At 33.5% G+C, this 119,771-nt stretch overlaps 17 protein-coding genes and 1 pseudogene across 19 annotated transcripts; 5 read left to right on the forward strand and 13 right to left on the reverse strand.

The window, feature by feature from the left end:
* Positions 1-8,849: 8,849 nt before the first annotated feature.
* Positions 8,850-10,866, reverse strand: LOC11444885 (CASP-like protein 4A3). Of its 2 annotated transcripts, none has more exons than XM_003608921.4 (3): positions 10,192-10,865; positions 9,813-9,948; positions 8,850-9,223 (listed from the first exon to the last, which is right to left on the reverse strand). In XM_003608921.4, the coding sequence occupies exons 1-3, from the start codon at positions 10,728-10,730 to the stop codon at positions 9,032-9,034; spliced, it is 867 nt and encodes a 288-aa protein (XP_003608969.2). In that variant the 5' UTR covers positions 10,731-10,865; the 3' UTR covers positions 8,850-9,031. The 2 variants fall into 2 exon arrangements, with proteins under 2 accessions (XP_003608969.2, XP_024636795.1); XM_024781027.2 differs by having other exon boundaries at positions 9,094-9,227; positions 10,192-10,866.
* A 2,683-nt stretch (positions 10,867-13,549) lies between these two features.
* On the reverse strand, positions 13,550-16,484 carry LOC11438074 (protein EXECUTER 2, chloroplastic). Its single transcript, XM_024780769.1, has 6 exons — positions 16,392-16,484; positions 16,027-16,144; positions 14,377-14,455; positions 14,228-14,309; positions 13,875-14,109; positions 13,550-13,791 (listed from the first exon to the last, which is right to left on the reverse strand). Exons 1-6 carry the CDS (start codon positions 16,482-16,484, stop codon positions 13,550-13,552), a joined length of 849 nt encoding a protein of 282 aa, XP_024636537.1.
* Positions 16,485-19,596: 3,112 nt separating this feature from the next.
* LOC11440189 (E3 ubiquitin-protein ligase SIS3) lies at positions 19,597-25,008 on the reverse strand. Of its 2 annotated transcripts, XR_003011618.2 has the most exons (11): positions 24,693-25,008; positions 24,561-24,599; positions 24,383-24,449; positions 24,219-24,292; positions 23,182-23,320; positions 22,991-23,083; positions 22,727-22,792; positions 21,635-21,754; positions 21,266-21,379; positions 20,527-21,104; positions 19,597-19,708 (listed from the first exon to the last, which is right to left on the reverse strand). XR_003011618.2 is itself a non-coding variant. In XM_003608923.4 (10 exons), exons 1-10 carry the CDS (start codon positions 24,719-24,721, stop codon positions 20,703-20,705), a joined length of 1,143 nt encoding a protein of 380 aa, XP_003608971.2. In that variant the 5' UTR covers positions 24,722-25,008; the 3' UTR covers positions 20,370-20,702. The 2 variants fall into 2 exon arrangements, 1 of the variants encoding a protein (XP_003608971.2); XM_003608923.4 differs by lacking the exon at positions 19,597-19,708 and having other exon boundaries at positions 20,370-21,104.
* A 1,267-nt stretch (positions 25,009-26,275) lies between these two features.
* LOC11438075 (uncharacterized) lies at positions 26,276-28,229 on the reverse strand. Its single transcript, XM_003608924.4, has 4 exons — positions 27,652-28,229; positions 27,479-27,560; positions 26,686-26,900; positions 26,276-26,554 (listed from the first exon to the last, which is right to left on the reverse strand). Exons 1-4 carry the CDS (start codon positions 28,134-28,136, stop codon positions 26,434-26,436), a joined length of 903 nt encoding a protein of 300 aa, XP_003608972.1. The 5' UTR covers positions 28,137-28,229; the 3' UTR covers positions 26,276-26,433.
* Positions 28,230-31,048: 2,819 nt separating this feature from the next.
* LOC11441558 (serine/threonine-protein kinase STY13) lies at positions 31,049-36,599 on the forward strand. The gene is made up of 6 exons (XM_003608926.4): positions 31,049-31,687; positions 32,352-32,473; positions 34,724-34,920; positions 35,006-35,180; positions 35,808-35,942; positions 36,064-36,599. Exons 1-6 carry the CDS (start codon positions 31,345-31,347, stop codon positions 36,268-36,270), a joined length of 1,179 nt encoding a protein of 392 aa, XP_003608974.2. The 5' UTR covers positions 31,049-31,344; the 3' UTR covers positions 36,271-36,599.
* Positions 36,600-36,858: 259 nt separating this feature from the next.
* Positions 36,859-38,753, reverse strand: LOC11446554 (bidirectional sugar transporter SWEET5). The gene is made up of 5 exons (XM_024781685.2): positions 38,608-38,753; positions 38,293-38,509; positions 37,823-37,984; positions 37,557-37,676; positions 36,859-37,380 (listed from the first exon to the last, which is right to left on the reverse strand). The coding sequence occupies exons 1-5, from the start codon at positions 38,616-38,618 to the stop codon at positions 37,264-37,266; spliced, it is 627 nt and encodes a 208-aa protein (XP_024637453.2). The 5' UTR covers positions 38,619-38,753; the 3' UTR covers positions 36,859-37,263.
* Positions 38,754-45,497: 6,744 nt separating this feature from the next.
* On the reverse strand, positions 45,498-47,878 carry LOC11446555 (U-box domain-containing protein 19). The gene has a single exon (XM_024780956.2). The coding sequence runs from the start codon at positions 47,804-47,806 to the stop codon at positions 45,734-45,736; it is 2,073 nt and encodes a 690-aa protein (XP_024636724.1). The 5' UTR covers positions 47,807-47,878; the 3' UTR covers positions 45,498-45,733.
* A 6,913-nt stretch (positions 47,879-54,791) lies between these two features.
* Positions 54,792-57,830, forward strand: LOC11446556 (60S ribosomal export protein NMD3-like; annotated as a pseudogene).
* A 96-nt stretch (positions 57,831-57,926) lies between these two features.
* LOC11443205 (aldehyde dehydrogenase family 2 member B4, mitochondrial) lies at positions 57,927-61,802 on the reverse strand. Its single transcript, XM_003608930.4, has 11 exons — positions 61,443-61,802; positions 61,211-61,345; positions 60,924-61,066; positions 60,680-60,833; positions 60,342-60,571; positions 60,029-60,118; positions 59,493-59,666; positions 59,270-59,407; positions 58,924-59,061; positions 58,764-58,825; positions 57,927-58,362 (listed from the first exon to the last, which is right to left on the reverse strand). The coding sequence occupies exons 1-11, from the start codon at positions 61,537-61,539 to the stop codon at positions 58,089-58,091; spliced, it is 1,635 nt and encodes a 544-aa protein (XP_003608978.3). The 5' UTR covers positions 61,540-61,802; the 3' UTR covers positions 57,927-58,088.
* A 1,012-nt stretch (positions 61,803-62,814) lies between these two features.
* Positions 62,815-65,242, reverse strand: LOC11426388 (uncharacterized). Its single transcript, XM_003608893.4, has 4 exons — positions 64,671-65,242; positions 64,502-64,582; positions 63,565-63,704; positions 62,815-63,300 (listed from the first exon to the last, which is right to left on the reverse strand). Exons 1-4 carry the CDS (start codon positions 64,983-64,985, stop codon positions 63,051-63,053), a joined length of 786 nt encoding a protein of 261 aa, XP_003608941.1. The 5' UTR covers positions 64,986-65,242; the 3' UTR covers positions 62,815-63,050.
* A 2,377-nt stretch (positions 65,243-67,619) lies between these two features.
* Positions 67,620-68,735, forward strand: LOC11426389 (protein NUCLEAR FUSION DEFECTIVE 2). The gene is made up of 3 exons (XM_003608894.4): positions 67,620-67,848; positions 67,948-68,003; positions 68,083-68,735. Exons 1-3 carry the CDS (start codon positions 67,774-67,776, stop codon positions 68,486-68,488), a joined length of 537 nt encoding a protein of 178 aa, XP_003608942.1. The 5' UTR covers positions 67,620-67,773; the 3' UTR covers positions 68,489-68,735.
* A 3,505-nt stretch (positions 68,736-72,240) lies between these two features.
* Positions 72,241-73,104, forward strand: LOC11416640 (uncharacterized). Its single transcript, XM_003608895.4, has one exon. It carries the CDS (start codon positions 72,424-72,426, stop codon positions 72,871-72,873), a length of 450 nt encoding a protein of 149 aa, XP_003608943.1. The 5' UTR covers positions 72,241-72,423; the 3' UTR covers positions 72,874-73,104.
* Positions 73,105-75,036: 1,932 nt separating this feature from the next.
* Positions 75,037-76,025, reverse strand: LOC120580144 (RNA-dependent RNA polymerase 2). The gene is made up of 2 exons (XM_039833359.1): positions 75,645-76,025; positions 75,037-75,558 (listed from the first exon to the last, which is right to left on the reverse strand). Exons 1-2 carry the CDS (start codon positions 75,854-75,856, stop codon positions 75,420-75,422), a joined length of 351 nt encoding a protein of 116 aa, XP_039689293.1. The 5' UTR covers positions 75,857-76,025; the 3' UTR covers positions 75,037-75,419.
* A 75-nt stretch (positions 76,026-76,100) lies between these two features.
* Positions 76,101-81,448, reverse strand: LOC11407970 (RNA-dependent RNA polymerase 2). Its single transcript, XM_013602368.3, has 4 exons — positions 80,830-81,448; positions 78,096-80,008; positions 77,373-77,523; positions 76,101-77,159 (listed from the first exon to the last, which is right to left on the reverse strand). The coding sequence occupies exons 1-4, from the start codon at positions 81,370-81,372 to the stop codon at positions 76,395-76,397; spliced, it is 3,372 nt and encodes a 1,123-aa protein (XP_013457822.1). The 5' UTR covers positions 81,373-81,448; the 3' UTR covers positions 76,101-76,394.
* A 5,559-nt stretch (positions 81,449-87,007) lies between these two features.
* LOC11408711 (uncharacterized) lies at positions 87,008-98,709 on the reverse strand. Its single transcript, XM_039832806.1, has 9 exons — positions 98,475-98,709; positions 96,949-97,119; positions 92,435-92,513; positions 91,859-91,938; positions 91,208-91,322; positions 90,934-90,986; positions 90,620-90,811; positions 90,094-90,216; positions 87,008-88,021 (listed from the first exon to the last, which is right to left on the reverse strand). Exons 1-9 carry the CDS (start codon positions 98,548-98,550, stop codon positions 87,066-87,068), a joined length of 1,845 nt encoding a protein of 614 aa, XP_039688740.1. The 5' UTR covers positions 98,551-98,709; the 3' UTR covers positions 87,008-87,065.
* LOC11407971 (ubiquitin-conjugating enzyme E2-23 kDa) lies at positions 89,781-95,686 on the reverse strand. The gene is made up of 7 exons (XM_003608898.3): positions 95,522-95,686; positions 93,831-93,903; positions 91,859-91,938; positions 91,208-91,322; positions 90,934-90,986; positions 90,620-90,748; positions 89,781-90,216 (listed from the first exon to the last, which is right to left on the reverse strand). The coding sequence occupies exons 2-7, from the start codon at positions 93,872-93,874 to the stop codon at positions 90,080-90,082; spliced, it is 558 nt and encodes a 185-aa protein (XP_003608946.1). The 5' UTR covers positions 93,875-93,903; positions 95,522-95,686; the 3' UTR covers positions 89,781-90,079.
* Positions 98,710-101,367: 2,658 nt separating the features above from the next.
* LOC11439129 (WAT1-related protein At3g28050) lies at positions 101,368-103,647 on the forward strand. The gene is made up of 6 exons (XM_003608901.4): positions 101,368-101,788; positions 102,096-102,212; positions 102,359-102,599; positions 102,682-102,840; positions 102,929-103,080; positions 103,360-103,647. Exons 1-6 carry the CDS (start codon positions 101,532-101,534, stop codon positions 103,493-103,495), a joined length of 1,062 nt encoding a protein of 353 aa, XP_003608949.1. The 5' UTR covers positions 101,368-101,531; the 3' UTR covers positions 103,496-103,647.
* LOC11439130 (protease Do-like 9) lies at positions 103,613-109,619 on the reverse strand. The gene is made up of 9 exons (XM_003608902.4): positions 108,837-109,619; positions 106,258-106,457; positions 105,988-106,168; positions 105,672-105,863; positions 104,773-105,005; positions 104,429-104,530; positions 104,294-104,344; positions 104,087-104,191; positions 103,613-104,002 (listed from the first exon to the last, which is right to left on the reverse strand). Exons 1-9 carry the CDS (start codon positions 109,444-109,446, stop codon positions 103,904-103,906), a joined length of 1,773 nt encoding a protein of 590 aa, XP_003608950.1. The 5' UTR covers positions 109,447-109,619; the 3' UTR covers positions 103,613-103,903.
* Positions 109,620-119,771: the final 10,152 nt, after the last annotated feature.

Raw genomic sequence — 119,771 nt, forward strand, 5'->3', positions numbered from 1 at the left:
GTCATATAGCTAGTGTAAATTAATTAAGATTGTATATCTAAATATAATTAAATAAAAATTAAAAGTTGCCTTATTAAAATTGATTTTTTTTATAGAAAAATTGACTCATTTATTTGACATTTAATGTTACATTTATATATTACATTTTGATTGATTGATATCTTAAAGGGGTAAATTACCCTCTAAACAAGAGAGGGTAATGTAGAAAAAACCTACATAAGGATTAGGACGATGTTTTATTTCTTACATTATTTTGTTTCTCGCATGATCCCATCATAATGGGCAAATTGATCAGGCAATAATCACAAGTGCAGACGTGTTGTCGGCAATAACTCTTTACATAACACGAGTCTATTTTGGGTTATTCTAATAGCTCATGTTAAGAAGTAACACACTTGTTAAAGATTTAAAAAAAATGAAATAATGGTTAAGTATGTGGAAAAAATTTGACTTTTAATGTTTTAATATATTGAATTCATAATTTCAAAAATAAAATTTTTGTTTTAAACTTTTTAACGAATATTTTAAAGACACATGTTAACCTTTCATGTTATAATATATACGTTCTCTCAAAAAAAATGTTATAATATATACGTGATGGACAAACAAGTTATTGATGTCGTTGATAATTTGTCCCAGCTTCTCCATAATCTAAGAAGGAAATTGCTACTTGGCCAACCACATCATTGAGGTTGGATTTATGACAAAATTTATACATTAAAGAAAGAAAAAATTTGCTAACGATCAGATCTTTAATTTTGGTGAAATAATATGTGTATATAACGAGGAACGAAAAAATTACACTAATACTCTCTGTCTTAGATTTAAAATTTAAGAAGTCAAAAGATGATTAAAATAAATACGGGAGAAAAAGGAGAATAAGTTAAGCATAAGTTGTGTCTAACCAGAGTACAAAGTATTAAAATACAATATGCAAAATAAAAAACAGCTGCAACCAAATCACTGTATTACGGGGGGTAATCTAAACAAGCTGATAGATTTGTTCACCAAATATGAAAATCGAGAGAGAAAATATGAGTCATATAAACCTTAAGCCACCACTATGTAATGAAATTTCACCCCGTTAACAATTTTAGTGATAGCCGATTCTTTGTTTTGAAAGATCTTAATGTTGTGTTCCTTTCAAATAATCCAAGTTCCAACCAAATAATTTGAAGACAGATGCAAATGTCCTTTCGAAAAAATAGTTGTCACCAAACTGTGTAGCATGCATGACAATTTCAGATGGAGGCGCACTAGAAATCCCTAACCACTTTGAAATGAATGATCAAACATCTCTGAAAAGTTATATATAGTACAAAATAAATGATTCTTTGATTCCTCCATACCACAACAACCCAAACATAACAGAGATCATGGATGAAGAAATCAACGTCTAACTAAGTTATCTTTTGTTGGGAGCCTATTTTTGAGCAGTCTTCATACGAAAAGTGATACTTTGTTCCAAATGATCTTCGTGAAAGGCGATTGAACTTGCTAATCATCATGCGTCAACACATTGTAAACTCCTTTAACAGAATAACATTGAGTTTGATCAAGTTTTCAAGACGAAACAACAATCTATGTGGATAGGATACCTTACTTATCACTTTATTACTTGATAAATAATTTGGTACTGCACTTTATTACTTGACTTGCATAGTTGATCCTAATTTCCTATAATTTCTCATTGCTAGATTCTCTACATGATTCCTGGTTTATTAGAAGTTAAGCTCCCTTCTTTGTGTAACTTAAAGTCTATGGAAATAAAATTGGAACCACTTCAAGTTCTACAGGAAATATTCTCCATTGTGAAAGAAGGCATGTTAGTCAAAGCTGTGGCCAAGTCTCGAAAAGAAGCTGATGAGTTGCGAATCTCTATCTCTATATACATGTATTCTAATCTACATTTTGCTTACATGTCACTTCACCAATGATCCCCTTTCTAATTTTTATTCTTGATCATTCTTCTACTCTGCTTATGTGTCACTCCCTCAAACCATTATACATAATAATTTTGATAAAAAGAGTTACACTAATCAATTGCAACCTTAATAAGAAAGAACTAATTGAATAGGAATATACACATCAATGTTAACCAAGTGTAACTGAACATTATTATTTTAATTATAAAAAAAAAAACAGTCGCCGCACAAACAAAACTATCGGACACAACTTTTACATCCTTCATTCTTATAACTCCTTCAACTACTATTTTTTAAAAACATTGATTATTTGTTATATAATATTTACACCATCACCATTGAATTTGTCTGTTTACATTCTTCCATATAAAGGTTAAAAAGATGTTACATTTTAGATCATCCATATTTCCCTTTTTCCCTTTCACCTACATGATAACCAACGCAAATCTCATTCCTTTTCTGCTCATTCTGTAATATTTGATGATCAATTTTATCATTTGCCTCATTTTTTCTTGACTTTTCCACCATGTCTACTATTGATGTCAATAACACCAAACCATCTTTCTACACTTTTCCTCTACCATGCTATCTAAATGTTCTAATCTTATATCATGTTTTTTACTTTCATGTCATTGAGAAACATTGTGTGTATAAATATGTGATTTTGTGCACCAAATTTTGGGTTTTGTTCTTCACCACATTCAAGCAACAATTGGTTAGTTCATCTTCAATATTGTATTACTGTTTTTTCCACTCATTTTAACTCTTCATCTCTTGATTATTAATTGTTTCTTTGGCTTGATAGGGAGTCAAATTACTTTTAGATTGGTCAAATATTTAAGTTCTATTTTTTTTATATGATGTTTGTTAGTCTATTTTTCCGACTTTCTTTTATATTTTCTTTTATTCCTTGATATGTATGCGGAAAATTTTTATGTGCATTAGAAAAATAGGATAGATAATTATTCTATTTTTTTGTTGCACTGTTGTTACTCATGAAGAAGTTTATAAAAAATGGTTGTTCATCATTAATTTTTCTAAGAAAATATTGGATGGTACCTTTCAATTTGGTATTATATTTCTTTTCTATTTTTTACTTATCATCTCTTGGCTATTCATTGGTTTTATGACTTAATAGAGACTCAAGTTACTTTTAGGTTGACCAAATAGTTTATATTTCTGAAGAAGAAAAAATAAAAAAATAAAAACTAAAAAGTTACTTTTGATTAGTTAATGAAACATTGTAAGAAATGTAATGATAATTGCTCACGTCTATATTTATTTTCTTTTTGCAAAAGCACTGCATTTACTTCACTTCATGCAAGTTGTACAATGAATGCATTATAATATATTTTTATTATTATCCTTCAAAAAAAAATATTTTTATTATATCCTCTTACACACACAAGTTTACTACAAAGCTCCTCATTTTCTTCTTCCATTTCATTTTTTGATAGTTCTGATTTTCTGTTCAAGCTTCGTATATGTATATTATTGGGAAAAACCCAAGTCCCACATCGGATAGATAAGACTCTTGAGAAGAGTTTATAAAGAGGAGGCAATCCTCACCTTACAAGCCGGTTTTGTAAGGATGAGTTAGGCCCCCAATTTCAACATATATTTCTATAATTTTTTGTTTTCTCTAATGAATTTCCTTTCTCTGATTTCACATACATAAGTTTTGAGAAAATGGAGGGTTTTGTTGAGAGTGCACTTCAAATATGAAAAGGTGGTTGTTTTTATTGAAATTAAAAAAAAAATATTTATTTTTAATTTAACATTGTTATAAGATCAAGAGTCTAATAAAGAAGTGGAAGGGAACATATTACAAATGCATTAAAAAAGTAATATTTTTTTATTCATTTTCATTCCAAGCCCGTGTGTTATGTTTTTAATTGAATAGTTTCTTATAAAAGTTATTAGCATCAATGCCTTCTTTCAAAAAAAAAAAAAAGCATCAATGCCTCGGTAACTAATTGTAGAAGGAGATATCTACTCAAAACTCTAATGGAACGCTCTTGATCTTTCTGAAATTAGAGAGACAAAGTCACGTTTTGATGATTTGAACGCGGCAACATGGAAATTTAACCCTTGACCATGGAATTGATTGACATTCATACTTTCCATCAATTGAGTTTCTTAAAATTAAGAGTAAATTTGGGTGAAATATTGTGATGATGCTGATGTGGTACCTCTAAGACCTTCCATAAACTAAAATTGAGTCATTATTATGAAGTTTTAATTATGCATATGTGCCACCTCTAAAAATATATTCTTAAATATAGTATAACTTCTCACCCTTTCTTATTCTATCTAATATATCTATCCAATAAGGGAAATGCTAACCGGTGCCTCCGGGGCACTGGTTAAGGGTATGAAAAAGGAAATTATATAGTAGTTAATGCATTGAAATTGTGTAATTAATTTATAATAATGTCAAAAACAGTTTCCTTTTATGGTAATAATTCCCTTGTATGGTATGCTTAACCAGTGCCCGAGGGCACCGGTTAGCAAGACCCATCTAATAATTATGAGAATGCAAGCAATTTTAAGTTACAAAACTTATCATCCCTTCTTAATAAATTTGTTGTTATTATTTACCGTTCATTAAATTAATTTAATAAGAGTAAATGAATAGATTAAAAAAAGATTAAAAAAACTAATATCAAAGGTTTTTTAGCTTATCATTCTCATATCAAGACCAATATATATTGCACATTTTTTTATTAGTATTTAGCTAAATTCTTTGTAAACTAAATTCGGCTGTTCTTCAAAAAATATTGTCATAATGTGTAAGATCTAAACAAGTTTCACGACTATTATTCTATCTAATAGAGTAGCCAACAAAAACTCTATTACCTAATGCAACTCTTGGATGAATTTGGAAGTGGGTTTTAATGTTCATCAAGTGTAATTCCTTTTTCAAAAAACATTCTCACATATAAAAAATATTCTTACATATCTTATAACTTCTCACTCTTTCTTCTTCTATCTAATAACTATAATAACGAAAGTAATTTCAAGTAACACTTCTTAATATGTTTTATCCTTTACAAAATTAGTTAAATAAGAAAGATTAAAAAAAAAAAAAATTGGGCATATGGCCATCCTTTGTACTAAAAAATAAATAATATTCAAGCCTCTTTGTGCTTATTGCTCTCATATCAAGACCAATATAAATGACACTTTTTTCCTTATTAACATTTAGCTAACTTCATTGTAAACTAATTAAAATTTTTCTTAAAAAACACTGACATAATGTTTAACATCTAAAAAAGTTACATAACTCTATTGAAATCTCTACAACGCACGGGTTATATGTCTAGCTTCATTGAGCTATAAGGAACAACATGTGTACAACAATAGTGGGAGGACAATTGTTGCCGAACTCAGTAATGGATTCAAGTGAGAGCTCAACAAAAAATAACCCACAAATGAAGAACAGAAGAGAAAGAAGAGGGAAATGATTCATAAAAAAAAAAAAAAGGATGGATTTCTCGCTCTTACCAACGATTACATGGTGAGATCACCTTCTTCTCAGTGCTCAACAGTTCTGTAGTGGAAACATGGTTCGTTCACTCGATATCAACAGAGAGCAATCTACGACAATAACACCGCCGACATCGTTTATGATGGTGAATACGGATCAAGGATTGATTTAGCCTTTGAAACTGTCAATCATAACATGCAGAGTTCAGATTGGGTAGAAGGATTTTATGATTTAAAAAATTTAACGTTTTTAGGATTTGAGTTGTTTTTTTTTTTTTTTTTTCAATTCCTTTTATGTTTTTTTAATGTGAAAAACTGCCTTTTCATGTGTTCGTATTTTTTATTTTAAAAAAATCACTATTTAATTTTGATGGAATATATGCTAACTTTTTAGGATGGAACATATGCTATTGGTAATTTTGAATTTTTTACCTTTAAAATACAGGCCTACAAGGTAAAATCCAAGTTTTTACCTTAAATCTTTATTTAATTTTTTTTATTGTCAAGTACACTTTCATTCTTTTCATTTCTATCCACTCGGACACTTTAATCTTTAAATATGGTTAGTGTCTCTTTAGATAGGCGGTCTGTAAATCACGTTTTGCTTGAAATCATGACATAAAACAACTTTAACATAATCTTTAATTCTTAACTACTTAAAATCAAGGCAAATTTACATCTAATAGCATGCAAATGCGCTTTTGCTTCATCAAACCCAACTCCAAAAATAAAAAAATTCTTTGCAAAAATAATCTTATTTTAAAAATAAAAAATGACCAACATTTTCTTTTCATTTATGTTAAAAAATTTAGTCAAACCCGTGCAACGCACGAGTTGTCTCCCTAGTAGCATTTGAAACGGGTTTAAAACCAACTCCCATACAAGATGGAATAGTTGACTTCTTACTTCAAAACTCGCCGTCTACGAAAGTTGACATAACAGATTTTTAAACTTAAACAGGTATTCATTTAAAAAAAAAAAAAATCCATTGTTATTGTAATTATCTAAAAACAATTTTTTTTTTCAATATCTCGTTGAACAATTTATCCAATCTAACATACATTATTCTTTATAGTTGTTCATGGATTTAGGTGGTTGCATTTTGTTTTACGTTCACGTCTTTGTAATCCAATTTCAAAATAAAAGGATAGTTTAGGCCCTTTCATTGTAGTTAATTTTGAGTCTCCTGGTTGAGTGGTACTATTGAAATATGCCTATTGTCTCGAGTGTATTTGGAAAACATTTTATTAGACTGAAATCGATAAATGCTTATGCATGATATCGGTGGTGGATGACACTACAACAACTATTATTAAGTTAATGCTTATATATTATTGAGATTTACTAATTTTTTCAACCATTTTTTTATATGTTTTTACTTTGAGCTTGTATTAGAACCAAATAATTGGTTAGTATTATAATTTTAAAATATGCTAGAAATAGTGAAAATACTTTTTTTAGTCAACATTTGACAGCAATTATAATCTACACTTATATAAATCTAAATGGTATGAGTGTATGACCTTGACACGGACACCCTAATTAATTTTATAGCTGACATTAATCTCCCCTAAAGTCTCTTTTTTTCAAAGGCTAAATTAGATTATCTCATTATTAATTAATATGTACAAATAAGAGGGTACATCATAAAAAATAAGAGGGTCTAAGATGGGATAAGGAAGTTCTCGCTATAACAACTTTATTTACTACTCTAACCTAACTTACAACAAAATTAGTGTAAGATGACAATACAACTTTATATCTAGTAATAATAGATAAACACATCCCTTACTACTTAACACTATTATTACCCTGTTAAAAATATTTAAAAAAAAAAACCATACATTTTCTATTTATGATGACAATCTTCCTCCACCGAATATTCTAGCATTGTTGTAAGCTTTTCAAATCTTTTTCATTTGATTTATTTTTTATTTATATCAAATTTCTACTATAACTATAACTAAAACTATAACATTTGAGACTTCTTTCAATCAATTGAAGAATAAACCCCATGAAAAAAGTCTCAGATATGTTATTCCCGTGTGAACCCTAAGCAGTGATGCACGCTGCTTAAAGAAATGAACACAGTCACATTTATTTGGTTTTGTTTCTACAGAACCCATTCTTTATCCCAAAGGAACTATACGAGTTTCCCTTCAATTTATTTGTGTTTGTTTCATTCTTACAATGCAGCTCATGCCATATGATTTATGCTCTTTAACATCAAATACTTATCATGTGCTCATGAGAACGAACTACTTTTATCACAAAATTATTGATTGTGGAATGCATCTTGTCAATTTTTTAATATTTCATGTTATGTTAATATTTGTTTGCTTCGTTTTTTATACCTCTTTGTAAACTTTTGATTTGAATGATTTCAGAGTGATAATTGATAATGTTTTTGGCATTTAGGATGACAAATCATCAAATGAAGATCAGCTGGAGAAGTGCCAACCTAACTTAGCAGTTTCTTCATGTGACTCGGTTAGCAGGGGAGGTGTGATCAAACTCATCGACAACATATATGAAAAACTCATTTATCTTATTTTTTGGATAACTTATTTATCAATTATTGTTTACATCGTGGTTTTGTATGTCTTTGACGACTAATTGTTGATTTTAGCATTTTCTAAAAATTTGGCCAGAATGGAGGTTATGTGATTTTCCTGGTTAATTTTTAGATTTTACTTGTTTTTTATACTTTTTCACTAAAAAGCCATAAAGTGGTTGAGTCTTATCGAACCGAAGCATATGACCATGCTTTGGAAAGTTAACAAGCATTGCTACAACTTCGGCATTTTGAAAAATTGATTCAAACGAAGAAGCTTTTGACACTATTAACAACAATCATTTAGGCTCTTTTGAAAAAGCTTTTGAGTCGTGTTGAATCATTTTTCAATAATATCTACTATTCAGAACCTCGATATTGAGTTTCAATACTTCAGAAGAAGAATAATAATGAAAGAGTATTGAGCTGAGTTCCTAGAATTTGGCAAAATATTCAAATTTCATTTTGGATGTTAAAAATTATCTTGTAAGAAAATAATCTAACATATGATTTATCAAACAATAACTAGAAACATGTCCGGTTTCAATGACCTGTATGTTTAAGTGATTTATTACTCAAAAGAGGAGAGATGTTAAGAACAACACCTAAAGGTAGAAGTTCTGTCAATCTTCCATGATCCTTTTCTGTTTGTGTCTTGGTCGTTTTATCTGTTTTAAAGTTTTAAAAACTTTTGGATGTATCTCATAAATTCTATAATGAAAATTGTAAATGACTATGATTGGTTTCCTTCAAGAAATTAGTTATCAAAGGAAGAAAAAATTCAAAATCAAGATCAAGTTCATCTTATGGTGGAACAGAACATGTGATGTGTAAGACAATATTTAAACAAATAAAGTTCAAATAAATAAATAAATAAATAATTGTATTCTAAAAATAAAATTATCATCCTCATCCTCCAATATCATGCAAGTATAAGTGTACAAAAGTCTGTCTATACAGTTAAAATTCACGAGACTCGAAGTTATTTTGAATACATTTCTCCATGGTAGTAAGAAAGAAAAAAGTATAAATCGATAAATAGTAGTATAAGGTTAAAGTATTACTAGGGGTAACGATTACATAGGTTGTAACCGGAGATAAGTGAGCTAATAGCAAAGGCGATGAAAGCAAGAAAGGCCAATGCAATAGAAGCACTAGCCATTTCTGTGAATTCATCTTTTCCCCAATTTGATTGCCAATCATCAACCCTAGTGGCTGCTGATGATGCTGATGATATCAAAAGATATGCCAAAACCTGTCTACAAAAATAAAATGTCATGTTAAAAAAAATACACGGAAAGATCTTTTTGGATAGACTTATTTGAGTTTATTTACTAAAATAGACACCTGTGAGAACTTACGAAATAATTTAATGATTTATGATATGTATACAAGCCGTTTTCAACCTTATTGAATCTAAAAATTGATTTATAATAGCGTTTCCATAAGATTTTCCGCATAACATATGAACAGAAAAAATTTGATTTATTTTATACGAGTGATGATACATGTACCACCCTATTTGGCAATACACCCTTTATACCCATACAAAATTCTGACACGTGGCATATTGGATCCCGCACAAATAGAAGATAAAGTGTGGTTGTGAGATGAACTTACCAAAATATCCCTAATACATGGGGTGTACAATGAGGTGCAGGAATAAAAGGGTGTTCATGTATCATTTTTCATTTTATACTATGTTATAAAAATAACTTATGCATAAACACATAATTAAGTTGCTTATTTAACAAGCCTAAGTACATTAATGTAGAAGAATCAGTTAGTTAAGAAAGTGAATACTGAATTGGATTATATTATCAATAAACAAAAAACTGACTTGCCTGATCCATAAGGAAATCAAAATGAAAACGCAGGTGGTGATTGACTATGTGTTTTCCTGTTATAAGTTGATAGCCAAGTTCACATGCTTGAAACCCCGCATATACAAAACCGATTACTGTCATAGACAAACAATACCTACAACCCCATAATAAAAACGCCATTAATTAATTTTACTACACCAAATTAATCACAATAAAGTCAATTTAACACATAGTCAACAGCAATATTTCAGTGAAAAAAAATGCAAATTTAGTAACTAATTTCTTTGTTTCAAATTGCGATTGAATGATTATTATCAAATAATGCAGCATTCAATATATAACAGAATATGGAAAATTAATATATGAAATTCAATATAGGAAGAAAAAGAAAAAAAACCTGTATTCTTTGTAACGATCAAAGGAGTCGCCACTCCAACCTTGAGTCTTATCGGCGGCCATAACCGAAAACGAAATCAGACATAGCACCACTTCGCTTATTCGGAATCCTAACGCAACCTTCCCTGTCATCACATCACTTTTCGACCATGCCGGCACCGCCGGCGTCGTTGTCCTCTGTCTACTCCTACCGCCGCCATCTTCACGGCCTCCTCTTGTGACGTTGGGACCTAGATTCGTTGTGGTAGGAGGAGGATCATTCCTCATGGCTCTGTTAACCACCACCGCCGGTTGCTCATTTACCGGATGGTTCCGGTGCTCGGAGTCTGGTACGGAAGCGGAGACTTGAGAGTGCTGTATTGAAGGCTCGATGATTACGATAGCTCTGGAGTTGTCTCGGTGGGAATTTTCCGGCGAGTTTTCGGTGGAGTGGAAAGGATCGCCGCCGTCGGATAGTGGAGAGGATTTAAATCGGAGAGGAGAGTGAGGGGAGTCGAAGTGAGACGAGGAATCAGAGTTCCTCGTCGAAGCGTTCTTCATGGTGGCTTATTGAGAGAAGCGCGTTTGTGGAAGAAGTGGTTATGATTTGGATTTGGCGAATTTTAAAGGAAATGAAAAAAGAGGAATAAAGAAGAATGGTGGAAAAGTGAAAACGAAACTGAACTAGAATAGAAGAGTACAGAGTATAGGGTCTTTTGTCTTCGTGGTTTTCAGTGTAGGACCATGATGACATGTGGGTCGGTTTTTGATTCTTCTGTTTTAAGATTCTCATTCTTGTGATTTCTGAGAAGGATTGACCAATTAGATGTTGCCACGTATAACAACAGACAGATTTTGTGTGATGACTTTTTGATCCTTGGAGTGCAATGAGAAAAAGTTTGACTCTGCTTGACACTGGAAAAATAGAATTAAATTAGTTTCTTTTTGTTAAAGATGTTTCATTATAATTAGTGTACTTTTTAAAAAAAAAATAGTCTTAATAGTTTTTAAATAGTCTCAATAATAATGGATAGATATCTCTTTAGGTTTAATTAGAGGTTATGAGTTTAAATTTAGTTTTGAAAATGCACATAAATAATATTCGATTAAAAAAAACTCAATAAAAAAACTTCATATCTAATATGTAACGCATTGATAGATACTTAAAAAGACATATTGATATATAATTGAGCATATGGTTATTATATTGATTTGTGCTATTTCGTGGGAAGAATGTGCAAAAATTGATGAATTAAGTGGATATGTGATTTGTTGGAATATATGTTTGTCTTTTGTAAATTACTAATATTTGTAGAAGAACATTCATTGAAAGATATTCGTCATTCATAATTTGAAAGATTAATCTCTATCAAGTAGATATTTCCACATATAACAAGAGAAATATTTTGTCCTAACTTGTTTGATTTAGCAATTGAATAAAGTAAAAAAAAAATTATTATCTTTTTTGTCACATAACTTGTAAGTAGGTTTACAACAAGTTGTTTGCATTATATCTATCACTCACAGAATCCATAAGTAGCACTCAAATGAGATCGGGCAGTTTATTTTGTTTAAGAATAATCTCACTCAGCTCCTTCACACAACTCTAGACATATATATTGGCATTCCTTGAGAGTACCTTCCTTCCCATTTCTCTTTTACTTTTTTTTTAGCAACAAAGTATAAAAACAACCATATGGCAATTAAATAGCAGTAGCAGTATTTATCCTAAAAATATAAAGGAACTGCAAGAAAATTTGTTTTATATAAGGTAACTAAATTTTGTCAGGTAGATAAATAAACCACAAAAAGTTGAAAATCAAACTAGCCTTTCTTTTTCCATATTCCCCCAATTTTAAGTCCTTGAAAATGATCTTTAACAATACTTAATAATAATAATAGGGAATGAATAATGACAGCTTTATATGTGGTTTGTCCTCTGGCTCACTGCAACGATTTGTTAGTTGAATCATTGACAAGAGAACTAAATGGTTGAGCTCAAGTATTTTAATAAACTTCAGTTGAAGTCTATCGAGAGTATATGAGCTTGAAACAATCAATGATTATATTTTAATTATCTTTCGATCAAACTCTAAATTATGAGATACTTTTCTTTGAGAGTCTGAAGATAAAAAAAGAATTAAAAATGGGAAATAATTTTGGGAATATATACCAAGTGGGTCCAAAAACTTTTACAATGGAGAAAAGTAATCAGATTTCTTTCATGTGTAGGCAAACTTTAGTGTAATAAAGGCTAAAATTCCATCAGACTTCAACCAAAACGTCAATTTCAAAGGTTCCCCCTACGCGTTACAATGACATTCAATAACACAAATCAACTATGGGAAGTAACCTTCAAAAGGATGAAGCTCTCTCTTCCTACCTAAGACACCCTTTTATGTCTCTCCACTACCAAAAGCAGAGATAAGTTTATATAGGAATCAACCTCCAATATAATATAAATATTCTTTTTTTGTTGGCATTATCAATATATATTCTTTATTCGTTACTCTTGGAGCATAAGAAGCATATAACTTTTACTATTACTTATTGTCTTTGCAGAGGAAAGAATGTAACACAACACAGCTTCAACAGTCACTGAAGTGGGTATAAAAAAGAATCAAGATGATAGAAAAAAGTATGGACAAAAAGAACAGAAGAAGAATTTTGAATTCATGATAAGATTGAAAAGCTAGGAGAAATATAATTGCAAGCACTTGCATGTTGGCAAAAGTAAGACTATCGAACAAAATGTAACAAATGTTTATTTGGCGGTGTCACAATCATTGATGTTGCATCCCATGGCATAGAAATAAATTAGACTATACTTGGAAACTATGGCTCACTATGGTAGTTTCAGTAGGTCAAATAAGACAACAAAATTTCTCCGAGGAGCAGCATAATAATGGAGGACACTCATGGTTACTCATGCACATGTTGAAACCTTGATTAAGTTAAGCATTGGTGAGTTCATTGTCTACAAAATCATAATAGCTGGAAGAAGCGAACTTTTCAAGGTTCCAAGGGAATAAATCGTTAGATGGACGAAACTTGAAAGGGTGTTCGTATGAGTATCATAAATCAGAGGAGAGGCTAGCTAGTGTAATTCATTCAAAAATATTGTGAGTTAACATGAATTGATCACTAATAAAATCATCATCCCTGAGAAGAAGAAAAAAAACTAATAAAATCATCATATAAGGTATTTTCTAAAGTTTAACAGAAAAACAGATTAAATACAAAAGCATTTTTCAATGGTGCTGAAATGCCTTATCTCGATCTAACCTCTAGAGAGTTTGTTAGAATCCAAAAATGCCTTGACAACTTCAGAAGACATAAGATGTGAGATTCCTTGTGCTTCGAGAGCTGCCTCGTAGACTTCATTTTTTTCTAGTATCACCATCTACATTTCTCCCGGGAAAATGCAAAACAAAATGATTTCTTTCGGTATCTTGTATTTCAGCTGGAAGGCGAATAAATCTATCCTGAACAGGAGTGTCATTCTCACTGGAGACGACTCCACCAACAAAATGATTCCTACCCAAATCCTTTTCTTCTGCCGATGCATCATTATCTGCTTCTAGAATCCCCTCATTATGTACATCCAGATTATCAACTTCCTCTTCACTTCAATATTCTCACTAGATGTCGTTTTATTACTATCTTTGAGCATCGGTGGAATAATAAATTCATCCTCTTCCGCACCTTCCACTTCAGCATTTATGTTCATTGTTGTAATTTGCAATCCTGGAATTTTGTCCTTAAGAAAATATAATACACTTTTAATGCCTTGTTTAGTTGCTTCCTCAATAGAACTTTTCACCTCGTCATTTTTTTCAACCTTCTCTTCATGCTCCTGAATCTCAACTGAAGATTCATTCTCCACCTTAGATGGAGGGCTGCTCATTGAATTTCTTTTGGCTCGTAGCAAATGTACTACCTGTCATATTTGATGTCATGAGCATAGCACAAATAATAGTACTGATAGTAAAAATAATTCACAGAAGCAGCAAGTCAAAATGAACAAGCATCGTTTAGTGGGAAAATTATATTATTACCTGCATTTGATATGTATAATCAGCATTTTTTACCACATAAATTTCAAATACTGGAGTACCAGGTAATACTTTGAGCAACTGTCTGTAACAAACAGAAATTAGCTGTAGTCCTCTATTAGATTACCAGAGGACAAAGTAGAAAGATATACCTTGGGGTGTAACTCTTGGCAACAAATCTATCAATGCCAGGACTTATATGAATAATTCTACTGAAGGGGTCATCTGAATCTTTTGAGTAGCCAACCCAGGATCAAAATGGCTAACATCAACAAGTGTCCTTCAAAAACAAAGTTGGTGCTACTAGTACCATAATCAATATTTAAGCGCTAGTAGTAATACTGAATTTAGATTGATGGTTTACAGAACATTAATCTGCTGCACCTAATTTTTATAATAATGATTCTCATTAGGTCAAGTACAAGAGCACTACTACATGGCCATGCCCACGCCAACTAATTACATCTATTAAGATTAAGATGAGTGCACTGCCAACTTACTCTCTAACAAACATTGTTTATCACTTTTTATTTCATTGGTTGACATAAATCATGATGTGGAGTCTCCCATACATTTAGTAGAGTGTGTTTGGATGAGGTAATTGGGAAATTTTGAGGAAACAGATGAGTGTGTTTTTGTTTGTCTTAGCATACTTGTAAGACCAATAAGCCTAGAACATTTTAGCTATGTTTGGACATGCAGCTTAATTAAACGCTTACATCATAAACACTTATCATATATTAGTAGTAAAAATGGGTCAACTTTGTTTGACTCATTTTTGCTAATTAGTTCCTGACGGAGCAAGTAAATTATCCTGTTTTCATATAAGCTATACATCATTTTCAAAAGTTTTTATAAGTTATCACAGACAATTTATAGAAATAGCTGATAAAAATGTCATAAGCTCTCACAAATAGTTATCTCTAGGGGTGGGCGAAAAAACCAAAAAACCGAACCAAACCAAAAAAAATTGAATCATTACTAACAATTCTGAAACTGAAACAGTTCGATTCGGTTCAAAACAGTTCGGTTCAATTTGAAACAGTTCGGTAACTAAACTAAAATTTGATTTCGTTTGGTTTTTTTATATTTTTTTCAACGGTACCAATAACAACAATTCGGTTCGGTTCGAAACAGTTCGTTTCGGTTTGGAACAGTTCTGTTCAGTTCGAAATGCAAACAGTTCGATTAAGTTCAGTTATTTTAAATTTAACAAGTAGTTTAATTCGGTTCGGTTCAGTTTTCATAGTGAACCGAATATGTCCATCCCTAGTTATCTCGACAACTCAAATAAATCAATTCAAACGGAAACAAAATGTATCTTTCAACAGAAGCAATTTAGTTATTTTTGGATAAAAGAAAAAACTTTTGAGGCCACTTCCTGTTGACAATTGATTTTTGACTTTCAATACTTCCTAAAAACACAAGTAAAATACTAAAATACCCTTAGTGGTAATTAACTGCCGTTTGGTTTTTTGGTCATTTACTTGTGTTTCTAAGACACATTGAATGTCAGAAGAGCAATTGTCCTTCCCGTTTGTCTACATGATAATACGGAAGCATCATAGTAGCGTTCGTCATCTATGATTTTATACAACAATGCAAAGGAAAGAAACTAAGATATTACTATTATAATTAGGGTCTTGTTAACAAGTGTCCCGGACACTCTTTAAGGATCCTAAATTTAACGATTATTCCTTCAAAAAATCAACGATTACCATTTAAGGTGCTTAAAGAGTGTCGGGGCACTAGCTAACATTCCCTTATTATTATATACGAAGTTAATATGAATGTGATGCGACCTTCAAGTCCGACAAATTTGAGCAACGGCATCATCAAAGATAGCTTCTCATCAACGGCCTTTTTCAACCTTGCAGCTTCTTGGTATTCTTCTTTATCAATTGCGAGTTGGAGATGAAGCTGACACACATAATGAAATTGGATTATAGAGTGTGTGTGCATGTGTGTGTATTAGTCACAATCAGGTTGAGCCACTGTGATTATGAGAATTCACGGTCATGTATGACATGCATTAAAATATGGAGGGTGGGACCAACCTGAAAAGAAAGACGCGGGGTCTCTGCATTTTGAACATGGGAGAAGTGCAACGGCAACTAAGGGTGGTGTTGTTTCTTTTTGTACTTCGAATGAAAGTAAATGCTAGTACTTTGTAACTTTGTTTGTTTGGGTTTGTGGTTGAGTGGGCCTCAAAACATCTGAGTTTGGGAGCAGTGAAAGAGACGCCATGTGCCACCGTCATCATCTAGTTGCTAATATTACGAATATGGTACGATCTGGAATGAAAGAAAACTTCAGTTGTACTTACATCTGAGTGAGTAATGATGGAGAGGAAATAAATAAGTAAGAAGAGATGACGAAAGAAACTGTAGAGCGTTGCTTCTCCTTCGAATTAATTTTTGTCCTTTTAATTTTAAAATGCGCTTAATTACATAACAATTCCCATAATTAATTTTTGTTTCATTTTGATCCCTTAACTCACCTTTGTCCCTCAAATAAATCATTTCCCTCAAAAAAAGTTAAAAGAAAGGATTTATTTGGATGACAGGGTGAGTTAAAGAACCAAAATAAAACAAAAATTAATCATGAGATCAATATGAAACCTCATATTAGTTAAGGGACTGATTATATAATTTATTCTTTTAAAATTAGGAAAATGTTAAGGAGGACACTCTTGAAAGACTAGTGATAAGTATTTATATAAAAGCATTGAAAATCAAAATATTTGACTGTTTTAAAAAATAATTAAAAAATAATTGTTTATTTTATAAGACTGGTGCTAGTCACACCCCAAAAAAAACAAGTTACACCCCAGAATGACTAATATACCCCTAAGTTGAACATAAGTAAACTAAATTTACATTAACCTAAATTGAACATAAGTAAACTTAATTTACATTGAACATAAGTAAACTAAATTTACATTAACCTAAATTGAATAAGTAAACTGAATTTACATTAACCTAGATTGAATAAGTAAACTTAATTTGCATTAACCTAGATTGAGTAAACTGAGTTTACACTAACCTCTTATATACATGTAAACCTGAATTTACACTAACCTAGATTGAACGTAAAGTAAACTAAATTTACATTAACCTAGATTGAACATAATAAGTAAACTTAATTTACATTGACATAAGTAAACTTAATTTACATTGACATAAGTAAACTAAATTTACATTAACCTAAATTGAACACAAGTAAACTTAATTTACACTAACCTAAATTGAACATATTTCATACCAAAACAAACAATAAACAAATAGAAACTCATTGAAAATGAAATTCATGAAATTCACTAACCTTTATGAATATAGTACAGATCAATAACAAAGATGTTGATTCAGATATTGGTTGCGTGATTTGTGGATGAAAGGGGGTAAGGGTTCAGAATGATCATAAAAGATGGGTTTTTAAAATTTTACATGAAAAGGGCAATTTTGGTATTATTGTAAAATTTTAAATAAATTTGGGGGTAACTAGTTTTTTTTGGAGTGTGACTAGCACCAGTCATTTTATAATGCTTAAAGAGTGTCCGAGAAACACTTACTTATTAACATGACACTTAAAATTATTATAAATTCTTTTTATCAATTTTTTAAATTCTTTAAAGTTTTCACGAAGAGTTTTCATTTTCTTAGCTTTAAATACACCTAACTATTTTACTATTAAATAGGTCAAACGAGAAATGTTAGCAACACTCAGTTTTTAACATTCTCTCTAGCATTCACTCTTTTATTGAATAGAATCAATGTATGTTCCACCATTTTATGTGGATCTATTTTCAATATGCAGAATCAAAGTGATTTAAACCAATAAGAGAGTAAGTAAGAGAGAGTGTTCAAAAGAGAGTATTGTTAGCACTACCCTAGGTCAATATATGTCAAGATTCTTTAAATTAGATTTTTGTAACAAAATTGTATTTTTAAGTTTTTTATTAACAAAATTGGTTTGTCCTTTAATTAAATCATAAAATATTTGCACGATTACATTCTTTTCATCAAACTCGATTAAAAGATGATTATGTGGTCGTTTAAAAACTAAGTTGGTACGTCCAAATTTATTTCTTTTAAAACTTAGGGTTAGAAGGTGTATTATTCAACCTTTCTCTGAAACGATTTCATTTTCTTAGCTTTAAATACACCTAACTATTTTACTATTAAATAGGTCAAACGAGAAATGTTAGCATCACTCAATTTTTAACATTCTCTCTAGCATTCACTCTTTTATTGAATAGAATCAATGTATGTCCCACCATTTTATGTGGGATCTATTTTCAATATGTAGAATCAAAGTGATTTAAACCAATAAGAGAGTAAGTAAGAGAGAGTGTTCAAAAGAGAGTATTGTTAGCACTACCCTAGGTCAATATATGTCAAGATTCTTTAAATTAGATTTTTGTAACAAAATTGTATTTTTAAGTTTTTTATTAACAAAATTGGTTTGTCCTTTAATTAAATCATAAAATATTTGCACAATTACATTCTTTTCATCAAACTCGATTAAAAGATGATTATGTGGTCGTTTAAAAACTAAGTTGGTACGTCCAAATTTATTTCTTTTAAAACTTAGGGTTAGAAGGTGTATTATTCAACCTTTCTCTGAAACGATTTTATTTTCTTAGCTTTAAATACACCTAACTATTTTACTATTAAATAGGTCAAACGAGAAATGTTAGCATCACTCAATTTTTAACATTCTCTCTAGCATTCACTCTTTTATTGAATAGAATCAATGTATGTCCCACCATTTTATGTGGATCTATTTTCAATATGCAGAATCAAAGTGATTTAAACCAATAAGAGAGTAAGTAAGAGAGAGTGTTCAAAAGAGAGTATTGTTAGCACTACCCTAGGTCAATATATGTCAAGATTCTTTAAATTAGATTTTTGTAACAAAATTGTATTTTTAAGTTTTTTATTAACAAAATTGGTTTGTCCTTTAATTAAATCATAAAATATTTGCACAATTACATTCTTTTCATCAAACTCGATTAAAAGATGATTATGTGGTCGTTTAAAAACTAAGTTGGTACGTCCAAATTTATTTCTTTTAAAACTTAGGGTTAGAAGGTGTATTATTCAACCTTTCTCTGAAACGAAATTGATCGATTATTTAATTTATAATGTTTTTTTAGGGGAAAAAAATCTTATTGATAAAATCATGTCCGAATTTGGAAATATAAAGAAAATTTGTGTAAGCTATAATGTTTGACGTTATAAGAAATTTTAAGAATACATTTAGAAATAAAAAGGAAATGTGTGTATGCAATCATGTTCAATGTTATAAGAAATTTGAAGAATACATATTAGAGATATACTCTCACCTGCAAGCTCATTTAGAAAGAAAAATAAAAAACTACACTCAATTTGATTTGCATGTATAAGAAGAAAAATCATTGTTTTATTACATATGTAAGCGAAAATGCGTACAATAACATGTACAGGATTGCAAAATCAACACCTGTTGCATAAGCGAAAATGCATGAAATTAGTAAAAAAAAAATAATAATAAGAACTTCTACGGTACACTTGTAAATTATGGTGTACCGGTACTCTTACTTCCTAAATCTATAAATTAACGATCAATTTTATGAAATAAATAGTCATTTGTCGGCATTTATATTTTAGAAAACATCATTTCATAAGAAAAACACATTATTCATTGTTTATAAGAGTCATAATAAAATTTTAACATATTATCGTATAAAATAATCAAAGTTCTCTATTATATGCGGAAAAAATTCAATTTTATTTCGTTGACGTTTTTGCTAATAAGATTTAATCATTATAATCATAAATGATAAAAAAATAATATTTTTCTTCAAAAAAACAACTCATTTAACTGTAAATTTTAAAGTTTGATGTATCGGTACACTCAGATATGTTGGGTGTACGGTAGAATTTGCCAAAAATATAGATCCAGACACTATTTTAAAAAACAAAAAATTGCAGTTACGTTTATTGTAACTCGTCATATTTGCACATAAAATAGTGTCTGGATTTTTACTTCAACTGATGATTTTTTTTGTAAAATTTATTTGAAGTGTGATGTTCATTGGTCAAAGTCAACTGCGCCTATTCTCCTAGACTCCTAGTAAAAGTATTAGTAACGCCCAACAAAATGGAACAGGTAAAGTAGCACATCCTCCATATGATTAGAATTTTGAACTCTTTTTACACTAAATCAAAACATAAAAAGCTAGAAGGAAAAAAGAAAAAGAAAAAAATCAACTACAGATCTGCAGTTCTGATCTAGGTTAGTAAAGCAAAAAGGTATACCTTGATTTTCCAAGTCCTACTACGCCATTCGAAGATGCCCCAGACAAAGAAACTGACCCATTTCTTCATGGATCAATGTAAAAATTTCATGTTAGAATGTGAACCATTTTTTTACAGCCCAGATGTGGATATGCATTCTTTAACCTCTTCTAGTCAAAGGTCTAAAACTACTTAATCTACCTTTGTGCAGAAGAAAGACTGACAGGCATGCATTCCACCGACGAGACCTGGACTCTGTTTGGTGCATTTTGTGTCAAAACAGGTGCAACACCGTTCTCAGCATTTTGCAAAGCATTATCTGTGTCACCAACTGGCCCTGCAATTTCAGTACGTACAGGGCGGAGAAGCCCCTGTAACCTTAAAAGGTAACTTTGACTAGAAGGTTGGCCTCTCACGTATCTAGTTGTTGTCACAACACTGTCAGAAGACCGTTCAGAATCAGGACGGAGATTGGACAGGGCACTAAGATCAAGATTTGGGAACACTGAGCAACGGCACCTAGGACACTTCACATTCAGCCTAAGCCACTCGTCAATGCATTCAACATGAAAATTGTGTGCACAAGGCAGCCCACGAACCTGCATTACAGTGGGACTATTTTTAAATCACTTGAAGATACACGTTACATCTTAGCGTAAAGAGTTCTTAAGGTTAATGGAGAGAATTATTCAGTATCAGATGGCAAACAGCACATAGTATGACTTGCTCTAGACCTTTAATTGGATTTAGAAAAGTATACCTCATTCCCAACACGGAACTCTTCTAAACAGATGGGGCATTCACTGCAATCAGTAGGAACGGCCTTCAACCTGAACTTTGGGAGTTCCTGAATTAAAGCTTCGACTGCTTCTCTCTGCATCCAAAAGGAATATAAATATACAAAAGGAATTTGATCGAGATAAATATATGACATAACAATAGCAAACATATTGTCTGAAAACACACAAGAACCATATGAACAATAGCAGAATTAAGGCAAAATATTTCGCAACTAATTAATCGACATGACAATACAGTTCACTCTACTTTTCAAAGAAAAGCAATATCTACTGCTTTGCATGAGTTCTAATATGAAATCAACAAGTCTGCAAACATCAACTAAAACTACCTGAGCTGGTGTTAGGTAAAGTCCTGGATGATATGAAGCAGTATCTTGGCCCATGCCCCTTGTTTCTTGACCTGCAGCTTCAAATGCCCAATCAGGCACGCGAATCATATCGACCAAAATCTAACAAAACGAAAAATAGCAACTGTTACCATCTAATAGTTGTAGTGTGGATAATCAAACAGAAATGAATATACATTCGGAATGCGAAGAATATGATCACAAATAAAGCTTGAGGGAAGGCATGAAGAAACATACAACCCCACATGACATACATGGGACCGTGTCCCAGTAACAATGTGCCTTAGAACCTTGTTATGCAAGAACTAAGATAAAAACCAACCATAAAACTGATGGTGAAAGTAAATAAATATCATTATATAATCACGAAAATTTTGTATAAAACATAATAATCTATCACATTACCAAGCAATGTCCAACATGACAGTTAACAGGGTACACAATTGCTAGATCAGTTTAACTTCATAAAATCGAAACTATGTCATGGTTAACAAAATAAAAACAAGACTAATATGTAAAAAAGCAACATAGACCCATACTCTAAGGGTCTAGGAGAGGAAGGGAGGGCTCACTTTTATTTTTTAAATTATGAACAATGTAAAATGTTTTTTTAAAATAAATTAAGTGTTTTTGAAGTATTATATGATCATTTATCATGTTGATAATTCAATTTTCTAAAAATCATTTTATAATGTTCATAATTTAAAAAAGAAAAATAAGCCCTCCCCTCATAATCCCTCCATCCAAACACACCCTAATAGTGTATTATCCCTTATCAGATAGCATGGCACCAGCTGATAAGCAAGCTTCAATACCATGTCGTCAGATTACAAGTTTATTCCAAATGTTAACAAATGAATAATGATTGACTGCAGTACTGCACCAGTACAGATTCAAGATAGAACTTAAAATACTGTGCTACTCCCTGCCCTTTTCTTTATAGGGGGACAATTCTGGGGAGAAAATCCATGTTATTAAGGACATTATTTAGATATACCTGCTATAAAAAGATACAGTTTTCACAAGATATGTAACTAAAACAGCTAATTATGTTGCAATGAAGGCAAATCTTACCCCATATTCAGACAGAGGGATACCCTGTTGGGCACGCACTAAGTGTGCTTGTCGTCGAGTCAACCACTGCAAGGGGTTAAACAAGCCAAAATTATTACTGCAACAACCTAGATATCAAATAATGATGGTGAATATTATTTTGCAGATATTCTATGTTTACGATTGTTCAGAACAAGATCACCACGGCAAATGGAGTAAAAAGAGATTGTTACATGGTAACAAGACAAAGAAACATATAATGGTTAATAGAGCGCCGCCACTAACCTTCCCTACTGACATGCAAGCAATGCAAAGAAGTCCACAGTAGCTAAAAAGTAACCAGATTAGGAATCCCCATTTCTGCCCCTCTTCAGGTAACTGCAGATGATTATTTGCATTATGCGGCATAATCTTGTTGACAAGAGTAGAACTAAGATTGAATTTAAATTTAAATTTAATTTAAATGATAAACATACACAGCTCTTGGCACTGCTGAACCACATGGTACCAATTATAGTCCAAGCCCAAAGAAATGGATAAAGAAGCAATCCAAGGATTGAAAGGACGACCACTCTACCACAGAAACGAGCATATCTCTGCTGCCACCCAAAATCCCTAGAAGCGAAGGAGGAATAACGCACAGATGAATTAGTACCGGGGTTTGAGAAATTAAAACATCATTTGACTTGGTTTGTTTGATGCAACACAAAAAAATCATAACAAATTTAGTTGAGCTTACTACCATGAAATCAAAGTCATCTATGAAAACAAAACGACCACAAATGCTTTTCCACGTGAATGCTGAACAGGCAAGAGAAATCATGCGAACCATATAAAACTCAACTTCCAGAATTCATAAATGAAAATTATTTTTTATAAAATCATAGGCCAGATTGACCATAGTCCATTTATCTCCCATTTACGTGTACGTCTCTTCCCTTCCTTGCTATTTTAAATTTTAATCTTTTTGAGGCAAATGACTAAATGGCCTCATCATGCTCCGCTCATGCTAAAATTATCATCTAATACTATGTCAACACAGGTAAACTAATGGCATACAGATTGATACCATCAATGATGTCAATATTTTATATGAACTTGTGATCATTGTAGGTAGAGTCCGGGAACCTTGGTTATAGAGTGCAGGTTATTGTACATTCAAATATGTCTTATCTTCAATTAAATGGATTAAACGAAAATATTAAAAAAGAAAATTAATTACACAATCATCATGCCACATCATCATATTTGTCCAGTAATATGCCATTAGGGTTCAAACCAGATAATCTTCTAAGAGAGTCTTCTAATGACAAGGGGGAATCTCCAAGTTTTTTTTTATCTAGGGGGCAAACAAAAATGCACCCATATGGCAGGGGGTAAAAGTCTTTGAACCCTTAAAAGAAACACTTCAAAACACTGAAACACCACACTAATGCATGCAAACAGTATAAAATAGAGAAAACGATGAAATAACCAACAAGAACATCGAAGTTAATGGGATGTAAGGCCTTACAAGCCCATTCCGGCGGCAAAGCCGTTATCGACAAACATCAAGAGCCGGAAAACGAACACAGCAGTGTAGTCCACCTGAAGAAAAGTGGAAAAAAAAATGGATGACTAACGATATAATCTTAACAAAGGAGCTAAAAACGCAATGATCTTAAAAAGGAAACCCACCACAATCCATATATGCAATGGGTATGTACAAGAATGATAGCGCTTCCAATTGATTGCAACAATAACTCTAAATTCAAAGTCAAAAAAACAAGCATTCTATATGGCAGTAAAAAATGCGAAATGATGGAAAAATTAGGGGGAAAAATGCATATAGAGAAGGCGAATTGAAAAAGGATACACGCTGGTGGCGAGCATGGAGAGGAAAAATCCATCGTACCTGGAAGGAGAAAGTTGCATTGAATCAAAATTGGGATAAGAGAGGAAATAGTATTATTGGAATCAGAGAGAGAGAGGGAGAGAGAAGACTAACCACTTGAAATCGACGCCTCTGATAGCCATGGAAATTGAATTGAGGGAAACCCTAGAGGAAAATAAGGAGTCTTATCGAAATGATTTGATCGCGGTGAAGAAGAAAATGCATTCGGTAAATCGGAGTATAAATGTTTGGTAAGAAAATAGAGGAGAAAAAAAGAAGTGAAGTAAAGGAAGAGGATGATGAATAAAGCAGGAACACGGTAATAGAAAAAGCGAACAAGAGTGACACAACACACAGCACAAGTGTGTGTATGAGAGAGAGAGAGAGGATGAAGTAACAAAACACGCGCCGCACCGTCAAGCCAATCACAGATTTAGATCATTGACTTCTATTTTACTGCTTTGCGTGTTCCACACTCGCATTTACTCCCTTCACTCTGTGCATTGAGGATACTTTTACGTTTTACCTTTTGTCTACTTTTGGTATCGATTTTGAGAGATTTCAATTTCTATATGCTCCACTATTTCCACCATTACATTTCATTTCCCCACCAAATCTCACCTAATAATAAATCACTTTATCTCTATTTTTTATTGCTTTAGCTTCTTCTTCTTTTTTCATTTTAAAAATTTTGTTGTATTACCTATTTAGGTTATAGTTTTACAATGTAATTTAATATTATTGAAATTATTAAGTACTTAACAGGTACTTTTATTTAAAAGTTATAAATAAATTACATGTACAAGTGTGATCCACTCGAAGATCCTTGTTAGTTTATTGTTATTGTGGATGTTCTAACCTTCCTTTTTAAATATTTTTCTCAAATAAAATGCAGTAAACTTAATATTTTTTTTACTAAACCTTACAATATTAGTTAGAGGGGATGATAAATTTTGGTGAAGAATGGCAATAATTTCGTTTACAATTCATTAGGCGAGTTATTAAATTTTAATCACAGCGATCAATAGCAACTTCCATTTGACCAAAAAAATAAGTGCAACTTACATGGTTTCTCCAACTAATCTAATAAGAGAGGGTTCTAAGTTTGAGCTACATCGCGTAAATGATTCCAAAAGACATTGTTACTCCCTCTGTATCAAAGTATAAGTAAAATTGACTTTTTAGGTTCATTCAATTAATTAATGATGTATGTGGTTCATATTATAGACCACATGCATTATTAATTAAATGAACAAAAAAAATCAATTTTGCTTACATTTAAAAACGGAGGGAGTACCATTAAAAAACGTACCACAACAAGCAAATGATGAATTTAAGGTAAACCAAAATTGTATCTCAGCATAAAAACACACCCATTATCGATGGACTGCCACTACACACTACACACACCAAACTGAAAGACAAGTAATCTCCCCCACAACGCTTATGGCCACCAAATCATGCTTTGCTTATTTGCCTTGGCAATATCCTTCAATACAAAACTAGCACCACACATCTTCATTGCCAATAACAGAAAATCGCTGCTACTGATATACAAAAATCCTGCTATATCTTGATTGATACCTCCTGCTACTATATTTGTTTCTCCTCAATATCATTTCGGTCACCTCTATTCCATGCATTTTCATGAATCTAAACATAATATTAAAGATTTTACTCATATTGATGAACTCTCATTTTTCCAATTATCTTTAGTAATTTTAATCAACATAATAACAATTTTATTTTTCTGTCAGGAAAGTATTACAATAAGATGTTATCAAACACAGATGTACACAACTTGAGCTATACATGTCCATTTATCTGGTATAATAAGGTGAAGGAAATAAAAGAGCTAATTACAATTTGGTAGCTTGGTGCATTTATATACAGCAGATGGAGGCATCTTGTAAGTAGGAATGTCATTGGTATCAACATAGCGAACTTCACCGGGTGCAAAAGACAACTCCCTGTGCCTGAAATTTGAGACACGAGTAAATTAAGAAACAAAAATGAATGTGATGCAGAATTAAAATCATACACGTATATATAATTGCAGGGGTTTTGGTTGGTTGAGGTTGGAGTATCTAGTTAGTCGGTTAGTTACCTTCGCAAGTCTAGTCCTACCAAACCAGCCTGAAGGATTGACAAGTTATCGGAATCTGGCGAGACTATAACGACTGTGTCACCAGCATACTGAGTTTCAAGGATTGACATGAGTTGAGTCACACGAACAAAAACATCTGCAACACTCTCATTTGGAGTTCCGTCATCAATGGGAGGAGGTTTTATTTTTGTAGATATACCATCTGATGCATATATCTGTACCACCATTTCAAACACTCCCGCCATTACACACATTTTTAATCTCATTGCAAAAATTCTACTTAGCTCCACAACAATAAGTGAAATTGTAACTGTATTTGTAATGAAAAACATATATAAGTTAGACTGTGAAATTGTTACAGGCATGCGATCTATATTCCATTGATACTTGAAAATCGCTTAAAATTTTGACAAATCGACATTGCCATTTTTAAGTAGAAGTTCAAGGTTCTCGTGTCCTTAGTTTCTTACGAATAAGATAGTGATCTGATCAATGTTGATTCGACACAAACAAAAGAAAACAGGATATAAACTTGAGTTGAGTTTCAACTCGAGATATTAAAATTCTTTTTTGTAAAACCAACACCAACTGAATCACCTTCTTAGTAACCAGGACGAGTAATACATGAGATTCTTGTTAGGAGGAGGACTGACAACAATTATTATTAGAGTTTCAAATAATTTGCAAGAATCAACCTACTATACTATAGTCTGCGTGAGACAATTTTCCAACTAGAAGGCAACATATAACATAGCTAAAGTAAATAAAAGAGTCCATGGAGTGAAAATCTTACTTTTGAAACATATTCTAATGTTTTTCCTTCGTAAGCACCTAATCCCCGTGCATCAAGAAAGCTGTATTCTGGAACAATATAACTGAAATCAAAGAAATTCAAAATCCCAAAATTAAAACCAAAAAACACATCATCAACGTTAACAAGAATAACTACAAAAGCAAAATAAGAACCTTCTGGTAATAGAATTAACAGAAGCAATAATCTCAGCAGTTTGATAAGCTCTCTGAGTAATAGCAGGCCAAATCCAACAATTATTATCACAAGCACCCATTTCTTTCAAATCAAAAGCAGCTCTAATACTCTGTTTCTTCCCTCTATCAGATAAACCATTATCCATAGAAGTCTTAGCTACAGGGTTCGTGTTTATCACTCCCATGCTCTCAAACTCTGATTCTCCAGACCTCACAAGATAGTACTGGTTTTTAAGGCGTGGTGGGGGCATGATGAAAAGTCCACTGGCAATGGCTACTGGTTCTGAAATGGGAAGCGAGGTTTTGGAAGAGAGGTTGAAGTTGAAGGAGATGGTGAATGCGGTTGTAGTGAGAAGGTGGCGACGGTGGAGGAGGTTGTTGAGTTGTTTGGGAGGAAGACATGGTGGTTGTTCTGGGTGAGAAAATGAAAGGGTTTGACACGTGTTATTTGGTGCTAATAGCATTTTCTATTTGCTATCGCATTTTAATGGCGGAGGAAGAGGTTTACTGGCTGCCTTATCAAAAGCAACATCCACCAAAAAGACATCATCAATCTCCTTAAAAATTAAATAATAATAATTACTCCCTCCATCTCAAATAATAATCCTTGAAGGGTTTCTACATATGATTGTTAAGCAAATAATTAATTGTGTTCATTTTAATGATAAATTTAATGTTATGTAAATACCTTTAAAAATTAAAAATTGTAGTCAGTAGAATAGTTAAGTTTGATGAAATTCAATAAATAGGAGAAATAGTAAAACAGTAGTATTAACTTGTGCCCTTAAGTTAAGAATCTAAAAATGTAATTAAATACTCCTTCCGTTTCAAAATACATGTTCAATTTTTGCAATGTGCACTATTAACTTGACTTACTTTGACCATACTTTTTAACTAATATATAAATACAAATATTAGCATGTAAGATGTTGTTTGATTTGTCTCGACAAATATTTTCAAAATATTAAATTTTTATAATTTTTTACTTTAGAAAATTAAAGATATTAACAGTCAAAATTATGCATTGGCATATGTGAAGTGGTTGACTTGAACATGTATTTTGAAACGGATGGAGTAATAAATTATGTCTTGAAAAGATAAGATTTAAAATTTTTAGAATATTAAATGCACAATTTTCAACAAAATGTTTCTATCTTTGGTTTCTTAACTTGTGTCTGAGGGCACAAATTAAGATTTCCTATAGTAAAAAAATTATAAATGCTAGATTGATATTCTAAAGTGACAATTACGAGTTTAGCAAAGTGGGCATAGACATTTAATATATAGATCAGATTTGAAACTCAAACATTTCACATAAGTTATTTTGATCGTATTTTTTAACTAATATATAAATGCAAATATTATCATATACAATGTTATTTGATTTATATCAATGAATATTTTTATTAAATTGAAGGTCTTAAGCGGGTTCCACTTGTACACATCACTTTTTTTATTATTTTACAATAACAGTACCTAATAGGTACTCGGTCACTCCAATGGAGATCTTCTAACAAAAAGTCTAAATGGATCCCACCACTAACTCTTAATCATTTGAATTCCACCACTAACATATTATTTTAATAAAAAAAGTGTGTGGGGACCACTTAAAGATGTCTTAAGTTAGACCCCTTTCTTAGAAGACCCCCAAAAAAAATTTCCCATAATGGGAGTACCTATTAGGTACTAGGTCTTAAATAATGAAGACCTCACCATTGTAGATGCTCTAAGACCATCTCCATTGGGAGGGTCTTAACTATTTAAGACCCGGAACCTATTAGGTACCCCCAATGGAGAGAATCTTTTTCACGGTCTTATAAGATCCGGGGTCTTACTTAAGACTCCACTTTTAAGCAGGACCCACACTCTTTTAATATTAAAAAATTAAAATATAGTGATATAAAGTTATTGATAGTTGATTAGTGGGTCCTATTTAAGAATTTTGTTTGATATAAATTAACATATATATTTCTACACCAAATAACAGATATATTTCTACACTAGATAACATATATATTTCTACACCAAATAACATATATATTTCAACACCAAGTAACATAATATTTCCACATATTTCACTAAACTCTTCTAATTTCCAAAACAGCCCCCACAACTTAATATTATTTTATTTTCAAATCTTATTCTATTAAATAATAAAATAAGCCACTTAATAAATCAACAACACATCACAAAAATCATATAAATCGCATAAGTCATAAAAATAGACTCTAAACTCAATAAAATAAATAAATATTAAAATAGGGCGTTACATTAAGCACTTTTATTAGTAAGTTTTTTTTATAAAAAATTGTATATTGAGTGCATTGAAAATTGTAATAGTTGATTTTTAAAAAAATAATTGTTATTAAATTTAAGATGTTTAAGAAGTATCATAGAACACTCGTTAACAAGACCATTGAATAAAAACACAACGAAAAGGGAAACGTGGTGACTCGAATATGACCATGAGATTTTACATTCTTTCTCACTAGCGACTGACATTATAGGACACCGTTAAATACGTCTACAATTTTATGAGAATTTTAAAAAAGTTTGTATCTATCAAATTTTACTCACTACTGTAGTTTTTTTTTTTAAAAGAATATGTCGACTAATTTATAATAAGTAGGTAATCTTAAAGATAAAACTAAATTGTATTTTTGGTCCCTTAATTATTTATGTAGTATTGCTTTGGTCCCTTAACTTCTATCTGTTACATATTTTGGTCCTTTTCCATTGGTTTTAATTCAAAAATGTTAGGTTTTCTTCATTTTCTTCTATAATTTTTTTTTGGATTCTTGTTGCTGAAGGTTGATGGAGATGATATGAAGATGAAAAAGAGGAGAAGAAGATAAAGAAAACCTAACATTTTTGAATTAAAACTAACGGAAAGGATCAAAATGTATAACAAAAAGAAGTTAAGGGACCAAAGTAAATCGAATTTTAATCAAGGGATCAAAACGATACTACATAAATAGTTAACGAACCAAAAATAAAATTTAGCCTAAAGATAAAATTGAATAAGTTGTTAAAATATAGAGACTAAAAATATGTATAAAGATAACCAACCAAAAGAATGTACATCTAATATTTCTCTTTTAAAATGAGTCTTGCTAACCAGTATCTTCAAAACAATAATTAAGGAATATACGAATATAAATTTTATCTTAAAAATATAAGATGTTACTTTTAATTATGTAATAATTACACAATTTTTTTTTATAAAAATTTGCTTGATTTAGATGCTTCACCAATACTCTTTGAAACATTTTTAGCATTCTCATTTTCAAATATACCCATACTCTCCTATCGAGAGTGTTCCATAAAGTCAAAGACTAATCAAGTGATTTACTTCTATAATAATACATGAAAATTTATATGATCTAGAAAATACAAAAGTAGTAAAAGATAAAGGTAAAAGAGGAGAAGAAGAGAGTGAAGTGGGTCATAGGCACACGTTTTGAGCAGGCAATTCCATGTGCCCACATGGATAGAGCTTAATAGTAGAACAAACGAATGAAGAACAACAAGACGACGACGACGATGATGATGAATAATCAATAAACATCTCAAAACACAATCTCAACCCCAAAAAAATCTCATCTTTATTTTCACTTTCTCTTTTTCTCACCAAACCCATAATCAATCATCATCCATAGATTCTCTCAGAAGATGAAGGAAACCAGTGATGGGTTTGTAAGAGCAGATCAGATTGATCTGAAAAGCATCGATGAACAGCTTGAAAGACATCTCAACAAGGTGTTGACTATTGACAAGAAGAAGCGCGTTGAAGAAGAAGATTCTTCTGCTGCTTCTGCTTCTGTTTTTGATCATGTTCGTGTTCACACCAGCAGTGCAAATACTTCTCCTACATCTATTAAGTTCAAAACTAACTTCAAGAAGCAAAAACAGGATTGGGAAATTGATCCTTCTAAACTCATCATCAAAAGTGTTATTGCTCGTGGCACTTTTGGCACTGTTCATCGTGGTGTTTATGATACTCAAGATGTTGCTGGTTTGTTCCTTTTTTTTTTTTTTTGATGAATTTTACTCATCAGATTCAGATGCTCAATCCTTTTGAAATTATATTTTCGTGTGATTTGTATTATTTTTATTAAAAAAATAATTTTTCTCTTGAAAAGAGTTGACTTTTACGATGATTTAGTGAGTTTGAATAATTTGTAGGAATGATATCTATTTGGGGGATGTTTTTAGGTTTTTAGGATGGACATAGAGATTATTGAGTTGACTTGGTGGTGAATGTTTGGGACCTAGGATTGTCAAGTGTGCTCCTCTTTACATGCCAGAATTGAATCCCCCAGGTGCCAATAGTTCCCGTGATCAGTCCATGCAAAGATTTGCTCTGACTTCAATTGGATGGTGGGACTGGTCCCCAAATTAGTTGGTCTTTGAGCCAGATTTCGAGTTTCCAATAAAGAAAGAGTTGGATAGAGATATGATAGAAAATTCTAAAATTTTTTGATCCATTTAGTCAACTCTACTTATTGGGATAAGGCTTGGTTGTTGTTGTTTTAAGGTTTTGGTCTTGGTCTTATGATGGGGTGGATGTTAGAAAGTTTGATGCTATTGTTTTGTTGGATGTTCTTATGGTGAAATTGAGTTAGAGGTTTCATTTTCTGGATTTTACTGATAATGGATTGTAATTGCTTAATGATCAGTTAAATTGCTTGACTGGGGTGAAGAAGGTCAAAGGACAGAAGCTGAGGTTTCCTCCCTGAGGGCAGCGTTTATACAGGAAGTTGCTGTTTGGCATAAACTTGATCATCCCAATGTCACAAAGGTTGATTTCATTTTATTCAACATCAGCCTCTTATGTTTTTATTGTTTGTAAATTATATATGATGAGCTTTTGGTTTTAATGTTGCATGTTAGTGTTATGTGCTTAGTATTTTCATTTATTCGGGGTGTGATTCATCAACTTCTTTCTTTTAAGGGTGTTATTTTCTGGAAAAGGCAACTAAAAGGAAAAATCAGTTACGTAAGCAAAAATCATAAGGTCATGGTGGAAATTCCACCTTCATTGCGGTCTGCCCCTAGCTGCCTAAATTACGACCTTTGGTTTACCTTCATTGCAGCCTCCAACACCTTCATTGTGTTGGCTTTAAGGGGGTGGATTTAGTCCCACGTTGGATAGATAGGACTCTTGAGAAGAGTTGATAAAGAGGAGACACTCCTCACCTTACAAGCCGGTTCTATAAAGATGAGTTAGGCACCAAATTTCAACATGGCAGCAGAGCCTATCCTAGATCTATCATTGGGCTTCCCACATTGTCTACGCTTTAGGTCTATTGGGCCGGGCTGAAACGTGAGGGGGTGTGTTGGAAATTCCACCTTCATTGCGGTCTGCCCCCAGTCGCCTAAATTGCGGCCTTTGATTTGCCTTCATTGCAGCCTCCAACACCTTCATTGTGTTGGTTTTGAGGGGGTGAATTTAGTCCCACATCGGATAGATAGGACTCTTGAGAAAAGTTGATAAAGAGGAGGCACTCCTCACCTTACAAGCCGGTTTTGTAAGGATGAGTTAGGCCCCAAATTTCAACGGGTCATATATCATATACCACAAAAAGTGAGCATAAAACACTGTGCAGGCAAGAAGAATTAAAAAAATTAGGGTATCAGGACTTTGTAATGGTGATTTTTATTTGGGTTACATTTATTTTGGGATAGTGATAATCACTGTCAAGTGATTAGGTGGAAGTGATGTAACTTTTAGGGATTTCCTTCCTGATTGTGTGGAAAAGTTTCATACGTATTGTTTAAGGAGCATGAACTATGCAGGCTGCACAATGCAATGACATTATGTAAAGTTTTTTTTTTTTTTTTTGGTTACTGTAAAGTTTTATTATTTGCAAAATATAAAAAATTCTACTATTTTGTGGAAACTAAAGAATGTGAATCATATTATATTGAACTTTATATACAACATATGAGTTTCACTGTCCCAGATATGCCTCTCTTATTGTTTCTGATTCTACGTTGATAAGTTGGAATATGGAACCCAAAAGTAGTTTTGATGATAAGGGGTGATATAGAATGAGATTGTTGCAATATGTAATTTGCAATGGATTAATCCGAGTCTGCCCGTGGTGATTCAACAGAGAAATATTATACGATTCAAGCACTTGTGGCATATACTATTTCCTTATTAACAGGCTACAAATCTTGAATTCTACAGTTTTTAGATAATCCATAGTTGAATGTATATTTACATATTCGTAGTTTTACTTTCTTATTATTCCGAAAGCAATTTTGAGATCTCTGTCGAATTGCCTACCTATCATAAAGTTGAATACAGGAATAGAGGATAAGTAACTTCTTTGCAGCTATTACATAAAAGTAAAGTATATGACTTAATTCATATCTTGTTAATCTGTGTAGATACTCGGTTGGTCTATGAATGAAAACCGAATTCTTCATATAAAAAAGAGTCCGTTTTGATATGATTACCATTCTATATATAAATGGTCACAACTTCAGAGTGATCTAATAGGGAACTAGTATTTCACATCAGAGGATAAAGATGGATTTGAATAAGCATTTTCTATTTGGTTCAGCATCCTCATTGCTGCTGACCAAAGCTTGTAAATAATAAACCAGCCCTCCTGCATGTTTTGAAATTTCCCAATAATGAAAGCTTCAAGCCTTCGGGTTTTTACAATTTATGGTGAGTCTGTTCTTTGAAAGTATGCATGTCTTATACCATTTTCTCCTCTCAATGCACTTTAGCCTTGTCCTCATCATCATAACCAATGAAAATATATCGTATATCTTCTCTGCATTAAAGTCGTTCCATTTGGTAGGGTGGGTGTTCTTTTATTTCCCTTTTCTGAAGCAAAAGATGCATGCAGGTACACAAAACAAGTATAATAAGCCCCTATGGCCCTATTTGCTCTTTTTCTTCATGACATATTCTATTTCCTGTTCTATGACATATTATTTGTGATATTTAGTAGTTACTTGTTTTTTTTTTATTTTCTCTTTCCAATCTGTATTATGTACTTCTCTGAAAGCGTCTCGTTTCTATGTTTAGTTTATTGGAGCAACTATGGGATCTGCAGAATTGCAGATTCAAACTGATACTGGTCTAATTGGCATGCCAAGCAATATCTGTTGTGTTGTTGTGGAGTATCTTGCTGGAGGTACACTGAAATCATACCTAATAAAGAACAGGAGGAGGAAATTAGCTTTTAAGGTTGTCATACAGCTGGTGCTTGATTTAGCAAGAGGGTAATCTATTTTAATTGAGTTTAGCAGATTGAAAAAAAAAAACCATCATTTGTCTATATAACTAACCACTCGCTTGGTTTTACAGGTTGAGTTATCTTCACTCTCAGAAGATTGTTCACAGAGATGTGAAGACCGAAAACATGCTGCTGGATAAGACCCGCACAGTTAAAATTGCTGATTTTGGGGTTGCACGAGTCGAGGCGTCAAATCCTAATGATATGACCGGGGAGACCGGAACCCTTGGTTATATGGCTCCAGAGGTGTGTAGTTAGTACCTGTAGAATCTTTTGGGTTAAATATGTTTGTAGTCCCTATAAAATTACGAATCTTTCAAGTTTATCCCTATAAATGTATTATGTTTCTATAAATTGTATGGACTAAAAATGGATAGAATTTTTACTAGGACTACACTCAAAAAATGGATATTTTACTAGGACTTGAAACATTCAATCAAAATAATTGTACTGGCATGTATAACAGAGAACGAGCCTTGGTGTAAAGGCATGCAGTGTCTCAAGATCCTCTTGTTAAAATTTGAATTGACCTTATTTTGTAATAACTTTGTCTATCTCTAGTCAAAGATTTAATAAGACTTCATCAGAATTTATGAACGTATGAAGAGATAGATATCCTGTGAAAATTGTGCATATCTCTTTCTTCACTCATTAATAAATTCTGATGAGAGGACCAATTTTCTGTCTGATGGAGAATGGATATACCTAGCCCCAATTTAATCCTATTGGGAGTGGGTGAGTATCTCTGTTTTCCCTTGTCATTCTAAGAGTTCTTCAATGAGAATAATTGATTACCTTAATATTTAATTGTTCAAAGAGAAAGCCGTTGTAATTGACTATTCATTTTTTCCCAATGGGGTTGGCTTCTTACAGGTTTTAAATGGAAACCCCTATAACAGGAAATGTGATGTGTACAGTTTTGGTATCTGTTTATGGGAGACATATTGTTGTGACATGCCATATCCTGACCTAAGTTTCTCAGAGATTACTTCAGCTGTTGTTCGCCAGGTATACTTGCTACCTTGTTTCAGTTGATTGCCTTATGTAAGCAATTCATATTTATAATTGCAGTGGATTCTGTGTTTGTGAATCCATTATGATGACATTATTGTTTTCTGTTGGAATTTAGAATTTGAGACCAGAAATACCAAGATGCTGCCCAAGTTCTCTTGCAAACGTAATGAGGAAATGCTGGGATGCCAGTCCTGATAAGCGGCCAGAGATGGATGAGGTAGTTACCATGCTGGAGGCCATTGACACATCCAAAGGTGGAGGTATGATCCCTATTGATCAGCAGCAGGGTTGTTTTTGCTTTCGCAAGCATAGAGGACCATGAAGTTCTATTCTTTAGTTGACAACAAACAATTTGGTTTTAGTGGTTTTTCACTATTTGAAGAATCAAATTTGTATCTATGGTGAGAATACAAAAATTGGATACTGTAATGAGATGAGAGAGATACACAGTAGCAGGTATAGGTTGGAGGAATTGGTGCCTCTGATTTTCTTTTACTCTTGCCTTTTTTTCTCCACTTGGTTTGAGTTTTGTGGGTATGGGTATTAATTTCAGCCAATGTTGCCTCCCAGCTGGATCTTCATTATACTATATATTATATATTATACTGTTGCAAACTTGCAATCATATTTGATGTGATTAAATTGGACCCATTGGCTTGGTGTTCTAATCTCTCCTTGCTTTCATCATCCGAACTTAATCCCAATAGTATTCAAAAGGGTAATGGTGTTTGACTGGTATAATTAGTGTTTATCGATATAGAATGGGGAGAAAATAAGGTCAATATCAATGTTTCATTGTTCCTGTTTAATGGCAATATAATAATGAAGTCAAAATGTATACGTATAGTAATGCGGTATGGTTGTCGTCGGATAATCAAGTTTTATAAGCATGTGATTAGACATTTGATCCATGATCCTCAAATTAGTCGATTCTTCGGCCGGATACTGAGTTTTAAAAGAAAAAGTTATGAACCTTCTGTTTTTTCAATGAAGTATTGAACTGTGAATAATTTATGAAATGTATATTTATTTTTGTCATCTGATGATTATGATACACTCTTCTAATAAATCTAGGCTAACTCAAACAAACAACTCAAATAAACATGTACATCGTTTAGGTCCACAACAATCGCTGTAATGATCTCAACTTATTCTATTCTACAAGAGATCAGTGCTATGACTTTACAATATAAAAACAAGTTATTCCTTTCAAAAATATGAGAAAAAGAAAAAATTCCAAGAGACCTTGGTATGTACTAAAAGAACAACTTTTTCCTTTGAACTTGTTCTTTCTTTCTGTCAATCCAAGCTGTAGTCATACATTGTTGACACTACTAGGTGGAGCATCATCGTCCCACTTTGTTGTTCGGTAGTAAACGGCATAAAGGATGAGCTGAGCCAATCCAGAAAGTGCTCCCAATCCATTCGGAATCTATGCATTCAAACATTTTATTAGCAATCGTAAACTACAAAGGCATCATTTGATTAATTTCAAAGCTTAACCAAGGGACTAACCAGCTCAAATAAAATGTAAAGTTAAATAGAATATATAGATCCTTAGAACAAAAATTTAACAATAATAACGACTAATGATAGATAGATTATTACCACTACGAATGGATCCCATCTAAGAAGTGCATAAGTCGTCCAAATAAGCCCATTGGCAAAGTTGGCTAGTGAGAGTAAGAATGGCATGTACTTCACACTCTTCGATCTAATTACTTGACGCTGTTCTTTTTTTAAGGTGTGAAAATTAAAAAAAAAAACAAGCAAATTAACAAAATAAAACAACCAAAGTAATTGCTATTATACAAACCAAAAACACAAATTTGGCAGGAAACTAGTTAATTAAGAAACTGAATAATCACACGTACCATGACAGTCAAGGGTGAAAAGTACATAAGGATGTTAAAGATTATGCATATAACTCCAACAATGAACCTTCTCTCTTTAAGGTTGGTAACAAAATACATGACAATAAATACCACTAAGACAAGGAATACAACTTCAGCTAGAAGGGCCAACAAGATCTTCTTCTGAAATTGATTAAAATTCACCCAATCCACCAACCAATTAGAACAAAAATTATAGAATCAGAAATATTGATCAATTGTTAAGTGAAAAAACTAATGTTTTAAAAATTGAACTTGACATCAAACCGGTCAGACTTTTGGATCATGGTTCAACTGGTTTAAATCGCTTGAACCAAAATTAAACAATCCTACATTTAAGTAACTGAACATATCATAGACAATGTTCATGGTTTGACCTTCAGTTCGATTTTTAAAACATTGAAAGGAAAAATAGACTGTAACTTAATTAATAAGTTTGAGATGTTTCTCACACGCTTACTCCCATTTGAGTATACGAAGAAGATGGAAGTGTAGATAATCTCAATGAAGAAGCCAAAGCCATTAATTGTGAGGACAAGAGTGTTACTTTTACTAATGAAGGGCATTCCATAGAATGACCACATTGCACAATTGAGTATAGTTACCACATACGGATCTGGTTTGAAATCTTGCACTGATTTTGCCTTGCATATTTTTATAAATGTAGGCCTGCGTATATATTAGAAATACATATTTGTCATTAATTATCAGTGCTAAAATCCTTAAATTAAGTACAAGGATAAAGAGAAAGAGGGAGATAAATTTACACCGGTGACATGAATAAACAAAAAGAAATGGCATTTCCTGCAAATAAAATAACATTCCATATATTAGCAAAAATAAAATTGTATGGTGATATTCTAAAGCGTGTTAAATTAATTCTTTCATTTTTTTCCCTACAATCTTGATGTCAAATTAGATTATCCCTATTCCCGTGAGCTTAGCTCAGTTGGTAGGGATATTGCATATTATATGCAGGGGTCGGGGTTCGAACCCGTACACTCCACTTCTCCACAATTTAATTGTATGAGCTCTAACCACTAGGTTACTTGACAAAAAAAATTAGATTATCCCTGCATGCAGTTGCAAACTCTAACTCAAACTCATTTAAAGAATTGATCTCTCTCCACATATAAGTCAAGATTGAAGCATTCAAATATTTATCACTCATGTCACACTAGGTTGATCATTCTCTTTAGATCAAAATGACCAAATAAAAATATTGAGAAAGAATGCGGTGTTATGTTAAGTAGCACCAATATCAAATTTAAAGCATGTTTGATGTTTGACATTGGGCACAATGGTGTTGACGTTAACACAACACCAACACATATAGTTACATTCTATCACTTCTGTTTTCTTAAATTATTATCATGTCTGCGGTTGGTGCCGATACTTCTTAGGGTTGTATAAGTTTAACAACTTGATAGAACAAGAAAGAAGGAATAAACAGGGGAAATAAGCCAGAGGTTTTTCTGCACTAACCGATTATTCCAATAATGGTTCTTATTAAATAAGTGTCTACCATGGCTGCAAAATTCAAAGAAGAAGCTGAAGAAAGACGATGTAAACAAATGAAGAATGTTTCTCCAAAAAAAAAAAAAAACAAATGAAGAATGCAAATGAAAATTGATAGCTAAATATATATATTTTTTTGTTTTTTGAGGGAAGCTAAATAATTGTTTTTGAAGAAGGAAGCTAAATAATTTTTTAATATGTGTACTTAAGCAATATGCCATAAATAGGTATTTGGACACTTATCTAAGTTTGGGTGATGTTTTAGTTCTTGACCGCAACAAGTGTGAAGTGCTGACCGGCGAACCTGCATTCTAGCCATAACAAACTTCTTTTTCTTCGGAATTCACTGTCTAACATAGTAACAATCTAACTAATACCACTGGTCCCTATTCATTTTAAGTGTTTTCAATTATTGATTTATCTATTACCACAAGTCAAGTGCTAACCATCTAACTAACATAACACCACTGTTTTCAACGATTGTTATACTTTTTGTTGAAATTTTATGATTTAGAAGAAAGTCAAGTGTTATTACTATTACCATAAGCCGAAGATCAATACTAATAAAAAAAGTCCCCTCGACAAAAAAAGTACTAATAGTTAAATATGTCTTTGTTTCCACTTTTGGTCCAAATATGCCTTAGTTCTAAAATGTCTCATGTTTTTTTTTTTTTTTTTTTTTTTTAAATATGTCTTTAATCCTTGCACTTTCATCAGATTTTGGCATTGGTCCCTACACTTTTTTTTGTTTGGAATTGGTCCCTGCACTTTGTAAAAATATTGGTATTGGTCCCTCTATTAATTTTCTGTTAAAAAAAAAACACAAAACTATTGGTATTGGTCCCTGCACTTTGTAAAAATATTGGTATTGGTCCCTGCACTTTGTAAAATATTGATATTGGTGTCACGTGGCGTGAAATGATTGGGCCACGTGGCACTCCGTTGGTTTTGTATTTTTTTTTGGGTTAAATATGTTTTTGGTCCCTATGTTTTGCACGATTTTGAGAATTAGTCCTTACATTTCAATAAATGTTTTTAAAATCCCTACATTTTTCCTGAGTTAGTGTAAATAGTCCCTGTTGTCAAATTTCTAACGTGATGCCAATGTTGGCGGTTCAATCTCGCCGGAAAACGGCGGAGAACTTCACCACGATCTTTCTCCGCAGCTTCGTAGATGCGGATCGCCGGTGTTCGTCACACTTCCGGTGAAATATGTTGGTTTAGAGGGGAAGATTTGGAGGCCGAAAACGATGATGTTATCGTTGAAAGCGCTTGTTGTTGCGGGTGTGGAAGGTGTTGTGGTGGAGATTTGGTGGGGTGGGGTTGAACTTGTTATGATGGCCTGTGTTTCATCAACATGGCACTGATGGCAGAGACCAATTGCACTAACGGAGAAAAAATGTAGGGATTTTAAAAACATTCATTGAAATGTAGGGACTATTCTCAAAATCGCGCAAAATGTAGGGACCAAAAACATATTTAACCCTTTTTTTTTAACAGAAAGTTAACAGAGGGACCAATACCAAACAAAAAAAAGTGTAGGGACCAATGCCAAAATCTGATGAAAGTGCAGGGACCAATGACACATTTAAATTTTTTTTTTTTTTTAGAGAAAAATGTCTCATGTTAATTCTTTTGTTTTCCAAACATTTAATCCTACAAATTTACAAAAGAATTATGCTAAACATAGCGAAAACGGTTTTCACAAAGCATCACGGTGAGTTGATTTTGTAACACAACACCACTACCATTATGATTTCCGCGAAATTAGAATCAATAGTACTCCATCCGTCCTAAAATATAAGAAAAAATTCTCATATTCTTTGTCTTAAAATATAAGTAAAAAATACCAACTTTTATGCTATTATTATATTTTTTCAAACAAATCATCTTTTCCAATGTAAAATTAAATGCAAATTGCATTCAATGTGTTCTCCTTTTTATTTTCTCCATAATTTTTAACCAATGAGAATTATTTTTACATCTTTTCATGAAACTTATTTCAAGGAGAACACAAAAATTTATACCTCAAATCACTAAATGTTAGTTTTCTTAATAAGTGTGAATTAGTGTTTTTTGCTTATAAATTAGGACGGAGGGAATATATATATAAAGTAAATTTTTTTATGCCACATTGTCACTTCTACGTTTATTCTCAATATGTTTTTAATGTTTAAAACTAATGTTTTGATTTGTCATACATATCTCAGCAAACTACATACATTACTTTGATTTTATCCACTAAATATTTCATTTTAATTTTTAATTGATTTGTAAAATATTTTTTCAATAAATTTAATATTTAATCATAATTCAAATTTCAAAAATATTTATATTTAATTTTTTTATGTATGTGTGTTACTCCAATGTTTTTAAAAGAAAAAAAATTTAAAATGAATTATATTAACAAAAACAAGCTATCCCTTCAACACAAGGTGTGCCAAAGAGAGTAGACCAAAGTTTAGAACGAGAGAACATGACTAAAAGATAACAAAAACATTAAACAACACTGAATCATAACGATGAATTTTGGCACCAATTATAAAACTGATAAGTGCACGCTCCAATTTTTGCCTTATGCCACCACAGGAAAGATGTTTTATATTTTCCAAAAGCCGTAGAGTAGTGTTCTCAGTACCCCGGAAAATTCTATGATTTCTCTCCTTTCAGATGACCCAAAATGTCGCAAGCCAGATCATATACATAAAAGATTTGCGCGATTTGGCATAACCTGCTGCTGAACCAAACTGCTCGAAATGATCAAAAGTATTAGACGGAAAAGCTGTGTATACCCCTAACCACTTTTGAACCATTTTCCAAACCTGGCCAAAGAAACCACAATTTAAGAATAAATGATCATTTGTCTCTTGCATTCCACACCCACCAGTGCATAATTGATCCTCATAATGAACTATTCCCCGCTGAAATAAATTGGTCTTAGTAGGCAATCTATTTCGAAAAAGCCGCCACACAAAAATAGAGACTTTTAACGGAACGTCCTTCCTCCAAAGGATATCATCAGATATGAAAGAACCACCCTGATTGAGAGGCGTACCTCCCATAAGTGTGTTACTCCAATGTTAATTTTATTTTACCTTTTTTTCTATTTTTTCATTTTTTTTTTTTTTTTGTGTAAATCGAAAATTGTTTGCTTGCAACTGCACAGACTAATATATGAAGTTGGTTAGGATCACAATGGATGGAAAAGCTCTCAAAACATAATATTTAATTTTATAATTTGTTTATTATGGACATGTACTATGCTAACACATTAACAATTTTTTAATTAAAAAATTGATGTTGTATGAATATCTCTACACATATTGCACGCCTTAATTATCATTATAAATTGTCTGTAGAGATACCATTACTATACATATGTATCCATTCATTTAAATTACTTGAAATATTAATTTATTTTATCTTTGTGTGCATGTTAAGCTATTCACTTCATGTTAATGGTCGATTTTATCCATATTTTTTTGGCATCTCTAATTAGTGCTGCTGTTACTATTATTTTTTCCTTCATAAGTCTATTATTACTATTATATTCATTTGATATTTTAATTCATTTACATACTTTATGTTCTTTTTTAACAACTAATTGCTAATTTTGTCATTAATAAATTCTTTATTTTAAGAACAAAACTTTGATGCATTTTCCTTACATGCTTTTTGTTTGGTTCATCACATAATTAAAATTCATTTTTTATGGTTAAAACAAACAATTTGAAAAAAATTGCGGATTTAAGAAATCATAGGTAGTTGTGAGTATTTTATGTAAAATACCACATGAAACACATTTAAGAAAATACACCTAGGTTATATCCTTATTTTGATTCTAGCAAGAAATTTATGTGTATTTTTTTAGGTGCTTTTCATATGATTCCTAATTAAACTACTCATGAAAATTATATTTTTAGTTAAGAATCATATGAAAAACACCTAAAGATTTTGTCAAATTTAATAGATAATTTATTCATTTTTATTTTATTGAGCTACCTCCTTCCCTTCCTCCTTGCCCTTGCATTCTGCAAGTTACATCAAATTGAAAAAGTGAACAGCAACAAGAAGCTACTAACATGGATTCAAATATGGATCGAAATTGAATGAAACTGAAATTGATTGCGACAACAATTGGGATGAAGAGGGGTTAAAGGTTGGAACGATTTGAAGTTACCTTCGTTGATTTCAAACTCCTCGAACTCGTCGTCGTCTTCAAAGAGATCAACCTTGACGTTCTTGGAAGGTTTTGGCTTGGTTGCCATTGGATTAACCCAAATCGCAGAAACCTAATGTAAAATTTGGAAAGAGAAATGATAGTTGTACAACACAACTTTTATACAATTTTCTCTCTCATACTCACCTTATCTTCTTATTCTGCCTCTTCCTTTTTCTCTCTCCATTGTTTTTGACCAATGAGAAGAGAGAACAACTAGATTGTCCTAAAAGTTGTACCAAAATGGTTGTTCAAATATCATTGCTCGTTTGGAAAAATTGCACGATTTAACGATAGTGATACGTCTTTGAGGAAGTGTTTGTTTACTAATCCCTAATTATCTGAAAGTCTTTGTCTATGAAGACTCTAAATTGTTAAATTAGTCCTTATATTTAACAAGTTATCATCAATTAAGTTCCTGTACTCTAATAAGTTAGTGTGAACGTGGACTCAAAATTTATCTACTTATACGATCAGTTTAGGGCATGTTTGAATTGAGCGTGTGAAAAAGAGTTTATTCAAATAATTAAGCTTTTTTTTGTTAATTTATAAGATTTTATTAACGAAAATTGTATGTTTATAAGTTGTTTTTTTATAAACTATCTTAACAAGCTTATAAATAATACATTAATGCTTATTTATTTGTATAAGCTCTAAAATAAGCCAATATAACATATTCTTTGAATACTAATATGAATAAAATTGATATGCTTATTTATGTCTTTGGTCCATGTAAATAGGGGCCACTTAAGTTTTGATATGTCCAATAAATAATTATCTCAAGAAAGATAATGATACTCACATTAATACGATGGGATGATGAAGAAAGTGTTTTATTGTCGAAGATCTCGTCGGAAATTATGGAAGTGCCCCGTTACCGGTGAGAGGGAAGGGGTGGTATCTGCACACGCGCTCTCAGACCCAAGTAATGTGGGAAACTACCACATCATTGCTCAATTGTAATGTGCAAAATGGCTATATGGGTCTGTTACAAAGCTTTTGGGAAGAGGAATGACAAATAAGATGAACATAAAAGTTAAAAAAATACAATCCTTCAATTGATCCAAAATAAAATGACTTTTATTAAACATAAACAATGCCAAATACAAAAGTATAATTGATCCAAGTAATAAGAGATTTAAGCTCCTTAAACATAAGGTTCAGAGTTTAATTATTGACTCTCACATATTTCCCAACGAAATTAATTACTGCTAAGCGGTGAAAATTTCGTACCAATATCGTGCTAAACCAAAAAAGATGTAGCAAAATCAGACACGGCATCTTATGCAGATATCACTCAATTCTCTTGGACTCCTACTCTTCTCTTCTCCTCCACAACTCTTGGACTCCTACTCTTCTCCTGCACAACAACTCTCAACCAACAGCTCTCAAATATCCTACATTTCTCCACAACTCTCAACAAACCCCAATAAACTTCCACATCAGTGCACACTAAAATTCCACCCGCAGCAGCAAAGAAATGACCAAAATTAGTAATTTTTTTTGCACCGAGAGCTATAATAAACTATGAAGTATGGCTTAACTTACAATACTTGTGAGTCATGCTAATTAGCTCCAAACACTTGATTAGCACACAAGTATACACATGCATGATAGTACTGTTACAATATATGCAACAGAGTTTTACCAAATGAACTCAATTGAGTTTTCCCAATGATCAGAAACTTGCAACCAACTTAGAATTCTATACGATACTTAGATGTTCAATCAATGCCACACCATTTCCACATAGAATTGGAACATAATTTAACACTCCTCTTTTAAATAAATTCGCTTTTGTATAAATCCTATTTTTAAATAGTCTCAACATCATCTTGAACACATTACACATGCATTCAAAGGAACTAAACTTTGTTAATTTGGGAAAATATCAAAATAAAACAAAAAGAGAACTTGAAGTAATCTAAACTGACTTCATTCATTGATTTCACACCACTTTAATTCTTAACTATACCAGATACAAAATAATCATAAGCTTCCAGTGTATAATTTGAAGCTCACTTATTAAAATTAGCTCACTAGAGATAAAAATACAGAGAGCTAATTCCACAAATTCTCAAATGTGGCAATAACCAAGGTATATGTTACAGTATATACACCAAAAAAGTATACATATATATTCACAAGAAGAGATTCTAATTTCTAAGTTCTAACACATTCAATTGGCGTAGAATTGCGGAACCTTTCAATCGAGAAGTTGCAGTTTCGTTGAAATCCTGCAGAACTTTAATGAGAAAACGCGCTTTCTTAGCAGCATGAGAAGTACCATCAGTAAGAAGCGAATAGAGCAAAGGCATAAGTGTAACATCCTTAGCAAGAACACCAGCAACATCAACACCACCATTAACACATAGAGACAACAATATCGAAACACAATGTTCCTTTGCAGCACGCGAAGGAGCAGATCGCAACAGCCCAGTAATCAACGGCAATGCAGAAGCTTCCAAAACAGCATTAGCTCCATCAAAATTCTCAGCAAGTGCCGCAAGAACAGCCAGAGTTTCAGTAACAAGCTCTTCCTTGTTGCACAAGGTATTCAAAATAGAAACAAGCGCGTGAACAGCACCGGCTTCAAGCACACGTTGATGATTCCTAGGAAGCAAAAGAAGTCCAAAAATCGCAACCACTGCATTCTTTTTTCCGCAGGTTGTTCCTTCTTTAGCCAATTCAACTAAACCATGAATCACATCTTGATTTTCACCTATTAATTTTCTATATTCTTTCACTGAACAAAGATAGAATATTATAGCTGCTGCAATTTGACGGGCTTCAAGACTAAGTCCATTTTTCAGTACATACACAACGGGCTTTAAACCGTTATGGTCTATTATATTTTCAGGCCCGGTTGCATACTTTGAAAGCTTCAGTAAAGCAGAGATTGCATTCTCCTGAGTGGTTTTATCCTCCGTAGCTAAAAGATCCAACAGTGGTGGCACAGTTCCAACTTCAATCAAACAAGCTCTGTTGAAAATGCTTGACCTTGTTAACAAACGAATCTCGTAAGCTGCTTTATTCTTCTGTTGCTCTGTTCCGAACACGAGCCTTCGTGTTAGAAACCATGACAGAAACTGCGTAGCATGTGCTGCTGCAGAACTACCGGGTAAAATCGTCCTCGTTATGTCACGGTTACGGTTAGAAAATCTTGTGAATGAAATACCATTATCACTGCAAAATTGTTGGATAAGTCTCTTCAGCGTTGTGTTTGGGACTAACTCTGTGTTTTTAATATTCTCCCCTGTTTTAGGGCATGTTTTGTTTCCTGCTTTAAGCCATGTCTGAATTGAAGCACGATCGTAGGTTTGTCCTGTTGAAACTGTTACTGGATCAGTCATTAGTTCGAGTGAAATTGGACAACGAAAATCCTCTGGATTCAAACAGTTAACAGTTATCATCTCCGTGCTGCGTCGAGCTTCGAGTTTATTCAAATTTTCATCAAAATCTTCGAATATCACTGCCCTACAGTAGCTTAAAAACCCAATCAAAGAACTCAACAACGGAACCTCTCGTTCGTCGCAGTTCCGATCCTCCAAGAAACTTATCTCGTTTTCTAAGAATTTGATTTCTCTGTCACAATCATTCCAGCTCTTGATTTTAAGGTAATGAAGGATTTCATGCATGGTGTTCAAGTTTGGTTCAGTTCCTCTCTCGAATTGATGCAAAACATAATGAAGTTTTTTGGACGCAACCTCGTCGTTGGGGTCTACTTCGAATTTACCTTTCCTAGCTTGTTTAGCTACCAATTCAACTAACTCCTTGACTTCGTCGCAAATTTCGACTCTGTGTAAAGGCAAAATATCTAATGTAATAGCCACTGCGCGAATAAGAGAACGAAGCTGAGACGCCACGTGTTGAGATTTCGCGAGCAATAAGAGACTAGAACCTTCTAAAGTACAATCTTGCATTAAGAAATGAATCTTTTGTAAAGTGAAGTGAAGCTCCGAAAAGCATAGGATAATTGAGTTAGGAATAATGGAACCATGGTCTTTAATTTCGTTGAGGAAAATTGAAATTATAGTAATTTGACGTATAGTTTCTCTTGCGTTACGTTTTTGTGTTGGGAATATTTGAGGTTGGAAATTGGATATAGTTTGTGAAAGATTGATTAGAGAAGTGATGAGTGTTGTGGGAGATATGTTTTCGCAAGGGTGAACCGCCGGGAATGATAGGATACGGCGATCCCTTTGATTAGTAAGATGAGTACTAGTCATTATTGAATTGAAACAAACAAATTCATAATATAATAATACACTATAGTTGTTTTGTTTTGAGTTGAGTTGAACTTGGATAGTGTAAGGTAAGGTTATATTATAGGAAGAGAAGGACATGAGCGTGTGTTGTTGCTGACTGTGGAATATAGTGGACACGTGTTAAGATATTTGGTTGACTAGGATTTAGAGGAAATGAGTAGGAACTGGGGAAGATTCGTTATGGACACGTGGAGGATTACGGTTGCTGTAACTAAATTTATTTATCTGTTTTTGTGGATTTGTAAATGTAATTGGGGGAAGGAAGGAAGGAGGAGTGAGGAAAAGATTTGAAATGATGATGGATTATGGGTCCCTCTTGGCCGACATTACAGGTGGAGTTATTGTGTATTGACGTGTGTATCTGGAAATTTGATGTTGCTGTCTATCAAGCTTCTGACCTGAATAATTTAGAAAGAAAGGTACATGAATTTTAATTGCGTGTGTTTACGGGTTCAACGATCTTTTTATTAGGGAATCTGATGAATAACACAAGAACAAGAAAATCAATTTTTGCTCTAGAACATAACAAAATATGGGTTTTAACATAAGAAATTACCACAATAAAATGTTTATAGAACGCCACAAAGCAGCAAGATGTTACAATCAAATTATAGGTAATCAAATTGTAGGTGTTAGGCTATTTTTAGACATTTTTGCTCGAAAGCTATTAGGAGATACGATTCAACCCTCAATTTTATTCAAAGCTCTTTGATTTTTCATAATGTAACTTTCGGTTGCACAAAATTTATTAAGATGCAGTCTAATCGATTTATTTTAAGGTTGGCACAATATAAAGATACATAGAGCAACCATCTTATTGTCACTGTATTGGGTCTTTGGACTGCTCCCTTTTATATTTCTGTTTCATTTTGTTCGTATGATATGTGATTGTACTTTTGTATAAATAGAGCTTTTGCTCTCCAATAATGATCAAGTCTTTCTTTTATAAGCATTTCTATTATAAGACTTGTTCTATGGTATACAAGTGAGTTAAGTTTTAGACAACACAAAATGCTTTTTTATCATTGGGAGCATAAACCTCCCTATAAGATTAAATGATCTATGATGAGATTTATTGATCAAATTGTAAAAAGACATTTGTAAATGGTGCAAGATTGTTCTATTTGTGCATATTAGATAACCTCTATTGCAATGATTATTTTATATGAATTAAATATCATTTACGTGAAGTTGAAAAAATTAATCTCTCGAGTTAGATAAAACCATTGTGAACACGAAAACTCTCATTAAAAAGATTTAAATTTGAGGATTTATTTTGCTTGTAGGATTATCTATAAACTAAGCATGGTCAAACATGAGTATGCATATTGGGTTGGGTCCTAACCACTAGTGTGTACGAATATATCTTATTATACATTAGAAAGTCCATATTTTCTCACTGCCAATCATATTTCTGGTCACTAATCCATTTAATGGCTTATTGACATATTTGTTAATCAAATTATGATATTGACGAAAAGGCTGAACCTGACGTGGACCTATCGTAGCGTGCCAAATCTAACGCGTTTGCTTTGTTGATCGAAATAGTTTTAGCCGAAGAAATATTAAGATCTCCCCTAAAAAAAAATAAAAAAAAATTTAAGATCTAATCACTATAGGATAGGGGGTAAGGTCACAACGACAAGTGTTAGCCCTTGCAAAAATAAAACAAGTAATACGTCGTAGTCTATTTTGGTTGAGACGTATGCAGCAAAATATTACTATGAATTTAACTAAAATAATGTAATTTCGCCTTGAACATCTTTCACAAAACTAATTGTCAAAAAAATTAATATCTTTCACATAATTAAATTAAAATGCTTTAATTTAATTCTTCAGACACTGCCTGGGAGCTATCACTTTGAAAAGTATGTAATAACGAAAAGCAAGTGCTGCAGAATACTGATTAAGGAAAACAAACTTATTGTAAAAATACTTTTTATTAACTATTTTTAAAAAATATTAATTATTTTTTAAATAATGTTCTCAGATATAGATTTTTTTTGAAAGGTTCTCAGAGATTGATTAGTTAGTAGAAATATAATAAATGATTAGTGAGGTCCCTATTGGATAGACATAAACACACGTTAAGTAGAGACGATTAAGAATGGTTTTTTTTTTTAAGGAAAAAATTCATTGCTTTTCATTAGCTATCAAGTCTCGGATACATGACGGTACATCATCATAAACGTGGGAGCTAGCATGAGATGGGGCTACCCTAACTAATTCATGAGCGACCTCATTGGCTTGCCTCCTATTGAACTCGACATGAGCGTTCTAAAAATACAATCGAACAATTGTCTGCAAGCCTGAATAATACAACCTAGTTCACTGCTATCACCTAGGTTTGAATTAAAACGTTCAACAACAAACTTGCAATCCAAAACAAAATCAACATTGTCATAATGAAGATCAGCCACCCATTGTAGTGTCGTGTGAAGTCCAGCAGCCTCGCCAACATCGACATCACAATGAGGAGAGAAACAATCTGTCTTAGCCATGACAAAATCACCCTGATCATCACGGATGCATATGCCAATACCTACCATATTCAGAGAGTCAGAAAAGGAGGCATCAATATTACATTTGTACCTACCATATACCGACTTCGTCCACTCGATGACAGGACCATGAATAACACTATTCAGCTGAGCAAGGATGTCCGTAGCTTTGTGTGATATGACTTCTTGGGCGGTTCTCCAATCATCTAAGAGGTGTCGGGCCCATTCAACAACCTGTAGACATGTTTCATTTTGTTGTTGCCACAATTTTAAATTCCTACGCTTCCACAAGCTCCACATGATCGTCATAAACAATTCTTTTTGCGCAAAAGGCAGCTGGTCAAGAAGAGAAAATATCAAAGCATCCATGTTATAATTTCGACGGAGAGTTCTATCAATAATATCCCATAAATTAACCTCCCGCCACACTTGCATCGCACCTGGATATTCTAACAAGACATGAATACTATCTTCATAATTAGTTCCACACAAGACAAAATCATTAGGACAATGAATACCACGACTACTTAGGCGTGCACGTGTAGGGAAACAACCCCGACACACAGGCCAAACAAAATTTCGAATCTTGGGAGGAAACTTAAGCTTCCATATCGAACTCCACTTCCCCGGAACGTGCAAATGAGAGTTATCTGCAATTTTTGTAACATAAATTCGATATGCACTACGGACAGAATAACTACCATTTTTCTCAGCCTTCCAAATAATTTTATCTTCATGAACAAAAGGATGGAAATGAGTATTCAAAATAAGTTGGGAAGTATTATGATCAAACAAATTAGAAATTAAAGTTGCATTCCAAACCTTTGTCGATGGTTCGATGATGTCTTGAACTTTGACATGAGCAAGTGACGCATAAAGAGGGCTTTGTGTTGAGAGGGAACAACCATCTTTAAGCCACGAAGCACCAAACAAAGGAATACTAGCACCATAACCAATCCTCCATCTAACACCTGTTCAACCACAATTTTAGCGCTAAATATACTTCGCCATACATAGCTGGGATTAGGGCCAAGCCTAGAACTCAAAAAGTCACATTGTGGAAAATATCGTGCTTTGAATAAACGAGACACAAGACTAGTGTTATCAATTTGAAATTTCCATCCCTGTTTACCAAGCATCGCCACATGAAAAGATGTGAGGTCCTTGAACCCCATACCACCATAATTCTTATGAACAGATAAACGCTTCCAAGATAGCCAATGCAAACCTTTTCTAGTGGTGCCACCATGTCCCCACCAGAAAGCGTTAATTATTTTTTCTATGGCATCAACTAACTTGTTTGGTAAAAGATAAACACTCATAATATAAGAAGGAATAGACTGGAGTACCGATTTCATCAACACTTCTCTTTCGGCTTTAGAAAGGCACTTGCTGCTCCAACAGTTTATTTTGTGCCAAATGCGGTCCTTAATGAAGCCAAAAGTTGCTTCTGCAAATCATGGATGGCAGCCCCAAGTACTTACTAGTTCCCATAACAGCGCGGACACCAAGGATGGAAGTGATAGAGTCTTGAGTAGGGTCGGGAACACTCCGACTATAATAAACTTCATATTTCGGAAGGCTAATTGCTTGACCAGAAGAGCTTTTTCATAAGTCTCAAGAATATTTTTCATCACACCAACTTCTCTTTCTTCCGCCATGAAAAATAAAAAACAGTCGTTTGCAAATAACAAATGAGAAATAATAGGAGAATTAGTACATATAGAAATGCCATGAATATCCCCTCTCCTTTCAGCTTGATGGATGAGAGCTGAGAGACCTTCTGCACATAAAATAAACAAATAAGGAGAAAGAGGGTCGCCCTGTCTAAGTCCCTCACCAGGAAATATAGGTCCCACCGACTCATTGTTAACAATTACAGAATAATCAACTGATTCAACACACATCATAATCCACCTAATCCAACGGTTTGCATATCCTATTTTAATCACGACTTCCTTAAGGTATAACCAATCGATGCGATCATAGGCTTTACTGATATCCAACTTTAGCGCTACATTTTTATCTCTCAACCTCTTGCTTATTTTCATATGGTGAATAACTTCAATAGCAATCATAGCGTTATCCAAGATGGAGCGTCCCGGGACAAACGCCGACTGGTTATCTGAAACACATTTATGGAGGATATTTTTCAATCTATTAGCCAAGACTTTAGCTACGAGCTTATACAACACGTTACACAATGCTATGGGACGCCAGTCTTTCATATTATGTTGCTCATTTCCTTTAGGGATCAAAGCAATATTAGTGGAATTAAGTGAAGGTGGAAACTGATTATTATTCAACCAAGAACAACACTCACTAAAAATATCAGAGTTACACACTGACCAAAATTTCTGAAAAAATCCTGGATTAAAACCATCCGGACCAAGACATTTATCCGGGTGCATTGAATACATGGCTTCCTTAAACTCTTGTACCTGAAAAGGAGCGGTTAGAAAATCATTATCCTCTACCGACACAACACTATCAATGGCTGCCAACACAGGGACGCGGTCACTATGATTTTCAAGAAAAAGTTCCTCAAAATAACCTTTAGCAAGATGACATAGACCCTGTTCATCTGTTACACGAATTCCCGCATCATTTTCTAAAGAAAGAATACAATTTACCTTCTTGCGAGAGGTAGCAGACGCATGAAAAAAATTTGTATTTAAATCACCATCACGATACCAATGAGTTTTTGCTCTTTGTCTCCAATACTTATCCTCTTGAATCATTAACTGGGTCATTTTCTTTCTCAATGAAGACAAGCGATTAGGATCAACTGCTGCTCCTTAATTTCTGCACCTATTCAATTCTTTCCGGCACTCGGCAATTTCTTCTTTCAAACCATTACGAGTAGTCTTGCTCCACGAGGTAAGATCAGATGCACAATGATCTAGTCTCTTAGTTATCGGCATACTTGCACTAGACAACCAGCTGTCAGAAACAACATCATGAATGCTCGGTTCTACACACCAAGCATTCTCAAATTTAAAGGTTCTTTTAGGCACCCAGACACGAGTAACAGGCTCCCTAGTGAGAAGAGTCGGATAATGATTAGAAGCCGGGGCTACTAAATTTTCCACCTTCGCATTAGGAAATAGCTGAAACCAGGATGCGTTAGCAAGTGCACAATCCAATCGTTCCTCAACTGCCCTTGGAGTACCTAAACTTTTAAACCATATGAAGGGATAACCTTCCATAAAAACATCAACCAACGAGCATGTCGGAACCCATTGATTAACCAACGAGTCCGTACAGAACCACCTCTTTTTTCTTTGACATCCAGAATATCATTGAAGTCACCTAATATACACCAAGGTAGAGAAATGTTATTAGATAGATTTTATGTTAATTTTCTTAATTTCTTAATGGACTTTATGTTTTTGTGTTAGGATAATAGATTTTATGTTGTAATACGTGTGATACACACCAATTTTTTTTTGAGGGGGTGAAGCACAACAATTGTGATGTCCCCATGCATGCAGTAATTTGATTAGATATTTAATCGTTTTTGGTTAGGTCATTTTATATCCTCTACGCGTTGATTGTTAATATATTCAATTGACAACCCTAACTTGTTTTTTTAGAGGATTTTTTTAAGGAACTTTTTTTTGGAGAGAATTTGTCAACCTAACTTAATTCTTCCACGCATCTTGTTTGCAATGATGCCACGAAAATATGAATATATTTTTGAAGAAACAAATAAGACGTGGGATCATATTATCTTTTCTCTATCTAGCTACTCCTTTAAAAAGAATAGAACTCTTATGCCCTTACAAACTAATCGTCCATGAAAAGATTTTCTTTTGTTTATAGGTGAAATAGATAGAGTGATAAACATCACCAAAATTCACAAATAAAATTGCAAAGTCTCATGTTCGAACCTAAATGAATGTGTCTAACCTAACATTAACTTTTTTTTTTTGGTAAGTCTAACCTAACATTAACGATATTTTAGTTAGTTGAGTTTTGTCTTATTAAAATCTAGTTATTGAATTTATTTGACTAATAAAATGAACAAACTTGCATTTTCATAAATATATTAATTGTATTTGAGTTTATAAGTTAAGCTTATAATGTTATAATTTAGCTTATAGTTTAATATTTGTATGCTGAGGAGGTTTGTCTCTAGTGAATAAGTAGAGATCTTAGTGTCTTTTCTGTTATTCTTTTAATCTTAGTTAATGGTTCTCCAAGGGAACAAAATTGATATTCATAGAAGGTTGCGTCAATGTGATCATTTAGCACATGTAACATTGTTTCTAACTGGGGTTTTATGCATGTGGATTTGGCTCATGGGCTCTTTAAAGGGTTCAGAGTGAAAAATTCCGATAGGATTGTCTCTCACCCATTATGGACATGACACTCTTCTTTCTTTGGGGAGCAAATATAAAAACCAGATATCGTCGTACAATTTTTCAAGAAAAAATACATAAATCTAGTCCGCAAAAAAAAAAAAAAAAAGGAAAAACAGTTTCAAAATACGCCCAACCCAGTCCATTCCCATTTATTTAGACATATTTACCAATAAAATTATATTTAAAAAAATAAATAGAAATTTTCAGAAAACCCTACTTCCGTTTTTTCCACCACCGCGATCATAAGCTTACGCTGCCAAGGTGAGTCTTCTCCAACCATATCCCACATTGTTCTCCTTTGGTTTTTTGTTTCTATGATCGTCTCTTTGTAAATATTCTGCTTATTTATGTTGTTTTTTTCCTTTTTGAGTTGTGATCCCTGTAACGACCTTCTAGTGTATTCTGTTCTATTTTATAATTTTACTTCTTTCTATGTTGTATTAAAATTTTCAAGTCTTGTTGTGGAGATGTCAGGTTTTTAATGTTACGTGAAATATATTTGATGTTTGCACTTTGGAGATTCTTATGTGGAATTTGATTTGGAGATTATACACTATTAAGTCTTAACACCGAAATGATGACCAAAGGGGTATTCCGGTGTCAGTGTTGGTGTCCTGCACCGACCGAATTATGTCATTGTCTCAAAATGTTATTGGTGTCGACTGTGAGTGTTTGTGTCGTGTCCGTGTCTGTTCTCTTTAGCTTATATATAGCAAGTTTGTGTGTTTTGGTGGTGGCTTATTTAAAGATTTTTATGTAAAGGAGTAATGATATGCTGCTGCCTTAATGTATTTAGGAGTACTGCAAGGTTGGTATTGGTAGAGTTAGTGTTTTGTGTGTTAACCTGTTTTGGATTGGTTGTAACTTGTAACATTCACTAATACACCTTTTAATTGAGTCATTCAGTAATGGTTAGGCATGTTTTTTGGAATTTTTTTAGTCATTGACAGTGATGTAAATAATTGAGTATGGTTGTGCTTGTTGGACACAATGGTTTTGCTCGTAGGATGCAAAATTGCAAATCACTTGGTCACTGAAACTGTTGTGAAATTGTGAGTAATGGCATGGATATCCAATTCTAACTGAATCAACTGAACCTATTCAGACCGCAAAAAATCAGATCAGAACTGTTGTTCTGTGAGTTATCCAAACCGAGTTGAACTGCAAAAACTAAAACTGATAGCCTTAGTCTATTTTTAAACTTATATTAACTGTTCATACTTCATGCTATAAGATGGATTTCACTGCTGTGATGCTATTGAGACAATAATTATGAATTTAAATGAAGTGGTCTGTTTCTGCAGGTCAACTTTAGCGATGTTTTTACATACTTAATGTTTTTTTAATTAATTTGAAGCTTTTTTCTCTATACTTTCTCTCAATGGAATTCTATTTTGTCTCCCTTACCATGTCAGGTCTATCAGGCATGGCACAAGAAGCTGGAATGTTCACGGTTTATCAAACGATTGGCAACGTTTTGTGTTGCAAATGTGGGATTTCAATGCAACCAAACACAACGAATATGTGTTTGAAGTGTTTGTGCTCAGAAGTTGATATTACAGAAGGCTTACTGAAGCTCCATGTGATTGTGCATTGCCCCGAGTGCCAAAGCTACTTGCAGCCACCGAGAACTTGGGTCAAACTACAATTAGAAACAAAGGAGCTGTTGGCATTTTGCTTGAAAAGATTGCAAAAGAATATGAATGTCAATAAAGTGAAGTTGGTAAATGCGGAATTTATTTGGACGGAGCCCCATTCCAAGAGGGTAAAAGTCAAGGTCAGTGTTCAGAAGGAGGTTTATAATGGAGCAATTCTCCAACAGTCTTACCTTGTTGAGTATGTTCAACAGGATCACATGTGTGAATCATGTTCCAGAGTGCAGGCTAACCCTGATCAGTGAGTTGCAGTTGTGCAACTCAGGCAACATGTCTCGCACAGGCGTACTTTCTTTTATTTGGAGCAGCTAATTCTGAAGCATGGTGCTGCTGCTAGAGCTGTCAGAATCAAACAAATGGATCATGGTATTGACTTCTATTTCTCTAAACGAAGTCACGGTAACAGCTTTTTGGAATTTATTGGAAAAGTAGCACCTATAAGGAGTCGTAATGATAAGCAGCTTGTTTCTCATGATTCAAAGAGTAATGACTACAACTATAAATACACGTTTTCAGTTGAAATCAGCCCCATTTGTCGCGAGGATTTAATTTGCTTGCCTCCTAAAGCTTACATAGCTTTGGGCAATATTGGTCCTATTGTGATTTGCACCAAGGTTACTAACAGCATTGCTTTGCTTGATCCACTTACCTTGAAGTACAGTTTCTTAGATGCTGATCAGTATTGGAGGGCATCCTTCAAATCCTTACTTACTAGCAAAGAGTTGGTGGAATATATAGTGTTGGATCTGGAGGTTGTTTCATCGAAAATTGGTCCATCTGAGATTACTATGGGTGGCACAAAATATGTTTTAGCTGATGCTCAAGTTGCCCGAGTTTCGGATTTTTCACAATCTTTTCTATTAGAACTCATTTGGGGCATCTTTTAAAGCCTGGTGACCATGCTCTTGGTTATGACTTGTATAGGGCTAACAGTAATGACACTGAATATGAAAATTACAAAGGACATATTCCTGAAGTGATTTTAATAAAGAAGAGTTATAAAGAGAAGAGATGTGGGAAGCCTCGTTCTTGGAAATCACTTCCTATGGAGGTTGATGATAAGGTTGGAGTTGATTACAACTTGGAACGTGATCTATTCTTAAAGGACCCTGAATTGGAGGAGTTGATGGCTGGTTTTGAATCCCTTGATCTGTTTGAGGATGAAGATGAGGAGGATAACATGGAAGAATAAGCTAAAGTCACTTCTATCCTAATTATATACTGAATCTTAGTTTTATTGTTGTCAAGGATACCATTTTTTCACTCATGCTTTATTGATTGAAAATCTCTGTTGATGTTTTTATTTACTGCAATTTACTGTGTAAGCTTGTAAACTATCTTTTATTAATTTTCCATTGAGAACGGTGATGATTTTGACTGTTTCATTCTCCAATCAGAAGGTCAGTGGCTCTAAAATTGGTCTTTGTTCTTTTAAATAATAATAACTTTAAAAAATTGATCTGAATAATGATAACAACTTTGTTGCTCTAAAATTGTTGATACAAACTCGAGATCATTGTAAATCATTATCTTCTAAATTGTTGATACAAACTCGAGATCATTATAAATCATTATCTTCTAAATTGTTGATACAAACTCGAGATCATTGTAAATCAAGGTCACTGTATAAGCTTATAGTGTCTTACGAAATCACTTAATCACATACAAGTTCTTTTCGATAATTGGTTTGCACAACCAACAAACTAAACAAGTACAATAGTTACAACCACGCAGGATTGTTTAGTGGGGACACCACAGCTTTTACCTGCAGATAGTTGTGAAGACTGTATATTCCTTTCTCCCTGCCAATCCCACTCATCTTGTAACCACCAAAAGGAATTGCAGCATCAAACACATCAAAGCAATTAATCCACACTGTTCCAGCTCTCAGTGCCCGCATCAAAGTGTTGGCTGTGCTCACGTTGTTTGTGAAAACACCTGCTGCTAAACCATAACGTGTCGCATTTGCCCGTCGTATCACTTCATTAATGTCCCTATATAATATTAGAAGAATAAAAAATATTAGAAAAATTCCAAATTGCGCGCCACACTACAGATATTCCAAGGCACTGTCTTGAATTCTAATTCTAATTTTATAAAGAATTTAATAACTAAGGAACAACTGTATACAAACATTTTAGACAGGCGTCTGATCATACTTAATCATTTAAAAGTATATGCAGATATTTTAGAAAGCCATACTATGCATGATGCCATACTGAAATATGATTGATTATGTGTATAAGATTATTTTAAAGTGTGATTGCAAATAACGATGAAATTGATTCATTTAGAAGGATCCCATGCAGAATAGCTTTGAAGTTGGAACATAATGGTAATCTTACTGAATTTCAACAAAAAAAAAACAAGCAAGTGGGATTCCAATTTCACTCACTTGAACTTCAAGATGGTCTGAACTGGGCCAAATATTTCATCTTTAGCTATCAACATATCATCCTATGTAATAGCCATTAACATGTGTTAGAAAATGGTCCACAATACACGGTCTTACGGTGCATTTCTGTAAACAGTCACTTGTGGCAAATAATCAATACCTGAACATTTGAAAATACAGTTGGCTGGACAAAGAAGCCTTTGGAACCCAATCTCCCACCTCCACATTCAAGTGTAGCATTGCTATCAATTCCAGACTTTATATACCTAAGTACTTTCTCAAATTGTTTCGAATCAATCTGCGATTATTTGCAAGGACCACAAAACAGTGTTATGTTGTTAAATCATAGTATGATCAAGAATGTGTTGTTCTGTCAAACATTAGCTTTTTCCCATGAAAAGGTTAGTCGAATAAACACTAGAAAAGAAAAAGAAAAATGAGACAAGGAATATAGACCTATAAAGTAACGTTACAATAGTAATAAAGTTAACTTAATATAAAAATACCTGAGGACCTTGCTCTACACCCTTCTTAAATGGATCACCAACAACACGTCTCAAAGCTCGTTCCTTTGATTTCTCCAAGAACTCGTCATAGATACGCTCATGTACGAAGGTACGGGATCCAGCACAGCAACATTGTCCCTGAAAAGCATCCAGCTTAAGGCATAAGCTTCTACTCCACATTTCCGTCTTGTTTTAGAAAGTAGTGGAAAAGGATTGCACAAACCTGATTAAAGAAAAGAGCAAAGTGAGCAATTTCAACAGCTTTGTCAATATCAGCATCCTCACAAACAATGAATGGCGATTTCCCTCCAAGTTCTAATGTCACTGGCTTAAGATTGCTTCTTGCAGCCAGCTCAAGTACAGTTTTTCCAGTGTCTGTTGATCCAGTGAACGCTAACTGCAAAATTAGAAGTAAAAAAAATTGAATTTGTATGCCAAATAATGAATCAATATTATCCAGTGAATGCTAACTTCAAGATAACATGTCTTGATTTCTTTCATTACTTACCAATTTTTATAACCTCTCTTATACAGTAAGGTATAAACAAGAACTACTATCAAATCAATATCATCATGAAATTTAGACGAATCATGCTCTCAATCATAATGCATTTTGATGGTATCCTAAACATATTTAGCAGTAATACATAATGGATTGGAATAATGCATCTTTATAATCAAGCTAAGTTCATCGGTGATGCTTTATAGAACTATATATTAATATATAGTAGAAGTTAAGATGCTTGATTCTCAAAATACCTTGTCCACGTCCATATGACTTGCAAGAGATGCACCAGCAGTTGGACCATAGCCAGAAACTATATTCAGAACACCTGGGGGTAGACCGGCCTGCCCAAAAGTGTGAAAATTACAACTTAACATTTGTAAATAAAAATACAACTTACATAGTCATAGAAATCTAAATAAGATAATCAGCATGCTAGCCAAAATTGAGGTTAACGTATGAGGTCAAAAACTAAAGGCAAGGGTAATTGTTTCACAATTGGCATCACATCAGAGCATTTTGTATTTCTTTTGACATCAAAGCATGGCTTACGAGTTATGAGCTGACCTCATGAAGTAGTTTTGCCACAAGTAGAGCCGTTAGCGGTGTTTGCTCAGCAGTCTTGAGGACAATGGTATTACCACATGCTAGAGCTGGTCCAACTTTCCAAGCAAACATAAGTAGAGGAAAATTCCAAGGTATAATTTGTCCTGCTACACCAATTGGTTCATGCAATGTCTGGACATGATAATCTCCATCAGCCGGGACTGTCAGCCCATGAATTTTATCTGCCCAACCTGTAAAAACAATAATTGTTAGACTGGGGATATTAGCATGATTATTTTTTTTACAACAATTAAAAAAGCATTGACATAAGGAACATGTTGTTACTGATCCGATCCTACCAGCATAGTAGCGAAATAAACGCACAAACATAGGTACTTCAGCTTTGGCAGCCTGTTCATAAAGCTTTCCATTGTTCCATGCCTCCAGAGCTGCAATCTCATCATTGTGCTTCTCAACCAAATCAGCAAATCGCAACAATATACGACATCTTTCCTGAAGGAGTTATTAATAAGTAATCATCAACGTAAATTGAAAACTAATAGAAGTTCATGCAAGAAAGGACACTCTGCAGGAAATGCTTACATAAGCACTCATTTTAGGCCAAGGTCCATTATCAAAGGCCTCACGAGCTGCTGAAACTGCACGGTTAATATCTTCAGCATCACCTTCAGCAACATGAGCAATCACTTCCCCTGTGCGTGGATCAAGTGTTGGAAATGTTTTCCCTGGAATCAAAAGAAACTCCGTGTTTAATCTAAGAGCCTAACTTGTTCTCACTTCCACTCAATAAATGATTTTTCGAGACAAACCTTAAAACGACTATTATTTTGAGACGGAGGGAGTAACAAGCAACGATCTTTAAACATTACCTGATGCAGCATCCACAAACTTTCCATTTATAAGATGCTGTGTATAATTTATTGAAACTTGTGGAGTAATCAATTCCTGAACAGCTGCAGCAGTGCTAAATCTGTTTGTGTTTATCAACCCTTCAGATTTTCTTCCTGAGGTGAAACAAAACATAAAGCAGAAATCTTATTCCATGCATTACAAAAAAAAAAAGTATATCCACACACAGTTACAGGATAAGGAATTGAATACCAAGCGGTGAGCGAAGCAGAGAAGCAGAAGCTCCAGAAGAAGAAGAAGAAGAAGATAGGGAGCGAGAGAGCAAACGAGAAAGTGTGCGAGCTGCCATGATGAGAGCACGTGAATGTGATTGCCTGTCGGTGTTTCTTGTTCTTGTAATGATTTAGTGATAAAAAAGAAACAAAACTTATCAATGTGAAAAATGATTTTTCATATGCACCATTTGTTTGGTAACCGTTGTTGTTGTTGATATTAATCTTATCGCTAATATGATGTGAAATACTACTAACTTACAAGAAACCATTGAAAGAGCTATGTCATTAATTATTGTATTGAAAATCTTGTGGGGTTAATTAATTTGAAGGGTTATTATTGAATTCTTGCTTGTATTAATAAAGAGAGTTGAAAAAGTTTGTCTTTCTATTAAGAGGAAATGATAGCATTATTGAGTAGAGAGAGTTGGGATGACGTTTGTGGCAGGCAGGTACGTTTGGAGAAAAGCGGGAAGAAGACAAACACAAAGGGAAATTCGCTTTTGGGAAAACTCAAATTCAAGCCTGTTAATTTGGGGAATCTTAAATTTAAAGTGATAAAAAATAGTAGTAATTTTTATGTATTTATTAAGAGGAAAAGTGATTTAGGTAGCTCATATGGTTTGCAAGGGGATAGTAGGTGGTACTAGACTAAAAGTTTGGAGTATGAGCTAAAATTTTCACACAAACTATATGATATGCAAGTGGAAATGGATATATTTCACCATAAATAATATAGATATCATTTACTGTATTTTTCTTCGCTAATAAAATACCTCGTTTTCTTTACATATCTTTCCTTCTATAACATCACAAAATTGTCACATATCACATTGAGAAGGATATACGAGGACAACTTAGTCCTTATTTAAACTCATAAGTCAGTTTTTTGTGATAATATTGTTTCAAAAAAACAATTAGATCTCCGACAATAAAATTTTTATCACAAGAGCAAAGGGATATAAATGGTCCTTACAATAAGAAAATAAATCTCTAAATTTATTCTTCAATCGATTGTTCATTTTAGGACCAACGCAAAGTTGAATTTTTAAATGCAAAAGAAGAAAAATCAAATGAGCAATTAATTGAATATAAAAATATAGTGATTATTTTCATGTAGAAACTAACTAATGGTGAGTAACCAAATACTCATGTAAAAAGATGTGAATCTAACTAATGGTGATTGGTGGAGTCGTAACTTGGAACAGCCAGAATTCATCCATTATACAAGCTTGTTAATGTTATAAGGACTTGAGGTTTGATTTAAAACCAGAATTTCATATTCAACGGGCGAAATTAATGTGATTAGCAGCTACAAATACAATATGCTTTATAAAAACAACTTACAAGACTATGATAGAAATCAAATGTCAAACTTCTACATTCAATAACTTTGCCTCAAATTACAGAGCATGGTACATTTATACATGTATGATTTGGAAGAGTTGAGCTCCAATTTTAGTTAAATTCGTGTTTAACATCACATATGCCTGGTGAGTTATACAGGTGACCGGCGGCGAGATTCTAGCTAACCTAGCAACCAGATTGGACTGGCAAAAGCAGTACATATATGTCAAAGTAAACACCGTTAACGTGGAATTTGATTAGAATCAAGATCTTTTGGGTGCATGGACGTTATACACAAACAATAAGGTAGAAAGAAATAGAAAGCGAAAAAAATGATAACGCCAAGATCAGCCTCTTCTCCAATTGCTGGACGGCGCAGACTGATCACGTATATCTGAATTGCACACCACAAGCAGTATAAAGAAGCTATGGATACCATAAGTAGCATTGACTGATATGATTTTTTCTTTATCGAGTCTGAGGAACTCGCTCTGCAAGGCAATGAAAAAGAAAGAAGAATATGTTAAAACCTCTATAGTATAACTTGATATTGAACATGGAAAGTTGCAATAACAAAACGAGAATTTCTTTTAGGCCCCCAACTATTCGCATGCCCTACATTCGGATCTTAAAATCAGAAAGAAAAAAAAAAGGGGGGTTTCTTGATGTGTTTTTTCCATTCAGAAGCTAAAATCCGAAATAATATAGGGTGGGAGAGAAGTGTTAAAGGGGTGGAAAGCAGTCTAACAAAACACCTGTTGAGGTAAAAGAATCCACCAATTAAGCAAACACACAAGAAGCCGACTACAACAACAGCATCCGGGTTAACTGGTGCTCTTCCTTGCCACCAACCAGTACTCAAAATCCAAGTGTACATGGTCGTTTTCCCATTCTCCTACAAGATTTTGAGGGTTATAAGCTTGAATCAATTAAGAGTTTAAGTGACAATTTTTAGAAAGAGTTATAACAAAACGGCAAGAACATTTGTCTTCGACACTGTTAGATTGGCTTGCAACTAGTAGGAATTTAGCTTCATTTTGTAGTTTCTTTCTTTGTTTCTATTAAAATAATAGCCAATAGCACTCTACTTGTAAAGTCTACGGACACAGAACTTCAAAATTTAGATTACTAAAGGAAAAATAAGGAAATGAACCGAAAAACATATCAACCTTATGAGACAAGAATAAGAGACAAACCAAAGTTGAAACCTAGTAGAATAGTATTGGTGTACAAGAGTTGGTTAAGATTCAGCTATGCATCTAACAGTTTCTGTTATTGTTTACCTCTCGATAGAGTAGTTAAAAACACTAGATAACAAATTATGTACAGATTTAAGAAGGTTAACAAATGTTAACGAAACAAATGTAAAAATTTCAAGGTTAATATCATCATGACATGGAATTCAAGAAAATAATAAATGTGGGAACAATCAAACATCCCCTACTTGTCAAAATTGGACATAAATAAACAAAACATGTATAGTATCAAAATTGATTTTAATTTTAGAAAGTCCAAGACCAGATGAGGCAATCTCCATAAATACTTGAAACCGCTTTAGACATACATGTTACTATTTTAAGCAGGTTTCACTAATTAGGATAATAAATCAATCAGCTAGCTAGTAGTTTGTAGAAACAAACACAAACGGTTACATAAACAGCATCGAAATGTTATTGTATCAATGAATATTACCTCAAACAGATGATCAAGAAAGAAGTGAGTCAAAGAGCCAGCAGATATCAAGAACAAACATTGCATCTTAGTAAGTGGCACCTGCAATATCAATTATCAAAGTAATTAATTAATTCATAATAATAATAATAATAAATGATGAAATGAAACAACTAGATCAATTAATGACCTTGGAGAAAGAAGAATCTAGAAAGTGTTTATGAAGAAGAAAAGAGGAAATCCTAGAGTAAAGAAGACATAGAGGATATCCCAAGATAATGATGTAGTAGAAAGGATGGTGAATGTAATCAGCAAAAGTAGAGGCTACAGTATGACCACCAAAAAGAGAGACAAGCCACTGAGAGAAAGAACCAATATCAGGTCCAAAGAAAGAGTTGATGGTGTAGATGAGTGTATGGTGTGGACTAAACCTGCCGTTACTGACGGTGGTTAGACACAAGCCTGAGCCCATGGCATACATCATGTGAGGACCAGGGCCTGGCATGGCATAAATAAAATAATCACTTTCAACTTTCAGCTTCAACAAACAATATAAGTTCCTTCACTCAACAGAGTCAAGATCCTCTCAGTCTCAACTGCCTTTGAAGATAGATAACTAACTGTGCTGTATGTGGCAGTCTTAAAAAGGTAAAGTTAGTGCGGGTAATGTGTTCTAACTATTACCAAGTTCAAGGTGGCAGATCAAGCTAACAGCCTATTCAACTAACTAATAATAAACTATAACTATACTAGTTAAATATTTCCTTCCTTATAAAATTAAACTATTACTCCCTCCTGGCTTAGTTATAAATAACAAATGTATTTGTTTTGTTTTGTTTTGTTTTTTATTACATACTAAATACATTAATTATCGAATTGCAGCCGCAACTAACTCTTTTAACACCCTATTCTTGTGTATATCACATTGTCGGTATTTAACATCAACTACATTTTCTAAATTCTTTCTCTTTCAAGGTGCCAATTGCATGTTATCAAATATTTTTCTTTGTTTATACATTACTCAAAGAAAAAGAAGTGAGACAGATTACAACTTCTGTTTTAATTTGTGCAATAAGTTACCACATTAATTCCTTCAAAAAAAAAGTTATCACATTAATATTTACAAATACACGGTTCATTAGTGTAATGTACCGTGGTTAACGTCACATTAATATAATATAAACTACTGATTTGGTCATTAAAATTGTAACACACCTAGTAGAACAGTGAATGTCGGTCACTTTTGTCTTTAACTCAATACAAGCTAGTGTTTTGCTTATTGTGTGGCTCCCGTTTGTGCTCGCAGTTGTTCTTTTCAGCCAACAAGGGGCCAAAATGATTTATTTTTATTTTAAGGAAAAATTGATGACAACGTGTAAGGATTGAAGGACAAGGAAATGATGATGGGTAGATGGGAATGATGATGGGATTGGGAGGGTTAGGATTTCTCCTTAAAATAAATTGATTATAGTTTTTTTTTTCTTGATACTTGTAACATTTTATTAAATATCAAATTACAGATGCATAATGGAACATCAATAAATATGTAAAAGATAAAACACAAATAATCAATTTTGTATTTATTTTAAAAAACAGCAATGATAGGTTATTTTATTTTTATTCCTTTTCATATAATACCACAATGAGATGTTGAATAAGTGTATAAAAATAAAATGTGAATATTCTAGTAAAAAAAAACATTTTTTGTTTAAAGTTTGGGAATGAAACGTGTTAGGAGAAAGACTTAGATATATTTTTGGTCCTTTATCTTTTAAAAAAGACGTGTTTTGATTTTTTATCTTATTTTTGACATGTTTTGGTCCTTTATCTTTTTAAAAATATAGACGTTTTAGTCTTTCAGTTAGAAATCATACCATAAGTTAACTAAAGTTTAATACATGGTAATTATTGTGTTAACATAAACGCATGTGACATAGAAGAGGGAAAAACGATGTCGGTTTTTAGGAGCAATGGGAAGGAATGTTAAAAATAAGGGTTAATGTATGTTTATCTCCAGTAATATTAGCGATTTTCGGTTTTGCCTTTGTTGTCATTTTTTTTTTCAAATAACATCAACATAATTTGTTATAGCAACAAAAACTTTTAAAAAAATAATGCATTAAAACAAATTGCTTGACGGACCGGCCCTTCAACTCGTCATTCTGCCACTAAGCAGGGTGGGGTGGAATTTTAGACTCGACCACTTTAATTGACTCGGTTTGCGTCTTCCCGTTTTAGACAGGTCTAAATAGGGCGGGAGACCCACTTTACCATCCCCAATGTGGTGTATATTCAATCTTTGTTCAACATCAATTCCTTAAAGTGAGATTAGTTTCGCTCAATTTACTTTATTTAATTTATTGTCCATTTACAAAAAAGATAGATATAAACGATAATTTAATGAGATTACTAAAACACTATTTTATCTCTTTTGTCTATCTCTTTTAAAAATGCACAATAAATATAGCAATGTTAACATAGTGAAGCCAAACTCCCTTAATATGTGTCATTAGGACAAGATCATAAAATATTAAGAAGTAAAATGTTTTTTTGACAAAGGAAGTAAAATATTTAAAAATATTATTTACCCTTAAATGAAATTGCTTTTTATATTCTTATATTAGCAGTTGATATTGTTGATATAATGAAATAAGAACTTTTTTATAAAAAATGAGTTTGTTTGGAGGTAAGAAATTTATAATACTTTAGAGAAAAGATATTTACACAACTATTTTTTAATAATTTTTAGAATAAGTCTCTTTCATACCTTTATTGTGTTCCTATTCATTTTATTTTATTTTGGTCAAGGTGTTCCTATTTATTTTGACATTCTGACAATATTTTTTATATATTTTTGTTTGTCTTCTTATAAGTTGTTACAAAAGTGGTTGTTTAAATGACATACCTCAATATTTTATATTAGGTTCAACGAGAAAATGAAATATTAAAAAAATGTAAAATAAATTTTTTATTATTGTAATATTTAAGGTTACATTAATTGAAAAATGTTATTGAAGTATAATTTCTAGAAATCATCATCTTCCCTTTCTATGAAGAAGAATTATATTATATTATTATAAAGATTAAAGAAGAGTATAAAACTTCTCCTTTCTCTCAAAAAAAGAATATAAAACTTCTCCTCCTTCCATTTCTCTGGTACCAAACAAACACTTTCATCAAAACTCACTTTGTTATTTGGTGGTAACGAATTCAGAGAAGTAAAAGGGCTTTCAACTTGAGTGTGACTGCGAGAGTGAAGAGCAAAACGAGAGTTCCGTTGCGCTCCATTCAAAATGCAATCCAGTCGTACCTTCATCATCTTCACCATCTTCCTCATTGCGATCCTCCCCCATGCTACCATCGTTCAGGTCCCTTTTCCCCTTTCTTTCACATTTTACTCCAAAATCCAAACAATCCATTAATAGAAACTGTTTTCATTATTCTATCCTTTTCTTTTGTGCCTGCAGGGACACTCATTCTCACCATTTTCATCCGCACTCGAAACCCTCCAGAAACAATTAGGGTTTGCTTCTGTCCTTTTATTCAGTTTTTTTTTTTTTTTTTAATTTGTTCATTTTAACGTGTTGTTACATACTGATCAGGTACACTTTCAAGAGCATAAGTCTTCTTCGTCGTGCAATGACTCACGCTTCTTTCTCTGAAGAAAACAACAAAGCTTTCAGCATTTTGGGTGCTACAAGCATTGAAACATCTGTTTCTTTCAATTTGCTTTCGAAAGACGTTGATATTTCCGCTAAAGAGTTGAACCGTCGACTATCCTTAATCTCCAACGTCGACTCTTCTTGTGCTGTTGATGCAAAACGTTTGGGTTTGCACAAGGTTGTTCGTGTCTCGCCCAAGACCAATTCTTCTTCCACTGCTGTGGTTTGTGGTGCTTTTCGATCAATTTTTGGTGCTATTTCTCTTGATACTGGTAGTTCGGAGGCTGCTGGTAATGTTTTCTTGACTGTTCATGGTCGTGATCTTGGTGTTTACGCGGCTATGTGAAATGTAGGTCACCTTTCAGTACCCATGTTTGTGTTTCATTTTGAAGATACTTTTTAATAGCTTATGTTTTAGTTGTTTGTAGTACTTAAGTTTTAGTTTATCTAATTAGCTTAGGGTATGTTTGGATTGATGTATTTAATCTAATTAGTACTTGTGAGACTGTTTGAAGGAGTTTATTAAAATGACTTATGACATGTTTGTAAGCTCGTCATGATAGCTTATATGAAAACAATTTGTCTTTATTTTATCTTTTGGTATAGTAATAGCTTATATATAAGTACTTATGATGTGAAGTTGTTAAATTCTATGTATGATGTTATTGTCGCTGATCCTGTTTTATTGACTTAAGATATATAGCTGCTTGTTTTTACATTATCATTGTTGTTTGTATTTGTATATGTATAATGCTATGAAGTATTAACATCATGAGGTCAATTGGCTACTGACACTTGTTTTTCATTCTTGTTATTGTGAGATTTGTTATTATTTGATTAAAGAGGGCGATATTATTAGGTCGGTCCTCTAGAGATGTGCAGGACACTAATTTTGTAGCTACTATCAATTCTTCGAGTGAATCAACAATTCATCCCATGAAATTGTAGGGTTCGAGCATTTACCCCTGTAACTTGTTAACAGGAAAAAAAGACCTTGATCTTGAGTTACGTCGAGCAACTTGGTCTTTCTGTTAACTTGAATCTAGTTTATTGTCAAATTAGTTGCTGAATTCTATCATTTACCATCAAATTAGTCTCTGAATTATATAACAGGAAAAAAAACCTTATCTTTGAGTTCCATCGAGCAACTTGGTCTATCTGTTAACTTGTACCTAAATTATTGTCAAATTAGTTGTTGAATTTTATCACTTACCAACAAGTTAGTCTCTGAATTAAATAACTTACTTTCAAACTAGTTCTTACAAGTTACCAGAAGGACTCTTTTTCAAAATAAACTTAAAAATTAATAGAAGGACCAAGTTGCCTGATGTCATTCAAAATCAGGATCTTTTTTCTCTATCAACAAATTTCAGGGGGGAAGTACTCGATCCCTACAGTTTTAGGGGGCGAATTGGTGATTTGCTCCAAGTGCTCGTGGTGCTAGTTCTTTAAGACTAAATACATTGAGCTGGTCTTCTAAAATTCTCAGACATCAGTTTGTTCCCTCATGTTCAGAACGGGCATCTCTTTATCCCTCAACTTTTCTTTCATCTAATTTAGTCTATATAGTGCTCATCTTACACTAATTAAAGACCAACAACTTGATGTCACGCATGTCTTTGAAGTTTGGAGGAAATCTATTTATTTTTTATCTATGAGAAGTCTTCTGCAATTGACATGTGGCTGAGTTTTGCACCTCTGTTTTCTGCAACTTCCCCATAATTGCACGGGATCTTTACTAGTGATTTAAAAAATTTAATCATTTGTATTCCATGTGTTTTTTTGCCTTATGGGAAGTTCAATAAGGATCCAGATTTTCTTTTTGTTTTTTCTGAGGCCTTAATTTGTCCATCCATTTCCAACCTACAACAGTCATGTCAGTATGACTGAGACTGTGTATAGCCTTTGAGTTCGGTATAGCGGATAGCGATAAGACAAATGATCCATTTTTGTCTCATAGCAGATTTGCTGCTTCAAGACAGCAGATTTTGTGGAAAAGAACTTAGGATTGGCCTTGCCTCTGGCATTCATGTGCTGAGTCTTTGTTTTGACATTAGGAATTGTAGGACTAGACAAGATGCCAAAGTTGTAATCGATGTTCTTGTTGAATTACCATTAAAAACACATTGGTGACGTATGGTAATGGATCAATTGGTATTACTTATTGTATAACGTTGGAGTCCTTTCATAATAATCATCAACATTGGAGAGTTGACAGCTGCATAATTCTCATTTAACCCTTAAAGGAAACAGGAAAACAATCAATGTCATTGTACTGCTAAAATGTTTTAGAGACTATGCAACAACAGGTAGTAGGAGATGCTCTTTGGATGAAAATTGCAGAGATCATCTCATAATATCTTTAACTATGTGATATTAGCAGTGATAGTTATCCCCTGATCACTTTGAGAGAATCTATCTTTGGGTTCAATCCAAACATAATGATGCTTCGTTGAGCCAAATGATGCTGGCTGCAACCTTTGTTATGGAGCTATCAAAATTTGTGCTTCACGTCAAGTGCAATGGCTTAATAGTTTAAAGAAAAATCGTTGAACAATAATTTTGAAGAAGCTTTTAATATATAATATATTTTATTCTGCCTCTTTAAAAACAACAGTTTTGCACATATATTTTAGGTTGATGTGTACCCTTTTGTAGCAAGTGAATAAACAGATTGTTCTTAAATTATGAACATTGGTAATACTTTTCATTTAATTTTATGAATTAAATAAAAGATACTTCCCCGATCTTTAATAGAAACAAAAGTCAAAAGGTATTTAGTTTTATGAGATATGTTAACCGATGCTCTCGGCCAATGATCAAGGAATTTGAAATTAGAACTTGTGCGGTCAACTTCTCAAAAATTTTAAAAAAGTATTTAATTGTTTTTTTTTTCTTAATCAATATCCCGGTTAGCATTACCCTAATTTGAATGATGTATCTATTAATTTGTAAAATATAGGGTTTAGTTTAATCTATGTTCACATTATGCTTAATAATAATTTTTCTATTTACTTCCCTCAAAAAAAATAAAAATTCTATTTACTATTTTATAAAAATAGAAATTTAATCATTTAAAATTGAAAATGAAGCAGTATTAATTATATAGATGGGACAAGAAAATTGTTGTATACACATGTTGTTTGGCTGAGAAATACATGTAAAATACGAAAATATTTCTCGGTAGTTAACTGTCGTGGAAGTTTAAAACCGACTGCAGTTAACTACCGAGGAAAGAATCACTATATTCATGAATTCTAGATTTTAAGTTTCCTAGGTAGTTAACTGCAGCCGATTTCTTCAAAATTCGGCAATTAACTGCCGATAAGTATTTGGATAATTTATTAGCCAAACAACATGCATGTGTAAATAACAATATTCTTGGGACAAATAACACGAGGCGGTAAGAAAGGAAAGATGCTTTTGTTTGAGGTGACAGAATTATGGATAAGAGGCTCAGCTGCATTGGTGGACTTTACTATGTCGACGACTCACCACTAGTACTAGTAGACGCAGTCAGTCACTGCCAAGGGTGCTGTGCTGGATTACCAACGAAACGAGATACCCGTGCCCAATACGTGTGTCACTCCGTGGTTTTTCTTTGGATAACGTTCGCTGTTTTTCCCCCTGTGGCCGCTCGTTTCCTCTCTATTAATTCATTAACATATTATTATTGCACAAACTACTTTTTATATAGAAAAATTACAAGTATTAAATTACTTATAGACACAACACAAGTGATATTTTATTGGCAATAATATAAAAAAAAAATCTTATACTACTATTAATTATACTTGTATCATTAAAGTATTTGACTTTAATTTTAACTTTTAAGGTGAAACATTAAATTTGTTCACATTGTAAAATAGTACACACTTTATTAAAAAAAAAAAAAAAAAGTCAGTAAAATACTGCATGCTAATATAACCAGCAAGTCGAAAGTTTTGATTAGATTTTGAATCTCAACTCATGCACCGTGAATTTTTAATTGTTTATTTTGATTTATCTATTTAAAAAATAATAACACTGTTTTTTAATAAATATATTGATAAACTTGAGTGAGTGGTTGCAGTATAGTGTACACTAAATTACAGTAGGATATTAAATACTCCGTGTGTGGCCACCCGAACCCGAATGTGTTACCTATTTATTTCTTTATAACGGAAAAACACCTTCCTCACACTCTCTTCTTCATCCATCTCCATCTGTATACTACAAAACTATAAAACTTCATCATCACATAATCATTTTCAAACAAAATCATCAATCTTAGTTTCTGACATGTCCGTTGAGCTAGAGCTCGAATCACCCACCGCTCATCTCCAACAAAAGAGATCAAGCGCCTTATGTTTCCCCACCTGCTTCGCCTCCCGCCGCCGTTCCGTTTGGTGGGAACGCGTCCGCTCCGCCTCCTTTTCTCAATCCCATCCTCCAACCACCGCGGATAGATGGTGGTCTCGAGGCCTCAAAGCCTTAAAGAAACTCCGCAATTGGTCAGAGATCGTTGCCGGTCCAAGATGGAAGAATTTCATTCGGAAATTCAACAACCATCGATCGAAGCGTATGACAAAGTGTCAATACGATCCTTTGAGTTACGCGTTGAACTTTGATGAGGGACAGAACGAGGATAGCCATGACGACGGTTTTCGGAATTTCTCTACGCGTTACGCCGCTGTTAATATTAAGTCTGTTGCACCGGAACCGGAGGGTGAAATTGGCGGGTTCGTTTGAGTGCGCGGCATGAGCTAATGTGCGCTGGAGTGGGCACATTATGAGCTGGAGAAAGTGTAAAAAACATTACACCGTGGATACCATCATAAACCATTGCGTCACTTTCGGTTTATTTTGTACTTTCATAATTTACTATGAGAAATTACTTTTTTCTTTTTCTTTTTATATTGTAAATATGTTGGTAACAAAGTGGAAATGGTTATTATAATGATTATTACTTTTTTCTTTTTCTTTTTGTTTTGCCGCTATTGGATCATACAGTAGTAATTAATTGTTATCATAGTAATTTTTTTAATTAATGGTTGGTGGAGTGAGGATGCTTATAGTTATAGCTTTAGCTTGATATTTTTAATTTCATAATGGCTAATGATTATCATAGATGGGCCAATACGGCGGTGGAGTGTTGCTTTGCGAATTGTCAATTGTGATTTTTTTGTTGTTGTTAGAATTGTGATAATGAAATATCAATAAAATGAGTCTTTCACGAAATGAATTGGCTGTCCAATTAGGATACTTTCAACTCGTTTTTTGTCGGGAATATCTTCTTCACCTTCATCTCATTTTCATCTTTTGGATGATATTGATAATTGTTGGGTAGAGGGATATAAACCAAGAGGATCGAGTACCATTTGAGTTGAGGCCAAGTTGAGAGGCTTCTTGGAAGCATCTCATTGTGTGTGTCATGATCGTGTTGTGTACGACTGAGGGAATTGCTGGGTAGGGGTAGGGTAAAAAGGTAGGATAAAGTGTTTTTATCCTCTTGGTAAGAAAATTTTCTCTTTTTTGGCACATCAGCAAATGATAATATAGATTCTAACACTATGATTTTCCTCTTTTTCAAGATGTTTTGATAGTCAATTTTACTTTCTCAAATTTCGAGCCTAACGCATCCTTACTCACGCCCAATATTTTTTGGGTTTGATAGGTGATCCTTGAATCCGACAAACTCTGATGTCATGTTAAAAATTGTGGTTTGGTCTAACAAAACTGACTTGTAAGTTGATGAGTGTTTCTTATATATAAACTCTTATCGCGAATTTTATCTAACTTAGATCTTGAGTTATTTATGGTAAAATGATCGCTAATGCAATTCATATTAGGCATTATGTCCCAGTTTCTTTTCTCCTGTCCACTTGAGTCTCCCCTACCTAATGGTCTTTACAAGACCAATTTCTGCGGAGTTGCGGGCCCTTAGACAGAAATAAGAGAATACGTAATTTTCCCCTTAATGTAAGGACAAAGGAGGGTGTATTATTACGATATAATGTTTAGGAAACATTTACTAAACGTTAAAATGACGTGACATTCTTCAATTGGTCAATCGCAGATGCTTTTTACAAGCCCACAGTGACCGTAGTAAATTTCTTTTTCCATATTGACAAAAAAGAACATTCTTTATCAATACGTTTATTAATAATTTTGTTTGTTTTTTATCTCTATGTGGAGTAATTGCAACTTGTTTAAGCTATAGCCTATGTCCTGCCTTAATTTAAGTACAACGAGGGTCACTTTACAAAAAAAATCATCTCAAAATAGATGTCAATTTTAATGTAGTTATTAGTTAGAAACGGATTGAGATAAGATAATAATGAAGATATTGTTATTAATTTGACAGAAGTAAATCTAGCAGAATCGCATAAAAACGAAATGTCACATTCAATCAACATGTACATATATAAACTTATCATCCACTAAAAAATGGCTTGTTTTCATATATTATATTCTCTATTGCATAGAGCACTAGAGAAAACCATTCAACTGTACATCCGTCCCACAGTAACTATTACTACCTCCGTTCCTTTTTAATTGTCACATTTTGACATTTTACACAAACCAAGACAATCAACAATTGAAACTATTTTTGATGCAATAAGCTATACTTTTACTATAATGACCTTATTTATTTAATATCTCATTTCATATATTTATCTCTCCACAATAAATAACTAAGGATAATATTGGTAAAACAACATTTAATGTTGCATTGAACTTTGAAAGTGACAGTTAAATAGGAACAAATTTTTTCTCCAAAAATGACACATAAAAAGGAACGGAGGGAGTACATTTTTTTTGGGATTGAAACAAACTATCACATTCCACACATATTAAAGAGAAAGTATATATAATTTTTTTTATAAAAACACTTTACCAAATCAACTTCATTAACCACCAGTGTATTCTCATTATTATGAGTGCAAATGTAATAACTAATAACTTAGAAGTGACACATATAGTACTAATTAAAAGGTACAATTGAAAAATAAAATAAAAATTACATTGTAGCTAAAAGTGACAATCATTTTAAAGTAATATCTTTTTCATTTATTTTTGCAAATGTGACAGTCACCGTAGGACAGTGGAGGTATTTGCATGCTTGACATACAATAAAATATCACCAACAATCCATGGAAAGCTTACAAAATTGGAGCTTTTGTGGTAATATTTGGGGTGATGAATCACATGATACCATGCAGATGCCATAAGTTGATGTTCATGTGGCTGACAATCACTTTCAAACCATTCTTTAACTTCAAGTTGAAGATCCTTTAGAGATCATAATTTGATCCTTCATATCTCCATATCGTCTCCGCATACATTTCTTTGTGAGTTGAGGCAGTCTCAAGAAAGGCCTTAAAACCATTAGCTTCAAGTTGATGATCATATGCTTCTTCGACAAAAAGTTCCCTGACGAGACAAAGTTAGACGTCAATTGCATCGTTGACTCAACTAAGGCGCGATAGAGTTTTCCTAGTACCCCTTTGGATACATACATAGGCTTTTCAAATCTCTCCATGAAATCTGGAAACTCTTTTGGTTTCAAAACTCTAGGCATTTCAGCAAGAGCTCCGGTCTTTGCAAAATCAACTGCCATTGAATGAAGCTCAGCCAACTCCAGACATTTTCTACTCTTGGCCTTATTTGATTCACAATCAGCATGAACCAGATGTGCGGTGGAGATAGCACCCAAAGTATCCTTGATCATGTAATCAACAAAAAATTTGTGTATTTTCTACATAGAGGTATCAAACAAATGAAAAACAAGTTCAAATTTTGTTAACGAAGCACAAGTACGAGCCAAATGAAAGTGATTGATGTAACTATATGTGTATGTGTCAATTTCATTTTTGTAATGTCAGTTGATTTCATTATTATTATTATTATTATTATTATTATTATTATTATTATTATTATGACAGAAGTAAATAAATCTAGCAGAGTCGAACACCTTCAATCAACGTGTACATAAACGGATTTCACTTGAGTGACATAGCTTTTTGGTAACATTGGTGACATTAGTGTATTTTAGATGAGAAAGAATGATAGATGAATGATTAAAATAAATTATTTAGATGAGAGATAAAGATTGATTAAGAGAGAGATAAGAACAATGTCACCAAAATCTATGTCATCCAAGCGCTACCCGTGCTATGAACATGTCATACTCATACTACAAAATGGTATGTCTTCATAACTAAGCGACAATCTTTTTAGGACAATTTTTTTTGTAAATGTAAAAGCTATTATGGGACAGAGGGAGCATTTGCAGACTTGATGTGCAATAAAATGTCACCGACAATCCATGGAAAGCTTAAAAAAGTGGAGCTTTCGATGTAATATTTGGGGTGATAGGTCACATGGTACCATGCAGATGCCATAAGTTGATATTCATGCGGCTGACAATCACTTTCAAACCATTCTTTAGCTTCCAGCTGAAGATCCTTTACTGAGATTAGAATTCGATCCTTCATATCTCCATATCTCCTGTTATCCCTCTGCAAATAAGATGCACGGTTTTGCAAGTTACCAGTTAGCATTTCATCCTCAGTCGTTGCACCATAGAAGCTCATCAAAGAGATCATCTTCTGTGCATACATATCTCTGTGACTTAAGGCAGTCTCAAGAAAGACCTCAAAACCATCAACTTCAAGCTGGTGATCATATGCTTCTTTGGCAAACTTCTCAGACATGACCATGTCAAACCTTACTTGCAAGTTTGAATCAATTGTGGCGCGGTAGAGTTTTCCTAATACACCTTTGGATATATACATAGGCTTTTCGAACCTCTCCATAAAATCTGGAAACTCTCTTGGTTTCAAAGATCTTGGCATTTCTGCAGGAGCTCCAGTCTTTGCAAAATCAACTGCCATGGAATGCAGCTCAGCCAACTCCAGACATTTTCTACTCTTGGCCTTATCGTGTTCACGGTCAGCATGAACCAAATGTGCGGTGGAGATAGCACCCAAAGTATCATTGATCATGTAATCAACAAAAAATTGGTGTATTTCCTATGCAACAGTAACAAACATATAAGGAGCAGTTTCAAATTTATCAATTTTGTTTAAAGAAACACTAAAATAGACACAGACATCAGTGGTGATTTAAAAAGATGTCAAATGAAAAATGTATCTACATGTGTCGGTGTTGTATGAGTGACATTGACATGTGTTGGTGCTACATAGGAAACAAGTACAAAGTATGCAACTTGGTTGAAAAGTTACCTCCAGAGTCACCTTATGGTCCATTATACGAGGCCTTCTTCCTGTGTAGTCCATTGGATTTTCAGTTTGAGCTGGGATTAGATCTTTGTCCCAGCTTATGAAAAATAAATCCCCGTCAAGATCACCTCCAGAGCACTCATTTGGATGAGGCCTGTAGACCCAGCAAGTATTAAAAAGCAATAAACATCAATACAAGACAAACATTTTAAAATTAACAGAAATTGTTAGTTGAAAGCTTGTGAATGTTTTTTTTTTTTAATCTAACACATCCCTCATGCAATAGCAAGTACCAACACTCATAAAAGTTTAATTTGTTGTTAGGTGGAAGCCTAATATCTTATGAGTGAGTGGTTTTATATCTAAACAAGGTATATGAACAATGAAAAATATCATATCACTGTCAACTTGTCCACCAAACAATGAATCTAAGGATCTGGTTATGCGCATGAGGTCAGCAATTTGCAATGCCAATGATAACTGAGTAAGTAGAGGCTTCTGAATGTTCTAATTGACATGCAATGCAATGCCTAGCTAATGACCCTTTTAACTTTCATCCCCAAAGACATGCCCCCTTCTTTTGTTGGTGCATGATGAATGACATACTGTAGTTAATGAAAGCACACCTGACCAAGGATTAATGTAGAAGAAGTGATAACTCTATCTTGAATAAAACAAATTATTACAATCAAATACAGTTGGAAATCAAATCCATTATATACATACCTATGTCCTTTTTGTGGAAATACAAGGCAATCCCTCAAGCCCTTTTCTTCTAATTCTTCACTGTAGACAGCATCAAGGACTCTGATATCTCCTGGGTGAAGACAAGGGTTTTTTGTCACTACCACCTTACCTACTATAATACGAGTGCTATCATCACCATCCACGTTCCTTAAGTTTTCATCTCCAAACTTTTCCTTAGTTTTTGCCACAGTTATGCGGACAAATACTTGGCCATAGTTCAATAGACCAGTCTCATCCAAGCAGCCAATCAAGACTCGGCCCTTGGGCACAAATATTCGGCATCTGCTTTTCAAATCAGATAACTGGTACGTATAATGAGCCTTGAGCATCATTGATAGGTAAGGCTCACTGTTTGGCTCATAAAACCTATGCAGCATCTTGACTAGAATGCTATTTGAATCAGCTCCATTTAAACTTTCCAAAACATCCAAGGCCGCTTCCTTATCAGTCAACATCTTTCCTAGCAACTGCAATTGATCCTCTTGCAATGCCAAAAGCGCCTCATCTTTAATTCCTAAGGTGGACAGCAGGGATATAATCTCTCGATTGAGAAAGCACGGCATTGACTCACTCCATTTAGTGACGCAAAGCATTCTGTTTTTGGATTCAAACTTAAGCATACTTTTACGCAATGATAACTTCTTAAAAGAATGGCGATCAACAGCAATGACACCTTTATATCCACCGTACCGAATTTGAAATGCTGAAGGAATACGATTCTCATCTAATTTTAGCTTTTCTGCAAGTTGCCTTGCAAAAGACTGTGAAATTTTTCCAATACCATCTGAGAAACAGTAGTCTATACCATCAGAGGTGATTTCAATATCTGGAATTAAATCCACATCTTGAGGGGCCATTTCAAAAGTTTGCCTGGAAGAACTGAACAACTGACCCATTCTTGCTGCACATTTGGAAACACTACGGATGTTATTGAAGCTTCCCATCCATTCTCTGATATCTGCTGCTTTCACTTTATCATTAGAAGCAAATAACCAAACAGAATTTGACCGCAGTTGACTAGCAGAGAAGGCAAGAAACTCAAATCTTTTTGATCCAATTAGAATCCCATCTCGAAGAATATTCAATACCCGCTTATATATTTCAGTTCTAAGAGGCCTTGAGAACATTCCCTTCTTCAAAGTGATTGAGATTGCATTGTTTGGAAGCTTACTCCAATCCTCTTCAACAAATGTAATCCTCATGAAGTCTGAAGCATATGCCGCAAAATGCTTTACCACATGGTTTGAGGTTTCAAGTTCGGGACCAAGGCAATAAATCTTTGATGGGGTAATCAAGGCTCGATGACAACTCATTATGTTATTATCCACCAACCTTTTCTGCTGTGATGGGAGAACACTTTTTTTCTTTATACTAAGCACGTGTAATTGAGTCCTCACATATTTTAGAGGCTCATAACAAGTGGAATTCATCTTGTGCAATTTTTGAAAAATCACAGCCTTAGTTTCTGCATCCAAGCTTGCCAACAAGTCAATCAACTCATCATTCACTGAAGCAAGACTAATTTTCTGGGTATGAACAAGAGAATTCAATTGGAAAAGACTCTCATAAGGTAACTTGGAATCCAATCGACACTTAACAAGCGGAACTGTTTCAGTTGGAGAACAGAATTTTTCTCCATCTTCCAGACTTAGATCCTTCAAATTCTCTCTGTAGAGCGGAAAACTACGAAAAACATCAGAATCAAATGATTCTTCCACAATTTCCCAAAAAAATGAGGTAGAGTGCCCAATGGACTTTAAAGTTGAGAAGTCAGTGGTGCGCACCCACATAAACTCAAAATTCTCCTTACAAAATCGATACCTATCATCCTTAAACTTGGCAGCTACATTTGGCCCCGCCATTTTCTGATATATCCTTGGCCCATATCTCAGCTGAGAAGAATAACAAAACATAAAGGGAAATTAGCTCTAGGTAACAATGGCAAATACGATAAATCAATAACAGAATGAAAGGAAAAATAGAAATTATCATCCTCGAAACCCAAAAATCACTTAAATTGAAATAAGGTGTAAAACTAGAAGAGTAACACACATAGACCCAATTTGGATAAACAACTTATAGCATGGCCGCTTATCAGATAAGTGTGTATGTATAGGCTATTTCTATAAGAAAAGATAAAATAAAGTCATTATATGTTTTCATATAAACTATAAGTTGTTTTCATATATGCTATGTAGAGCTTAGGAAAATAATCTGAAAACAGTTCATAGACATGTCATAAGTGGTAAATGGGCTTAGATCTCATCCCAAAAGTTAGCTCAAAGGATGAGGGTGCCCAAACACATTTATACATCAAACAACCTAGGCCAGAGCAATGTGGGACTCCAATACAACTTCAATACCCACCCTCAAGGACGTGAGTCTTTAATCCAATTCCCACATTGCAATTCTTAACCTAGATTTGATACCATGTTAAACATGGACTTAGATATCATCCCAAAAGTTAGCTCAAACGAAGAGGGGTGCCCATACACATTTACGCATCCAAAGCCTGAAAACCTGGGCAATTTGGAACTCCAATACAACTTCAACAATAAGTTGTTATCATAACTCACAATCAGTCTTATAAATGATTATGTAGATAAGATAAATTGAAATAAATCAATTCAAACAAATCTCACAAATTTTTATACCAATAAGCTGAAAATAAGTGGAATCCAAACATGCCCTAACACATAAACAAATAATGTACCTTCAAGAGAAGGGCGTTGGGTTTAGAACCTTCATCAGAACAATACCCATCACACTCCAAAATATTCTCAAAAGGAATTTCAAGCTTAAAACACTGATCACCATGAGTAACCCAGAAATCAAGTCTCTGCCTTTCAGGCATAACCCAACCTCGAACACCTTCCCATGATTGAAGCACGCTCATGCAATCAGGACCGATGGGAAAACCAGCATAAAGGGCACCATTGTTGATGCGGTTACGAGGAAGAGCAGGCCTAGGAATGATGTCATCGGAGGAAGCGTCAAGACAGAGGAAATGGGAGCTGAGAAGAAGTTTCTTGTTCTCGGCGAGAGTTAGGGCTTTAGACTTAGCTTCCAATGTCTCGAACTGGACACGGCCAACGCCGCGAGATTTCCAGTTGGTGTAGTCGCTGAAGATTTCGAGAGCGAAGACGGAGGAACGGCCAACAGTGGTTTCGAGGTATCGGAGAAGGTCGTTGGCGGTGGCGGTATGGGGTATGTTGGTGACGCGCACGGTGGGTGTTTCCGAAGAAGGAATCACCATGGTTAGGGCAGTGAGAGTGTAGTTTGAGTGATGATGTTTGTGTGGGGAAGTCAAGTGTGTTTCTTTCAACTTATGGAAATACTCCCTATCTCACATTTAAAATGAGCCAAAACCTGACACTTATTAAGAAAAATGTATAAATGAAGGAGAGAAAAAAATAATTTTAGATGTAAGTATTGGTGCATTATCCACTATCATAAATGTAAAGTGGAACATATTGAATTAGAAATGATGAAAGTAGTATTGATTAGAGTTATAAAGAGAAAAAAGTAATTAATATTGTATCGAAAAGTAAAATGATTCAATTATTTTGAGACATTTTTTTTTTACAAAAAGCTCGGTTATTATGAGACGGAGGAAATAGTAAGTCTAATGTTTTTGTCTTAATCCTTAATGAATTAAGGTATAGTCTTGTTCATTTCGATGTTCGATCAATAAGTCTCCTCACATCTTACTTGATTAATTATTTATTTCTTTGAATGAATTTTATCTCAATCCATGGTGAGATTTAATCTAATGATAAAGGCAAATTATGTATGGTCAAAAACTTGTCTTTTTTTTTTATAAAAAAAAAAAAAAATATATATATATATATATATATATATATATATATATATATATATATATATATATATATATATATATATTCATTTATTCAAATTGATATATTATATGATACAATTTAAATTCGCTAAAAACAAAACAGATGAATATGTGAACAAACTCGCAGCATTCATGTTAATTGCATAATACGGCAAATTACAAAACTTACACATTTTACTATATTCGAGTCTCTAGAATACATTCATGTCTCCGGATCTGCAACGTGGACGACGTCAAAGTCATTAATTGGATCTGCACTGAATCAAAGTTGTTCTGACAATCTGAACCGAGAACGAAACAAGAAAGACAAACAATGCCGCTTAAAGACGACGAACAAACCAACGTCACATTAAGACGACAAAATCACAAAATAAAAAACGATATAGATGTGAAAATCACTTATTGCAACGAAAGGGAAAAAAATGTTACATTGGTGATTTTGGATCAAAAATTGACCTTAAACCACCCCTCTATGATAGATGAAGGATAAGATATTAGGATTTTGGCGACGGCTCACAAAAAGAAATGGAAGAGAAACAACATTTTAAGATCTGTGTAGAAAAATCATCAAATTTTATTCTTAATAAAGATAAATCTATGGTTAAGATGATTGAAACTCTAGTTAATGAATTCTCAAATATCTATTTTTTATATTAAATCACGTTAATATGTGAAGTAATAAACTCTAACCCACTTTATTCTAAAAAAAAAGAAAAACTCTAACCCACAAAAGATTAACCTAATGTATTCACACAAAAATTAAGTTAGAATTATAATTAAGTAATTAATATTGTATTGAAAATTGAAATGGATCAATTATTTTAAGACAATATTTTTTACAAAATGATCAATTATGAAGGGACGGAGGAGTATCATATGTTGTAGTAATTATTTTGGCTTTTTCTTGTCTTTAACACTCTGTTTGTTTGAGGTAAAATAGGAGAGAGAAGTTGGAAAGATGTCAAACTTTGAAAAGAAGTTGGGGAGAGAGACTGCTTTAATATAGGGTCCACCGCCTTTGCGCATGCGAAGAAAGGGGGAGAAACCAGCTTCATTTTATTGTTTCTTGTTCTACCCTTATTATTATTAATTAATTTTATTTTTTTTGTTTCAAATGGATTTGCAGCAAACACCCCAATTAAGATCTTGTGTATTTTAGCTTAAATGGAAAACAATTAAGGCTTGGTATTACTCTCAAGTTGCAAGATTATCTTTTTCTATAATTAATTTTTATTATTTTTTAACTTTATCTTTACATTTGCTTTTCTGAAAGGAAAAAAATAAAAAAATTCCCCTATTTTGTAAATTTTTTTTAAGGATGTTATTTTTTTTTTTTTTTGTATCCTATTTAGTCAATTAATTTGATAATAGCAACACATTTTTATAAAGATGACTTTATAAGGTAAGAGCTTTTTTGTCAATTTGTTAAATCATTGTAAATCTCTCTTCTCTATTTCTCTTATTCCCAACAATCTATCAAATCTACTCTATTTATCACGTATTTCTCTCTTTTCATACTCTCTCTTACTTATTTCTCTCTTCACAATTTCTCTTCACAACCAAACACACCCTAATTGATGTTGAATGGATGGAACAAGGCAGCATTTAAAAAGGATATAGTACATGAGATAAAGGTACCTTAAAGCAATGGGGCATATATGAGTTTGTTGAATAACTTTTACTTAATATGGCTATTAGTCTAGGTTATCTAGATGTCTCTAGGGATAATACTATTGTAGTTGGTGACATTGATCAACTACAATGTAACAAGTGTATTAAAAAATAAAAAAATCTTATGAAAGTGAAATAAAAAAAGTCACTTGTAACATTGTGGTTGGTCAATGTCACTAATGTCACCACCACAATGTCACCAAATGCTACCTGTAATGCCCTATTTTATTATTTATTTATTTTATTGATTTTAGATATCTTTTTATAATTTATTCGATTTATTTTGATGAATGATATTTTGTTATGTTATATGTTGGTATTTATTAGTATAATATATATGTTATTTGGTGTAGAAATATATATGTTATTTGGTGTAGAAATATATATGTTGTTTAGTGTAGAAATATATTTCTTATTTGGTGTAGAAATATATATGTTATAGAAATATATTTGTTATAGAGATATATTTATTTGTTATAGAAATATTTTATATTATATATATATATATTAGAATAGAATATTGAGACTTGGAGGACGGATTTGGAAATAAGAGAAAATAAGTAGGTTAAAGATTTATATAAAAGGGGAGAGTTAGAATTAAAAAATAAGGATTACGTGAAACCTGTTTTTGAAGAAAAGGGGAAAAGTGAGAAGTCAGAGAAGAGAAGAATCTTGTGAAAAGAGGAGCAATCTTGTAGAGTCCGATCAATCTAAGGTAAGGGTGCGACTAACCTTCTTTAATCATAAGTATGTAATCTTGAAAAAGGGTTTAACCTTGTACTTGTTAGTAGGTTTTGATGTTGTAGAATTAGGGTTTGAAACTAAAATTGATCGTAGAAAGAGTAGATAATCTGATGAATTAGGTTGATAATTGGTGATTTTCTAAAATAATGTTTTTGGTCAAGTTTTATATGGTTTTGAGTGTCTTATCATGTATAGAAATGGTTAGACAAGTTTTGGAATCAAATTTGGGCATTGGGAAGTCAAAATTGGGATTTTGGGGTGAAAAATGGGTTTTTCCTGAGAGCTGCACAGTGACAGCATCTCCTGTTTCATGTTCTTGCGTCTTTTTCACACGTTTCTGTTTTGAATTGCCATTTGGTGTAAACAGGAAAGTTGTAGATAATTGTGTTAGATTTCCCGTGGCTTTGGTTTGACTTGAAAATAATTTTTGGTTTCTGAGTTATTATGAAAATACTCCAAGGAGGTCTTAGTGAAATTTTATGAAAATTCCGCATAACTGTTTCTAGGTCAACCCAAAACTTATGGATTGTCTCCAAACTTCAAAGCTTGTGTACTATGAGTTCAATTAAGGTGTTTAAGAGTATTTAACCTATGTTATGATGTTATATGATGTTGTTCATGACTGATGAATTATTATATGAATGTATACGTTAATGAATATGATGTCCTGTGATGTTGTTCATGATTGATGACTTATTATATGAATGTATATGTTGATGAATATGAATGTATACGTTATATGAATGTATATGTTCATGATTGAAGTTGTCTAAGTTGTCGAAGTTGTCTAAGTTGTTAGAGTTGTTGGTTGCTAAGTTCATGCATACTCATTAAAGTTGAGGGTTTGATGCTCTGGAATGTATAATCATTCATTTAAAGTTGGGGGTTTGATGCCCTGTGAGCCTTTTTCGCTCTATAAGTTGGGGGCATGATGCCCTGATTGGTACCACATGCATATTGCATTTATTGAGTCGTTGTTGTTGCATTGTCAAGTTGATGTCGTTGTTGTTGTTGCATTGTCGTTGTTGTTAAGTTGTCATTTATCAATGAGTTGTTAATGAAGAACTATGTGAAGTATTAATGTTATTAATTGTTGTTGTTGATGTTGTTCATTATTGATGAATTATTATATGAATGTATATGTTGAAGAATATGATGTTATATGAAGTTGAATTCTTATATGAATGTACTTGTTAATAATTATAATGTTATATGATGTTGTTAATGATGATTTGAAGTTAATTGATGATGTATAGTTGGAATTATGTGAAGCATTAACACTGTTTAATTGATTGTTGTTTATGTTGATAAGTTCTCTTACTTAAATTAATGTTTATCAGTATTGCTAATGATGAATAGATGTTGTCATGTGTTGCTAAATTCTTTTAAAGAATTGTATGCTTATTATTATTGAATGTGAAATCTCACCCCTTCTGTTTGAATATTGTCTCTACGTGGATAACGTGCAATAACCAGGATTAGCTGTCGAAGTGAGTTGACTCTCTCACGCGTCATCTTAGAGTTGCTCTGATACGTAACGGGATGGGGATATTTGTATTGTTTTTCATTTGTTACGTATTTTTATGATTTATGTTGATGAACCACCTAGAATGGAATTTTAATAAGTTGTTTATGTTGAGGTCGTTGTGCCATTACGTTGTTTAATGAATGTTTTCCTCTGCAATGTAATTTGAATTATTGATAAAATATGTTTAAATAAATAGTAATTCTACTCTATTTATCTGTTTAATGAAGTGTGACATCATGTTGAGTTGTTTACTCTGATTATTATGTAAAAAAAATCAAGTTGGGAAAACGGGGTGTTACACTACCCATGTCTCCGGCGTGTATGGGTAGTATTAGATTTGATTTTCCAAAATGGATTGTGAACAAATTTGAGTTTGGCATAGTACATGATAGACCAGTCGGTTTCAATCGGTTCCAAATATGAGTTTGTGGGGTGGGCCGACCACTGAGTCTAAAGAGGGTTTTTCACATTTTTCTCTAGTGACCTCCGCTGCTCTCAGTGTTAACTGTTAAGGAGTTCACTTCTTACCTCTGAAAAATGTAAGATGAATATATTTATATTTTTGTTACTTTTTTTTTACTAACTTGAGATTTTGATATCGACTATTTTCATAATTTCTTTATTTTTGGTCTAATTAAACTTTTTATCCTTTTAATTTATAATTGTGTGATTTTAGACCTCCTAATTTCTATTAAGTGGTTTTGACCCCTAGATGAATTTATAATTGCATAATTTAGTCAAAATTTGGTCAAAATGTATGTGAGTCTATGAAATTAAAAAGGGAGTAAACTAAGGGGTTAAAATCACTCTATTAAAATTATGAGGTTCAAAATCGCTTGGTTGAAAAACTACAGAGTCGAAATCGCTCAATTGAAACTAGGGTCTAGGGGCTAAAAATACAATTAAACAAATTTACAATGATTTATAACAATATCATCCTCCTAATACCATAGAAGTTAGCATGACGCATTGCAACTCAAATGTTGAGTTGAAAGACAAAGTAAAAGAACCAAACATAAATCTAAGTACTTATCTTTAAGGTATGTCATTGAAAACAAGAGGATTAATATAGACATGCAATTCTAGATAGAAAATGAAACTTCTTCATCATATATTTTACCTTTCTCAGTTTCTTACAATAAGAAAATCAAGGAAAATCAACATTAGAGCTAGTAAATTTTCTCTTCTTAGACCAAAGCCATATCTTAGAAACAGAAAAACTTTCACCTTTGGTTCTGTTCCCTATCCTCTTCCCCTCCACATTCCCACTTTCTTCACTTCTTAAGTCATCATCATCACAACAAGATTGTGACAAAACCACTTGCAAATTTGAATCACCAAGAACATGATATTGATATGAACCCATTGAATAACATCTTCTCTCATCCAAACTAGGACTACTACCATCCTCCAATCCATTATTTCTGAACTTTCCAAGTCTCACAGAAAACACCCTTTTCCCAACTTTTTCTTCTTCTACGATTATTTCTCTTTGACTAACCAAAGAATCATCAACATTCTCCAAAGGAAAACTAGAGCTAGAGATATTTGCTCTACAAAGAGGACAAGTAGAGTTTGAGAGAAGCCATGTGTCAAGACAATTCATATGAAAAGCATGGCGGCATATAGGAACCAACCTCAGCTTCTCCTGCTCAGAAAACTCACATAGACACACAGCACAATCAAAAGGTTCCTTCAAACCCAATAAATCTTGGTACTTGAAAAGAGGAAGAGTGTCTATGAGAGATTGTTCTAGACCTGAATCATGTAAATGGAATAGGTTTTGTAGTTGCCTCTGAAGCGCAAGGGTTCGAGTCGATTCTTGAAACCTGTTGGAATTATAATGAGATGAAGAGGATGGTCTTTTTATCACAAGCCATATAATTAATTGGAAAAGTCCATAAAGAAAGAAGATAATTGCTAGTACTATTATAACCAACAAAATAACTGGACTGATTCTGCTTATTGATGAAGGAGTTGTTGTTACTTTCTCGTAACTGATACTGCCATCAATAGGAGGAGCTTGAAACACAGTGAGAGGTGGTTGAGGAGACGGAGATGCGGCTGATGCCATGTAGCACAATGTGAAAACTAATCTTTTTTTTCATGTGAAAATGGAAACTCAATGATTCTATACATAGAGATTCTTCAACTGCATGTGGTATTTTCTAGCATTGAGTTTGGACTTTGGAATAGGGAATAACAAAGAATGTGGCTATGAAAACTAAGAAAGATTTTAAGTGTAGATTTTGTAGTAAGAACACTTCTTTCTTTTTTATTTTAGTTATATACTAATGATATAATGGAAGAGGAACAAAGATTTTGTGCGCCACTACTCCTTCAAGCATTTCCACCCATCCAATGCATTGACAATTTCATGTAACTATTACATTTTGACTAGAATGTTCAACTAGAAAGCTACAAGAGCCAAAAAAAAAAGAAAGCCAAATGATTAAAATGTTGACTTATAACACAGCTTGCGAAGCCTAAACTCTAAAGATGTTTCTATATTTTTTGGGTGGCTTCTTTTTGTCGAGTATAGATCACGATTAAAATCATTGCAAATATTAGTGCCTGTAACATGCTCCGGAAATCAAGCCATTCCTTGCATGATTGCACCAAAATAACTATTCATGGCTTAGAAAATAAATAAAAAACAAAGCAACATAAATTTTGTTCAAACATTGGTACATTGTTTATCGAAAAATAAAATATAAAAGCCGATTCTGTGTTAGAAAAAAGGCTCAAGACTCAAAGAACGCTTAAACCAATGTAGTAAATCTTTCTTTTATTTGGAGAGGGTCAAATTATGATTATTGATATCCTAAATGACAAAAATCAAATGGAAGGGTCCCTTATTCTTGCACGCATGACAACTAATTAAATTTATGATTTTGTCTGTCCAAATTAATAATTACGTGTGCAAATGAATCTAAAATGGCTTGTTCACACATTCGGCTGTTAATCACATACATTACTGTAACAAAACACTTGTGGCGTCCTGTTTTCTGTGCATGAAATCAAATAACTTTGAAGTAGAATCCAAAGCACCATTCATGAAAAATAAAATCTCGGTCAAAGGGCTGAAATTACCACGATTAATTCTGCCCAATGAAGACCGAATAACTTAAAATAACAGTGGGACAAGTAGTAATGTTCTATTCGTTTTATATGTATTTTGAATGGTTGATTAATGGAGTTAGTTTTTTTTTTTTTTTTTGAAGAGTTGATTAATGGAGGCTTTTTTCAAGAAAAAGTGATTCTAGTTGTCATTTCACTTTTAAAAACCTTTACATGTTAAGGAGGCAAATTCTTATTGATCTTTGCTTTGCAATAAAGATTGGTCTAATCAGTAAGAATTTTGACTCAATATCCCACAAAAGCATGAGTTCAAACTCCTCTGCTACTAATGTTGAAGTATGACAAATCTCACACCTCTCTTTCAAGTCATCACCTATTGAGAATATGCAAATTCATAGGATTGATGACAGCAAAAGAAGGGATATTACATCACCTCTTTATAGGACTATAACCCTTCAATTTGGAAGAAGTAAAAATAAACAAGAGGACTTTTGAGGATTTCATTTTTGGACAATCAATATTTTACAAATTCTTTCTGCTATTTTATTACATACTCTCAAACAAAGAAAATATTAGCTATAGGTATTCTCTTCACATCCCTTCAATAGCTTCTACATGGGATGAATTATCTTCAATTTCCCTTTCTTTACCTTATTACAAATTTTGAATGAAAGAAAAATGTTTTCTGTGAAGATATTGCAAGCATTCACAATTTTCAGAACCATTTTTCGTTTTGTATTCATGAATCAAGACTCCAATTACAAGAAATATATTTCAACAATTGCAAAACATATATTTAGCTAATTATATGAGACATAACAGCTAAAATCTTCAGCATGTATCTATTATTACATTTCTGGTTTCCTTAAATTCGGAAAGAAATTTTTTTTGTTAATTATTAATATACAAATTACAATTAAAAGTCTAAAGCCCTAATGACATTATAGCTTTGTAACAAATTACACAGGAATAATAGTTATTTCAAGGGCACAAAAAAATAGTAAATTATAATAATCCTACATCTTATAATTATAACTGAACAAGTAAATGTGTGGTAATACACATGGACCTTTAAGGTGTTTAAAGATCAGCACGGCCAGGAATTTCATCATCACTGGATTGAGTTTCTGCTTCACTGATGTCCTCCTCATCACTCTCCTCGTCATCAGCTGTGCCGTTGGTAATGTGTTCCTTCTTAGCATACCGCTCACAATACTCTGTCCCCACAAATACCACAGTACATTTACACAAAACAGCCCACATGTAAAAAAAATTCCCCAAATATTCAGTTATATATGAAGTAGCCTAGAGTACAAAAATTATTTTCTGTTTGAATAATAATCAGCTTTATATTATTACGAGAATCAGCTTTATACTATCAAATAGGGACCAAAGTCTAGACGACTGTCTGCCCAAGATATTAATCCATTCTATATACAACTCGAACTTATTAATGTAGGGGTATGATTGAATGAATTACTGTAATGGATTTGAGGCAAGCAATGTAGTGGGATCATTGACTCAAAAACAAAACCATTATGTATCATTTTCTCATTAAAAAAAAACTGCATGGGGGTATTATATTATCAGAAAAATTACCATATATGAAAATATGCTCACCTTTAACCTTTTGGTCATACAGCTTTTTATCCTTCATCATTAAGGATGCTGCATCGCCATTCAAAGGATCTGATGCATTTGGATAAAGCAAGAGTTGTGGAAGAAAAACTTCAAAGACATTTAGAAGATCTGAAAAAGTAGAAACCTTGGTTATATCTATAGGCATTAAGAAAGTGGAGATTCCATAAAATCCTGTTGAATTTTTCGCACATGATTGTTTACCAAAATACATACACAATACTATGACAAATCAAAAGAATTCTAGATGTTAGATACTTGAAACTATTACAATGAAAAGCCTATAACAAAATTACCGAACATTGGACTCCATGATTGGTTAATGACGTCCAAGCATACAGAGCCAGATCTGCAGTGGACGAAATGTAAAAGCAGAATCAGCCATAATCCATGTACACAGACCCCTACCAATATCAAGTTGTTGCCATGAAAAAAATTCTTCACTCTTGTACAAATCTCGAAACATTAAAATTTATCCCTAAATCTAAGAAGTATTAGATACAGTGTCAACCCAGATCAGTGCAGAAATTACATTAAATAAAAAGATCCATAAGCATATGAAGTGCTTACAACTCATCAACATTCGGGTGGTATATTTTGTTCACAAAGCCGATAGAAGGGGATTTGTATGGATATGCATCAGGAAGTTCAACACGAATTTTCCAGACTCCACCTTCATAAAGGCCTGCAATAATCACAAAAATAACAAATCAGAACAGCCAGATAATTTAAAGATGAGTAATTAGTCTTTGCACTCACAATCCTTTTTAAAGATTAGAAAATCAGTATCAAGCTAAAAAGACGAGTCACAATATACCAACATTAGATGAAAATTAATGCTAGAGAGATAAAAGGAACTCCTAGTTAAAGACTGATTGCCTCTCCTTTTTTTGTCCATGAGGAGGGGGGAAAATCTTCAACTAAGAAGCACTCATTGAATAATTTTTCAGAATTTTTCAAAAAAAAAAAAAGTAATTTTTCATAGAATAGTGTTAACAGCACACTTTGACACTCTCTCCAACACTTCGGGTGAAATTTACGCAAGACCCGCTAATTTAGTGGATCCATTTTGAAGTGGCGTGACTCACATGAATTTCACTTAATCATAGGAGTGTTGGAGGTAAAGTGCTACAAAGTGTGTTGCTAGCACTTCTCTTTTTCATATGTATGCACAGTTTCATCAAACAAAAGACTAAGCCGGCTCTAGAATATTGACAGTACTTTCTTTTGGACCATGAAACTCCACATTGAATTCAGTGAGTCCATCATTTATTGTCTCCACTGTATAATCACTCATCATCCTGTAATAAAGGAAGCAATATTTGAGAAATGTGACCATGGAAACTTTTGATAAGAATGAATAGTGCATATATAAGGTATATGTAATGTGTAAATATTGTAAGTGATAGTCTCAACTCATCTAACAGATATAAAAGTGAACTATCACACTCATGCTTTCTAGCTCTAGAGTCTAGACTGATGGTGGAATCATAATTAGGATTTCCAGGGCAATGCCAAGTCCCACATAATAAGGATTGTTTGAGCAATGCCAAGCCCCTCAAAACTTCAAAAGTTTCAATCCATCGTCATTTTTTTTTTTTTTTTTCAGTCTAAATAGAATGCAGACCGCTAAAAAGAAAGCAGAGAGAAGGAATTCATTTGTGATGAGAATGTGCTTTGACCAAGTATTACATGATTGCAGTTTACTTTCAAACACTGGGCATCAATAAACCAAAAATGCACTAGAAAACAAAACCATAAAAAAGGCAGTGTTTTAATTCTATAACAGTGCAATACCATGGCATTGCATTAATACAATAATGTGTTGTGCAGAAGGGCCTCCGAGAAGCCATGACATTCACCTTCAGGCTCAAGCCTGACAGCATGTCATAAAATAGATCAGAACATGAACGATGCACGCAAAACTAAAATGAAAAGATTACCAAAGATTTCTGCAACATTTAGTTTGGGGCAGTGTTCATGGAGGGACAAAGGGTTATCACAGTGAGATTCTCACAGAATGTGCCAACAGACGTAAACTTAGACTGGGGTACTTTTGGATTAAGTTCAACTTCATTTATTCATTATTTCATCTATTATTCTTAGTAATCTGCAGATTCCTATCCCCGTGAAGAAGGGTGACATCTGCTATGAAAATGTTGATTTCCAATAGTTCCCTCAACTATATTTTGTACGCACTATGGTTCAGAAGAGTTTAACATTAACGTAGGAAACAATAACATTATGAAGGAAGCTTGTTCATAACATTATGAAGAAAGATTGAGAGTGCATTGAACTGTATGGGGTAATGTGTTTCATTCATCAATTCAATTGCCAGCATCGAACCTGAGTCGGGCAGGTCAATGCCCTTAGACAGTTACCACACCAACAAAGGGGAGCTAGCTGTACGGGGGTAATGTGTACCATCAACAGCAACTGACATTAAAGTTAACTATACATTTAACTGGAAGTTAATGTTTTTAAGTAAATCAAAGTTAGAGGGTGACATAAGCCGACGGGATTCATCAAAAGGGTGAAGTGTACTTTAACCCATATGAAATGGAAAATAAGGCACATGCACAACATACGACCTTACCATTACAAAAAGTAAAGCATCAGAAAACCCCCTTGAAGTTTGGTTTGATGTGTCTAGAGATCAACAACTGCTTGACTTAACTTCAAAGTAATGTTTTTACTTGAAACTACTCTATATGGGGCTAAGTAACAACAAAAAGATCTATAAGTATGCCGGGAAAGGCTATACTTCATGTGATTAAAATGCATCTCACTATTTATAAATTAATCCAATTCTTATAAATATAATGCCTGTCTTACTACATGTGTAAAAAACCGACAAATATAAGGTTAGTTCTAAAACCGACTTAAAACCATAAATAAATCTTTACATGTGTAAAAAACTACAGATTCTTCCCAGTGAGTCAAAAAACCCATTAAAGTAAATAAATATTCACCCACATTTTGAACTTGGTTTATTGATCAAATGATATCTCGATAGAAATAAGTATAACCATATCAGTGTGCCAAATTTACTTCTTTGCTACATGAATAGTCAAAACCAAATTCCAACTAAAACATATTTCAACTAAAACATATTTCCACCAACTTGAAAATTAAATCAACAACAGTTTAAAAATGGTTAACCTATCAACACATAGTAAAACAGTTTACTCACAATTTCATTACATCCATTTCTCTTCTCTTGCTTGGAGATGACATTTTGACTATAACAAATCACTTATTTCAACCTGCAAAAAGAACAATTACAATAAGTTATTTTTCTGTCCAAATATACATATTTGTTACACCTTTACCACAATTAAAGGTCTGGATTTCAGTAACCACCCATAAGCTCAAAATAACTTTCATTATATTTAACAGAGAATGTGAACTTGTTGATATAGCTCAATACATGTCTTGACATGTGTGTACGCATCATACACACTTTAGTCCACAAAGATTCACGAATCAGAAATCAAAGGAAAATGAAAAAACGTCAAAATAGATTCGATGTTAAAACCAATGATAAACAGACAAGTCGATATTGATCAATTAATGGAAACTGTATCATCAAACAAAGGCGTAATCAAAGAAAAATAGAGAGTAAAATGGAAAAGAAAACTAAATATTGAATGTTCAAAAATCATTAGACTAAAGGATAGACTTACTGATGCAAAAAAATGAGATACAAATGAAAGACATGGCATCATAAAACAAACTAAATATTTTCAATCGACAATGTGGATCCAAACAAGACATATATGGACACCAACATAAATCAGACAGTCACTTAATGGATAAGGATCCACTGAAAAAAGGAGAAAGTAGACCAGGAAAACTACGCAATATTGTGCTCAGTGCCATCAATGATCAATTTGACATTCAGTCATCAAATCAAACCAAAACAGAAAGAACAATAAGTTAGTTGAAATCCATCTTAGCGGAAGGAACAATCATTTCTGAAAGAGAAGCATCACCCACTAGATAATCACATGAGGTATAAGTATTAAGTAATCAAACAGTAGCATAGTATGGTCAAATTTCAGTCTACATGTAGCAGATCACTATGCATATACTAACTAACAGATGAAGCAATTAGTACATATATATATTAGGAAATATAACAAAGTTTTCCCCATAGAAAGACATGTTGATGCATAAACTTCTGCTCATCGCATAATAGACTGTTAGTTTATTGGCAAATTTACACTGAATTTCGACAAAAACATAGACTTGGTAAGAAAAGATGCATCCAATGTAAAAAAATCAATTAGGATAACAGAAGCACCGATGTGAACAAAAAGTTGAACACACGTAGCATCCTTCAGAGTATCAAAAGACAAACAAACAAGAACACTAACACAAAAAGTAAACAATGAAAGGATGTCTTAAGCTGTAAAATATGGAAGAAGAAACAAAAAAAAGGCTATGAAATGTTAACTTTTTTGACATAAGTACAATGTAGCACAAGTGCAAGCTTCATCCGACACGAAGTACAAATACGACAATGTTAATATCTGTTGCAAACTTAGTAAAAAAACAATCTTTTGTAAACGATTATATCCATTTCAAAAACGGATAAATACCCAAAAATTCTCATTTCAGTTTGATCAAGTTTGCCAAAACCAATGCGGTAATAAAAAGGTAAAATCAAATTAATTATTAAAAAAAAAAAAAAAAACATCATAGAATCCACCGACTGAACCATGTTACAAAAAAATATGATTTATGTTCTGATTCAGAGATCTATGGCGACCCATTTAACCAAAAACTGGAAAATGAAACAAAACCCAAAAGAGGATTTATATATAAGAGAATCAAAGTTGCAAGGTATTGAAGAAGTAAAGGTGAAAAATGAAGGCTTGCCTGAAACCCTTAATGGCGATGGCGTTGAGATGAAAGAGAGAGTGATTGGGAGAAACGAAAAAAGGAAGAGAGAATGGGGAAAAGGATATATAGGAGAAAGAAAAGTGTGCGTGAGAATGAATGAGAATGAGATAAAAGGGAGAAGATGGAAAACCACGTGTTACCAAAACCTTACGTTAGCGTGGCAACTCAACTATGTTTATGTCTCTTTCCCATTGCTACGTTCCCTCAAATTGCTACTATTTTTTTTATTTTCTTTTCAAATATTCAATTATGTTAATGTTAATATATGAAAGGAGATTTATTTAAAACTTTGGTGATGGCAACATTCTTTCGACACATAAACTTTGCCTGATGACAACATTCTTTCAACATTAGATCCATAATTTGGTAATTTAGATCCACTAAGAATAAGTTCAGGTAAGTTTGCAAGCTTTATAAATTTGAAGATTCGAAGAGAGAGATAGTGGAACTAAATGGACAAGAATATATGGGAAACATTGTTAAAATGATTTTTACCTTGGAGTGTATAAGATAAGAATGAAAGTCTCAATAAGATTTTGAATGAGTCATTTAAAAAGAAATCAACTAAACGACAATAATGTGGGACTATATTGGAATCAAGTTGGTATTATGTAATTTTAGATTTAGTGGCCTATTTTAAAGTTTATTACCTGTATGATGTAGCATATAATAGTCCAGTCTTACCAGCAATCCAATATTGTTCTATTTTTTGAGGTTTTATTTTAAAATAAATCAATTTTCACAGCAATTTAATGTACAAAAAATAATTTTTTTATGTTTTGAAATTCCAGTTCACCTAAAAATCAATACCATTTTTCCTATTTCTAGATTTTGTTTACGAGAAGTACATTCAAAACATGTTGAACACTAAAATGTGAATAAATCTCTTGTACCAAATTCGAACATTGATTCATCGCTTTGTGATAGTGTAAACCCCTTACTCTAGATCCAATCCCCTTACATCAATATATTCTTGTCCTAAATGAATCAATACCATTTAGGGTTTAGATTCCTCCATACTAGACTACATAAACTCTAGAAACGTGAGAGATAAAGATGATAAATCTTAATTAGAAATGATGTTTGGACATCAAAATATTGATGCCAAATACAGTATCCTTGAAGGTTCAAAGACAGCACCCAATTTCACTCTGCTTCTTCAGGGCAGCAACAGTAAACTGAGAGTCTTTTCTTTTATTGAAACAACCATAGTATATATCAAAGTACATCCATATGAATTCAATTATTATGTATTGAAAGAAAATGATTCAAAAGTAAGACGTGAGCAAGGATTTTGTCCTCAAATGAACAAATTTCACTTCACATAAACAAAACTCAATACAAACAAAAAACCAAGCAATTACAAAGTTTTGCTTTGACTGTTAGTTAGCTACTAAAAGTTTATTTTTTTTGCCAAGGATTGTCTCCATAATAATAGGCAGTGCCAACCATGAGTGCCACTGTAGCACCTTGGACAACCACACGAGCCCTCATTAACTTCTGACCTAATTGAGAATTACCTTGTCTAAAGCTGATTAAGCCAGCCGTTAGTACACCGGCAGTAATAAGTGCGCCTGAAATTAACATAGCAAAGTTAATCAAAGGATACTAACCAACAAAGTTAAATGACAAGCCGAGATAATCACACAATCAAATCACCAAAAGAAAAGAATGTTATGTAACAATATCTAATCAGCAAGTAATGTAAAATTGACGTTCTAATTGTAAAGTTTCGAATAATGACTAATGCTGCTGCATTCAATAGCAGAAAACAACTAAAGGGCAGAATGGGAAGAGAAAAAAAGACAAAATTTATCGAGGTTCGGAGCAATGCCTACCACCACCACCTCAGTCTCACTGCTGCAGCTTTCGATTCAAAATCAAAGAATTCCCAGCAGTTTTGTGATCCCACACACTCTAGATTACTTGTTCTCTCTGTGATCAATGAAACACTCTTCGGTGAAAAAACTCATTCGCTCTCAACCACCCAGCAATGTTTACATATGCTGCCAATCAACCCCAAGTAGCTACAGAAAACAGTTACAAGCTGGTCACCCAAGCAACTAACAAAACTACTCTATAGATTGGGATATCACAAAGCTGCACCAGGCCTAACTAAGAAGCTAAGTAAATATCCATCAGGTTCAACACCAACATTGTCAATTCCCAACTTCAATGCATATACCAATGAAAATTTGACATAATCAAATTCCTTTATTTTTCGTTTGTAAATGCAAACAGACCCAATATTATTTCCAAATTCGCATGCATGGTGATTTCATTAGAGAGATAAACCACAGCTGAAGCATGGGTACTTGTAAAGTGGTGAAGTGCCCGTACCGGGTACTCGTGGTACTCCATTTTTGCTCATTATTGTGATGTGAGTGAAATTTTTGGCTTTCTCTTATACATCAATATGACAATACAATATTACTTGTGTGTTTGAGTTTCTTTGTTGTTGTAACCAACTCTAAATTTCGACTTTCCAAGCAACTTCATTGATGACATCTTAAGTAAGTTCAGCAACCACAATAAACTTATAGCACTAATATATCATCCTTCACAAAATAACTAGTGACTAGTGATTATTTGCCTAGTGAACGAGCAGATTCAATATGAAGCAAAGAATGAAAATGATGCACATCAACATATGCAAACTAAGATAACTAAATCCAATCCAAGAGCCTCAATTTACAGCTCACAAATATCAATAATTCAATTGCAGCATCATAAAGCTACAAATTTTCTACTCAACTAGAATTTCCAAATCATAAACTACGTTTCTTTCAGTAAAAAAAAAAAAAAAAAAACAAGATCATAAACCTAATTCGAAAATCAAAATTAACAGAACAATACAAAGATGTGAACAATTACATAATGAAAACGACAAGAAAGAAAAAGGGAAAATAAAGAGATGATTGTGTTTTACCAATGGGAACAAAAGGGTTCCTAACGCGCTTCTTCTCTTCAAGAAAATCTTCGAAACCGGGTTCAGGACTACCCATTTTGATGGTTATACCCGAATTGAAGAACTTGAAAGAAAGAAGGAACCGAACGAGAATGTATCAACCGAATCAATCAATATATATGAAACAAAGAGGGTCTCGCGCTATTCCAAACAAACACCGTCTTTACTTGTTCTTTTTTTTCTTTTTTTTCTTATGTCTGTCTTAAATACTTGTTTTTTTGTCACTGACGTGTTTGTATCATGTCCATTACCTAGTACTTTTTTTTTTTGGTTCAACATTGATTAAGCGATTGTGACAAAAAAAATTATATTACCATTAATTAACCAATTTAAATTTCTTATGGTATTTCATTTCATTTATAATAATACATTAGGGTTAACTAATAATATGGCAAAATCACATTTTTAGTCTCTTAACTTAATTTTCAAGTAACAGTTTGGTCTTTTATCTTCTTCTTTTTTTCATTTCAAATTTGTTCTTTTTGTCATTTGCATATATATGGTTTTTCATTTATGTTTGTATATGAATATTAGATTTGAATCTTAAAAATTCATATGCAAATAGATCAAAAAGACAAAGTTAAAAGGAAAAAGAAAAGATAAATGACTAAATTGTTACTTGAAATTAAGTTATAAGACTAAAAATTAAAAGTTGCCTGATAATATTATTTCTAATTCAATTGGTTAGCATGCATTTGGATCATTTTGTCTAATGGTAGCAATTACATAGAGGTCTCAAATTTTTGATTGTATGAAAATAAAAGTTTAGTTGTGAATTAAGACCAATCACAAAAACAAAAACAAAACTTTTGATTTAAACCTATTGGTGGATTGATCAACTTGCTTGTTCAGTCTTCTTATTTGGTTTTGGTTGTAGCTTGTATTCTACTCCATTCTTATGTAAATTCTTGTTTCTTTGAACATCTTATGTTAGAATAATTTTTCGGATTTTGTTGTGAATTTTATTTTAAAAATATAAATTTTTATTTTTGTCTGAGTAATAATTACACATCACTAACTTATTTATTTTAACAAATGTTTAAGAGCATTCATTGAAATTCTCCTAATTTTTAGTATATTCCTTGACTTTTCTAAAAAGAAAATAATTATTGCAACATTCCTTATTTTATTAACTTTTTAAAAAATTCTAAAAAAACCTGAGAGGAGAGTAAGTTTGAAACGAGGAAAAAATATATTCGCTTGTCCTAAAATGAATACTAAAAATAATGGGTTTTGTTAACCAGTCATGTTCAATTAAATAAATAAGTCAATATGGTTGCACACCAAGAAAATAATATCATAGATAAAATAAATTAAAAGTGTCATAATCATAATTTGTAGACTTGTGTTTGATGATAATGTTCGTAGGGTGGTTGGTGACGGAAGGGGTATCTTTTTTGGACGAATAATTGGGTGGGAGGAACTCCCTTACGGGTTCATTTTCCTCGCCTTTTTGAGTTGGCTACTAATAGGTGGGTGGTTGTGGAGGAGATGGTGAGGAGAGGGGTGGGACGAAGGGGGAGACGCCTTTTAGCTTGTGAGGAGGAGAGTGTTACAGATTGTGCTGTTTTGCTGCATAATATTGTTTTGCATGATCATGTTCTTGAAAGGTGGAGGTGACTTTTAGAACATATTAACGGTTACTCCGTTAAGGGAACATACTGTTTTCTTACTACGGTAGATGCACCTCATGAACGTGGTCAGTTTGATGACGTCTGGCATAAGCAGGTTCTATAAAGGTATCACTTTTTGTTTGGAGACTTCTTCGTAATCGGCTTCCAACCAAAGATAACTTAGTTCGGTTACAAATTCTACACCACGCAGACAATGTGTGCGTGACGGGATGCGGCTCTTTGGAGACAGCGGACCACTTCCTTTTCACTTGCGACATCTTCGGTCGTGTGTGGTTCTTGGTTTTGCAGTGGCTTCACTTTTATTTTGTCCCTCCCCTTGGGATTCGTAATCACTTATTTGCAAGGAATGGAATAACCGTGTTTTTCAACGGCAGGTTGCAGATACTCACAGCTTAGCAGACTCTTTCAAACTGCTATCTTTTCGGGGGCTTAAGGCTAACATGTCCACCTTCCTTTTAGCTATCATGAGTAGTGGATGCATCCTTTGTATTTTATGGGTGTTATGATGTAATCTTCATGTTTTTGTCTAATTCTTTTTTTGGGTGTGTTGTTGATGCACCAATAACTTGACACTGTATCTGATTTTTTGTGACTCTCTCTGCAAGCCTTGTGCGAGATTAGTCACCAGTTATTTCTAATATATTCTATTTTGACTAGTTTTAAAAAAAAATAACACTTGCAAAGCCTATATCGATGCTTCAAAATCAAAATTGTAACGTGATGAAAATCAAACAACATTTATTTACAAAAAAAAATATTATTATAGTATTTATATTTAGAGATATTTTTATTTTCAAATTAAAATATATTGGTTCTCTTATAAAAACAAATAGATTGATTTTTCCGTAAATTCTGTATATGAAATGAAGGGATAAATTGGTGAAAGTTTTTATCACGTTTAAGGAATGAATTCGCTATTTTGTTAAATTGCTCAACACCTATGGTTTATTTATTTCAACACATGAACTTTATGTATCTGATTTGAGATATATGTCGTATGAACACATGAAAAAGGCCGGGATTTGAACCCCGGACACCCCACTTCTCCATATATAATTGTGTGAGCTCTATCCACTAGGCTACTAGAAAAAGAAAAAAAAAAAAATCCTTCTTGCCTTTTTTTATTAAAAGAAAAATTCGCACCTCTCATTCACACTTTACAATCTACTGAATCTTGTCAATCATTAATGGTTGGATTTTTATGTGATAATAATGTGATGATGTTTTACAATCATCTAATCATTTGTGAAAAACGAGAAATATCATCTAATATTATATGACTAAAAAGTTAGGTGGCGAGTGGCATTGCAGGAGTAGTACAGTACAGTACAATGTGTGTGGCTATAAGCTACTGTGATCAATAGTGAAGACAGACTCATCAGAAATGGAAGTGAAACGGTATTTGTTGGAATGTATTCCATTTGCAGCAATGGTGATTGTAGAGTGTCTTGATGTTGGATTGACCACATTGAGTAAAGAAGCCATGTCCACAAAAGGAATGAACCACTTCATCTTTGTTCTCTATTCCAATGCTCTTGCCACTTTCATTCTCCTCCCTTCCTATTTCCTCATCAACAGGACAACAAGACCACCCCTTTCTTTCTCACTTCTTGCCAAATTTTTCTTCCTCGGCCTTGTCGGGTATGTGTGTAATTGCATTACATTAGTCGTATTATTTAAGGTTTCAAATCGTGATCGCATGATTTGACTGATACTCAAACATAAAAGGCTTTGTAACAGCTTAGCGGCCACAACTGTGGTGGCTGATTATTTAAGGTTTTAAATGGCGATTGCATGGATTCGACTGATACTGGAACTAAAAGATTTAATTGCGGCCACAACTGTGGTGGCTGATTGTTTTTAAAATCTTGATTGTGTCTATTTTCTATCCCTTTATGAGATAATTACTAAATAGAAATGAAGAATCATGATCATTGGAAATTTGCAGCATAACTATCATGCAGAATTGTGTATTCACTGGCATAAGCTACAGCTCTCCCACCCTTGGATCTGCTATGAGCAACTTGACTCCGGCGATCACTTTTGTTCTAGCAGTCATCTTCAGGTAAATAGGTGTGTTGGAAAATATGTGTTAGATAATGTGTTGATAGTACTAAAATATAAATAAACAACCATGTTTAGAGGTTCTTATGCAAACTTATAATTATGCATAACAGTTGGATTATTTTACTATTTCAAAAACCGTTGTAGGATGGAGAAGTTGGATGCTGGAAGCTCAATAAGCCAGATCAAAATTGTGGGGACTGTGGTGTCTATCTCAGGAGCTTTAATAGTGACCTTTTACAAGGGTGCTCCCATTAGTAGCATTCAAACTCAACCCTCTACATCGCAACCATTCTGGTCTCTATTAGCAGAAACCAGTAACTGGGTCATTGGGGGTCTCTTCCTAGCCACTGCCTCTTTATCTCTTGCAATATGGAATATTGCTCAGGTGAGATATCTGATTTGGGCTTAGATTCTAGTGATGATGATGTCTGGGACTACTGATTTGACTTTATTGAGCATTTTTGCAGGCAGAAATTCTTAGAGGGTATCCATCTCAATTGACCATAGTAGCATTCTACTGCTTATTTGGAACCATCCAATGTGCACTACTTTCCCTCATTGTAGTCAAAGATCCAAATGCCTGGAATCTAAGTCTTGACATTGAGTTAATCGCTATAATCTATTCAGTAAGCATGTAGTATCAACCTAAACAAAAGTTGCAAATCATCGAGGGTTTATAGCAATGCTCATTCCTACGTGAAAACAATATTGCAGGCTATTTTCGGAAGTGCAGTGACATTTTCTGTATTGACTTGGTGCATAGATAGGAAAGGACCTGTATTTGTTACCATGTTCAAGCCTGTTGGGATTGCCATTGCTGCCTTTATGAGTGTTGCCTTCCTTGGTGAAACACTTCATGTTGGAAGGTAATTCTCATTTCAAAAATATCTTGTTTGCTATGTTGTTTACCCCGAAGATGGGGATTGTTTTTTTTATCAAACATCTGGTAGATAAAAAATTTGCACTGTTGCAGAAAGATGAAGAAACAAAAATACCGTCATTTTTCACTCTAACCATGGTTGTCACTGATTCTTTGTTGTGTTCGTGTTTGGAATTTCAATGTAATCAACATTTCACATAAACATGTAAATGTTACAAACATCTGCTTTTCATTAACTTTGTTTTGTTTTCCACTTTACTTCCAGTGTGATCGGAGCACTAGTAATCGCCATCGGATTTTACACAGTAATGTGGGCACAATCTAAAGAGAAAAATGTGAAAGGCCTTGAAGTTGATAGATTGCCATCATCCTCGTCTGCCCCACTACTAGAGTCTACGTGAAAATGATTGTTTGTTGTCTACTAATTTCATTTGTGTCAAATATTCAACTCAACAAGCATCAGCTTTTTCAGGAGTATAGCTTGTTTTGTATTGCTTGTCTAAAAGGTATCGCATCTGTGAGAGTAATGAAAATTCTTCCACGTTGCTCAGTGCCCTCATAATTAAAAATAATACAGTAATTATACCGGAAGACAAGCGTAAATCCTACTTAGCTATCTATCATCCCTTTCAAAAACTGGACTCATCATCCCCAAAAAGCATTAGTACATAAAAATAAAACATTCTGCGGCTCCCGGTAACATGTAGGGAATCAATCTAACAAAAATTTAAGTCAAGCTTACACATCTGCATCTATTTTAACCAAAATATTCATGAAAACGCAGCAACCTAGATGCAGAATGTACAAGACTATGACTTGAGATCGTCAGACATTGCTGATGGAATGCAGTGTGTTGCAAGAATATCTAGCGTGGCAGCTTTTGCAGTTTTCGTGCGAAGAACCACTATCTGCATAGAAGATGAACAGTTAACAAGAGTTTCTTATAGCCATTTTTCTAAACACGCAAGACAGATTGAAAAATAAAGACGGACCTGCTCATAATCTAAATCAAATTTCAGATACTCGTCATCACAGCTCTCTACCATTGCGGCCAAGCTCTTAAGATTTTTTACAGGTTTACCATTAAAACCAACGACCTTCAGAAATACAGAGAGTAGAAGACAGTGAATAATAAAGTAGATAAGAGTTATCAGCGTCCAACAAGGAAAACAAAAATATGAAACATTGCTCATATCAACCTGGGTGTTAACGATCTCTTCATATCCGATGTTAATATCAGCCACCAGCACCTATATGTGTCAAAGAGATGCTCAGATACAACAAGGTACTCAGTAAAAACAGCAAAAGGAAAAAGACTAACAGAAGAAATGTACCTGAGAAATCACAACAAGTTGTTCATCTGGTGATTGTGGCATTGCATACAGCAGTTTATCCAAAATCTTGACTGGAGCTTCATATTCATAGTCCTTCCCGTACTGTTTATACATGAAAAATTGAGTTAGAAAAGAATGGATCCACAAGAAAGCTTAGCAAATTTGTATTAATGAATTTACAAATTAACGCCAAAAGTAAAGTAAAATATACAGCTGCATATTACAAGGACTATATACTGCAATTGTCACAACATCTTAGAACGACCCAACTTCTAGCAAGCATATTTTGTGAGGTTGAGTAAAACGTAACCAGAATTCTACGAAAAACTAATAGTGCTACAAACCTCAGAACGAAGATAAGGAACCGAAACCGTTGAAAAAACAAATCCTGCAATGATATAATATGAGGGAGGCTTGCCCTTGCTGTGTGCTGGAATAAGCCTTCTATGACCATCAAGTTTAATATTGAATTTGAGAACATTTGAACTCCGCAATACTTTGATTGCTGCATCATCGCCAGTATATTTCTGTGATATGAGATAACTGAAACCAATGCGCTCTCCATGGCGAAATGGAACTGAAAAACAAAGAGTACAAAGCTTTATTAACAGACTGTTAAACTCAAGCCATTGATATATTTCACGTTGGCCGCAGCAAGCTGGTTAGTTAACTGAGCCCATAAAAAGCAGAGAACAACATAGGCAAGGACTTCATAGTTAAGCGGCATAATGAGATCTAGGAGTTGTTGTGTAATGCACTATGACTGATGACCAATACCGGAGTTTTGTGTCTCCTCTTGTTCATATCTAAATAAACGGAATGTAGTAGAACAAACCTAAACCATAACATGGTACTAATCCAAATAGCAAATGTTAAAGATGGACAGACATGGAGACTGGAGAGGAATAGATTCCACCGATTCTATTCAAATAGTTTGTCGATGTGGAGCTCTTCACTGAAGTTCCAAGGAATTAAGATCTTTTGCAATGCAATTTCTTATTCACAAAATTTACAGCATATGCAAAAGATCCAAATTCATAAGACATATTGTTGAGCTCTGGCATGTTTAAAGAATGTTATCAGTGTCTAAAAGAGGTATAAGTTTAACACTGTTTTCTCCTATCATAGTTGATATCAAGTAAGAACCGGTAAGTCCTCCCATAAGGGGTGTTTTAGTAGCTACTGAACAAATAAAACTACAGTATATGTGAACGTATAAAGAAACTGAAACATAAATATTCACCTGTTCCATCATTGGCAATATCAACCCCATCAAAGCTAAGAATAACATCTGACGGTTTCAAAACATTAGATTCAGGAGAAGTAGGATCGATTCTTCTAATGCGCACACCTTTCTGATCAGATTTCATGCCCATTGCCATTCGTAGATCAGGATTTTCCATTTTCTGCCACTCAACCCCAAGAATAGGGAATCCTATAACAGAAAAATGAGAAAATTTGGTCTAAGCAGATAAAACTTCAATACTTAGATTTTACGACGCTCGGCTAGCAAATTTAAAAGTAAAATTCTACATCTTAGTTCACAGCAACCACATTACCAGTATATCCTCCATTCTTCTCATAATCCTGGATGAAATGCATGATAACTGGCGTTGGAATGACATAACCTATATTCTCCACATCTTCATGTTTGAGGGACTGAAATGCTATCCCCACACAGGTTCCTTTACCATTAAATGCAGGTCCGCCAGAATTTCCAGAATTTATAGCAGCATCTATCTGCAAGAAACAAAATTGATGAAGGAAAACCAGGATACATTAAATGAGCCACCACTAATTGATGAAAGTGGGTAATCAATTGTTCAAACCTGTAAACCTAGAAGCTCTGTGGAACCATGGACATAAGATAAAATCTCAATACGTGATACAACACCACTGGTCACAGAGATAGTGTCTCCACCAATTGGGTAGCCCACAACAGTTACTGCATCTTGAAGGGTAGGCAACTCCCCAAAATCCACAGGCGACATCCCTTGCCAGAACTCATCGTCGTCAACAGTAAGCATGGCTGCAAATGTAAAAGAAAACACATGCATTAACTATAAATCATATGAGAAGTTCAGCAACCAATCCGGGATAGCAGCACAGGCCGTGGAGTTGTGTTAGACCACAAAAATGCTATAGCAATAGTTGATAACAAGATGGCAGCTTCTATAATGAACATGATAGATCCAATATAAATAATGTATGCTATACACATATAAGTGTTCAAAAACATAGTAATGGACACCAGAAAGTGAGTCTGCGAAAGCTCCCATAATGGCCAGCAATCAGTGGTGGGCACAAGCCTGTGAGGACGGCCAAAATGAACAAAGGCTTGCTTCATCCATTAATGATGGTCAAAGATGAACAGAGGAGGGTTTCCAAATATTTGATACCAAATGCCCAGGAATTGACAAACATAAAATACACACACACACACACAGTGAGGACAAAACAGGTCTTCAACCTCCGTGTTGCAATAGTGGTGCGATAATTTGTGATTTCAGACTCAAACCACAGAGCGACAACAGGCATGTCATAAAAACACTGGAACCTGTGTGGCAGGAAGCCACCAGCTACAGTGTGCTGCAACACCACTATTGAAATTCATGCCGCTATATCACAAAATTAACATGATACGTTATAGCACGCACTACGTAGCACCAGAGAAAGAAGAAGACAGTAGCTTAAATCTTGAATTACTGATTAGGACTATTTCAGGTTTTAAAATTTATTTTAAGTAGGATTTGCTGGTTAGGGTTACTTTATCTCTTTTAAATTTAAATTTAAAGTTTCTTAATATTGGTAAGATTGTGCATAACAGAACCCTTATCGGTTATAGTATTGATTTTTATTTCTTTAACTCGATAAAATTCCGATTGAAGTATCCTTATCACGGGTAGTTTGTTTGGGATCGCTTTATTATTTATAGCCTCAAAAAAGGAAGACTAGTATCGGAATAAACAAGTACAAAATCACTTATTCAGTAAAATTTATTTTAATCTTGGAGGGCTTTGCAAGGACGAGTCTACTTCTTGCTTTCATCACACAAGTTGAAAGATTATACCGCATCTAGACCTATGACTCGATCCACGTGGATATTCATAACATAATAACCTTCTTATAATTAGCTAAAAGCCAAAGCATATAATGAGAAGGATCCACACAAATTATTCACATCACCATTGTTGTTGTATGATTCTATAACTGTTTACTAGTTTCATGTAATATATCTTCGAATATCAGCAAACTACTTTCTAACTACATTCAGTTCATTTGATAAATCCAGTTTATTAGTCAGTAATGAATAGAACTGAGGATAAAATGCATAATATATTATAATCTCTTCTATATAATAAGCATATGCAGGTACTCCTCACTTATTATTTATTGCCTTACAATGTTTCGCCTCTATTCTTCATTGTTGGAACATTCAATTCAAGTTTATGCTTGACTTCTGATCATAGCTTAAATCTCATACATAAATCATTCGGTCTTCACAAACAAAACATGATGCATAAAATTAAAAATGTTTGTGAGCAATAATCAAGCAAGGATTAATAAAAAAATGGATCAGCTTCAGTTCTGATCCTCACCTACAACTCGTACATAGAATGATTCAATCTTCACAGACAAATATGATACATAAAATTCAAAATGCTTGTGAGCAATAATCAAGCTAGCAAGTAGCAACAACAACAACCAAGCCATATCCCACTAAGTGGGGTTGGCTACATGAATCAAACGTCACCATTATGCTCTTATCATATACCATATTATTATCCAACTCATTAATCTCTAGATCTTTCTTAATTGCTTCAAAAAAAAAATCTTAATGATATCTATTATAGTTTCTCTACTCTCATTGCTAAAGAATCTACAGGTCTTAACTCTACATGTCCAAACCACCTAAGCCTAGATTCTACCACCTTTTCTACTATAGGTGCTACCCCAACTCTCTCTCTAATGTTGTCATTTCTAATTCTATCCCGCCTAATCCTACCACGCATTCAATGCAACATCCTCGTCTCTCCTACACTTTAATTTTGTGTTGGTTCTTGACAGCCCAACACTCTGTCACATACAACAATATCAGTCTTACAATTTCCGATAAAACGATCCTTTCAAATTGAGTGGTAATACGTATCACATAAACCACTTGACGAAGCCTCGTAGAGGACCTCGCAAGAAATGGAATTTGAGTATTGCCTTCGCAAAAACTACCATGCATTTTTCTCATAAGAGAAGATATCCCAATCCAATGGCCCATGAATTACAATTACAAAACTAAATTTGCTTACTAAGATTGATAAATTTTCCAACTTGATTGATATATATATAAAAAGAAAAGGATAAACAAAAAAAGAAAACACAAGCAAATAATAGATTAAAAGAACTTAGTTACCAATGTCACACTCAGTTCCAATGGCAAGAACGGTGGCCAAATACTTAGTATCAGAACCACGTTTCTTGAGCTTAACCTGAGTATAATGCTCCACAGAATGTGCATTGGTGAGAACCCTCTTCCCACTTATCACAAACCCAGTACTACTAGAGCTATACTGTCTCTTCCTCTGCCATGGAAGCGAAAAGTTCGGTTCTGTATGAACACAGAACACTTTCACCACCGAATCCATCGAAGGCAACACCCTCGTCGACAATCTCTCCCATATAGGGTCCGCATCCATTGGTGTAGCACCCCCAGCTTCAACCGGAGGCGGGACCGCCGGGACGGCACCGTTGCTGTCAGAGCGGGTAAGGCGGCGGCCTGCGGGTGGCTTCTCGGGAATAGCGGGGTGCTTCTTGGGTCGGCCACGACGGCCACGGCCGAGTTGAGAAGGGGGGCCGTTGTCGATGAGTTCAACGTTTCCGACGGAGAAGTCGTCGTCGATAATAGTGGAAGGGTTGTCTGCGACGGTGGTGGTAGCAGTGGTGGTGGTGGTGGTGGTGGCGGTGGTTTCTAGGGTTTCGGGGGTTTTGGGTTTGCGACCTCTTTTGCGTTTATTGTCACCCATTGTGTTTTGTTGTGAGAAAAATAATAACCTCTACTATGTTATGTATCAATTGGTTTTAGGTTTGTATGAAATGGTTCATCTGCTGAGAAAGAAACGGACAGGGTTAAGGGAAGAGCAGGGGAAAGACAGAATGGGAAAGGAGGAGGGAACTAGAAACCCAAATCAAAATTATTTGTTTTATGTGAAATGAATTTTGCTTATTACTTTTTTCACCCGGTCTACTTCTCGCTCTCGTGCGCCATGTATTTTTTAGGGTTAATAGGCTTTTATCCTGACTATATAGACGAAATTTGCTTTACCTCTTGTAATCTAAGATTTTTTGATTTTGGACTTTCAGTGTATATGATTGTGCATTTTCGCTAATGCTATAGGGGTAAACCAAATTTCGTTGTAGAGAATTGTTGTTGACACATTGCATAAGGCACACGAGTAATTTACGTTTTTACCCCCTCGGCAGTTAACTGCCGAGAAAATCCTCGGTAATATGTTTCATCAGATGAAACAACCACCTGCTCCCCCTACATACTATTTTCATCATCAACTTCAATACCTTCTACATTCAATCCCCAAATTCAATATTTTTTTCACCAAATCTTGATCCAAAATCATTCAAGCATCAAGCATAGGAGGTATCAACACACTTTTGACGTAAAAAAACAGGTATTGAGCATTTTAATCCGTTCATTTTTTGATTTTGTTACGGGTATCTACGTCAGTTACGTAGAACTCTGCCATGGGAAACCTCAGCAGTTAACTGCCGAAGAAAAATTCGGTAGTGTGATGCCGAGGAAAACCTCGGTAGTAAGGTACCGAGGAACTCTTGTGAAAAATTTTGACAACGAAAAAATGGCAGCTACTGCCAGTTTTTCAAAAAAAAAATTGTTTTTTTTTTTTTGTTTTTTTGTTTTAATTCATTATGGCATTGATGTTTATGCATTAGTTAGTTGTTAATTCATATTTATGTGTTGTTTAATTATAGTAATAGTATAGAACGCGGAAGATGTTTCGGAAGAGACAAAACTAAATTTTGACCAATAGCAAGATGCTTCCAAGAAATATTTTGATACATTTGAAGAACAAAAGACCACATTGCATGACAAATGTGAAGCAAGTGTACAACGAACGTCAACAAATATGGAAGGCAAATAGAGGTGACAAGAAGCTGTTGCAATATCTAATCTCGAAGTTGGAGGAGCGCAGCTATACTTATTACTCAATAACACAAAGTGAAACTACTACAATCGAAGATATCTTTTGGGCTCATCCAACATCCGTTAAGTTGTTTAACAATTTTCCAACGGTTTTGGTTATGGACTCCACCTACAAAACCAACATGTACAGGATGCCAATGTTTGAGGTAGTTGGGGTCACTTCGATCGATTTGACATATTCGGTTGGGTTTAAATTTGTGACACATGAGAAAGAGGAAAACTTTGTTTGGGTTTTAAAAATGTTGCGTAAACTTCTTACGTCAAAGATGAATGTGCCTAAGGTGATTGTGATCGACAGGGATATGTTTTTGATAGAAATTACACCGACGTATATTTTGGGGTCGAAATTGTAACGCCAATTTTTTGTGGTCAATATATAATTAAAATTATGTAATTTATATTGATATATATGATAATATGACTTTTATTTGATGAAACTAGTGCAATACTTATTTATTTGTTATTAATATTTACGCACTTGATTTATTCGTTATTACATTTCATTTAATTTTGTTCTAATCTATGATTCTTTTCTTAAAGCTTTTGTCAAGTAAGACATGTCTGAGGTTGCACAAATTGAAGGGTGTGTTATGTACTCCGCGTTAAGGTTATGATAACGCCGACGGACTCTCTTGATGATTTGAAGGCACAACTTAACACTTATTTTGAGCATCTTGGTGACAATCAATATACACGTCACTTGTTTGGTCAAATGCCATGCATAGACCTAGGAGAAGATAGAGACAAATACGCATGGAAAACAACAAGCTATATGTTTGGCTTATTCGCGACGATAGCGACGTCGGATTTATGTTTCGGAATATGGTGGAAGATAATATATTATATATGTATGTTCGTTCCATATGCAATTGCGTTGAATGCAAGTAGGGATTTAATTTAATGATGTGTAATGAGTTGTTTAATTATGGACACTTAATTATGGACACTTTGTAACGTTTTGATGAATTTCAAACGTTTGTGTAATTTGAACCAAATGTCGGTTTGATTTAATTATGGACAATTGTAAAAGATATTGTATTTTTCTTGTTTATGACCGAGTTTCAATGTTGTATGATTTATATTGCCTTTGGAAATGCTCTGGTTTAATTACAAGTAAAAACTGGCCGAAAAATGGCTTGGAAATGCTTTAGAATTATGCAGAACCCACTGTTTGCATAATTGTTTTCCTCGGCAGTTAACTACCGAGGATTTCCTCGGGAGTTAACTGCAGCCGGTTTCTTATTTCCTCGGCAGTTAACCGCCGATGGGGCAAAAACGTAAATTACTGGTGTGCCTCAGCCTTATGCAATGTGTCAACAACAATTCTCTTCGTTGTATGGCAAGAGGTAAAAGCTTATTAACCCGTAAATTTTGGCACAATCATATGCATTGAGGATACAAAATCAAAAAATCTTTAAATTACAAGAGGGATATCCATTTTTTTTCAATAATGTGATGCATCGTGAATTTTAATTTCACGACCCATCGCGACATGTGTTTCCCACCAAATTGTTTTTGTTGAATTCCATTTTCCATATTAACTTCCCCGTAAATTCCGCTAAGCCTAATTTTTATTTCGCCATATATTCGGAAAACCGACTTCGCTGTATATAGCAATGTTGTTGTTTTTTTACCGTGGTGAACCAAATTTTGCATGTATAGGAGGGGGTAAAAGTCTATTAACCCTTCTTTTTATGAAAATGTCCATGAGATTTTCAGAATATAAAATCTGAACATCCTCTAAACACCCTTATTCAAGGGTAAAATGTAACACTCATATTTCTATTAAAGCAATTAAACATGCGAATAATACATTTATTCAATAAATAAAGGCTACGTCGTCATTCAAAATTCAAACCCAAAGATTCAAGAATGCATGTATAAATAATCTCATCATTCGCAGCGAAATATAAACCAGAGTAATCCAAATATACATGTCATGAATCAATCATTACATCAACATAGATGCATCTTAAAATCCCAACATACGGGTAATCTCCAAACATAACAAAAGTCCAACAAAAGTTAATCTAGACCGACACAACGACGCCTAGATCAGAGCCAATCTAACTCTATAACACCGATAACGGAGAAAGCTCCCGATATCACCAAGCACAAGAACTCACCAAGTGTAACACCCCGTTTTCCCAACTTAAAAATTTCATAAAATAATCAGAGTAAAACATCACATAAACGGGATATCACACTTCTTAAAAATCTTAAATAGATAAATAATAATTTATCCTTCATCAACAAAATAGCAGCGGAATTAATTCAACATCATAAAAAGTCTTGGCACGCAGGCCTCATCAAAATATCTCATAAATTCAGTTAAACAACTTATTCATAAATCAAATACGTAAAGGAACAAGAAATAGCCACAAAAGATCTCATCCCGTTACGTATCAGAGCACTTAAAGGACACAGTGAGGGATAACCACTCACGACAGCAACTCCAGCTACTTAAGTTTGATCACCTGCAAGTTACTCATACGAAGAGCAACATTTCCAAGCAGAAGGGTGAGATTTCACGAAACAATAATATTAAGCATATAATTCAACAATTATATTTAACAACATAAAAACATCTCATTATTCATCATTGATAATAATATATCATAAATCACTTCATTCATAATAATCACAACTTCACAACTTATCATTTTCGACTGAACAATGCAACTATGCAACTTAGACCTCTTATATGCATGTGGTACCAATACAGGACATCAAGCCCCCATCGATATTTGAGTATTAATATACTTCCAGGGCATCAAGCCCCCATCGCTATTTTGAGCTAAAGCTCCAACGTGTTGAGTACAAAGCTCCAGGGCATCAAGCCCCCAACAATGAAATGCTAATGCGTAGATTCGACCTCTTAAACATCTTAATTCGACAACCTCTTATATAATCCAATAATTTGGAACATCATCATCTTCATCAACTTAGGCCGACTCATGCAGCTCAGTTAAATAACAACATCAACATAGGCAGTATACAAAAACAGCATGACATAATAATATCAATTGCAATTCATCAACATCTTAAATATTCAAATATTCTTCAAGTAATGCTCATAACATTATATCACATCATAATCAACATCAGCACATCTTAAACAGCTTCACAGATTATAATTAACATCATCATTAAGTCTTAATGCTATCCCAAGGTTCAACTCTCGACAACTCGTGCAACAAAGGTCGCAAAATCTAACAAGGCACTCTGTTTCTGGGTCACTCGCGAGGCGAGAGTCTCTGCTCGCCGTGGCGAGTTCAGGTCAGAATCCCACAAGTTTCATCCTATAATCTTTACAGGTTCAATCTCATCCTACATTCTTTCCCAATCATTATTAGACATGTTCAGACACTCAAAAGCATCTAAGGATCAACTCAAAAGTCAAAATCATGAAATCTTGCATGCTCTCTGGTCAAGCTCGCTAGGCGAGTTCATCTGCTCGCTATGGCGAGTTGCGACGTGCAACTCGCGAGGCGGGGAAAGGTTGCTTGCGAGGCGAGCGATGAAGTTCATCACTCGCCGTGGCGAGGATCATAGCTCGGGAGGCGAGCGATGAATGTCGCTACGGGCAAAAGTGCAGTTTTTATGAAAAATCATTAACTCTCATGGTTTTATGCCTAATCTTGATTCCATAATTCATCATAATCATTATCTAAGGTCTAGGGACAATTTCTACCAATTTGACCTAATTTCCGATTCCTCTTAAACTCATCCTAATTCATGTTAAATGTAGCCGTTGATTCACAGACTTAATAGAATTGCAAAGTTAGTCTCACCCTTATCTTATAAGATGAAATCGCAACCTCTAGGTCTTCTCCCTTCTCTTGGCTTTTTCACCCTTTTTTCCAAAATTGATCGTACGTACGTTATGTTTTTTCTAAACTAGGTTTCCATATTTATATCTCCTCCAATTATCTTATCTTATTTATCTTTCTCCCCCAAAACTCTCTAAAATCTCAAAACAACCCCTAAACTCGATATTTATTTTATTTTCAAATCTTATTTTATTAAACAATAAAATAAGTCACAACTCCTCATAAAATCATATAAAACCACCTCAAATATATAATCCTCTTAAATCACACATATATCGTATAAATATAATATAAACTCATATAAATAACTTCTAGACTCAATTAAATAATTAAATAATTCGAAACAGACGTTACACCAAGCACTACTCCTGCACAACGTCTACCCATCCATACAGACAGGTAGGCGGTCAAAACCACTGGGGGTAAGTATTACATCATCATAATCCAAATAACAGTTAACATAATTAATTTAATTCAAACATCATGTACTTGATCGATATAAATATATACTTACATCATAATCCCAATATCTCATATCAATAAATCACCAGTCACATGTGTCATGAACAAACATCAATTCACAGTTATTCATACACAATCACCAATCACATTTCCAAATAAGACTCATGTCATGATATGCACTTATTGACACATAAATGCATGTGGTACCGGATCACCTCAAGGCCGTCACCTATATCTAGACCGTCAAAGGTCTCTGCAAGGCCGAAGCCCATAATCTAGATCACTATGGATCTCTGCAAGACCGAAGTCCAGAAACTAGATCACCAATGATCTCTGCTAGGCCGGAGCCCAAAGATGCAACAAAAACATCTTATCAAATCTCAGCACGACTATGATGCATGGACATGTAACAAGACTCGATAATGCGACAACAATTCCCAATTTTCACCACAATATATAGGACAACTCCCAATTATATTGATCATCTCCACAACATTTGCATTATCAAGAAAACATGCCCATACACAAATAATTCATAGTATTCATCATCACACATTAACATGATTATCAATAATCAACAATGTCATTCAACATCAACTATTACATTTAGCTTCACCATTCAAGCATTTCTTACATTCTAAGTAAGATAGCATACATATCTCGTGATAAACATCATATCCAATACAATCATTCATTCATATAACTTCACTTAGTCATATAAGAATAATCACAACCATTCATAAGGTAATTGACTCAAGAAAACATTTCCGACCAAAAACCGTATCAAGTGGCAACCGGCCAACATTGATAAATCTTAAGACAAAACGACATAGACAAGTTGAAAGTTCGCAAACAACCTTAATCAATCATGTATCCATGAACTTGAGTCGTCTCTGGACTATTAAACATTAATCCAAGAATAACTTAAGTTCGTATGAAAAACCCAATTTCACAACCTTTCACATTCCCTCCCGAAATATCACTTTTTACATGATTAAGATGTTTGACCACTCTTACAAGTTTTACCTAAGTCTATATGAGCTGTAGGTTTAACTTATAAGTCCCAATGTTTGCAAAAGTTTGTTTCCGACAAAAGTCTAAGTTCCAAAATTCCCAAGTTAAGACTCAAATGAATAATTTCAAGTTCATGCAAGTTAATCATGTTCCCGTGAGTTTAGAGGTTTAAACAGTAGTTAAACATGTTTAAAGAATCATTTTACAAAGCTCGGATTGACCTCCAAAGACCTGGAACAAAAATCAAAGTGGCTGGAAACTGGGCTGGTTCGCTTAAGCGAACGAGTTACAATAGCAAACCTCATTGCACGCTTTCTGGTCGCTGACTGGTCGCTCACCAGTTCGCTTAAGCGACCACTTGTTCGCTTAAGCGAACGAGTTCCAGTAGCAACCAGAAAAATTTGCTTACCAGCACGCTAACTGGTCGCTTAATCGACCTAACCCAGAAAAATCAGTATGAATGCTCGCTTACAGGTCGCTTAAGCGAACGTTCACAATTTTGCAGAAAATGTTACGGGTTTGGACCCCCTTTCACCCAAAATCCCCAATTTTGATCCCTCATCGCCCAAATGTGTTTCCAGAACATGTTTATAGGTCAATATGACTAAAAAGACTCACAAAGACTCAATCAAACTTGAAAACACTTAACAATTGGACCAATTCACAAATTTCACCAAAACACCAACAACATCTCATTTCTCAACAACAAACCATGAATCATGCAAACCCAAGCCATGAATTATCATCAACAACATGGCTAAACCACAACAACATCAATTGATCATGAAACTTATCACAATTCATCAACAATAATGCATAATTCACCAATTGAGCATATTTTCAACACATATTCATTTTTCATACTTTGAACATGTAATTCAACTAACAACAATTCAAAATTCATAACTTCATACATCTAAACATGTCATCATAATTAGAGCACGAATTTCATCATTTATGAACAATTAATCAATTCATCCAATTAAGCACTTTTCATACAAATAATTGAAAATTACAATAAGTGATTATGATGAATTCTAACCCCCTTACCTTAGTTAGGTTAATCTCTCTAGCTTAGGTTTCAATTTTGCTCCTAGCTCTTCTACTAACCCTTGATTCTTCAAATCCTCTTCTCTCTAACCCTTTTCTCCTCTTGCTCCCACTTTCTCTCTCTATTCTCTCAAAAATATCTTATGAAGTGAAAGTGTGAGAAAATTTCTCATAATACTAGGTTTATATAGTGTATCTCACAAATAGGCCTAACCCTCAACTTAATGGACTTAACCCATTTCTATTCAAATCACAAATGTTTCTACACACACAACGGTATTTCACTAATAACGGTCAATTAACGGTGAAACATCACCAACGGTCACTAAACGGTAAAATATCAATTATTACTCTAGTCACTCGGTAAAACTAATGGCCTTCAACAAATACTATAATAATTTCCCGCCAAAATTATAATTTTACCCGTTCTCACAAAATGACCAAAATACCCCTAAGTCCAAAATGACTAAAATACCCTTCTAACACGGAAACCATGAAAATGCACCCAATGATGAATAATCACACACAAACACATAAAACACATAATAAAAGTAATTAAAATAAATCTAGCTAAAAATCGGGCTGTTACATAAAACAGTTCAGGTTATATAATATGAATTGTATCATCGTTAATAATGAGTCTGTTTGTAACATGGATAATCAGTTAAATGACCATATTAATTTTCCTAACTCGCATCCATTTGTTTTAGGTTTTTTTTTTTAAAGATGTTTTAGGTCATTGTTAGTTGTTCCCATTCAAAAATCCATAAAATATAGTTTTTGGACTACTTGATCATGATGTGAGATCCTCTTTATGTGGTTGCTCATCTCAATATGTTGATATCCCGAACTCCCCTTATACGTGGTTGCTTTTGACCAAATATTAATATCCCGAACTTCCCTTACAGTCAACTAGTGATATCACGATTAAGAGTTGATCATACCTAGATAAATTAATGAGCTCCCACTTGAGGGGAGAATTGTCTTTTAAGTTTTTAAACGTTTACAAGCTTAAAGACTTATGTATGACTAAAATAACTTAAATGACCAATTTATTACAAATCTCAAACTTAAATGACTTATGTGTAACCAAAATAACTTAAAAAGATCGATATGTTACAATTAAAAATCTTAAACTTAAAGGACCCCTGATGTAATTTAAGCTTCAATAAATATTTTTTGAGAAATGATAGGGTCACACCCTCTAACACTCTCCTTTTAACACACCCAATTATTTGAAGCCACATCATCCCATTTTTTTACTAATAAGTTAAGAGACCAAATGATGTATTAAGCGTATTTTTTAATTAAAAATCATAAAAGAGTGTTTTTAAGACACTCGTTAACAAAATCCTTATTGATATAGTAGCTTATTATTCAACATTTGGATCTTCCCTCGTAACTTAACACTTGTATCTTATTCAAAAAAAAAAAAAAAAAACACCTGTATCTATGCATATATTTTGTCACCTCATAATATTATGTCAAGCTCCGTCAAACAATCAAGTGGCTATTGCTTACATTTGAATAAAAAAAAGACTGATCTAATTGAAATGGTTATAATTTTTCAAATAATATATTTTTTTGGTTTGTTGAAATGGAACTCTCAACTTAAACTTTTTTGAGTTTATGATTAGAAAGTAATGAAAAGTAAGTCGCACTTAGTTTAATATTTGTCATCGATATCTTCTTTATTTTTTACTAATATACTTTCTTTTGATCAATTTATTTTTTACTAATATAACATATGTATAGTTTTTTTTTTTGAAGGGATGCATTATGTATATACAATTGTTAGATTAAACCTTAATTTGATCTTCAAGAAGAAATTATATTTTTCGCCGCTTTGTGGACCTCGAACAAGATTGTTTGTGCAAAGGTTTGTTTGGTTCGGAAGTTTTCAGAAAAAATGGAGAGAAACATTTAAATTTTTCTCTGTTTGGTTGAAGAAAAAGTTTTGGGAGGGTGAGAGGAATAAGGAATACATTAATAAATTAAGAACCGTAATCTAAATTAAAGATGAGACCATACTGATTGTGGAGATGATGGAGTGGATGAAGTGAAAGTCTAAAGAAGAAGCTTGAGTAAATTAAGGACTAAATTTATCAATAGATTGAGTGACTGCAATGTGTGCAGATATATAAAAATTGGTATTACGTCAACAAAAATCAAGTATAAATAATGTATGCTATGGGAAGGAAGGTGGAATACGCTAACATCATATAATTGAGATGGGGGTATTTCAATTAAGATTTCCATTTATATTACTTGATGATAGTGACACGGTGTGTATTGTTTGAAAATTTGAAATGCTAAAGTCTAAAAAGGTGTACCTTTTGCACCTGTGAAATCCTTAAATTGTTGGGTATGAAAGGGAAAATATATAAATAATTTGAACATAAGAAATTTATAAATTTAATTGAATTATGCAAATGGGGAAAAAGCAACCGCATGTGCATAAAGTTCTCCTTGATCATCACATGGTGAGACTGAGAACTTGGGGTGTGAATTATTTGACCGAGAGGTTTTGAGATAAGTGTGAGAGTGATAGCAACATTCTACGTTTTGGGAGTGTGTCCAATGTCCATTGTCTCGTGTCTCTCTTGGCCTAACACTAACCTTTATTTTCTCTTACCCACAAAAACTGAGTATTCTCAAATCTCAATCAATCATTCTCTTTCAACCAAAAAATTAATAATTCCCAATCATTTTTTATTTTTTATACAAAATTCACAATCATTCTTTCGTACACAAT

This window comes from Medicago truncatula, chromosome 4, assembly GCF_003473485.1.
Source record: "Medicago truncatula cultivar Jemalong A17 chromosome 4, MtrunA17r5.0-ANR, whole genome shotgun sequence".
In the NCBI taxonomy this organism is placed as follows: Eukaryota; Viridiplantae; Streptophyta; class Magnoliopsida; order Fabales; family Fabaceae; genus Medicago; species Medicago truncatula.

What these genes read in the sequence shown, in the direction of transcription:
- LOC11440189 (XM_003608923.4), bottom strand. Translation starts at nt 24,721, where the DNA reads ATGGCTATCAGAGGCGTCGATTTCAAGTG. An exon ending in CTTGCATGTCAGTAGGGAAG is followed by an intron (nt 22,793 to 22,990) that starts GTTAGTGGCGGC and finishes AACCCCTTGCAG; the next exon opens with TGGTTGACTCGACGACAAGC. An exon ending in TTTACCTAACACCAGCTCAG is followed by an intron (nt 21,380 to 21,634) that starts GTAGTTTTAGTT and finishes TTTTGGATGCAG; the next exon opens with AGAGAAGCAGTCGAAGCTTT.
- LOC11444885 (XM_003608921.4), bottom strand. Translation starts at nt 10,730, where the DNA reads ATGAAGAACGCTTCGACGAGGAACTCTGATTCCTCGTCTCACTTCGAC. An exon ending in GATCGTTACAAAGAATACAG is followed by an intron (nt 9,949 to 10,191) that starts GTTTTTTTTCTT and finishes ATGGGGTTGTAG; the next exon opens with GTATTGTTTGTCTATGACAG. An exon ending in TTGATTTCCTTATGGATCAG is followed by an intron (nt 9,224 to 9,812) that starts GCAAGTCAGTTT and finishes TTTTGTAGACAG; the next exon opens with GTTTTGGCATATCTTTTGAT.
- LOC11407970 (XM_013602368.3), bottom strand. Translation starts at nt 81,372, where the DNA reads ATGGTGATTCCTTCTTCGGAAACACCCACCGTGCGCGTCACCAACATA. An exon ending in CCAACGCCCTTCTCTTGAAG is followed by an intron (nt 80,009 to 80,829) that starts GTACATTATTTG and finishes TATTCTTCTCAG; the next exon opens with CTGAGATATGGGCCAAGGAT. An exon ending in TTTCCACAAAAAGGACATAG is followed by an intron (nt 77,524 to 78,095) that starts GTATGTATATAA and finishes CTGGGTCTACAG; the next exon opens with GCCTCATCCAAATGAGTGCT.
- LOC11407971 (XM_003608898.3), bottom strand. Translation starts at nt 93,874, where the DNA reads ATGTCATCTCCAAGCAAGAGAAGAGAAATGGATGTAATGAAATT. An exon ending in CACCCGAATGTTGATGAGTT is followed by an intron (nt 90,987 to 91,207) that starts GTAAGCACTTCA and finishes CGTCCACTGCAG; the next exon opens with ATCTGGCTCTGTATGCTTGG. An exon ending in ATCATGGAGTCCAATGTTCG is followed by an intron (nt 90,749 to 90,933) that starts GTAATTTTGTTA and finishes CTACTTTTTCAG; the next exon opens with ATCTTCTAAATGTCTTTGAA.
- LOC11408711 (XM_039832806.1), bottom strand. Translation starts at nt 98,550, where the DNA reads ATGGGTAGTCCTGAACCCGGTTTCGAAGATTTTCTTGAAGAGAAGAAG. An exon ending in GAACCCTTTTGTTCCCATTG is followed by an intron (nt 97,120 to 98,474) that starts GTAAAACACAAT and finishes TGTTAATTTCAG; the next exon opens with GCGCACTTATTACTGCCGGT. An exon ending in CACCCGAATGTTGATGAGTT is followed by an intron (nt 90,987 to 91,207) that starts GTAAGCACTTCA and finishes CGTCCACTGCAG; the next exon opens with ATCTGGCTCTGTATGCTTGG.
- LOC11426389 (XM_003608894.4), top strand. Translation starts at nt 67,774, where the DNA reads ATGCAATCCAGTCGTACCTTCATCATCTTCACCATCTTCCTCATTGCG. An exon ending in CCCATGCTACCATCGTTCAG is followed by an intron (nt 67,849 to 67,947) that starts GTCCCTTTTCCC and finishes TTGTGCCTGCAG; the next exon opens with GGACACTCATTCTCACCATT. An exon ending in ACCCTCCAGAAACAATTAGG is followed by an intron (nt 68,004 to 68,082) that starts GTTTGCTTCTGT and finishes CATACTGATCAG; the next exon opens with GTACACTTTCAAGAGCATAA.
- LOC11438075 (XM_003608924.4), bottom strand. Translation starts at nt 28,136, where the DNA reads ATGCTATTAGCACCAAATAACACGTGTCAAACCCTTTCATTTTCTCAC. An exon ending in GTTAATTCTATTACCAGAAG is followed by an intron (nt 27,561 to 27,651) that starts GTTCTTATTTTG and finishes CTTTGATTTCAG; the next exon opens with TTATATTGTTCCAGAATACA. An exon ending in CATTAGAATATGTTTCAAAA is followed by an intron (nt 26,901 to 27,478) that starts GTAAGATTTTCA and finishes ATGGTGGTACAG; the next exon opens with ATATATGCATCAGATGGTAT.
- LOC11426388 (XM_003608893.4), bottom strand. Translation starts at nt 64,985, where the DNA reads ATGCCAGGCCCTGGTCCTCACATGATGTATGCCATGGGCTCAGGCTTG. An exon ending in TAGATTCTTCTTTCTCCAAG is followed by an intron (nt 64,583 to 64,670) that starts GTCATTAATTGA and finishes TTGATATTGCAG; the next exon opens with GTGCCACTTACTAAGATGCA. An exon ending in GGATTCTTTTACCTCAACAG is followed by an intron (nt 63,301 to 63,564) that starts GTGTTTTGTTAG and finishes ATTGCCTTGCAG; the next exon opens with AGCGAGTTCCTCAGACTCGA.
- LOC11443205 (XM_003608930.4), bottom strand. Translation starts at nt 61,539, where the DNA reads ATGGCAGCTCGCACACTTTCTCGTTTGCTCTCTCGCTCCCTATCTTCT. An exon ending in GTTTGTGGATGCTGCATCAG is followed by an intron (nt 61,067 to 61,210) that starts GTAATGTTTAAA and finishes TTTTGATTCCAG; the next exon opens with GGAAAACATTTCCAACACTT. An exon ending in TGGCAAAACTACTTCATGAG is followed by an intron (nt 60,119 to 60,341) that starts GTCAGCTCATAA and finishes ACTTTTGGGCAG; the next exon opens with GCCGGTCTACCCCCAGGTGT.
- LOC11446554 (XM_024781685.2), bottom strand. An exon ending in TTTCACCCTTGACTGTCATG is followed by an intron (nt 37,677 to 37,822) that starts GTACGTGTGATT and finishes AAAAAAGAACAG; the next exon opens with CGTCAAGTAATTAGATCGAA. An exon ending in GATGGGATCCATTCGTAGTG is followed by an intron (nt 37,381 to 37,556) that starts GTAATAATCTAT and finishes TTGAATGCATAG; the next exon opens with ATTCCGAATGGATTGGGAGC.
- LOC11441558 (XM_003608926.4), top strand. Translation starts at nt 31,345, where the DNA reads ATGAAGGAAACCAGTGATGGGTTTGTAAGAGCAGATCAGATTGATCTG. An exon ending in ATCATCCCAATGTCACAAAG is followed by an intron (nt 32,474 to 34,723) that starts GTTGATTTCATT and finishes TTCTATGTTTAG; the next exon opens with TTTATTGGAGCAACTATGGG. An exon ending in CTTCAGCTGTTGTTCGCCAG is followed by an intron (nt 35,943 to 36,063) that starts GTATACTTGCTA and finishes GTTGGAATTTAG; the next exon opens with AATTTGAGACCAGAAATACC.
- LOC11439130 (XM_003608902.4), bottom strand. Translation starts at nt 109,446, where the DNA reads ATGGGTGACAATAAACGCAAAAGAGGTCGCAAACCCAAAACCCCCGAA. An exon ending in CAGAGCTTCTAGGTTTACAG is followed by an intron (nt 106,169 to 106,257) that starts GTTTGAACAATT and finishes TGTTTCTTGCAG; the next exon opens with ATAGATGCTGCTATAAATTC. An exon ending in TATTGCCAATGATGGAACAG is followed by an intron (nt 105,006 to 105,671) that starts GTGAATATTTAT and finishes TTTGTTTTTCAG; the next exon opens with TTCCATTTCGCCATGGAGAG.
- LOC11439129 (XM_003608901.4), top strand. Translation starts at nt 101,532, where the DNA reads ATGGAAGTGAAACGGTATTTGTTGGAATGTATTCCATTTGCAGCAATG. An exon ending in TTCTTCCTCGGCCTTGTCGG is followed by an intron (nt 101,789 to 102,095) that starts GTATGTGTGTAA and finishes GGAAATTTGCAG; the next exon opens with CATAACTATCATGCAGAATT. An exon ending in CAATATGGAATATTGCTCAG is followed by an intron (nt 102,600 to 102,681) that starts GTGAGATATCTG and finishes GCATTTTTGCAG; the next exon opens with GCAGAAATTCTTAGAGGGTA.
- LOC11438074 (XM_024780769.1), bottom strand. Translation starts at nt 16,484, where the DNA reads ATGACGGTGGCACATGGCGTCTCTTTCACTGCTCCCAAACTCAGATGT. An exon ending in GCCAAGAGTTACACCCCAAG is followed by an intron (nt 14,310 to 14,376) that starts GTATATCTTTCT and finishes TGTTTGTTACAG; the next exon opens with ACAGTTGCTCAAAGTATTAC. An exon ending in ATTATACATATCAAATGCAG is followed by an intron (nt 14,110 to 14,227) that starts GTAATAATATAA and finishes CAAATATGACAG; the next exon opens with GTAGTACATTTGCTACGAGC.
- LOC120580144 (XM_039833359.1), bottom strand. Translation starts at nt 75,856, where the DNA reads ATGATCAAGGATACTTTGGGTGCTATCTCCACCGCACATCTGGTTCAT. An exon ending in GAGAGATTTGAAAAGCCTAT is followed by an intron (nt 75,559 to 75,644) that starts GTATGTATCCAA and finishes TTGTCTCGTCAG; the next exon opens with GGAACTTTTTGTCGAAGAAG.
- LOC11416640 (XM_003608895.4), top strand. Translation starts at nt 72,424, where the DNA reads ATGTCCGTTGAGCTAGAGCTCGAATCACCCACCGCTCATCTCCAACAA.
- LOC11446555 (XM_024780956.2), bottom strand. Translation starts at nt 47,806, where the DNA reads ATGACTAGTACTCATCTTACTAATCAAAGGGATCGCCGTATCCTATCA.